Raw genomic sequence first — 144,179 nt, forward strand, 5'->3', positions numbered from 1 at the left:
TAGACCCTGCAGGGTCTGTGAAACCTTCCTGACCCCTGTCAAGTCAATCAGAGGCTCCAAGGTTTAACAAGGGCGCCGGTCAAATTCTGGCTGGCTCCAATTTCCACCTACTTCCATTAGAAACAAGACTTCAAGGCAACAGTGATAAGTAATATGCCACAAGAGCTACTTAAACCTATAAAAAGAATGCCATTCGAAAAAACAGTTTGACAGATTGGGCTTTGTTTACTTAAAGCATAATATTGCTCATTGCAGACATTAGAAAGTTATAAAATGGGACAGGATCGCCCTGTTATATAAAATTATTCCTATGGTGGGCTACAATGCAAACTACCAAGTAAACTGTCGCTAGGTAGCACTGACATGCCGGGAATAATGGAACAAGCAGAATAACGATCTAAGATGAATTATTTTACTGAAAATGCTGTTTTACCAACTGAGTAAGGTTAGAGTGTACCAAAAGATTGATTTGAACTGAATTTTTCATAGTGTCAGAATGAATTTAGGAGACATTAACTGACAACTTATTAAACATCAATGTATATTTTAAATGCATTTATGGGTAAAATTTCACCAAAAACATAACAACACCTCAGGCTTTATGCAATCATTTCAGTTGGGAAATGCAACCATAATGAAGAAATGAGCTTAATATCTCTCTGGGGATCTAACAGGAGTTAAGTCATCAAACACTTCCATTTATAGTTAAAGACATTCCACACGTTTACAAATGGAGCATAATAAGCAGGGAAAAAATGTAACAACATCCTTGGCTCCACAAAGGTTTCTAATAATGTTCTCTCTATAATGCAGAAACTTGCATTCTCTGAGGCAAGGCTGTCCTAGTGGAGGCCTTTAGGCTGGATGTGGTTCCCCAAGAGATTTTTATGCCCCCCCCAGCATGCTGAAGATCTCTATAGATCACTTTTAATTGTTATAATATATTATTTTAAAACAATCTGGCCCTTAAAACATGTCAAATAGAGGACAGCTGCTATTGCATGTAGAAAAGGCTACTAGTTTGGGGGAAGTAATGATAATTGCAGAATTGAATTACCCAGATATTGACTGGAGCAGCAGTACTGTCCAGAACAGTTAATAGAAACTAATGATAAACTTGTTGCATGAAAATTTTATGTCACAGGTTTTTCCCTTATTTCAAATCATTTCTTATTTCTGCAGTGGGTGGTGAGGACAGCGGAAAAGATCATTGGGGTCTTGCTTCCTGCCATTACGGATATGTACCACACCCGCTGTCTCCAGAAGGCTACCAGCATTGTCAGGGATAGCACCCACCCTGCACATGATCTCTTTACCCTTTTGCCATCCTGTAAAAGATCCTGTCTTAATATTCGGAAAGGTTTTTTTATAGTGACCCGAATCAGTTGTACGGAGAGATACATTAGATAGCTTCAAGGCGGGGTTGGGTGGCTTTTTAGCAAGTGAGAAAATACAGGGTTACTGACAATAGCTCTTAACACAAAGTTGATCCAGGGGCTGGACCAATTGCCATCTTGAAGTTAGTCTTGGAGTCAACGGACGTGTGTAATTTTTCAACCTAAGGTACTGTGTTACTATGTAACTGGCCTGCAGTATGGAAAACCTTGGACATCACTTCCCTAAAGCAATAATCAAATGGATATTATGTCTGTATCCTAGTTCCTATTGTGAAGCACACACAATAAATCAATCACAGAGCCACTTAAAATCTCCCAGGCAATAATTTCGATGCACTTGTTTTAATAATCTAAGTTCAAGTATGAAATTGCTCTTTTAATGTAGTTTGCCAGATGAGGGTTAAGCTTTAACCATGAATTCAAAAACTGTATAAAATACTGGATTATACATGCTGATATAGGTGCTCTATTGTTTGATGTTAAAATCTTAAAAGGCATAACACTGAAGCTTTTAACAGTTGTATGATATTACACTGAAATGTAATCCATAATATTTCTATGTAACTCCTCTCTACTTACATAGTTATCATTAAGTAATCAATAGATATTTAAGTAAGTTTCAGAACCTATCTGGATTTGTATCATGTACTGTGTAGTGGTTTACTGGGGCATTTCCATATTGAGCCACTAAAGTCTTGGTAAAAATGGCCGTCCAGTTCTGATAGATACCATATATCAACTCAATCTGTATTCAAGGAAATTCTAATCTAGTTAATGCCAGGTTATAGCAACCCTGTTAAAGGTGGCCATACACAAGCTAACTGGGTACGTTTTCCGATTAGTTGTCGCAAGGGTTGAATGCCTTACAATTGTTCCATTTGACAGGACAGCACGGGGGCTCCTCTCTACTTCATCATCTGCCAATGCAACATGGCTTCACTACTGTCTATGGCCGTCTTATTTTTATGTATACTTTAAGCAGATATATTTTACTTGTTTGTTTACTAATCTATGGTGCAATGCATTTGCCATATTGTATTTATATTTGCATCGGTATAAGTACATAATTTACATTGTACAGTTATTTTTTTTTTAAAGGTTTTATTTTGTTTTATTGCATTTTAAACAACAACAACAATAAACATGAGAGAAAGAAAGGTGTACGCTATACCTTCATGTCAAATACAAACATGTATTATAGTATGAAATAGTCCTACTGTAGGATCTAGATATTCATCATTTGCAAGTTGCCGAGTAGTAACATCACATTACTGAGAATAAACTAATTAAGTAGTTAATTAGTGGCCTCAATTGCATGACTATCTAGCCAAGGGGACCATATCTTCTCAAATTTCGATGGACAACCCCTTCCTTCATAGGTAAGTCTAATCGCTGGAAGGATTTTATTAATCAAATTGACCCATTGGGCAATTGCAGGTTCCGTGCCTCCCAGCTATCAGCTTTTTGGCATAGAACAACAGGACTCTGGCTAGAGATCTGGTTTTGGTCATCGAGAATCGCCTCTCTATCAGCCTTAAAAGGCACATTTCTGGAGTACATAAGTTCAGAAAATCCAAAGTATTTTCAAGGTATTGAGTTATTTTTCTCCAGTAGCATAGTATTGGAGGGCATTCCCAGGCAGGTGAAGCAAAGAGGTGTTTGGTGATTGACACCTGGGACAGTCAGCCACTGGTCTGCCTCCCATCTTTTGAAGTTTTACTGGAGTGATATAGATCTGATGGACGAAGTTAAATTGAATCATTTTATCTCTAGTAAAGATAAGGTCACTGTATAGTGTATCAGTGACTTCCTCCCAGTCCTCATCAGCAAGTGTTGGAAGTATTTGCTGCCATTTGGATTTTGCTCTGGCAAAGGGCGGAGGAGTAGAGTCAAGGAGGGCTCGATAGAAGCGAGATGTTAGCTTTTTGGTGTCGGGATCCCGGAGGATAAGTTCTATCACTGAGAGAGCCAAATTGAGCCTGAAAGGCATGTCGTGGTTGTAAATACCGAACAGTTGTTATGTACAGTTATTTATTTATAAAGTATTTACTATACCATATAAAGACAATGACACATTGGGTGTTTGGAGAGTTAACATTATAAAGTAAGTTGCATTTAAAATATAGCCCTTATAATAATGTATCATATTCAGAATTCTGAATCAAATTAAAGCTACTGTAGTAAAGGCCATGCTACCAATCAAGCATTGAATAAGGCATTTTTAATAACTCTTCAAAGCTGACACTTCACTTTTCTTGTTGTGCATTGCAGCTGATTTACAATAGAACCAATGTGATAAAGGCAAACATTTTTCTAGTGTAAATAACTTTCCCTTTAGTTATTCATTTATAGTAGAGCAGTAGCCAGCTTGTTTTTGTAGATCCAGTCTTTTTTCAACCCAGGGCTGTACAACTGTAGCATCATGAGCCATCGCGGCCATCAGTCTGCCACAACATGGAAAAAGTTGCATAGCACTACAGTACATTAGGTGATCCCTCTGGTATCGAAAAACTACTATTCATATATTTGTGTGCGTATCAATCTTTCTTGGAAAGAAGACATATTTCTTTTAAGCATAGTAAGTGTTTGAATTCTAAATTACCCACGTAAACTCAGATAAGGATGTTATTTTTGTAGATTCTCCTACAGGTCACACTGAGCGTTTCGGGGAGATTTAGTCGCCTGGCGACTAATAGCCTTGTCTTTGTGGCGACCAATCTGCCCGAACGCCTTCCCTCACTCTGCGCTGGCTAAAATGAAAAATGCCGGCGCTAATCACACGCGGCGATTTGTTTTCCGAAGTCTTTGAAGTTTCGGGCGACTTCGGAAAACGAATCGGCACATGTGATAGACGTTTGGAGAGATTGGTCGCCACAAAGGTGAGGCGATTAGGTGACTAAATCTCCCCGAAACGCTCAGTGTGACCTCCCAAAAGGGAGCTAAAGCCGCCTATAGATTTGAACCCCCCCCCCGCGTGCAGCACCCCCAACACCTTCCCTAATTGCATTGACCTAACTGCTAAAGATGGTTTTATTTACACCTCCTGAATAAATGGAGAGCTATGCAACATGACTGGTGACTGCCATATGTGGTAGTGCCATATCTAGTTCCATCTCTATGGTGCCAAGTGAACCTGAAGCATGGAAATTAAGACTACTGTGTTTGCTTCTGTTATGTGATTGGTGCAATGGGGCCTGGGACCAGACAACCCTTGACTCTTCAGAAGGTGCCATACAGGGGGTTTAATTTATCTCTAATATATTGCTATGGATGAGTACAGATATTCTTGTTTGTTTGAATTACTAAAGTCAGTTGCAAGGAGCACAAAGTATTTCTAGATTTCATAATCACTGCGAGTATGAGCAATCACTACTATTCCATTTTGTTTTTTTACACATTTGAGGCTTCTGTAGTGCTGACGGAAGTTCAAAAGTTTAATGTTAATTCGTAGCTTATATGAATTTCTTCCTGCCTCACATGCACTGCAAAATATCATGAACAACAGTTTCCCCATGTGCAGGTAAAAGGTGTCTTTTATGGCACATTAAAACGCAGACACAAGAATGGACTAATCTTATGGGGGCAATGTAAAAACAGATGCAGTTTTGCTCCAGGCCTAGTAACCCATAGCAATTTTTAATCAGATGTTTGCTTTCCAATAGCAGAGCCGTATGTGTAAACTATCAGTGTGTTATTATATTCTCCCTAATGCCTTATTAATGTGTTTTGTTTGCTGAAATTGATAGACACATTCCCATCAATGACATTATCCATTGTGTCAGTATTAAAAAAAAGGGCCAGTTCAATGTTATGTTTTTAAATACCTTTGTATTTCTGCAATCCCTCACCCTGTCCATTGTGACTGACAGAACTGGTACCTCTGGGACTAAGCATCAAAGCAAGGAAGAGCTCATGGATAATGCCAGGCTGGGTGGTGACTGATGGAAATCAGTCACAGATAACTTTAAGTGATATTTATACTATTTATACAAATTGATAGGAATGTGTATAATTACTACTGATATAAAGTATCCTTAATATTTATGCTTTTATTGTATGAAAATAGAGAAGCATGAAAACAATGTAAAAACAAGCAAAGCGTGGCAAACAACTGTGGATTAAACATTCACAATGTTTTTTTTTTCACATTGAGGCTTAAATCCAAAAACTGCAATATAATTAGATATTTTTATTGCCTAAATAGACAAATTCCAGAATTCTACCTTGGTATCATAAAAATGTAAATATGTGTGGAATTTGTTTAGTGATTTGACTGTTGGGTGCAATAAAAGGAAAGGGTCTACAAGGCCCACCATGAAAAACACTGAAGAGGAGTTATTTTGCATCATTTTTAATTATCGCTATTCCTGTTTGACTAATTATGCTTTTGTTCAGATAAAAGGTCAAACACCCCTACCTGCCTGACACTACTTATCACAGAGATATATGAGAAATGTATTCTCCAAACCACCCTTCAAAAATGCTCCTGTGTTTCTGAATAGTGAGCCACCTGTTGTAATTCACATCCAGTGTTTTCTTCTTAAAGGAGAAGGAAAGGTCAAAAACGTATTAAGCCTTATCAGAAAGGTCCACCTAAATATACCAGTAAACCCTCAAAGTAATGCTGCTCTGAGTCCCCTGTCAAAAGAAACACTGCATTTCCTTCTATTGTGTACTCATGTGCTTCTGTATCAGACTTCCTGTTTTCATCTTAAACCTCCTTGCCCCAGACATGAGCATGCTCAGTTTGCTCCTCTCCCCCCCCCCTTCTCTGCTGTAATCTGAGCCCAGAGCTATAAGTGAGCAGGGAGAGACTCCAGCAGGAAGTGATGTCACACCAAGCTAATACTGCAGCTGCTATCCTAAACAAACAGAGAGCTTCTAGAGCTTTTTACTCAGGTATGGTAAAGCACTCTACAGAATAAATATAGCATTCGAGCTTAAATTATTGCAGCTATTCTATTGGCAATAAAATGCCTTAGTAGCTTTCGTTCTCCTTTAAGCACAACGATGGATAAAACATAGACCTAACACTTTGGGGACTATTTATTAAACCTTTATTTTTTTTCTGGTCGAGTTATTAAAGTGGAAAAACTGGAATTTTTAGGGAGAAATAAATAAATAAAAATACAATTTTTAGAGATTTATTATACACTGCTAAAACCTGTGGATGTCATGTAGAGGTCAATGGCAGATGTTCCTTTTACAATTTGATAATGTTTCTTGACATCATGATCTGCGCTGGTTTTTTGTACGATAATGCGAACTTGAGGTTATTGGGGCGACAAATCGGAAAAGTTGTACGATTCAAGCATCAAATTGAAAAAGTCGTATGATCCCCCAAATTATCGCACAATTTTGTTGAGACTTTTCCCACATCAGCTTTTTCAAGCTGATTTTTTTGATAAATTTGTTAAATTCCTAGATGGAAGTTAGGTCAACTTTGTTTAAACAAAAAAGTTTTAGTAAATACCCGCCATTGTGTTACATTTGACACAGAATTTTTTGTTTAAACTACCCTTATTTATTTTTTTATAGATTATAGAATTATGATTTAAATATGCTATCGTCTTGCTATCCACGATGTTGTGAGCCATCACAATACCTAATACATTCAAATTTGAAGTCACCAAATGTTACCCCATGTGATGATGTGCTGATGATAGGGCTATTATTTAATCAAAACAGTACGATTTCAGGAAAATAAGAAACTGGCTACACCACGTGATTTCAATAAGGGCCTATAATCTAATACTAATCTAACTGAGCTGTAAGAATACTCACTCTGTGATTTTTAATATAGGGGTTTCACTGTACTTTTGGAATGTAATTGGGCATGGGTGTCCACAGAAAATTTTTCAGGGTGGGGCAAGTAGCTAAAAGCATCACAAGCAAAATGTCTACAAATATTTTCATGGCAAAGACACACATGTGAAAGAAAAAACCTGCATTATTTGGAGAAGACATTCATTTGATCCTTTACATAATAGTGGTGCTGGGAGCTCCAGTATTTGTGCAGGCACAGGCAGAGGGTGATGTTTTGGTTTGATAAGGTTAATTACTAGGGATGTCGTGGACTGTTCGCCCGCGAACTAATTCGCGCGAACATCGACTGTTCGCGTCCGCCGAATGTTCGCGAACGTCGCGCGACGTTCGCCAATTTAGGTTCGCCTTAGCTGGCGCTTAATTTTGACCTCTCACCCCAGACCAGCAGATACATGGAAGCCAATCAGGAAGCTCTCCCTCCTGGACCACCCCCACACCCCCTGGACCACTCCCCTTCCATATATAAACTGAAGCCCTGCAGCGTTTTTTCATTCTGCCTGTGTGTGCTTGGAAGAGCTAGTGTAGGGAGAGAGCTGTTGAGTGATTTGAGGGACAGTTGATAGTAACTTTGCTGGCTAGTAATCTACTTGATACTGCTCTGTATTGTAGGGACAGAACTCTGCAGGGATTTGAGGGACATTTTAGGTTAGGTAGCTTTGCTGGCTAGTAATCTACCTTCTACTGCAGTGCTCTGTATGTAGCTGCTGTGGGCACTGCATCTGATCTCTCATCTGCTGACTGCTGCCTGTAACCCAATAGTCCTTGTAAGGACTGCTTTTATTTTCTTTTTTGTTTTTTTACTTTGCTACTATAAGAGCCCAGTGCTATTAGTCTAGCTGTGTTGGGGAGTGGGACTGGTGTGCTGCTCCTAGTAGTTCAGCACCAACCAGAGTCAAAATTGTTACAAAGTATCTTATTTGCACCTGTTAGCTGTTCTGAGCTCTCTGCCAAAAGCTAATTAAGTTAGAAACTGTTTTTTTTCTGGCTGTTCAGTTCAGAGAAAAGAGGGACTGGTGTGCTGCTCCTCCTAGTAGTTCACCACTACCAGCACCAACCAGAGTCAAAATTGTTACAAAGTATCTTATTTGCACCTGTTAGCTGTTCTGAGCTCTCTGCCAAAAGCCAATTAAGTTAGAAACTGTTTTTTTTCTGGCTGTTCAGTGCAGAGAAAAGAGGGACTTTCCAGTACAAAAGAGGGACAGGGGGTTGAGTGGTCAAAAGAGGGACAGTTGGGAGGTATGCAAGTGCCACCTAGCTGTGTGAGCTTTTTCACATTCTGTCTAAATAACAATAATAATTCCGTGTCTGTAAACATCACCTGAGTGATGTTTTTACAGCAGCAATAATATATTCCGTATCCACTACTGTATACGTTGCCCTTGCAGGCATTGTTTGCCCAGTCTTTAACCAAGTGCCACCTAGCTGTGTGAGCTTTTTCACATTCCGTGTCCAGAAACATCACCTGAGTGACGTAGTGTGATTTCTGCCCTTTACAGCACAAAACGCAGCGCTGTGTCAACAATGTATTTTTCAGATACATTTTTGCCCTTGATCCCCCTCTGGCATGCCACTGTCCAGGTCGTTGCACCCTTTAAACAACTTTAAAATCATTTTTCTGGCCAGAAATGTCTTTTCTAGCTTTTAAAATTCGCCTTCCCATTGAAGTCTATGGGGTTCGCCACGTTCGCGAACCGTTCGCATTTTTGACGCAAGTTCGCGAACATTTTTTCCGACGTTCGCTACATCCCTATTAATTACAGCTATAAACTCAATTGCTTGTTTCATAGTCAAATGGCACTTCATACAAGCACATACAGTGAAGTGCCAATCTGATACATAATGCCCCAGAACAGAGTTTCAGTGCCAATGCCATGTACATTGTCTCCATGTGGTAATAGGGCCAGCTCTGTGTATAATAGATCTAAATACCTCACAGTGTAAACATGGTCTCAATTCAATAAAGAATCCCCCAGAATAATTTTTATAACACACCAGAAAACACAGCAGAATTAATACAGCGCCAATAACAATGGTGCCAGTTCCATTAATACTGCCCCTAGTAGACAAGGCTGGATAGATACACAGTGCCAGTTGTAAAGCTGAGAGCTTAGATCACATGGGAGAATAAATAGGGTGCAGGTCCTGCCAGCAGTGTACATGGGCTTTACTAAATCAGGGACTCAGGCAGGTGCACAAACACACTCATACACACACACATATATAGGCTTATAAAGGCACTGCAACAAAAGCACATGTAACAGGCACACAGGCCCGGATTTGTGGCGAGGCCACAAAGGCCCGGGCCTAGGCCGGGAGAATAATAGGGGTGGCATGCTGCCTAGCCACTTACCGGGGAGCACAGCTCCCCAGCGCTCCGGTGCAGGCACGCATGTGCGCTCGCACCGGGGGGGGGTATGCGGGCGGGCGCTAGGACATCGCAGCCGGGAGCCAGAACCTTGTGGCCTCGGGGCGCCGCCCACTAAATCCGGCCCTGCAGTTGCACACATAGAGAAATTGTGACAATACTTAGCAAACACACACAATAATACACAAATCTTCCCCTAAGTCTAAGTCCCTGTACAGCTGCACAGGGATTGGCTAGGATGCAGAGTGAATCCTTCCAGTCTATCCAATTTTGTACAGCTGCACAGTGATTGGCTACACTGCTGGGTCAATCCCTGAATCCTACCCAATCAGTGTTCAGTTGTACTGAGACTTAGACACTGAAATTGTATCGACAGGCAGTGGCTTGAAACAGCTTCAGTTCAGGTCAGAGACTCCAAGGGGGGACAAATGCCCTCCCTTGCCCCTATTTGTGGATGCCCATGTAATTGGGATGAAGATTCGAAAAGGTTTCAGCTGATAGTTCTGACTGCTAGATACATTTGCATAGACTACAACATTGCATAGTATAGTACTGCCCAAAATAAGTCTATGGAGCATGAACAAGACAAAAACAAGTCCTTGCCCTCCAGATGGACAACAGCGGTTTTGTATAACTAAATAATGTATTGTTTTACAAAAATAATCTTACACAAATAAACTATTCAAAGCTTTGGAAACTATTTCTCAAAAACTATTTTCCAATTAAGTAATAATTACTATCCTTTAGCTTTATAGCACTGACATTACACAGTGCTCTGTAGAGATTATACATCATTCAAATTAGCCCTTGCGCCAGTGAGATTTACTACAATCTTGCAAAGTTGCCTGAAGTTTCCGTGCAACTCAACTTTAAAAGAACGGAGTGCCGAGTATGCTTTCCCATTTACATTATTGTCAATGGGAAAGCATTTGCAGAAGATAACTTGCCTGAGATAGTGCAGTTTTATCATGTGCAACTAATCATATCTCTAAATTGTGAATAGCAAAAAGTATTAAAATACTTTTGAAAAAAAATCAGCACTCAGTGACGAGCACAGCATCAGGCTGCTCCTACCTTGAACCTCAAAATGATGAGCAACGTAGGGTTGAGTTTGGGGTGCCTACATGCCTCCTTCTGCCTGCCCCTTTTGAATCAAGCATGATCTAACACAAGCCGTGTTCGCTTTGAAATGCAGTCTGCAGGTCGCTGCAATCCAAGTGCAGCACAGCCGTCTGATGTTATTTGCACAAAGTTCTATAAAATGGTCATGTTTTTGCACTTTACACACTGCTTTGGGCATTGTAAATGAGCTCTTTTGCCAGGACCCCCTGTTAGCTCATAATATGGCTCCAAACACTGCTGTTTCAGTGGTAGCTCAGGCCCGGACTGGAAATCTGTGGGCTCAAATATCAGAGAGGCTGCTGTAAGATGCCATAGAAAGTTGCTATTTAGTGAGCTGGTGGGGACTGTTTGGGCCTGGAATGCCAGGGTCTATTTTGACTCTCAGTCCAGGCTTGTTGTAGGGAATTAAGGGCAGCGAACAAACTCAAATCTTTCTCAAGTTGACATTTTATCTGGACTTTCAGCATTAAGGAGAGGAAATGTGCGTTGTCCCCAATTTGGATTCAGGCTGGGCCCTTCAGCCAAGGCTCTGAGCCGTGCCCTACAGTCAAGGAAGCAATGCAGTGGATTCTTACACAGTTATCACTGCAGAATTTATAATTACATGTTTGGGCGTTTTAATGCACAGAGGTCTTGTGCAGTTCACTCTCTGTTGAGAATGCAACTAACTGGTTAATATTCCCAGCTAGCTGCACATGGAGATTGCTGTTTTTGTTAAATGTGTCAGTGCTTTGTCCTAAGGAATGGCAAGATATTTCAGCCAGGTGTTCTGCGTGACCTTTTTCACATAACTTAACCCTGCATTGTGCAAAGCAGCTGTAAATTGAAGGCATTCACACACACAGGCCTTCATGGTCACATAAAAATATCCTGTATTTCAATTCAGCTTGTCCAGTCAATTTACTGCTGTTTCTATCTATTGTTGTTGAGCAGTTCAACCTGCCTATTTAAAAAATATATGATCTTATTATACTGTAGGCATGCCACACTGCTATATTTTTAAAAGGCCTGATAATCTTAGGTAAGCCACATTGCTGCCAGATACAATCAGTGCCAGTCTGGGGGGGGGTCAAATTATCACCCAAAATTTAAACAATACTGACTATTACGTGCATATAATCATGTTTCTAAGGGGGCATGTTTACCTTGATAATAATTATATACCAGTATAGGTTTAAAGGGGGAAACGTTTTTTGCATAATTAAAGGAAAAGGCATCCCCGTTGAACTAAAATGTATTTTTGGACAACTCAGGATAAAGAAAGTCGACACAGTTCCATTGGCAAAATATTGTAAAAATATTGGAACAGTAAACATGGTTAAAAAAGGCTTTTTCTTTCAATTTATCCGAGACTGCTACACGTATGGGATCTGTTATCCAGAAAACCTTAATCCAGAAAGCTCTAATTTAAGAAAGGCTGTCTCCCATAGATCCCAAATAATACAGATTTTTAAAAATGATTTCCCTTTTCTCTGTAATGATAAAACAGTACCTTGTACTTGATCCAAACTAGGATATAATTAACCTTTATTGGAAGCAAAACCAGCCTATTGGGTTTATTTAAAGTGTTCATGATTTTCTAGTAGACTAAAGGTAAGAAGATCTAAATTACAGAAAAATCCGTTATTCGGAAAACTCTAGGATAACTGGTCCCGTACCTTTATTACTAACCCAGTAACTCTTTTTATATTACCACTTTTCATCTGTTCTGCTTTCTTCCTTTAAAAGAGTTCTTATCTTTTTGAGGTAAGATAAGTTGCTGGTTTCAGCGTGCAAATTTTAAAAAATATCTCACTGTAGATTCCAAGGAGCCTGTGTCTCACTCCCCAAAGTAATCCGAATAATGTATATAGTAGAAATAAACCGCATCAAGGCAGTATTTTCAAAACTGCAAGTGTTTCATTTATTAGCAGTGTCAACACTACACACTTGAAAAAGGGTTATATCCAAAAAAAGGGTTATACCCGAAACATGTAGTGTTGACACTGCTAATAAATGAAACACTTGCAGTTTTGAAAATACTGTATTGATGCTGTTTATTCCTACTATCTACATTTTTCGGGTTCTTATCTTTTTTACCAGTCCCAATCCTTCTGTTTTCTGCTTCACCCCTTTTTGTCTTCCCAGCCTTTTTTTTGCTCTCCCCTTCTACTTTCAACTTTATTTCAGCAATCACTTCTGCCTTCTTTTTGCAGCCGCAGTCTTTCCCTCTATCACCTTCTCTTTGTACCCACCATAACCTCACTCTGCCCTTTTCTTTGTTCCCACCATTCTCAAGGCTCCCACATCCCTTCTTCTAATATATTATGGTATGACCAGTTCTAATTGGTATTATTTCTGATTTATCTAACCTCATGACATGTAAGGGGAGTAGAGAAAAAGCCTTTTAACATCCCAGTTCATGTAGCATAGAAATTGAAACCTAGCAAATCACTTCTGCTTAGTGAAATATATGGAGTGAAAAGAAACAGATCAGTTATACTATATAAAATATCTCTTACCTTACTATGTATACTCAGCATTATTTGCTTTCCTTCGGTTTAATAGCATTTAGCAAAATCTGCCTATGCAATTGACATCAATTTCTCCTCATTATAAGGAAGGAAATTCCTTATTTACAAAAAATATTTTAACATAACATTATTCTTTGCAGTCATCAAATTTAAAAGCAAAAGGAAATACCTAATTATGGTTCAATGCCAAACACTCAAGGGTCACCTGCAGTCATAATTTTGCCTCCTTGTTAGTCACTATAGGAGCACTGTTTTGTTGTGAAATAATCAAAATGAAAAGGGAATGAAGTTAGAGTAGGAAGCAATGGAGCGAGAGTCACTGAACCAGAACTAACAGCAACTGTGAACTATTATTAAAGCCAGTGTAGCCCCCCCCCTGTCCTCTTATTATTATAAGCTTAACTGGTTTAATTTATATATTTTGAGGGTAACAAACAAGCAGATTTAAACATGGAATTCCCTGAAATACATCAATAGTTACTGTTATATGTGATGGATCTGAACCCTTGTCAAATAGCAGTTTTGAAAATTTACTGCATGGAAGTATGCACTGCATTTATAAGCACAGGTTTTGAGCCAGACAACATCTGTAAGGATACCAAGAGAAATAACTGAACAAATTTCTAGACCGTTGAGATTTAATATTGTTTATATAGCCTGGAGCTGTCCAGCCTGTAGTGGATCCTGGGAGTTTCATTGTATCCTTGTTATTGTTCACAAACCTCATTGTAGCTCATTCACGAAGATCAGCAGTTACAATCCAGAGCCCTAATGTTCAAACGAGGCCTCTGCACAATATGTAAGTGCTTATGAAATGCTATCACTGTGCTGCAGCTCATGTACAACTGTATTGGGCACCAGTGGTTCTAAAATAAAACATATTTGTTCAACAAAATTATTAACTCACAGCCATAACTAAATAAATATAGGCAATCAATAGACAGCAATATGTTACTCAAGTTACTGGTTGTGATAAGTACACAACCAATGTCACCCCAGCTCTTACAGGCATACGAGTGGAAAATTCTCTCTAACCCAGGTCTACAAGGTTTGGGTTACAAAAATAGCAGCTATGACTAAGGTACTAACCCTCTATCTTTCCTTATCTGAGCTCAAGTTGATTAGATACATAAGGCTATCATATGCTAATGAGAGATTCTGGTCATCAAACTGACTTCATTACTGGGACCCCCTGCCCAGATTTTAGTTGGGTATCCTGCCTAGTGCTGTAGTTCTGCATCCCCTTTCCAATAGAACATGAATTCAAATTGATTATTATCACATTGGGCTTCAGATAAACATGAAGAATGGTCTTGCATACTAATCAAGCACAAAAAGGCAGCTGGTACAGCAATTAAAAATTATTTGTCAAAGATTTATATGTAACAAATATTGGGCATTGGCATTGTCACGATCGCCGCCCGGAGCAGGTCCTGGAGCTCCGGGCGGCGCCTGCCGGCGTCGCTCCCAAAGTGGCGGCGCCCATGGCCGCCACGTGGGTAGCGGCGCCGGCGCGATGACGTCAGCGCGCCGACGTCGGCGCAAGGACGCCAATGACGTCACAATGCCGCCAAATTCAAAATAAAAACCCAGCAATAAACAGCATATAAGAATGAAAGTGGATACTCTGAATTAGAGAATGCACTTCCGTTTCAGCAAGAACACCTTTGTCAAGCGAACTTGGTGAATGGCATCAGCATGAGCAAAATTTGCATCCATTTTAGAGAGACCAAATTTGCCACTGGATATGTAAATAACCCTTTTCATTATTTTGGGATATTTGGTTACCCTGGCAAATAATAGGTCTGGCCTGGAATTGCAGGATCTGCTGTTGTCCTCAGAGGCATGATTGTCAAAAAAATAAAAATGTTGAAAAGGCAACTTTCTACAAAATTCTCCAAAATTTACACTCACTCATGTTACTAGGATTTTGGAGTATGACTGGTAGAATACTAAGAAGAAATTATTTCTTCCCCATATCATTTTGGTACAAGAACATTTTTCATGGTCCTTTCAGAGACAGTAATGTTGTTCCCCATTGCCAGCCAGTGTTTCTGCTTATATTTGTCAACATGGAAGTTATCATTGCCAAGTAAGGATGCACTGAATCCAGTATTACTTTCAGGATTCTGTCTTTTTCGGTCTTTAAGGGGGTTATTTATTAAGGTTCGAGTTGTGTTCTCCACCAAAAATTTGAGTTTTCGAGATTTATTATACCCCAAACCTGGAAATAGCTTGAATCTGAAAAATACACCATCTAAAATCTGTCGAGGTCATGGCAGAGGTGCCTTGAAAAATTTTAATATGTTAATAGCCAACAACTACATGATGTTCAAGTTTTTTCGGAAGGTTTTGTGCAAAACTCGATTAATTCAAGTTTTTGGGTTTCGCAACTCTAGTTTTTTTCATTCAAGTTCTTTCTTAAATAAGATACCATTCGAGTTGTGAGTTAATTCGAGGTATAAAAAACTCTAAAGGTGGCCATAGATGTGCAGATTTAGCTTCATATCGTATAAACGATCTTTCGGTGCCATCTCCTGACTTGCCACTAACCATTCAGATCAAATAAAGTAGTAAAAGAACAGATCAGACGATGTTCTGCCCCTAACAGAAATCGTGCGAAAGTTATGACCGACAAAAGCTGGTGACAGTCTCCCATTGATAATGTCAGATCGGCAATACACGCAGAGATATTATCGGTAGCCAACAGAAATTTTCTAACCTGTCCTATCTTCTGAACGACTGATCGCCATCTCACGAAAAATGTCGGGACAATACACACATGGCCCGAAAATCGTACAAAACTGAGATTCGTACAATGAAATCTTTGCGTCTATGGCCAGCTTAAAGGGGTGGTTCACCTTTAAGTTAACTTTTCATTCGTTATAGAATGGCTAATTATAAGCAATTACATTGGTTTTCATTTATAGTTTTTGAATTATTTGCATTTTTCTTCTGACCCTTTCCAGCTTTCAAAAGGGGTCACTGACCCCATCTAAAAACAAATGCTACAGATGTATTGATATTGCTACTTTTTATTACTCATCTTTCTATTCAGGCCCTCTCCTTTTTATATCCCATTCTCTTATTCAAATTAATGCAAGGTTGCTAGGGTAATTTGGACCCGAGCAACCAGATTGCTGACATTGCAATTGCAGAGCCGCTGAATAAAAAGCGAAATAACTCAAAAACCACAAATAATAAATAAATAAATATCACTCTCTGCATCATACATTCAACCTTTGATAAATAACCCCATTAGTCACACAAACAAGGAAGTGAAAAATACATTAACTGCACTTGAACCATTTTCTTTAGCCCTTTCTGGCACTAATTACATATGCAAATTAGGGTTCGGATTCGGCTAAATCTTTCATGAAAGATTCAGGATTCAGCTGAATCCCAAAATAGTGGATTCGGTGCATTACCAAATGACACAACTTGAGAGAGATTCCGTAAAGGATCAAAACCTTGAAAAATTAAAGGTTTGTTTTCTGTATTTAAAGACCTTGTAGTGAACCATTTCTTTGTGGATACTTGTTAATTTATTTTGGGAGCTAAAAAATTTTTTCTTTTACCATTTCTAAGATTATGCTGTAGTGTAAATAGCTGGGTTTTTTTTAACCCTATATTAATGCACAGCTACAGCACATTAAGGTGCCACATTTAACATTGTAAAGCTGCAGAGAACTGCACTACCTAGAGAAGAGTTAACACTTAGAATTCAGAATTCATGGGACATAGACAGAAAGTGTCACTGGACAAGGTATACAGTAAATTTCAGAGACAAGGTGCCACGGTTTAGCTGACCACCCAAGTAGTTTGAGTTCAAAAAGGCAGCTAATCTGTAAATGCAAGATAGGTGTTTATTGTTTTTCATTTAGGTTTATTTATGTCATGCTTCTTTTCAGAAGGATTTCTCAGTAATGTCTCCAGGTTTAATCCCCACATTACTGTAACCTGGTTATATAAAAAGTGTAAAATATATAAAAGTCTTTCTTCATAGGAGTGCTGATTTCTCTGTAATACCTTCAGGTATTTTTATTGATTTTAGGGGCCAACTTTAGGATTTATCAGTCCTCAAACAGTAGTCAGCGACTGACACACCTTATAAGTAAAATGCTTCATCTTGTTCTCCTGCTGTTCCTAGGACTTACCTCCCATGAGTCTGAAATGTAATCCTGTTACAACATTTGTTCAGGAAAAATAAACAAAAAAACATGGACCATCCAACCTACTCCCCCTCACCATCCCATACCTCTCTGTTTCTACGTTAATTCAATCCTGCTGTGCCAGTGCCCTACTTTATTGTTCTTGTTTGTCTTTCTCATTTATTGCATCATGGACTTATCATATAAAATAAGAAATTTTAATGTCCACCCTGCTAATTTGGAACTTTTGAAGTACAATTTCCAAAGCCCTAGCAGCAAGCACTCTCTAGAGAGATTATGGGAGTTTGGATCAATAAGCACAGGAATACCTGGGGGTTTTACAAACATAAAGGCTAATCTGTTGATTCTGGCAAATGCCAGAGGGGCTGCTGTAAGATTCCATAGACAATCATTTTTTATTGGCTTGTGCAGGGACTTTGGGCCTTGAATGCCATACTTGAAATGCCATGGTCTATTTTGAATGCCAGTCCTAACCTGACTTAATGTAATATCCAGGCCTAATAGCTTATATAAACCAACAAGATGTTTGCTTACTTACTGCTGCAGTCTAAAGGCAGATTTTTGCCTTGCTTCAAAGACTTCATATATCGATGATACAAGCAATCTCAAAATGATTTCCTGCAATTCAGTCTAGTTAAACTCTAATACACTGGACCACATTGCCTACATATACTAATCAGACCTTAATAAGTCTATGGCAGAAAATGCAGATAAGAGAAATCTTGAAATTTAGCAGCTAATCAAAGTGCCAGCAAATGTAAGCTTGAGACTCTCATAGCCTCAAATGCACCATTCTTAATGAAGTTTAAAAATTATTGATTAATTTCCAAAAACATTAATTTCCTTGGTATATTTGTTTAAATTGATTATTTTGTCCCAATTAACACCCCATGAAAAACCTGTTAACAGAAAGATTTAAATTGCCAATAACTAAATACCACTTAAACTTAGTAAACTCACAATGCAATATCCATCAAGCAAAGCTTTCCAAGCAGCAATATTTGTTATTGTGCTTGAAGGCATCTTTCCTTTATTGTTCCATAATAGGGCACCTGCACGCAGGAAACGAGAGTCCTTCAGGTGAATATATAAAGTCCTAATTTATAGTACAATAGAATTTTTAGTGCCGGAAGGATTAGAGTTCTGGTCACTCATAGAAACAGATGGAATTTCATTCATTTGTAGAAAAGTTGAATGGTCCCATCTACAATAACTAGAAACCATAGAATGAACACCTGAATTGGTGAAGGAAGGGAGAATAACCTTTTGCATTAAGTCAGTGGATTACTTAAATATATAGAAAGTGTGGAGTGGGATCTTTTCGAGAGCATTGACAATGAAATATTGCCTCCTAAGGTTCCGGAACTCAGTAAAGAGTTTTGGAGAAACATTCTTCCTGTGTTTAATAATGTATGTACTACAATGCAGGGGAAAATCATTTGAGCTCAGCTGCAAACTGCAGAACAAAAACATGCAATACTGGGACCTTCGTCTTCTTTAACTCCAGATATTGTGATTGTTATTAGCAATAGTGGGGACATGAAGGGTATTAGTATTAGTAAAGAAAGAATTGTTCAGTGTACCTTCCTAAAAAAGCAATACGTTTTCCGAACGAAAGAGGTGTGATTACCAAAATAATGTGTTATAGAAATGAAAAGAAGTAAAACCCCTCTCTATTCAATTGACCACCAATTAAAGAAAATTCAAGTATTAGTGCAGCAGTGTCAGAGTTTATTAACAGTTTCGTTAACGGTTACTAACCCAGTGTTGCTTCAATTATTGGGCAGCCATTGCTGGGTTACCCAATAAAGTGCTATGTGCTAGGTGCTAATAATTCATTAGCAATTAAAAATCATGTAACAGGATTAATTAATATTGTGCTATAAAGTGCTAGTGCTTCAAATGAAATTAAGAAGTTAACTTAAATAACCAGGATTAAATTGACCCAGGTGAGATTAAAGTTAATTCATTATTATATATCACACATTAAAATCCATTCATTATAGAAGATTGTAAATAACTGATTAACTGTTAAAAAGTAAACTTTACTAAATTCATTAAAATTGCTGCAAATCAATTAAGGTAATCTTTGAAGACTGCATAAAAATTGGTGAGTAATAATTAATCCATACACCCCCGTTAAAGTTATAGGGTGTTAAAAAACGTTTGCATAAAATTATTCAAAGGAGACCAGCATTGAAAGAGAAAGGAGGAATAGGAAAATTGTTAGAGGTGGAGAAGTCCCAAGTTCTAGCTGCCTGTATTTTTCTAAGTCTGGGACCCCACACGGAGGAGAAAGTAGGTCACTGGGGACTGTAGTCTCAATTTTACCTTGCTATCTTATAATTCGGAGAGCTAATCTTCCCTATAAAACTACAAATCCCACAGTGCCATTGGATAACAGGTAAGATTATAAAAGAAGAATCAATGCGGTCGCAAAGGTTTAAAATCAATAGGAAATTATTTTGCAATAGTAAAAATAAGGAAAGCGCCCAGGAGACTTCACAAAAAGCGCTTCCCAGTGTGCCAACACGTGTTTCGCCTGCTGGCTTTGTCAAGGCAAAATCTAAAAGTGACTCGTTTGGTGTGGTATCTTTATCACTTCCTGAATACAAAATCTCGCGATACTTGAAAATGAGATCTCGCGATGAGGTCTCGCGATACTTGGAAATGGGATCTCACGATGAGATCTCGCGATACTTGGAAATGGGATCTCACGATGAGATCTCGCAATACTTGGAAATGAGATCTCGCGATGAGATCTCGCGAGAGTTACATTGGGGAAGATATGTGTATATCGTTGCTAAGCGACGGTCACATTTCAGATGTATTTGGTTAAATCGATATATAACTCACTGGTATCTATAACAACCACCGGTATTTATTGAGGAAGAGATGTTAGTAAAACTTATTATTATTTATTACCAAGATTATTTAAATAAAATGTTAGTGGAATAGTGTCTACTATTAGAAGGAATTGATATGTTAAACCAAATACCTGAATCATGTTTATTGGAATAGTGTCTACTATTAGAAGGAATTGATATGTTAAACTAAATACCTGATTACTTAAATATATAGAAAGTGTGGAGTGGGATCTTTTCGAGAGCATTGACAATGAAATATTGCCTCCTAAGGTTCCGGAACTCAGTAAAGAGTTTTGGAGAAACATTCTTCCTGTGTTTAATAATGTATGTACTACAATGCAGGGGAAAATCATTTGAGCTCAGCTGCAAACTGCAGAACAAAAACATGCAATACTGGGACCTTCGTCTTCTTTAACTCCAGATATTGTGATTGTTATTAGCAATAGTGGGGACATGAAGGGTATTAGTATTAGTATCAACACCTTATACGCTACTGTGATATCAATAAGGACATATTACTGAAAGGAGTCTAACTTTAGTTTAATTGATGCTTGTCTTTCTTTTGTCTTTTATTATTTTATGTGTTTTTCTCCTTCTGTATATTTGTATTTACGAATATTTGCAATTGCAAAAAAAACGTATATTATTATATAAGGTGAGGTACATAAGTAAAATGTTTGCATGTAAAGCATCAATGTAATTTCTACTGAACCATTATACTTCATCTTGCTTGTAAATGCAACTTTTATTTTATGAAAATAAAAATCTAAGTTACAAAAAAAAAAACATGCAATACTTATATTAGATTAATAGCATTATAGGAATCAACATTCTGTCATCAGGAACTACATAAGGACAAGTCTTTTTAAAATTTTAATTTTAGCTCTATATGCTATGGTGTTATCAACTGAACACTATTGTTGAAGGAGCCCACTGTTTAACGTTATATAAACCAATGTGACATTGATGATTTACAGAGATATACAGAATAGAATACTAATTCATTAATGTAACCTTATGCTGTTAAACTATTTAAAAAAAATAATAATTCAGTATCTCATCAAATCCATTTGCTCTTAAAGGGGATCTAATATGTAAAAAAAAATTAAACTAGACTAACATATAAATATCTTCTGTGCACTTCTGCACATCTTATGAGACACCGCTCTTCATATTGACGTGTTTATTGGGTCTTAAAGAAATGCTGACAGTCAGAAGAGAAAGAAGCTGCACCTCAAAACCAGCAACACTTACGAAGTCCCCCAAGTCCATCTGACATAGATCCTATGCTCTAACTTAACTACCTTGGTATATAAGGTATTTCCAAGATGCTCCAAGGTATTTCCCAGCAGCTCTGAGAGTGAGTGAGAGAGAGTGAATTGCCAAGTGTTCTGGCAAGAAACGCATAAGTCTGAGCGCACTGACTGCACAATGTTTGTTCCACACAGTGTGTTGAAATAAAGCTGATTTTTGAAAACTTACAGTGTCCTCCTTTGGAGTTGTGGACATCGCTGATGAATGCGGAAGTATCTTTATTTGCAAGTATCAGTAACGGCGTGGAGTGGCCAACTTCCCACGAGAGCAGCTTCTTGATGAGAGGACACCTACTTCTGGATGAGCTCCGATGCGAACCGCATCTGTTTTAATATATAAGGTTGTTGTATATGCCCATCTATAGCCAGCATCAAATGAAAACAGGAATACAATTTTAAGTCAATAAATTAGGACAGACCTATGTATATCTACTTGAAGGGGTAGTTCACCTTAAAATTAACTTTTAGGGGCAGATGTATGAAGGGTCGAATATCGAGGGTTAATTAACCCTAGATATTCGACTAGGAACTAAAATCCTTCGACTTCGAATATCGAAGTCGAAGGATTTAGCGCAAATCCTACGATCGAACGATCGAAGGATTATTCCTTCGATCGAACGATTAAATCCTTTGAATCGAACGATTCGAAGCATTTTAATCCAACGATCGAAGGAATATCCTTCGATCAAAAAAAACTTAGGCAAGCCTATGGGGACCTTCCCCATAGGCTAACATTGACTTCGGTAGCTTTTAGCTGCCGAAGTAGGGGGTCAAAGTTTTTTTTAAAGAGGCAGTACTTCGACTATCGAATGGTCGAATAGTCGAACGATTTTTAGTTCGAATCGTAGTCGAAGGTCGAAGTAGCCCATTCGATGGTCGAAGTAGCCCAAAAAACACTTCGAAATTCGAAGTTTTTTTAATTCGAATCCTTCACTCGAGCTTCATGAATCGGCCCCTAAGTGTGTTTCAGAATGACCCACTCTAAGCAAATTTTCAATTGGTCTTTGTTATTTTTTATGTTTTTTTTAAATTATTTGCCTTTTTCTTCTGACCCCATCTAAAAACAAATGGTCTGTAAGGCTACAAATGTATTGTTATTACTACTTTGTATTACTCGTCTTTATATTCAGGTCCTTTTCAATTAATTTTCTTGTCTCTTATTCATATCAATGCATGATTGCTAGGGTAATTTGAACCCTAGCAACCATATTGCTGTAACGGCAAACTGGAGAGCTAATGACTAAAAAGCAAAATAACTCAAAAAAACACAAATAATAACAAATGAAAACCAATTGCAAATTTTCTCAAAATCCAATTCATACTTAAAATCAACTCAAAGATTTAAACAGCCGCTTAAATGACCCTACCAATACTACATATTTTTTTCAATCAGGCTTCTATCCAATCCCCCTTTCTTAGGTAGATCAGATGAACCCTTCCCACATGTTTCCTTTCCTATATTTTTAAGACATCCACTGACAATACTAGTATGTAATACCAAAAAGCACAGGTGGGAAGATATATCCTTGACATCTAAAGACAATGTGATACATTTCTTTTTGGTTAGTGGTACTTTTCAAAGCCTTTGCCAGAACATTTTATAAAACTTTTTTCAACTGTCCATGCACAAATCCTTCTACCAGCAAAATATATAGAGTAAATACTCTACAGGTAGTACAGGTACTGGATCCATTATCCAGAAACCTGTTATACAGAAAGCTCTTAATTACGGAAAGACTCTCCCATAGACTCCATTTTATCCAAATTTTTAAAAATTATTTCCTTTTTCTCTGTAATAATAAAACAGTAATTTGTTATTGATCCCAACTAATATATAATTAATCCTTACTGGAAGCAAAATCAGCCTATTGGGTTTATTTAATGTTTACATGATATTCTAGTAGACTTCAGTTATGAAGATCCAAATTATGGAAAGATCTGTTATCCGGAAAACCCCAGGCCCCATACCTGTACTGCTTTACAGGAGAAGGAAAGGCACTCTTTACTTGGGGGTGCCAAAAGTTAGGCACGAACAAGTGATTGTATTTACTTACCTGACACCCTGGGCTGGTGCTCCTATCAGCAGAAAACTGCACTGGCCCAGGGTTCTTCTAGTGAGCACCACTGAGCGATTGGCTTCAGGCTTCTTCTACTTTGCATGGGTGTGCATGTGCAATAGCTATTTCATTCTACTGTGCATGCGTCTGCCCCAGGAGATTTGAAGAAAGAATAAGGAAGCTCATCACTGCATGGTGCTCACTGGAAGAAACACCAGACCGGTGCAGTTTTCTCCTGATAGGAGCACTGGCCCAGGGTATGAGGTAAGTATATATAATCCCTTGGGGGTGCCTAACTTTTGACACCCCATATAAATCCATATAAATACGCCTTTCCTTCTCTGTTATGCCTGCATCTCATACACCAGGGATGCACCAAATCCAGAATTCAGAATTTTTCAGCAGGATTCGGATTCGGCCGAATCCTTCTGCCCAGCCAAACAGAATCCTAATTTGCATATTTGTAGGCGGGGAGGGAAATCACTTGACTTTAGTCACAAAATAAGGAAGTAAAAAATTTTTCCCATTTCCACCACTAATTTGCCTACACAAATGAGGATTCGGTTCGGTATTCACCCGTATATTTCGCAAAGGATTCGGGGGTTCGGCCGAATCCAAAATAGTGGATTCAGTGCATCCCTAATATATATATTTCTTCTTCCACTATACTGCTTATTGCTGCATTCACTGTTCTACTCTCATGGTGCCTATACTGCGACATGTGATGCTGCTGTTGCTGTACTATTGCATTCACAATGCTGATCAGTTATTTTACTTCTCTATTACACTCGTACTGTTCTTCTAGTGCCTTCCCTGCATTGCTCCTCTACTGTAGAATCCACTGTACTGCAGCAACTTTGATCCTGCTATCAAAATACAAAATCAACCACTGGATAAATTAGATTGATACACTGCTGAATAAAAGCCACTGTTCTACGCTACTATTCTACTGCTATCACACAACTGTTGAATAAACTGTATTTCCCTGCCCTGCTGCATGAATTTCAACGAATTTGCTGTTCTGAATTTTGTTTTGTTGAATGCACTAGCTATATTTATTATCAGGGGCGATCCTGGCCCCTCTGCCGCCTGAGGCAGCAGCAGTTACTGCTGCCCCCCCTCCCCCGGAAATTCGCTCTTAAAGTACCGGGAGCAGCATTTTTGCTGCCCCTGGTACCTAGTGGGGCTCTGCCGCCTGAGGCGACAGCCTCAACTCGCCTCATTGGCGAAGCACCCCTGTTTATTATATATTCCTATATATAACTTTCAGTTTTACTCTGCTACAATTACTGTGTTTATGTTCTCTTTGTTATATTCAGCATAACATGTATCTTATACAGGTATGGGACCTGTTATCTAGGAAAATATTCCAGTATGTAAATATTAAATAAACCCAATAGGCTGGTTTTAGCTCTTCTTCTGCTCTCCCAGCCCGCCACAGTCAAATGCCGGCTCCTATAGACGCTGCGCCTGCTCGCCCGGCCCTTCTGTGACATTATTGACGGGGTGGGTCGGCGCGGGTCTATAAAAGCAACCAGGAAGTCGCATGAGGGCGGGCGGGCGGGCGCGGCCCAAGGTAGGGCGGGTTAGGGTCGGGTGCACATCACTACAGGGTACTGTTTTATTATTACAGAGAAAAAGGAAACCATTTTTAAAATCTGGATTATTTGGATAAAATGCAGTCTATGAGAGACAGACTTTCCATAATTTGGAACTTTATAGATAGCGGGTTTCCGGATAACGAATCACATACCTGTACTATTATAGTGTGATGTTTTTTACATTTATACATTTACCATTTATACAGGTACGAGATCACTTATCCAGAAAGCTCAGAATTATGGAAAGGCCATCTCCCATAGACTCAATTTTATCCAAATACTTAAAAATTCTTTCCTTTTTCTCTGTAATAATAAAACAGTACCTAGTCCCAAACTATGATATAAATAGTGATGCACCAAATCCAGGATCCAGGATTCGGCCAGGATTTGGCCTTTTTCAGCAGGATTTGGCCGTAGCCTTCTGCCAGGCCAAACCGAATCCGAATTTGCATATGCAAATTAGGGGCGGGAGGGAAATCGTGTAACTTTTTGTCACAAAACAAGGAAGTAAAAAATGTTTTCCTTTCCCACCCCTAATTTGCATATACTAATTAGGATTCGGATTTGGCGGAATCTTTCGTGGGGGAATCGGCCAAATCCAAAATAGTGGCTAATTCCTAATAAATAATCCTTATTGGAAGCAAAACCAGCCTATTGGGTTTATTTAATGTCTATATGATTTTCTAGTAAACGCACTCCTTGTTAAATACGTTTATATTTTATTGTGGTATAAAAACAAAGGTGTTATCCTTGGAAATAATGGGCAGATGGAAACTGAGCAGGGAAGGAAAACTTCAGTGGAATAGAGAAGCAGAGAGGGAGATAACACTATTTAATCACCCAGGATGGTTAAACTGTAGGGGGGTCCTGGTCATTATCATTTGGACATCCCTGTCAGCAATGTTTAGTACCGCTGAATATGACTAGAGACCCAACTATACGTCATGTATGGAGCAGCAAAGGAAACTGTAAGTTTCCATGGAGTCCTGGAGCCTTATACTGCAGTATAGCAGCTGCCGAAGTACTACAGTGTACTTATTACAGTACCACAGCGTGTGGCTCGGTACTTGAGTGTGAGGTACAGGGCAGCGCGCTAAATGCAGCCTCACCCCCATCCCCACTGTGGTTCGCGGCGCGCATGGGACAATGACGTCAGGCGGCGCGGGGTGGCAGCACCTCCTTGCGCTCCACTTAAAAAGCAGCAAAAAGAGGAGCGAAACATGAGAGGCGTGCGGAGATGCGAGTCCTGCACAAGCACTAACCACAGGCAGCAGCGGTACAGGAGGGTGAGACATCCCAGAGCGGTGCCAATAACCTCAGCAGCAACAAGTGGCTCCCAGCGCCCTCCAGCCTCACCTGAGCTACTGGCCCTTCCCACGCGTCTCACCTTAACAACTGTGTGGGGCATCCCATTTCCCTCGGGATAGGGGAGTATTAGAAGTTTCTTTGCTGTTTGTGTGGACTTTGTGGGACGGTGTTTTGCAGCAATGAACAAGTTCCTGTTGGTGCAGTGGATGCTACTTTGCGCGATAGCTCTGCTTATTATGCAAAGTGACGCTAAGTTTGGGGAGAAGAGTGAGACTGGCGCAAGGAGAAGAAGGTGCCTCAATGGCAGCTCCCCGAGGCGTGTAAAAAAGCGACATAGAAAGTTACAGACTTTGGATCTGGGGGGAGCTGGAGAGGGGTGCAGGGGTCTTTATCCCCGACTCTCGTGTTGCCCCAAAACTGACATCCCTGGAATGCCAATGGACAGTAAGGTAAGAGACACGTGTAATCAGCAGAGTCTGTATAAATGAAAGCAGTGAATGTAGGGAATTGTAGTTGTGCAAGCGCAGAGGGGGTGCAGGTTAGACAGCCCTGTGTATATGCCATGAGCTGAAGTGATGCAGCGTAACACCCTCCTATTGGTACCCAAGCCAGTCAGTGAATGGAGGAGGATCAATTTCTGCTGGAAGTCTCTGACTTGGACCGATCCACGTGTTTCCAGCGCATGGAACTGGGATTACCTGTGAATCAGGGAGCGCTCGGGCAGAACTTGTATGTAAGGAGTCTGTTTACTTTAACACTGCACCTTGTTGCCTTCTCAGGCTTGTTTAAATGATATCTAGACTCCCAATGAAGTCAGATAATATCCTTATTATATAGGCACTGCCATACAGTAGCCTGTGTAGATAAGACTGAAGCACCTGTTAGCTGGAAAGCCTCCTCCACTCAGACACAATATGCCAACAGACTGTAAAGCTGGGAGCACGTTGCATTCTGTTTTGTACAGATATTCCTGGTATGTGAGGGGCAAACTTTGCCCACTGTGCGTGACTGATGGGGGGGGGAGCAGAAGGATTGGACTCTCACAATCAGCAATGAATTGTGCTACTGTATACTTTACTCCGTGAACCACTCTGTTTTTGATTTCATAATTCCCTGCCAACCCCTCCTGTCCTATGTGCCTGGGTGAATGAAATATCGGTGCACTGCAGGAATTTGATTACCTCCAAATGTTAAGTATTGCCAGATTCTAGCAACTCTTTACAGCGCTCGCTTGACTGGCTGAATGATTGTGGGTATTTATTTGTTCGCTTCAACCTTGAGCGCTGCTCCGCCTGGAGCCCCCAAATATGCTATAGGCAGAGCATTTGCCATACATCGTTCTGGGAATCAGAGACAGGCAACCACTATACTCAGGAGGGAAATAGAGGGGGTCAGAATGCATCAGTGTGTTATTCACACATCTCCATGGTTCATATTGTACCAAAAGAAACTTTATATCCAACTAGAGTCTAAAGATCAAAGCTAGACTGTACTAGACGGTGCTGCCGATGCAAACACTAAATAACATTGAGCATGTTATGAACAGTGAACATATGAATACATACTCCAAGGCAGTGTGATTTAATGTTGAATAACATCTCACAGAATCCAAAGAACAACTAACAGCAATCATTGGCATTCAAGGAGTTTTAGTTCAGCAATAACAGCAGTTGTACAGGTTGAAGATTACTGGTCTCAAACAACATACTCAATGGTAAAACTTACTGTTCCCATGGATGTAAACATCTGTATTATTAGCTTAATCAAGCTCACTCCTTTGCCTATAGACAAACCCCAATGGTATCAAGGCTGCAAATTCAGAAACACTGGCTTCTTTTTTTTTTTTTTAGGAAAGCTGAAGAATTTTAAAAAACCGAGTTCAGTTTTCCATATTACTCTTTGTAAGTTTATCTCAGAATGCACATTTAGTATGATGTTGAGTTTCATCTCTGTTCTTTGTATCTTTTGCATTTCTCTTTCTTTTCTGCTGCTCCCTAATGTGGTCCTATTCATCTTGCAATCTGTCATTCAATAGCACAGCCTGGTTGCCTGGGACCATGGCACCCTACCAGCCGGATAACTATTTCAATTCTGAATTGGTTCCAAAGAACAAGTAAAATAATCCAAAAACCATAATAAATAAAAATAAAGACCATATGCAAGTTAAATAAATATGGTTTTGTAGCATAATGTTTGAAGACGCCATGGTGAGGGATACAAATACAGCAGATATTTGGCTCATATTACATGGTGTCACACCCCTGCTGCCTCCCACTGAATAGGAACCCCCAGGAATTACTGGAGGTTCCCATGCTGCCAGTTATTGGTGGGATTTCTGTATGAATAAATGGGAGGTGTTGGGTGGTGTGGGATTTTACCTGGTAGAGAACCCACCCTGTGTGACATAAATGTATTTACTTCTTTTAACTCTCCATGCAACCCAGAAGCACCCGAGAGGTTAACTTTGCGTTGCCCAGTTTCTTTATTACCAAGTTGTATGTATAACTGTGTGAGTGTATCTTTAAAGGTGGGATAAGATGAGTTTACATGTGTTTATATGTGTGTGTGCCCAGAGTTTGTTTTAATTGTGTAGGTATGTACAGTATACATAAGTTGTTTTCCTGGGCATAAACACACAGAATGTATGTACTGGTGAGCATGGATGTATTTAGATAAAGTTTAAGCTTGTTTATGGATTTGAGTTTAGGAGACCTTATTTACAAAATATTGACTTGTTGCTAATGTGTTTTTAGTGTATGGCTTTCCGTAATACAGTGTTAGAATGCTGGTAAGGAAGCCTTGTTTATGTGTAGCACGTGGGCTTTTGTGTACACTACATGCATTCCATCTTTCCTGCACCTGGCTTTGCTTTCTTGTATTACACTGATAAATGTTTATAGAGACCTCAAATTAAAAAGTTGATACTTAACACGTGAGGGCCCCATCTGTTGGGTACTACAACTCCCAGCAATCCCAACAACTGACTGCAGCTTACTGCATTTCAACTCTCGTGTTGTTGTGACATATAACACAGCACTTCTGTATTTAAAGGCCACCTCTAGGCTACCTAAAGGCAACCTAGAGCTCCCAGAATCCACAGCTCATGCCTAAAATTTCTGGCACTCTTCTCCCCAGCTGTTAAGACAGTTATATCATAGGGAACCTTCTGATGTAGTAAGTAAGCCACAAATCTGAGAATTCTGTCGAGCACCACCAACCCTTTTGGTTCTCCCATGACCCTCCAGAAAACAACAGTTCTCTGTATCACACTGGTAATTGATTTGATTCCACCCAGGGAAATATAAGTGAGGTATGTATATGGTCTCCCTGTGGAAGGGTGGATTTCCTCTGGGTACTTCTCCTACACTCCAAAACATGCAGACTGTTGATGAAATGGACCTTAATGTGTGTGTGGTAGGGATTTTACATTATAAGCTCAGCTGGCCAGGAACTGATGAAAGCTGAACAATTTGTGTAAGTGTTGTTTAAGGGTGTTATTTACTAAAAATCCAAATTTAGCTCATAATTTAAATTAAAAAAGCTCAACCAAACTCCCATCCCAGATTTTGCATTATTTATTAATAAAATAACTCTAATAAATTGTATCGGGGAGAACCCTGATAAAATCGAGCAAAAACCCTAAACCCAGCACAAACTACAATAACTTTCAATTGGGATAGGGGCATCTCCCATTGATTTATACATGACCTTGACAGGTCTGAGATGGTGGATTTTTGAATTCGGGCTTTTTGCAGCATCGGGGTATAATAATTCTCGAAAAATACAAGTTTTTTTCCAAAAAGCCGGACGATAAAAATTCGAGGTTTAGTAAATAACCCGCTAAATGTGTTGGCACTATGTAAATAAAGGATAATGTGATGTTGCCTTTCACCACAGCATGATTTAGTGGAAGTTGTAGTGGAATGTTGGTGGAAGCTAGAGAGTATTTCCAAGACTGAGAGGCATATATTTAAGTTTGGGAGTGGCTTTAGCTGTTAGCAGTTCCAGTGTTCTCAGTCCTGGGACATTGGTGTATACATTGGAACTCACTGAGAGCATCATTGCTTTGGGCTATGCCGTTGCCATAGTGATTATACTGGAGCCCTAACTTTTAACAACTTCTTGCCCATATTTTGAACAGTAACATCCTCGCAAACAGATTTCATGTTACAGACCACACAGAAACCAGAAAGCCTTACCAAAAGCCACATTTTAACTTAAAAAAAATAAAGATGCGGGTGAAGAAGATGTTTATCTTGACACCTTCCCTACTTCCTTCACCTTCTGCAAAGTTTGCAACACCTTGGCTGGCAGAGGCCTTGCCGCCCAACAAGAGAAGTATTTCAGCTCAGAATAAAACTATGGTCCCAAATATCTGTTTTTTGACCCACATTACTTTGTTTATCATATTTCAATGGAGCTTATATAAAGACTAGTAAGCATTACAGGTCACTCTGCTGCTGATAAATATAATGGTTAATACAATCATAAAGGAGAATCTCACCTTGTTTGTTCCAGAAGTCAGTAAATTTATCTGGAAAGTTCGAATTTTGGATTAATAGGTCCAAACATGGTTATACAGTACCTAAATACAAGTTCTGATTAATTTGATTCTCAGTTTAATTACTATTGTCAAGTTCATGGGCACCCACTCTAAACAGCATGGTGACCCAGTTTGGGGTCCTTACTCACAGGTTAAGAATTACTACTGTACATGCTCATGTGTGTGGTTGACAGATCCTTGGCTGATTTGGCCACCCATTTGGGAATCAACTAGATCTCATGATTAGGATGCCCACAGATCCATCAGAAAAGGACTACACCCATGGTCTAATGCAGTCCATGTTTATCAGGATTCTCCAGCCTTCAGTCAGTTACTGATTGGTAAACCTGTCATAAAAGCATTATACTGGCAATTATGGGGCTGGACAGCAATAGGGTTATACCTATGCACAGACATGCAATGTGCTTTTGTGTGTTGACCCACATGGGTCTATATGACAAAACTGGTCTGGTTGAGATATTTGGTTTTGTTTAATATATGTTCAATATGTGGCCTCTAGATGTTGTTGAGTTACAAATCCCATCACCTGCTGTACCTGGGATAAGCTGCCCCTTTGTCTCTCAGAGAGCATATTTTTTATTAGGTAATTATAGTTTAAGTCATAGTTAGGTTTAGCTGCCCAGCTCAGATACACAGCATACTAGTTTTTTTTTAAATTTTCACCACATGAACTTGGGCGTTATACAAATAATGGGGGGAATGAGGCAAATACCTGCTATGCTCTACCTTAAAACACTGTTGGATATACCGAATTTGTGAAGGTGAGTTTTTAGGGGTGTAAGAGAAGCATACAAATAGTGCATCCTGAGAGAGTATTTGGTTTCATTTGGAGTTAAAGAAATAGCTTGGGTCAAGACTAGACCATTTCAGGCAGGTCCCACAGTGCAGAACTTTAAATTTATATTGTCCATTACTCTGTACGCACATAAATAGGTTTAACAAATCATATATTTAAAAATCAGTGCACGTGACATTAATCATCAGGTGTCCCTTTTTCCTGTCCCCTGGTTCTAGTTTAAATAAGAATGCCTCAATGGCAAGTGTGTTGTTGTCAAGGTCTGAGATATCCTTGGAAAACTTGTGTTCTTGCCTTTCTGGCCACAACATAGTAAAGAAAAATGCCTATTGCTGAATTGAATTTTTATGCCTAGTTCACAGTAGATTTCATTCTATTCTCATGTAAACAGCTTCTACGAATCAACATATGTGTCTGGGTGGTATCTCTCACTTTGTTTGGTAACAAAAAAGCCATATTGCATCATTTAATTTGCTCAAGTCATGCAAATAGGACAAAATCAATAGAACAAAAAGGGGTCGACTTCTCCTCCTCCCCACTGAACTGCTGCCCACACACAGAGTCTTGTTGCTTATGGCAAAAGAATAACAACACCATTGTGTTTGTTAGTTGGTTCACTAATGGGTGAAACTGGAGAACATCATTCTCCTTCAGTGTCTGCTCTTAGTCCAAATGTTCTTGTCCTTTCAGGGAGTAGTTGGGTTATCCCCCTTTTTCATCCCAGATGATTGAAAACTGTCTTGCTGCAGGTTTTTAGTGTCAGCTTGCCCTTTATTCTTTTATCCATCAGGAGCAGTTTATGATTCCAAGCATGGAGAGTGCTCCATGTTTAGTGTTTCAAGACTATAGGCACTAGACAATGTTTGGAACACAACAGCAACAGGTGGCTCCAAAGATTAATGTTTAGCCATTGTCTTCTCATATATACAAACATACATTAGATTTGGGTTGAGTTTATCTGATCCAGCAAAGTTATAGATAACTTTTTTTATATTGGTCTCATGGACATAATGCTAGTCCCACAAATCCCATCCGCTAGAAAAGTCCAGACATTGTGATAATCAAAACGAATAAAGTGAATCTTATCTGTTTTGTTTCATCCACTAAAGGTGGCCATAGACAGAGAGAAAAGATATTTCCAGGAAAGATAGTTCGTTTCAATACACAAGTGTAGAGATGAATCGTCAGAGATACATGTAGCAACAATAGAATTCTACTTGTATCTGACGATTCAGCACTAACAGTGAGCAATGTTTGTTTGCAATCAAAATTTTACAATCAGCATGATCGACAACCAATATCCAAGCCTTCTGCTGATATCAGCCGTCTTTTTTTCCCCTATACAAGCACCGACTATTATTATACGATAATGGCCACCTTAAGCCATATTGTTGTCTGTGCTAAACAAGAAAGAGTTACAGCATAGAATCTAACCATATAGTATCAGACTTGTTTTCAACTTTAGAAATGTTTTTCTTCTTTTAACGCTACCACCATGTTAAAAAAACGGATAATGCTGAATCACTAGCTCTGTCCCAAGGGCAACGAAACACTGTAGCCACTCTCAAAACATCTATATCTGCATAGTGAACTGTCCAAGTGCTGGCAAGCTTACACTGATGACATAAGATAAGAAATATCCCATGGCTGAACTGCCACAGTGATGGATAATGCTTATTCTCTCATCATTGCCTCCCAAGCAGAATGTACACTGCAAAGCAAGAACAGCACTTTATACCTTCGGAAGGATTCGCAGCCAAGTCTGTCAAGATATAATTGTCTGATCATGGATCTCAAGTGTGTCTTTTTACAACCATTCACTTGCTTTTGTTCCGCAGACAAAAGCTTTTGTCAGTATCATCCAACTAAACAAACATCTCTGAGGGTTTCTTGAACAACTGCCGATTATTATCATCTCAAATAAAGCAGACATGCTCTCATTGGGTATACGGAAAAGACCAAAAAAAGGGGGTAGTAGTAGGAGTGCAAATGAAACCAAATTTCCTCTTATTCGGTGCTGTCCAACCTTCTGGACATAGTCGACCAAGTATCCAATATTTTTACTTTTAACTTATGTTAAAATGAGCTCTTGGGTAGACAGGGGTTGGGGTGGATATAAAAATCCATCCCATCCGATGAAATCCTAATAATTAGAAATAGATGTGCTTTTCCCAGAGGGCTAGGCACATTGGGTTTGATTTTTTAAGGTGGCAGAGAAATGTCTGAAATCACAAATTTGCATTTTTCATTATAGGCAATAACAGTTAGATTGCAGGGGCCATCACACAACAATATACAAAGGTACCACTACACTCAGTACTATATGCAGGGTGTTTGTATACTATCCATGCATGTGCTTTTCTCTTTGTACTCTTTGTACCCACACCCTAAAAACATACAGGCAGGTTAATTGTCTCATGATGAAACTGACCCTAGTGTGTTATGTCAAAGTAATAGAGACTTCAAACTGTAAACTCCACTAGGTAAGGGACTGATGTGAAAGATGAACTACAGGTACAGTATAAGTAAATGGGTCAACACTGTAAAGTTTATACAATAAAATATTATCCTTTTTGTGTCTGCAACCAATCTGCTTGTGTTACTGAGTATACTGTAGGTTTGTTAACTCTATAGGGCCGATTCACAAAAGGTTGTTATGCCTTAACTCACAGTTTTGTGCGTTATTTAAGGAATATTCATCAAAGTATTTTTGCATGCACTAATAGTCATTTAACAGTCATTTAATTAAATACTAAATTACTGCAAATCGGTATTCTAATCGCACTGCAATACTTATAGAATAGAATTAATCCTAACGCATAATTCACAAAAATCTTTTAAGTGATAAAAGCATAAAATAGTGCAATAGTTAATTTAAAATGTAACACCTCCCAGGAGTAGGTGTTACTAAACAACATCAGATGGATTAATAGAGTAAGATGTATTGAGGAGCTGTAGGGCAGCAATTAAAGGCCTTTGTGAGGAGTTGGAGCCTTACCTACAGCCACTAACATATTTTTATGGTGCCTTTGGCAGGTCCAGAATGCCCTATGTTCTGTGTCACGGAATGATATCAAGTTTCCCAGGAAAAGGAATGACTGGAGTACTCTAAAAAAAAAAAAAAAGACTTCTACTACTACTACTGTCAGTGGCATCCCATAATGTCTTAGGTGCTTAAGATTGCACTATTAACGGATGACAATATCAAATGGCTTAAAATAACCCACAAAATAATGCATGCTATAAAATACCATACACAATTCACAAAAAAACACTAATTCTTGTCAGACAAGTAAACTTTTAGTGAATCGATCATTAATTCTGAAAATATAAGAAGCAATGTCATTTTAAGGCATCCTATAAATAACACGCACTTTTTTGACCTTATGAGAATCTGCCCCTATATGTAACAGGATGCAAACTGCTGGAATCCTGGGTGATCGTACAGAAATGCGGTAGAAGGCATCTTGGGATTACTGCTGTGAAGGGTTTTTTATTCTGTGATTCCAGTAAATCCAGAGGGAGGTAATATGTTCTGGAGCTTTATCGTTCATGGGTGAGGGGATTTTACCCTCAATATTACACTTGAGACCTTTGTGCAACTGACCTAGTTTGACATACTATACCTGATTCACCAAAATACATTGTCTAAGTTTACACTGTCTAGAAAACATATATGGTAAGGCAACAGGCTCCTGATAAAAATTAAATGTGTTTCTCTCCATAGCTCTCTGCATAAATGACGACAAAATGATAGCTCCTGGTTGTGTGCAAACTGCAAAGATGAACAGTACAGTCCTTTGCATTCATAGTTTTGTCCCACTAAACCCATTAAAGTTGTAGCATGAGGCACATTATACTGTATTTCCCCCCTTGCTTTATCCAAAGTCAGGGCTTCCTCTCGTCTAAAGAGAGAGCAAAAATGAAAGTTTAGCTAATGTAATGATAACTTCTGCAAGACGGAAAGTAACTTATAATGTCCACCTCAGGTTATAGAGCTTGTCAATGACAGATAGGTTTTACATTGTGTTGTACCAGGGAAAGGAACAGTCTAAAAAACAATGTCAAATGCTGTAATTTATTGCGAAACAATATGACCCGTCACTTGTAGTAAGACAGCTATAGAAAGGTTTTTCAGCCTAGAGAAATAAACATGCACAGCCCACTTAAAGCCCACAGCACAGTGGAGGTTAAACAAGCAAGCAAAGGCCTCACTAAACCACAGTTGCCCTCCAACATTTCACAATATTGGTGTTGCTGAGGAAAATGGGCCTATCAACCACAATACTGGTTTGTGTCACAATAGCACACCATAGAAATCTGGATTGTTGCTTCTGTGCATCTCTCCTTTGTCTGGTTCTTGTTCCACATTCCATTCCAGCCATGACTGTGTTAAACGGGGCCTTAAGGCGTTATAATTGACTTCACTAAGAGTATTAGTTTATTGAAACCAAACCTGAAGTGATGGCTCTATCAATCTTTCAGAAAGGTAATTTCACCACAGACCTCACACAGAACAAGATGTTAGGCTCCTGCTGTGCTGGAACAGCATGAGACACAGAACAGAATCCTGCAGTTGCACTTAGACAATTTATTGAATAGCCCATTCCAAATATCACATTCATGCACATATTTTAATCTGGCCACAACTTCCATTAAATAATATTTTTTGACAGATCGCTAGAAGCTTTTGTAGTCCGCCAAGACCTAAGTTATCAGTACCAATTACATTTAGGCCTTTTCCCCCTTTCTTTGTTACCCTAAAGGGATTGGTTCTGGCTTCTTAACATTTTCTCTTGCATACTTTGCCAAATGAAACCACCCTGCGTGCTACCAAATTCCTCCTCCTTCTTCATGCTCTTCTTTCTGTCTCTGATATATCAAACATTCAGTCGAATATTTTACAGAAGCCTGCCAATTGGAAATGACAGCAACTATTACTTTTTTTACTGGAAGTTCAAGAAACAATTCTCTTACAAAATGACAAGCTGATCTTTTATTTTTGTGTATATGTGTGTGTCTTGTGTATGGAATGGTAATTGTATCTGTGTCTGAGCGTTTGACTAAAATAATAGATTGTTATTTGTCCTAATAAAATTAATTGTGTTTTAACTAAAAACAGATTATGTAAAACGTTCCTTCTAAACTTCTTTGCATTTAGACATATGAGTGGAAAATGTTAAATGGCTCCGTGCATTGGAAGCATTCCTTTAAAGGAAAACTAAACCCCTATACAGTGTAGGTCTCTATTAAAAGATATTTCATAAAACAGATATGTAAACCCGTGCTTCATGCAAATAAACAATTTATAATAATTAAATAATATCCTTTTTAGTAGTATGTGCCATTGGGTAATCATAAATAGAAAATTGCCATTTTAAAAAATAAGGGCCATCCCCTGGGATCCTACGATTCACGGTGCACACAAACAATGCATACATGTTAGGTCACATTAGCCAATTAACAGAGTTATGTCTTTTGCTTCCACACTTCTTCCTGTTACAGTTAGGGCTGTAGTATTTCTGATTCTGATTTCCAGGCTAGAGATGTAAAAGGCCAATATTTACTTAAATATATATTCCAGTTTGGTAAGATTCTTAGAGAGGGCTAAGGACTGCCACAGCCAGGGCAAGTCATATAGAGGCTTCTACTCATATGTATGTAAACATGCTCAGAGCATGCAAGCTATGTCCTCATATATTTTTATATAAAAGTTCATGGCTCATGTTTTTTATTACTCAAGTGCTTAAATAGACGGACCCTTCTCTAAAAGGAAATTGCACCTCTGTCACATGGAGAAAGTGGAGAATATATAGTAAATAACAAAATAGTGCCATCAATAACAGTCCTCCCTTTTCTTGTCTGGGGAAAAAAAGAGAGAGTACAGAGTGCTGTGCAACATGTCCTCCTTGCCATGGTAAACTGCCTCAACTCTATTTTTTGGCTGCCCTTCTAGGGTACAGGTTCGGGCTGGCTACAGCAAAAAAATCTTCTGGGCTCGGGTTGATCACTCCCTTCCACTCTCCCCGCCTGCAACCTCAAACCTTGACTGGCGCTTGCCCCAACCCCTTTAGTGCTGTCACTTTGGGGTAAGTGCGGGTCTATAAATAGAGGGGACGGAGTGGGGTGGGCAGGTGCGGGTCAAGGAAAACTTGACCCGCACATCACTAGTACATACACCGCAGACCAAGAAGCAATCAACCCTGCCCTCATAATTTGCATTGGTAGGGGATCCATGCTTATAAATGACATTTCTTTTTTATGTTTGAGGATTCTCTTAAATGCGAAATAACAGCCATTGGTTTTAGTTTTTCTTACCAAAGTTCTTATAAAGCATAGGGCTAATCAGTTTAACTGTGTATCATCAAGTACAATTCGCTTCCCAATGAAGCTGTAGGGCTCATGAAAACTAGAAAGGGTTACGTTTCTGAGAGTGGAATTCGGTAGCCACATGAACTCTGAGCACTGAATGAGCCCCCATTGAGAGAATTCCACTGAAGGAATTTCAGGGGTAGGATCAAAACAATATCATGTAAAGCTTTCCAATTTCACCCACCTACATGGATTTTTTTTCACATTTGACCTCTTAAATATATATATTTTGTATACATAACCTTACAAAATGTAATACAATGTTAGGAATAATTTTTTTCATCAAGTAGAAAGGTCTCATTTACTAAATGCAGTTCATGTTTTTACCCACAATGCAGTTGTAGTTCCCAGAAAATTGCATCAGCTTGCAGTTGCAACTAATGGCTATAGGGAAAGGGAGACCTGTAGTACCCAAACTCATTGCACTGTGTACATCACAAGCACCAAGGTAGTGCAAATGGCAAATTGGCACAGCTCACCAGTATAGATGAGTGCAAGAAGGTGTTATTGATATGTGTATGAGAATGGTAAAGGAACCCTAACATGCTGAAAATTAAAAATAATTTTTGAAACTATTTGATGAACATCAAACAAGAAAACCCAAACAGCTATAGACTTTATGCATCTCTGTTTTGTCTCTTGTAGATCTTGTCTGTCGCCAACAACACAGAATGTGCAAAGCTTGTGGAAGAAATCCGGTGTGCCCACTGCTCGCCGCATGCTCAGAATCTTTTCCATGCAAGTGAGAGATCAGAAACATCAGAAAGGCAACTCTTCCTTCCTGTCCTGTGCAAGGACTATTGCAAAGAATTCTACTACACATGCCGAGGCCAGATACCAGGTAACATAAAAACTGCTGGTTTACAGAAGTAACTTGAAGGAGTAAGACCAATTATGGATGTAGTAAAACACACAATATGGAGACAGCAGCAAATAATTACAGGGTGATTCGTAATTTAAATGAATAGAACATCAAGTATAATTAAGTCTGTCAACTTACAAGGCCCCATGCCCCATGCCTATCTCCATAGGCATTACTGCATTTGGATTTCTGGGACCCAGCAGAATGACATTTAGGGCCCAAGGAAACAACTGAATAATCAAGGGAATGTAAGCCCCAAAAAATAATGTTCTGCATGATAAATAAACTCAGGTTTGTTAAATACATTAATTTAAAATGAGATGAAATGTTTCAAGCTTATTTGACAATGTAGTTACAGTTGAAAGTTGTACATGTTTGTTTTCTTTTTCTGCTGGTTCTGACTCTTGCACCAGTGTATCTATGCTCAATTTCCCACAATACCTTGCACGCTGCTGCACAGGGCTTTTAATCAGCAGCTTTCTGCTACATTGTTTAAAGGGATACTGTCATGGGAAAAAACATTTTTTCAAAATGAATCAGTTAATAGTGCTGCTCCACGCAGAATTCTGCACTGAAATTCATGTCTCAAAAGAGCAAACAGATTTTTGTACATTCAATTTTGAAATCTGACATGGGGCTAGACATATTGTCAATTTCCCAGCTGCCCCAAGTCATGTGACTTGTGCTCTGATAAACTTCAATCACTCTTTACTGCTGTACTGCAAGTTGGAGTGATATCACCCCTCCCTTCCCCCCCCCCCCCCAGCAGCCAAACAAAAGAACAAAGGGAAGGTAACCAGATAACAGCTCCCTAACACAAGATAACAGCTGCCTGGTAAGAACAGCGCTCAATAGTAAAAACCAATGTCCCACTGAGACTCCTTCCATTACATTGAGAAGGAAAAACAGCAGCCTGCCAGAAAGCATTTCTCTCCTAAAGTGCAGGCACAAGTCACATGACCAGGGGCAGCTGGGAAATTGACAAAATGTCTAGCCCCATGTCAGATTTCAAAATTTAATATGAAAAAATCTGTTTGCTCTTTTGAGAAATGGATTTCAGTGCAGAATTCTGCTGGAGCAGCACTATTAACTGATTCATTTTGAAAAAATTTTTTTTTCCCATGACAGTATCCCTTTAAAGAGGCAGAATGAGCATGGCAGATAATAGAAAGGAATGGATACTGCTTTCAGTAGCAATTACATTTACAAATAACTTTTGTTTAGTTAATGTAAATTGTAAAGTTGCTGTTAATTATATCTGTTTTCATCACTTTCCTTTTTTTTTGTTTCATAATTTGAAGGTTTTTGTTATTCTATAATAATGTTCTATAATTTATGAACTCCCTATTCTTTATATAAACAGACCACATTGCCCAGCAGATGCAAATTGTTATACAGTAGGTGGTTGCACACTTGGGTAAAACAATGCAACAAAAGATCTGCAGAACTTTCCCTATCACCCCATTATTCCTGGGTAAAACTCTCAAGTCCCACGTCTGCCCCCATAAGCATTACATAAGGCAGTTCAAGCTATAAAAATTGTAATATAAGACCCTCAAAAAGTGGAGCTATCAAAATGTTATAGAAGCTTCATGCAATCTTTGTAAAATTAAATACAGGTATGGGACCTGTTATGCAGAATGCTCGAGACCTGGGGTTTTCCAGATAAGAGATTTTTCCATAATTTGGATCTTTATAACTTAAGTCTATTAGAAAATCATGTAAACATTAAATAAACCCAATAGGCTGGTTTTGCTTCCAACAAGGATTAATTATATCTTGGTTTGGATCAAGTACAAAGTACTGTTTTATTATTACAGAGAAAAAGGAATTCATTTTTTAAAAATTTGTATTATTTAAACAAAATGGAATCTATGGGAGATGGCCTATCCATAATTCGGAGCTTTATGGATAACTGGTTTCTGGATAACAGATCCTATACCTGTACTACATTCTTTTTTTTTTCTCTTTAAAGGGATCCTGTCATCGGAAAACATGTTTTTTTCAAAGCGCATCAGTTAATAGTGCTACTCCAGCAGAATTCTGCACTGAAATCCATTTCTCAAAGGGGCAAACAGATTTTTTTATATTCAATTTTGAAATCTGACATGGGGCTAGACATTTTGTCAATTTCCCAGCTGCCCCTGGTCATGTGACTTGTGCCTGCACTTTAGGAGAGAAATGCTTTCTGGCAGGCTGCTGTTTTTCCTTCTCAATGTAATGGAAGGAGTCTCAGTGGGACATTGGTTTTTACTATTGAGTGTTGTTCTTAGAATTACCAGGCAGCTGTTATCTTGTGTTAGGGAGCTGCTATCTGGTTACCTTCCCATTGTTCTTTTGTTTGGCTGCTGGGGGGGAAAAGGGAGGGGGGTGATATCACTCCAACTTGCAGTACAGCAGTAAAGAGTGATTGAAGTTTATCAGAGCACAAGTCACATGACTTGGGGCAGCTGGGAAATTGACAATATGTCTAGCCCCATATCAGATTTCAAAAAGGAATATAACAAAATCTGTTTGCTCTTTTGAGAAACGGATTTCAGTGCAGAATTATGCTGGAGTAGCACTATTAACTGATTCATTTTGAAAAAAAATTTTTTTCCCATGACAGTATCCCTTTAACATTAAAAGCAGTAACACAAGGGAGAACCTTTAAGTACTTAGGTGCCTGCATTTTCTATTTACTAGCAGGGCAGCTCTATACTGCACACTGACTGCTATGGCTAGCACTTGTCAGGTGATTGTAGGTTAGCAATGGAGACTCAAGTTTTTAAACAGCTGGTGGGTGGGACATTCCTCTTGCAGCATATTCTTAACTGAAAGATCTTGAATTGCATGAAAAGCAGCATTAAGCTTTATTTTCTTACAGATACATTGGGCAACATGCCATGAAATGAAATGTGTAGATCTGCCGTTCTTTTACTACTCAGCAGTATATATAAATATATATATATATATATATATATATATATATATATATATATATATATATATATATATATATATATATACACCCATATAAATACTGTTAACAGAAATGCCACATGATCAAGGACATTAAGTTTGAAATGATTAAATCATACAATGCTAAAGGCAGCTACACTGTAGGGATATACAGTATTGGCTTGCCAGTTTACAATATGTGTCAGCTATAAACAAGATTTGACTCTCAGCACTTTGAAGTGTGAATTTCCAAAGCGACATGATGCAACTAAGAGAGGTCTAATAGTTGTAGCTGAATTGCAGGTGCATTGAACACAAAAACAGCAAAGTTATTTCATGTGTTAAGAGGAAATGGCTTGAAGTGAAAACATGTGCCAAGCACACACTGCATGTGATGTTAGAGGGGGGCTGCAGGTTGTAGACCACTGACAGCGACAGACACACAACAGGGAAGTTGCTAAACACAAGAAAACAATGGCATTGCCAGTGAAATGAATCAGCTGCTGTATGGCCCAGTCCTACAAAACCTGTATGTTGGGGGCTTTACAAAGCTGTAATTTAAGGCAGACTGCTGTTCAGAAAGTATTTTATTCAAAGCCAATGGACAAATGGGCATAACTTTTTTTTAAAGGGCACACAACTTCTACTGGAGAAAGCTAATTTGTCCTGAAGGACACCTTTTCATACCTTGCTTTTTTGGAAATAGGCAAAGGTCGCCTTCAACCGACAGTGCCTGCTAAAATCTGTTTAACTTGCTGTTAAGGCAGCCATCTTTTGGTAGTCATTAAAATGCTTTGTTGTATAAGGTCCGCTAATTGCTTGATTGTATAACATGCAAGGAGTATGAGACCTTTTGAATGAGATAAGTGCACCTTTGATGTAAACATTGATGCTTTATGATAGGCCAGATACTCCGGTCATAATGACATCACACTGACTTAGCATGGGAAATTGACGGTCCAACAAATTGGGTCCTAAGGGGAGAATTCAGCATCTCCGATAACAAGAAATGGTAGTGTGGCTTCCTATATTGATAGGATTTAGCCAGAGCAGTAGTTTTGAAAAGCATGAGCTGGAATGAAAATACCTGTCCCTCACCTAGAGTACTAATCTACGAACCCCAGTAACTATATCTTTTATATTAACAGATATGAGGGTTGACGCCGATATTAACCAACACTATTTGTAAGCACCCTGACAACCACATGCACATCAGTTCTCTGACTACATTATATTATGTATTGAAAAAGGAAAGCGCCCTGGTGTCATCAACAAAGCATAGGATAGCTTGTAGCAGTAATGACGTTTTAAATAAGGATATTAAGCCTTGTTTTCCACATTCTTCTCATTCAGTTCTGTTTAAATAAAATTGTAATGTTTATTTCCTAAATTTCATGTGAGTGAAATGTCCCTTTTTATGTACTGATATTAATCTGCATGATTATGTTTCGTAGTCAACCCGTTATTGACATTTCCTTTGCAGCCAACGTAACATGGCCAAAAGTTCACAAAACACACGGTACAGCAGTGGGAAACCACTTTAGAATACACCAGTGTTTTACTGTTGAACATTGTCTTTCCATTGAATGACTACATTGCACCCTGAAACCTCACGCCAGTGTAGTTTTGTCTGACTTTGAAGGGATTAAAGTTTGCACCATGGCTTTAGTGCAATGATGATCAAAGGAAGAATAATGACCTAAGCTTTCTTTAAAAAAAAAAGTATAATCAGCTCAAGGATCTTTTTTAACAACACTTAAATTTTCTCACTGCCAGAGGGGCCTCACTTACAGCATTAGGTTACGGGTCTCCCATTTTATCAGGCTAAGTGATCTCATATACACTGTTTGCATCAAAACAAGAGTGCAGATTTAAGCCCTTCTCATTTTCTCCTTACATTTGCTAAAGTCTCATGGCACTAATCTGTTAAATGCAGTATATTTACAAAGGCCATTTTTTTTTGTGTGAACAATTTAACAAATGTAACATTACTTAAGTATAAGTCCTCTTTACCTCTTGTGTCAGTTATTAGCTGCTTTGTTTGTACACATTTTAAATGTCTGTTCAATATATAAACATTTAGGGGCAGATTTATCAAGGGTTGAATAAGAAATTCGAATTTTCGAATTGAGTTTTTAGTCAACTCACTAATTAGAATTGGGAATAATTCAAACTCGATTCGAATTTCGAGATTTATCAAAGACTTACCCTGGGAATAATTCGATTTCGACTATTCACCACCTAAAACCTGCCGAGTTCATGTATACCGTATATACTCCAGTATAAGCCGACCCGAGTATAAGCCGAGGTACCTAATTTTACCTACGAAAACTGGGAAAACTTATTGACTCTAGTATAAGCCTAGACACAACTACAGCCCTGTCTCCCAGCAGCGCACATTCTGCCAAAGCGACCCCCCCCAGCGATCAACCGGACTTCTTTGCAAAGTTGATGGTGACAGAATTGCCAAACGGATTACTGTGTGCATTGTCCCACTGTCCCACTACCATGTGCAGAGGGTGCTGTTTGATATTGCCATCACTGTTAATCTTTCGTATAACCAACAGAGGGCGCTGTGTGATATTGCAGTCACTGTTATTCTTTCATATAACCAAAAAGGGCGCTGTGTGATATTGCAGTCACTGTTATTCTTCCATATAACCAACAGATGGCGCTGTGTGATATTGCAGTCACTGTTATTCTTTCATATAACCAACAGAGGGCACTGTGTGATATTCCAGTCACTGTTATTCTTTCATATAACCAACAGAGGGCACTGTGTGATATTGCAGTCACTGTTATTCTTTCATATAACCAACAGAGGGCGGACTGTTATTCTTTCATATAACCAACAGAGGGTGCTGTGTGATATTGCAGTCACTGTTATTCTTTAATATAACCAGCAGAGGGCGCTGTGTGATATTGCAGTCACTGTTATTCTTTCATATAACCAACAGAGGGCGGACTGTTATTCTTTCATATAACCAACAGAGGGTGCTGTGTGATATTGCAGTCACTGTTATTCTTTAATATAACCAACAGAGGGCGCTGTGTGATATTGCAGTCACTGTTAATCTTTCATATAACCAACAGAGGGCGCACTGTTATTCTTTCCTACAACCAACAGATGGCGCTGTGTGATATTGCAGTCACTGTTATTCTTTCATATAACCAACAGATGGCGCTGTGTGATATTGCAGTCACTGTTATTCTTTCATATAACCAACAGATGGTGCTGTGTGATATTGCAGTCACTGTTATTCTTTAATACAACCAACAGATGGCGCTGTGTGATATTGCAGTCACTGTTATTCTTTCATATAACCAACAGATGGTGCTGTGTGATATTGCAGTCACTGTTATTCTTTCATATAACCAACAGAGGGCGCACTGTTATTCTTTCATATAACCAACAGAGGGCATTGTGGGATATTGCAGTCTCTCCCCAAGTGTACTGTTGGTATAGGAATGATTAAAAGTTACTGCAATCTCAGCTACTTGGGTCGGATACCGCTGACCCGAGTATAAGCCGAGGTAGACTTTTTCGCTTATACTCGGGTATATACGGTAAGTCAATGGAATAGGTCCGGTGTCCAGTGAAGATGTTAATAAGCCTTTCTGACATTTGAGTTTTTTTCTGGGAAAAAAACTAGATTCAAATTTAGTCTAATTCAGGTTGAGTGGATGGGAGCTGAATGGTAGTGCTAGTACATGGGTTTTACTGTCTATGCATTGATGCAGTAGTATCGGCATTTCGCTATCAGTGTTTGAAGAGGCTGTTTTAATTTCATTATCAGAATTGCCATGAAATAATAAGCCTTGTACAGTTTGAGGGAGATAGAGGAAGACACTATGCTTAATTGGGGGGGGGGGCACTTGGTAATGCACCTGACAGCATCTGCATGACTTCTAGGTATAGCCAAGGTTATAAGTAAATTGATACTTGCCCACTTGAATACTTTTCAAGTTGTAAAATTAGTAGTGCTGTGAATGGCTGCTTCAGCCTGTTTGCTCAGCATTATTTATAAGTGGAGAATTATGAAGATTTGGGGCACACTTAGCCTTAAAAATGATCTATCCTTAAAATATCCTTATAAATGGTGCATAGTCATGTCATCAGTAATAATTGGAGCTTAGTGATGTCATTCTGTCACATGACTCACTGAAACTTGTATATTATAATAAATAAAGTACCCCCTGTTGCAAGATATGACGATATTAGAAGTCATGTTTTTTAGACTCACTGAAACTTGCATATTATAATAAATAAAGTACCCCCTGTTGCAAGATATGAGGATATTAGAAGTCATGTTTTTATATGGTCATGGAACTCCTCAGTTATCCTTATATTTTAGAGGGGCTACTTTATTCACTATATCTTCTTCTGGAGAAAAAAAATGACTTCTATCTTTCCACATACATAGAGTATATGTATATAGAGTATATAGTAGTAATATCTCATTTAAAAGGCTTTTTCCCCCCGCACACTGCTATATAGTAGACATGCTCACAGTGTGGGTAGCTTTCCTGTGGCAAATAAATGGAAACAATCACCAGTTTCTTTGTTCAGCATTTTTAATATTAGTTTTACTCTCTTTACTCTTTTTTACATCATGCAGCTTTTATTGAGTACAAATGGTCATTCCAGGCCAATTGATCAATGCCAATAAAAAGAACCCCTCTCTACTAGTTCATGGGACTTTAGAGCAACTATATAAATCATTTACAAGATCACATGGATAGATTCCATTTAAATTACCCTAAGCAGGCAGTGAAGGCATAATTTATATAGGGAGAGTGTTCATTCTCTGGATATATGCATTTATGTATTTGGGTAGGGCAGTGACTTGCAGACTTTAATAATTTAAGCCCTTCTATGAAGTCTAGCATTTGGTCTGTCCTCCCACCATTAGCTCACAGTGTTTAAAATCATTTGTATCAGTTAGTCATAGTTCCAATAACATATAACTCTGCAATTAAGTGTTTGTCCCAAATGGTATCCAAAATGACCTTTTATCTTAGCTTCCAGGGGACAAAAAAGTCCACTTCTCCTAAATATTTCTCTAACTGGCCATCAGGCAGTGCTCCTTAGTCATGGCATTGCAAGCCGCTGGTGTGAGGGCTGCCATATTGTTTACCTGAGCAAATACATGCTCTAAAGCGAAGCATAGCAACATAATTTTCGATGTATGAGGTGCTGCTGCAGTTGAGCAATACTGCGTGCATGATAAGTAGTAGTGCACGCATTAACGCCAATGTATAAGCAGAATCTATTTCCTTTAAAAGTAGATTTTTAGGATGCCTGAGAAGTATATTTATAACGAGATGTAGCAAATGGTTTCCTTTCTTAAAGATATAGATCATGCAAACCTGACCCCAGTAAAAATAAAAACCCTGATTTTAATCCTTTTCCCAGAAAAGGAAGAGTTAAGTAGAAAGAAGGGAGTAAAGCTTGAAACAAGCATGGAGGAAAACAGGAGCCAGAGCTGCTGGAACCTCATTCCCCAGATCAACATATGTGGTGACGAATGACAAATTTATTTTTCTACAAAGGATGTGTATATGTAAAACTCTGAAGTGCATCAAGATGTCAAGTGCTTTTTGTGGCCACCCAAGCTGCCTTGAAAGATAACCAGATGAAAGCATAACTAGCACTGGATAGAGACACACTGTTTGGCAGTAGGAGAACCATCAGCAGCCGCCGAGCCAGGGGCCAATTTTCATTGTCTGTGTCGCTAAGTTGCTGATAATTATTTTAAAGATTTATTTTAAAAAGTGGATAATTCTTGAGATGGCCCCAGAGATTTGGTGTATTCCTAATGGCTAAAAGAAAAGGCATTTTATCTGCTATGTTGCCATATAATGTACTGTCAGTCTATGGCTCTCCATCAGTTGTAGAATTGAGAGTCAGAGTTCACAGTAGCTAGAGGGCAAGCAGGTGTGACTGTTCAGGTCATCCAAGCAAAAAATTATACAACTTACCCTAAAACTCATAAAGATGCCTCTCCAACTTGGCCACACAACTTCTGATATCAGCATCAGCCTAACCCCTTGCTAATGGTAAAGCTTCAACGCAGTTCGGGTGCCCCAGGGTGCTGACCTGGGACCTTTATTATTGCCTGCATCTTTCACTGTCTGACAACTACAGTAAAATCTCAATCTTACATCCCCTGATTTTACATGTTTCTGCATTTTACACCATTTTTTGTGATCCCACCAACAATATACAATGCATAATGCCTTTGCCTGGTTTTACGTTTTCCTGTATTTCATGCCGTTTTTTTCGGGCCCCCTGAAAAATATTAAATGAGGCTTTCACTATGTTTTAAAAATCTAATTTGCAGGTGGATAATGGTTTATATAAGTTTAGATATTTAGGGGGTTATTTATCAAATGTCCAGTTTTAGAAGTTTTTTATACCTCAAATGAACTCCCAACTGGAAGGTTTTCTGATTTCTGAAAAACCTGGAATCAGTGAATTCGGAGTGAAAAACCTGAATACTCAAATTTATTGAGTTTTCGACAAAAAAAAAACTGGAGCTGTTTGAATTAAGTATTCGAGTGAAAAAAACCTGATCATGAAGGCTACAAACATCTTCAATGGTTAAACGGACCTCTGCCATTGTCTTCCACATGACTTCCAACAGGTTTTAGCTGAAGAATTTTTACGGATTCAAGCTATTTCCAGGTTCAGGGTATAATAACAAAACGAACAATTTAAGGGTTCTTTTTGAGCCTGAAACCTCAATTTGAGTTTTGACTGAAAAATACATTCAAAAATGCGAATTATTCAGGAAAAATAAACTCAACCGTAATAAATAACCCCCTTAGTCTATTTCTACACCAAAGGTATAGTCCTGAAGGGCCCTAAAACTGAAACCTAAGGAATCTCATTCAAATATTGCAAGAGCAATTTTGCAATTGGTCTATGTTCTAGTCTCTGGCATTATGGCATTATGTTCTGCAGCTTGCCGGACATTTTTTTTAATGAAGCGTTAAACATATGTTCATTAAACCTGGAGCTATCAATGTGTTTTTCCTCAGCATAGCAGGCCATTGATTGGTAGGGCCTAACTCTCTGGTTAACTGTGTGTAATGTTAACACTCCCCCCTATGTTGCAGGAAAAAATTCAAGTAGATATACAACATAATACCTGTACTAGTATATTAGAGGTATAAATTAAAATATGAATAAAAAGGACAATAACAAAGGACAGAATTTGACCTTAAATTTTTTTTTTAATTTTTTTGTTTTTACATGGAGATCAACAGGTAGGAGATCACCTGCATATTTCATGGTAGCATATTAAAGCGGTCATGGCAGTTCACAAACCATATTTTTCATAATATCTCAACTTATATCATAATAAGCAAATATGCCTATCCCTGTGCAGCATAAAGTTTCTAATTCAACATGGGATCTTGTTCTGCCAATGTGTAGTATGAATTCCTGGAATACCAAGCTAAACTTGCCCACCCCCTTGTCTTTCTTGCAGGCTTACTTCAAACCTCAGCAGATGAATTTTGCTTTTACCACGGCATGAGAGACAGTGGATTGTGCTTCCCAGACTTTCCAAGGAAGCAGATGCGCGGGCCAGCGTCAAACTACTTGGATCAGATGGAAGATTATGACAAAGTGGAAGAGATCAGCAGGTTCATAAAGATAAATGCTCTTTAATCTAAAAGAAAAAACTCTGACATACTTTTGTGGTTTTGACAGGGAATCAACTTAGACTGCCCTTATGTTCAGCAGATGTGCCCTCCAGATGTTTTGCTCATCTGCTGTTTATGTGATTTCTTGGGAACAAATGTCCTTTTAATATTCTGAATGCTAGGCATGCTTTGTTGGATGTTAGAATGTGCTTCTGACTCATGGTGTGCGCCCAGGGTTTTCATTTCTAGGTTTTCCTCTGGAAGTAAAACAGTTGTATTTCTATGAAGTAGTACTATTATGTACTGCTTTATTTCTGTATTTATTATTACTGTTCCCTTATCTAGCAAGATCCCTTGCTGAGTTGTTGCTATAAATCTAAAACTGGCAGCATACAGTTCATACTATATTATCAAACTTTCATCATATATCTTAATATATGAACATGAATTCCTAAATTGTTTCCATTTATTTATGTTATTTATTAGTTGCAAACCCATGAGACCGGAATACAGTTGGTTTAAAGGACCACAGCAAATACATTGAGACCCCATTAGCTATATGTGTAATGATTCGGATTCAATTTTCATACCAGGTGCTAACCGTAAAGGTTTGCGTTAGAGGGGTGGTTCACCTTTGAATTAACTTTTGGTAAGTTATAGAATGCCCTATTCTAAGCAACTTTTCAGTTGGTTTTTATTATTTATTTTTTATAGTCTTTTCATTATTTGCCTTCTTCTTCTGACTCTTTCCAGCTTTCAAATTGGGGTCACTGACCCATCTAAAAACAAATGCTCTTTAAAGCTACAGACTTATTGTTATTGCTACTTTTTATTACTCATCTTTCTGTTCAGACCCTCTCCTATTCATATTCCAATCTCTTCAATCAATTCAAATCAATGCATGGTTTCTAAGGTAATTTGGATTCCAGCAATTTCTGAAATTGCAAACTGGAGAGCTGCTGAATAAAAAGCTAAATAACTCATCATACTAAAAGTTAATTAAAGGTGAACAACCCCTTTAAGGTACCAGTGGGCTCAGGGCAAAGATCTTATAGGTGGGCCCTCCAGTGTCCCAATACATTTAACTACCCTGAAGCAGGTGAACTTCAATAACAAGTTGGACATGGAAGAAATGGTGTGTGCTTGCTGGTCAGCAGCCATTAGAGAAGACAAATGACAAAATGGTGTCACCTCAAGAAAAAAAAGGGGTCTGCCAACTCTGGAGGATGCTTATGTCAAAAGTTACAGCAAGGGCAAATTCTCATGCCCATTTGTCAAAACAGCCCTGATAATCATCTAATTTTCATCATCTTCAAAGTGTATGGCACCAATAAGCTTCACAGTAGTGGTGTGAGGGTTGACATAGAACAAAAGTTATACACAGAAGTAGCGTACAGAACGAGAAGATGCTGTTATGGGTTGTGAATGGGTCCTACAATGGCAACCTCTTGCAGTTTAAGGAGGGGTGCGGGTTAAGGTTTTGCTGGTTACGGTGGGGTGCGGGTTGAGTTTTTCCTGATTCGTACGTCATTACTGCACAGCACTAAATGATACTACAGACAGTGGTCTTATAATCCGTTATCCAGAACCCCATTATCCAGAATGCTCCAAATTACAGAAAGGCTATCTCCCATGGACTCTATTTTATCAAAATAATCCAGTTTTTAAAAATGATTTCCTTTTTCTCTGTAATAATAAAACACTACCTTGTACTTGATCCAAACTAATATATAACAGACTCAATAGTCTGTTTATTCAATGTTTACACGATTTTCTAGTCAACTTTAGGGATAAAGATCTAAATTAAGGAAAGATCCATTATCCGGAAAACCCCAGGTCCCAAGCATTCTGGATAACAGGTCCTATACCTATAGTAGGATTAGAGGGCCCTGCAGAACCCTACAATCTAAAGGGGTGGGGTATACCTGATACATACAATGCCACATACTCTCAATGTATGTCAAATCCACAAAATGTAAAATAGTCAAGAAAGACAACTTGCTATCCAAGCTCACAAAGCAGTCACTAGTGTGAAGTAGAATTTTATTTGCTCAGACTTTATTTCCAAAATTATATGCCATTAGTATTTGGCAAACCATCATATCTGTCTCAAAAAGTTTGCTCTTTGCACTATACCCCTAGCTTATACAAGACATTTTGCAATTTGTTGAGCTGTATTCCTCTGGCATTTGCATATATACATGTTTTAGGTGGACATTTCCATATTCCTATATTTTACACTATAGGAAAAAGATATATATCTTCAAGTAAATATATTTAATTGTACCTTCAGCAGAGATAGACTGACCATTGCTTTTCTATTCATAGGAAACATAAGCACAATTGCTACTGTATTCAGGAGGTTGTGAGAGGCTTAAGACAACCAGTTGGTGCAATGCATAGTGGAGATGGGTCACAACGACTATTCATACTGGAGAAGGAAGGCTACATAAAGATTCTTACACCTGAAGGAGATCTGATAAAGGAACCTTTCTTGGATGTACATAAAGTGGTCCAAAGTGGAATCAAGGTAAGATATTTGGAATTTGGAATATTTCATTTAGAAATTTTGGTGCTTTGTATGTTAGTAACTTAGTCCCATATGATATGGTTTATCAAGGTTCAAATAGTAAATTTGAAATTTTTCAGTGTCAAAATTTGAAAATTTGAATGTGAGCTTTATCACTCCTTGACCAAAGAAACAGTCCTAATTCAAATATTCGCCACCTAAAATCTGCTGAGTTCCTTTACAAGCCAATGACAGAGGTCAGTTGAGCCATTTGGAGATGTTAATAGTCTTCCTGGCATTCAAGTTTTTTTTTCAGGAGAAAAACGCAAATCGTACGAATCGAATACGATTTGAATTTTCAGGGCGAGCCATCGATCGAATATTAGACATTCAAATTTTTTCTTAAATGCCCTCTCAGTCAAGTATATTCTAATAAAAAAAAATTCCCATGAATTTGAAATTCAACCTTTGATAAATGGGCCTCTAGGTGTATTACACAAATGCATACATACTTTTGTGTAAGTAGATCTAAAATGAATTTAGCCTATACTGATATCAATGGGATATATATTTGCTAGTTAATGGTGCTTCTGTAGATGAAGAGGAGCAGCCTTTCAGCCTGAATGAGCAGAACAATGTAAAGGCAGCTATGCCTTGTATGCCCCCTCATATAGTATCTGTCAGTCACGAGCACTTTAACTTATAATTTGTACCAAATTCTTCTATTATCTTAATTTGATTTAATTGTCTTGTAAGTTTTTTTGATACATTTAAGTTTGCATACAGGAAAGGCAGTTCAGTGGCCAGTGGGCAGCCACCCCTTATGACCTCTTTTCATTTATGGTAAATTATGGTAAATACATATATGGCCAAAGACATAGTGTTGCAATCTTATACACTAAAAGCAGTCTGTAAGGCAGTGCTTTTCAACCCCATTTTTACTGAACTTAATATCACATGGTATCAGGATATGCATTGAATGACAAATGGATGAGTAATTCTGATTGATCCACTAGTTTATTTAACCGAAGCTTCTGTGCTTGATTTTTATTGTTGCTGCTTTGTTTGTTAATTCATGATTTTTTTCATATCTAAAAAAATATAGTTTTTAACATGAAATACAAATGTTGAAGATGGCATAATGCACTACCAAAAAAAGAATGTTATCAAGTGTAAACTAAAGTTAGGGACCATTATTTTGCCAGCACAATTTATTTATTCATTAGCCCTAATGACATTCTGCATCCCATAAATCTGTTACCTCATACTAATTTCCATTTGAAAGAAGCAGATATTCATAAAAAGTCAAGGAATTTGTAAAAAATAAGATCATTATGTGCCTCAATGCATTTTCTCCTGAGCTCAGATGTACATCAGCAGGTTAGTTCTCCAGCCAAATACTCTTCCCAGAATAGTCACAGAATTTTGCGATTTCGGGAATATTTACTAATCAAGAATAAATTTTGGAACATATTAGGTCATTGGTATAATTTAAGTGGGCAGCTCGCCAATGGATGCCCGTTAGCAGCTGCCTTTTTTGGCTGGCAAATAGTATGTTTACATTGTTCTCAAGTTAGTATCTATGGACTAGCCAACTTTTGCAACTTATGTACGATCTACATGCATTAAAGTGCATTGTTTGGTGAATCGCCTTAAAACAGTCAGTATATTCCAGTAGTCATTAATCTCCAGACTGAAAAGAGACCGAACAGCAATACTTTTAATGGCACAGCATTTCTATAACTGCTAGGTAATGCATTCACGGTGATATGTGCCATGTGTTAAATCTGTCAGCAACCTTCAGAATAAAGATCCATGTAATTTCACTTGCTTGTGTATGATCCCATGCCAGGTCTTTTGGTTTGGCTACAGCTGTCTTGGAATGATTATGTTAGGATATCTTTCTTTGCTGCAGAAAACACAACTGTATATAATACTAGTATAGCTAAGCAGTACATGGCACAGTGAAATGGGAGGCTTTTTGAGGATTATTGATTGTTTTTTTCTGATACATATGTGACATCATTTACAGCGGTGGGAGTTGTTCTTTAAATAGTTAAACAATTACTTATGTGTAAGGCTCACTTACAAACTTTGAAGAATAGCTGCAGGTCTTAGTGCTCCAAAATAGAGGGGAAAAATTTGTGTCTGGCCAGTGAATACAGTGCTGCCTGTGTTCGGCAATGCTTTATGCAGGAGAAGCCCTACCCATCCCCATACTTGTACATCATTATTTTAGACACACAATATAGGGAGCAGGCCCGGACTGGCAATCTGTGGGTTCTGCCAAATGCCAGAGGGGCTGCTGTATGATTCCATAGAAAGTTACCATATAGTGGGCTGGTAGGGGGCTGTTGGGCCTCTTTGTACTTGGAATGCCAGGGCCTATTTTGAATCCCAATCCAGGCCTGATAGGGAGTTTTGGTGGGCACAGGCTAGAGCCCTGCAGTGGGTATAGATGCAGCTCGGCGGTTCTGTGAGTTTGCAGGTTGGGCTGCTGGTCTTTTCAATAGTGAGTTTTACTCCTTTCCATTTGTTTTAAAAACTTTTTTCTGACCACGCCTACTTCTAATGATTTCACTTCCGGTCTACAATGACAGCACTTCCTGCTTCTTGATGGTCAGCGCGTCTTGGATCAGGTTGTGGATAAGACACTTGCGGGTCGGGTAGTGGGTTCAAGCGGGTATGGTTGCAAGTCTGGGTCGGGTTCGAATTTCAAAAATTGGTTCGGCGCAGGACTCTAGCACAGGCTGCAGAGGAGCCCTCTACCTAAAGCATGCTCTGTGGAGTAATGCTCTGCACCTCTGATGCATCACAGCCCCTACCACAATTCCAAAGTGAATGACCATTAAAGTAGCAGGCAAGGTTTTTGATAAATATTCCCTATTATATAGCCCCTACAGTCCACATCCCGAACCCCCACATATTCCTCAGTACAAAAAGTTGCTTGTCCATTGTCTAATAGACAGAGAATGCAGAGATATGCAGCATTAGCAGAAACATTTTGTGTCACTTACAGTATACAGAAGATACGCATCTTTTTATATAGTAAAAACCATGTGGTTAAGGAGGGGAAAACGAAATACAGGGGCTTGGGAATCAAAGAAATGAGCATGTGCAGACCTATGACATGGAGTACTGCACATGCTCCTTGCTCAGAGTAGTGGGCAAGACACTGAAAGGGAAAGGGGCTGATTTCACCCAGGTTGAATGGCAGAACTGCCATTCATAAGCTAAACTTGTTGGGATCAATATACTTGGAGAACTACGTGTTAAACAGTCTTTATTATTATCCTTATTGAAAAATACACTTACCTTGTCCTTTAAGGGGTGCAATACTTGCAGCAGGATCGAGTACAAAATAAGGCCCTGTGTCTTCTTATCATCTTATTGGATTTTTAAATAGTTTGAGTGCTCCAAATTTTTTTAACCTATGACAACCAGTTAGCAGATATTGTTGAAAGTAGACATCTATTTAGTTGCCACAGACAGCTAGAACTTGAGGCTGATATTACACTACCCCTCTGTTACTTCACAGTAAAGTATAAGGGTCCAGAATCATTTAACCCATGAGCCACACTCTGGTTTAAAAGTGTTGAAGAACCAGGCAAACAAGAAATAAGGGCTATTTGGTAGCACCATAGGGACTGCCAGCCTATAGGGGCACTGGGAGCAATATCAAAGGGGGTGAAGAGCAGCATATTATTCGTGAGCTACTGGTTGGCCACATTTTGAATCAGCTACAGCTTAATTGAGAATTTTCAAGACTAACCTTTGCTCTTCATGCCAGGTACTGAATATACTTGCACATAAGCAACTCTGCATTCCAGCACATTCCAGCCTTACGAGATTTACATTTTCACTACTTTGTGTTACATTTACTTACTTACATGATGTACATACTTACACATTACAACTGTGTTTCTTTGTACTATGCTTTTCTAAAGATTTGCAACAATTGCAACACTTTCTATGAATCTAGCCAACAGTGAATTTGAGATGAATTAGTTGTAATAGTTTCTGGGCTCATGAGTCACTTTACAGCTCCTAGTCCTTAGCTTTTTGCAGAATGAGCATTCTAATACAGGAATGTGCCAACAGATTATCTTTTGGACTGGTGCTGCCTGCCTCAATTATTGCCTTTGATACAACTGAATGCCTTATGGCCATGTCAGGGAAGGAAAATAACATTTTTGAGGAGACTAATAAAAAAGAAGGCTTTTCATCTGAAAATGTTTAATTATATATACATATATAATAGAGAGTCTAAATTTTTATTATTATTCTCCACCTATGATCCATGCTATAAAAATGTAATCCTTTCCTCACATGACTCTGTTATTACTGTACTGTGATTGAAGCAATGATTACAATGACTTTGAAATGTAAGTGCTAATGTTATTCTTGGGCATTCCAAAAAAATATGCCTATTGTCACAAATAAAGTAATGTTATTCTACAGCCTGAACCTGGTTACCAAGTACACTTAGACAGTTTGTCAGATATTCTCTAGTGTGGGAAAATAATTATAATGGGGGAGAGTGGAATATCTAAGAGCATGAATCCGTACTCTTATTCTTCAACCTTTTTCTACATGATACTGGATCTTTGCTGTGATAAACAGCAGCATCATTGGAGGGCATTGGGATACAAAGGGAAAATGCTCTATTCACACAATATAAAAGCTCATATTGCAATCAAATCCAACTCTCAGTGGTTTTTGTGAAAGTCTTAATGACTATAGCAAGAGCAGGAGCACAGAATGGTTAAGAGGACAGAAATTGGGGGTTGGGGGGGAGAATAGAGCCTTTTCACCTAGTAGCCAAGATTCCCAGATGAACAAAACATGTTCCCTTCTGCTGATGCTGGTCCCATTGTCTTAGATTTCAGGATCTGGGAAAGTAGATAATAGTTCACTGGTTTACATACACATGTGTATATTTCAGTGTTCTCTGTTTCCTCAAGAGGAATCCCAAGGAGCCAATTAACCTAACGTGTTCCCAAACAATTCTCTGTTTGGAAAGAATAATTTTCAGTGTGGGTGTTCGCTGAAATTGTATGCCTCATACCCTGTTATTACTGAAATGTGTGCTGCGCTCTCGAGAGTGCCAGCGTCTTTTCTTATGGACTGTATAGATTATAGCTGTATCCCACACACAGTGCAAGATAATCCCTGTTTTGATTTTGTTAGGCATACAAATCCTTTTTGAACGTTTAGTAATTTAAAAAATGTAGAAATCCCATCTGTATCTTGAACTGCGACGTGTAAACATAAATTGCTTAATTTCAGTGTTTTAATTAGTGATTTATTTGGCTGAAACAGTAGTGTGGCATGTTTAAAGAACTTAGAAAAAAAGCTCTACACTGAATTCAGCCTCTGTAATACCATACTAAAAGTGTTTTACTTACTGAACGGCTTGTCTATTTAAACACAATAAATACAGTCTCATGCTAATTGCATTTGCAAAAGCCTTGCTTATCACTGAGATTTGTTGTTCTTGGCAGTTGGCTATATTTCAAGACTTGAAAGACTTTAAAGAATAAAATAATATGTAAATGAAACATGTGATTAACCCATAGCGTAAGTGCAAGTCCGTTTACTGTAATATCCCGCTCATGTATATGAAACTGAATGTATGGACGGAGCAGCAACAAAACATAAATGGTGTATTTAACAACCATTGAACATAAAACTAGCAAACGAGAAAACCACAGTTGCTTGGCTAAACAGCCCCGAGCAACACCATTATTTAGTTACAAGAAGATATACAGTATATACAGATGTAGTTCAGCTTCTCAATAGCAGCAATGATCCAGGACTTCAAACTTGTCACAGGGGTTCACCAGGGGGTGTCTGCAACTCTCACGTGCTCAGTGGGCTCTCAAGTAGCTGTTGAGAAGCTAAGCTTAGGGGTTGTCGCAAATTAACAAGCAGAAAATTAGGTTTTCCTGCAATATAAGCTGGTGCTACAAGGCTGATTATTAAATTCTGATGCTAGTTGCACTGGATTCTGTCCTGCCATGTAATAATTGTCATATTAATTACTAATCAGCCTTATATTGTGATATTTATATTCTATATGTTTTGTATATTGTGAGTGGGTCCCTAAGCTGAGTAAGTGACAACAGCACAGAGCATGTGCAGTGAATCAGCAGAAAAGAAGATTTGGAGCTACTGGGGCATCTTTGGAGACACAGATCTTTACTGCTAATGTGCTGTGGTTGCCTTGGGCCGAAACATAATGTGCAGCATTTATTGCCTACTTCTTTAGTTAAGCTTTGTTCTTTAAGATTTAAACATATAGTCCTTGACAACAACATTTTCCTACTTTGAGCCAACAGTTTGGAGAAGGTTCCTTCCTGGTTCATATACAAAGCTAGGTCCAGACTGGGATTTTTGAGAAGGGAATGGTGGACTTTCCAGAGCTCTGACCGCAACCCAGATGAACTCCATTGAGATGAATTAAACTAACTGCAAATCTGATCTCCTAAATCAGTCACTCACTAATGCTCTAGTGACTGAATGGAAGTAAATCCAAGAAAAATGTTTTATCTCTCATTTCAATATGCAAATTCAGTTCAGTATTCAGCAGAATCCCAATCTTAGCTGAGGAGTGCACATTTAACTAAACCCAATAATGATAGATTGGCTGCATCATTAGCAATTATACCAAAAACTACTTTAGCTCTACTGTGAATGTGAATAGGAAACATTAATTTATATTATTATAATTAGCAGCATTTATATCGCCGGTCATCTACAACTAAAAGAAAAAAAGAATGGGCTTTTACTTTAGTCCTACTGTTATAAAATGCTATGTCTACCAATGAAATGTAGGTGCGCCATAGCCAATGTGCCTGCTCTTGTGGAAAGACTCATTCATAGATAAGAAACAACAGAAAATGTCTTAACTTCAAAACCAGTGTGAAAACAAGGGTAAGAAATACAGATATTTTGAGTAAAGGGCCACTCAGTGGAAGTTTATTCAACATATAGGAATAGGTATGGTTCTCACCTTGCCTCGTTGCTTTAAGGACCTTGTGTGCACTATACACCTTCTTCATCAGCTGGGCTCTCTCATTGACAGTTCTTAGCTTTTTATCACTATGACTTGTCATCGAAGGAGGCAACCCCCCCAATAAGACATCAGCCTGAATCACCATTTGAATGTGATACCAATAAAGTCTCACTAAAATAGTTGTGAATCTACAGTATGGCATTTATTTATTCATTTAGATTCCAATTTCAGCTATTAATTGGAATTTGTTTACATATTTTGGATTTTTTTGCTATTGCTTACTTTTACAATTGAAGGTATGTTTTTGCTAAATGAAATCCATTGTTTATTGCTTTAGTCTAAGGGTTTACATTTCCATTTGCATGCCAGTCTATTTTTAGAGTTTTTAAAAAAAACTTGTGTTATTTACAGTGTCCATTTATTTTTAAATGTGTATATAATTACATTTGTTGTTACATATGCCATTAGTTTGCATAACTTGGTCACCTGGTGTGTTTTTAATTTCTGGCCTGCCCCGAGCCTGTGTTTATCCACTTGTAATCAACCTATGATTTAGTTCAGCTTTTACTATTTTGGTGGTTGTGGTTACCTCCAACATTTGTAGTTTTGTGTCATAGAAGTGTGTAAATCCTTGACACAGGTGTTGTTGCATCTATGTAGTATACAGAAGGATTTAATCATTGCCCTATGTGTTCTAAGATTGTTTAAGTTAAATAGTTTTTTTAAAAAAAAAACCTCTTCAACACTAAAAAAACACAAATAAAAACTGGAACATACACACTGGAACCATTATTTCCTTGCAGTTATGGTTAGTCCACTAAGAGCTGTTGGTCTGTAGGATGCATTAGAAATAAATGGGCCCAGCAGAGGGTATTTTGCCCTGCCAGCAGCAGGGGCATGTTGTGTAAATAGGCAAGGGAGCTGAGACAGACTGTTTTGCACAAGCACCAGTTGTTTAGGTGAAGGGAAAGGAGGGGGGCTGTCCTATTGGGGTGAAATTCAAAGTGAAAAATACTTTACTGGTACAGAAGCTCTCCCATTGAAGCAGTGATGATATGGATGATAACGTTAAAACAATGGAATGGAAACACAGGGACAGAGATAGGCTACATGTTTATAACAGGTGGATAAGGAGAGGAGAATGAAGGAAAGGGCCAAAAAAAACCCACACACACCCATCATTCAATGACAGCACTTCACTAGAGAATATATAAATGTATATATTGATACAGATAGTCATGGGCAGTTTACACACAGGGATAGAGTTGTTAAAGTCCTTTACCCCTTCAGATTACAACATTTTTGAGGCAGCTGCAAATGTAAAATGAAGCAAATATGCAGAGCATGTCACATCCTGGCTATAACGATTTGTGCATATAAGAAGGTTATGAGCTTTCACTAATGATCCATTTGATTTAGAACATATGTTCTTAGAGTTTATCTGAAGTTGGGGAGCTGGAAAATTAATAAGTTATGTTACAGACACCTAATAATGCTAGTTAGGTGATACAAATAAGAAGTGTTGTAATACGAGATTGTGTTTTTCATTTCTATATAGAGACATCATCAGAAGTAGGGTTGATTTAATTAATTAAAAACAAAATGCATTCCTTAATTTGCCTTTTTCTCTTGGTAAGAGTCCTGGAGACCTGAAGTATGAAACGTGATATTTAAATAGCAGACTTCTGGTTGAATTTGAATATTGTTAATAGGGACACAGTTCAGTCTCACTTAATGGATGAGAATAGCATATTTTGACAGTATTTTGACAGTATCCACAGCTGGCACAGCTGTAAAATATACTGTTCTGTAGACCGGAGGATATATTCACAGCACTATAATGGCAAATAAGGTCACTCAGCTGTGGCACCAACTTGTTGACTCCTAATAGGACTGGGGCTCTGGCTCCAGAATGTTGGCATTAAATGGACCTTCTTCAGAAGGCCCCTGGAACATCACCATAGTTACCTTGTTTTTTCTATGTGTAATTGATACCCTCGTCAAGAGATCTCACTGTTTTGTATCCTGGGGGTATATTTTTTGGCCTACATTCTTTAACTAGAATGCTACACAGTTTGACATTAGCCTAATGACTAAGTGTGAAGATGTCCATTTAGACATTGCCTTATTAATAAATACATGGCAAGCTGCTGTACTTGTTGGGACATCCAGATTGCACCAGATAAACATCGTTTACACACACGCAGTACACATGGTTGTGAGTTCTCTATTTATGATTCCCAGAAAAATGTGTTCCTTCTTCTGCATGGGGATGTTCATATTAGTAACTGTGGCTTGAGTAGACAGATGTATGTAACCTTTGTGTAACTTGAATAGTTTCTGCATTTTCTTTTAAATCATAATTAGTTTTGATTGATTTTCACTATAGAAAAAACTGAAATATGACATCTGTTACAGAGTTATGTCTTTCCCTGCAGTGATATTGCAGCAGATGCACTTATAGGTCTTAAACTTCAGTTACTTTAATATCACGCTTATGTTTTGTTGCAGTCTCTCACATAAAAGTTATTTATGTATATGTATTTTTATAATGCTATTATGTATTGTACTGCAAGGAAAGGGATAGTTCCACTGCATATGTAGTATAGACATCTAAACACTATATACGAGGGTTTTTTTATCAAAGGTCGAGTTGTATTCATAGAGAATTTGAGTTTTCAACAGTATTTTTTAGCCCAAAATCAATTTGATTTATACCCGACCCTGGAAATAGCTCAAATCTGAAAATACACCATCTAAAACCTATCGAGGTCTCAATAGCAGGGGTCCTTTGAATCATTTGAAGATGTTATTAGCCTTCATGATGTTCAAGTTTTTTTTCAGTGTGTTTCGCACAAAAACTCGATCAATTTGATCAATCAAAAACTAGATCAATCAGATTGTTGGGTTTCTCAACTTGAAATTCACTGATTTGAGTTTTTTACATTAGAGATTTTTCTTGAAATCATTCCAGTTGTGAGTTTATTCAAGGTTTAAAAACGCTCACAAAGCTCTAAAACTCGACCTTTGATAAATAACCCCCTTAATCTTAAAGATTTTGCCCGGCATAGTTATGGTACTGAGTAGCTGAGGAAATAAAGTGGAGGAACGAGCACTACTTGTAAGTGTTGCCGCCGACATGCACATATTCTCTTGTATTAGGAACAGATTAAATTCTTCCACATAAATAATAATCATAGAGTTTTGAGAATCCAGCAAAGCATTCATCAAAACCCACAAGCTGTTGGCTGTGACCCACATATGCTGCTCTTATATATAATGTTAGTAATAGGTAATAAGTCATTTCCACTACATTAAAAAATCATTTGGATTACAAAAAGAGAAACGAGTTCTAAGCATTAACTCTGACTTCTGAAAGTAAATATGAAATTACAAAAGTTCATTACCTGACACTAATTGCATAAGATCCCTAGGTTTAAACCCGGGGATCTTTAAAAACATTAATCAAGTGACCTTTTAATGATGGATGAAATCTGGGACCATAAAGGGAAAAGCACACAAGGAAGTTTTAAGTGTTTTGTCTTACAGCGATTAGTAGCTCTGTGACTTGGTACCAAATACTCAAAATCTCCCCCACTCACTTGTATGGCAATTGACTGTCTGTACAGGCTCACTTGCTTGTCATGCAGTTGTTTCTTTGATTGTGTTCGAGTAAGAATTGCCTGACTAGCACATCCAATGTTGTTTGCAGGCAAAAGGTGGTAATTGCCTCAAGAGGAAACTTCGGACGACTTCGGAAATCGAAGCACTGAGAGTGCATCGGCGCTGGCGTTTTGTCATTTTAGCAGGCGGCAAGCAGGGGAAGGCAGTTCGGGGAGATTGTCGCCCCGCAGAAGACTAAGCCCTGTAATGATGACAATTATCAATAGTATTCTAAGGTCGAGACATATGTAACTAAACTGTTAAACAATATAGGGGTATTTGATGCTTGCCAGCACAGTTGGGGTTGTGCAAGTGTTCCCCCGTTTGGGGAAAAAAATTATTAAAGGTACTAGTTGTTATTGTATAGCTGTGCTTGGCGCCTCCCTGTCCAAGCCACCTCCTATTCTAAATTGACTGTGCTTTGGAGCTAACAGCACCTCCAGTGTTCCCCCAGCGGCCTTTGTATATTGGTGCAGTGCACTCATGTCTATATACAAGTGTATCTAAATTTCAGATACCAAGGTCAACAGAGATGAATTTATAGCTAGAGCACATATGATGTAGACACTGTGCTGTGTTCTACAGTGTATTCAGACATCTGCGATTGCATTGAATATATTCAGCATTAGAGCAATGACATGAACGCTGTCAAGGAAATTAAAAGGCATTTTTACCCCCAATAACATAGTGCATTAAAACTGACATGCTGCGTTCTGGAAAAGGAGAGGTGCTATACAATTCCAATAAAAATTAAGCTTTAAGTGGTTTAAGAGCATTATTGGAACCTGAACCATTTGTTGAAATCCCTAACCAATTAACGACCATGATGACATTTTTATTGTGCAGCTCAAATAATTGATACCATTACTAGAGGAACTGGAGGAGACAGGTTTAACCCAGTGGACAGCCATGGGGCGAATAAACACATAATAACTGTTACAATGAGTAGTGATTTGTTATCAAATATTTGCATTTAGGAGAAGTCTTATAGATACACATATTTAATTCAGTGTCATTTTATAGATGCTCTATAGTTAAGGCAAGATAATCTTTATGCCGGTCTTTGCATATAAACATGCCCAGTAATGTCTCACTGGAATCCTAAACAAACGTGGTGCAATACAGTTTTAAAGATTCACCACATCTTATTGTGGCACTTAATTATAGGTGATATTGCAAAGATTTTTTTCTTAAATGTTTAACCTACAGGTCATTCATATACAGGGTAAGAAGGGTGTACACAGATGCCAGCAGTAACGTAACCAGGCCTAACTATTACAGGACATATTCAATTTTGTTCCCACCCTAGTGGAATATTCATTTGAGCAATATGCTAGTAATCAGATGATTGCTTTTAGGCTGGTGACCAGTGAATGCTAAATGCTAATTCTTCAGTTTCAGTTTACTCCACATTCAGGAATTTTTTAAACAAGTGTAGTTCAGGAACTACTGGAATTATAGGTTGGAGATTCCTAGTGGACATATTAACCATAAGGGTGTATTCACTTACCTAGATGCAAAATGAATTTTTAAAAGACTTTTTTTCCCCACAAGGCAGCATTTATACCCTGAAGTCCATCATTGCGGATGCAAATGGCCAATTCTGTTGACACAGTCGCAGTATTTTTCAGTTGAGTTGTTTTCAACTTGTTCACCAGACTTTTTTCCATTGCTTTCCATCTTTTTTTTGTGTTTTTTTGTTTTTTGCAAAATTGAAGCTTAAAGTGTAATGTTCATGTCTCTGGTGTTTCAGTCAGTCAGTCAGTATGATTCAGGTGCAGATTCTGAACTGCTACAATTTGTTACATTAGTTGATACCTGAAAACAACTATATTGGTAAAAGTGTTTGAAAAATATACATGTATAGGTTGCCATTTGCCCCGGGCCACAACTCCTAAAACTCCCTCCATATTTCAGCTACTTAGAAAAGAACCAAACATTCTTGATAAAAATATACCATCAGATGGTTTATATTCTTACAGGTGACCTATTAAAAAATCTTTTTAAAATGGCATATACATATCAATAAATATTGCAGTTTGACATCTTTAATCTTGAGCTGCCATTTTGTGATATTATGGGGGTTATGTATCAAAGGTCAAATTTTAGTGCTATTTGAGATTTTTAAAGCTTGAATGAACTTGAATGGTTTCTAATTTAAGAGAAAACTCGAATGAGTTTGAGGTTAACAACCCGAAAACTCGAATCGATCAAGTTTTCATCAGAAGAAAAATTTTAAAAACACTCGAGCATCATGAAGGCTATTAACATCAAATATTTCTTCAAACCTCTGCCATTGACTCATGACCATGACAGGTTTTAGATGCTGTATTTTCGGATTCAAGCTATTTCCAGCTTCGGGATATAACAAATCTCGACAAATTTGCTCCAAAAAGCTTGACCAGATAAATTCAAGGTTTAGTAAATAACCCCCAAAGTATTTTGCATCATGTGATTTATTTTATAGAGTGCATCCTTATTCATTCAAGTTGGCACCTGTTGGTCACATGCCAGCTCTAAATATACAAGGAAGGCATATCAATCTAAACAAGTAACTGGAAAATGTTAAATGAACATTTGCTTTTTTATATGAATATGTCTGGCCAGCTGCCTTACCTGCTGGAAAACAGTACAAACAATATTTGGATCTTCTGTTACAATATCTTGTTTTTTACCATCAGTATTCCTTCAGACCAGTCGGTACCCTAGTTACACCCATTTCCTCGTGGATCTTGTGGCCTCACTGTCCTATAGTTCCACATGTCAACAGGAGCATTGTCACTGGCTGTGCAATTTCAGTTTAGGATTTTATAGCTGATCAGGCAAATGGTTTAATATGAGGTGTGTAATACCTGTAAAGTTTTAATCTCTGTCACAGCTGCATCAATTAATATTGTTTCTTACTAATTAAGTGCTAGGTACTGGGCTAAAAAACATGCTTTCCACACATCATTATTAGAGTTCAGACATCTGTTTTGCCACATTCCCCGGCCTGTTCAGTTTGGAACCCTGACCCACAGAGGCCAAAGGTCACTGGCCTCCGGAAGGTGAAGCAATATGGCTATCATGCTCATCAGTCCTGTTTGCCATCACACAGGGGCTAAATTGTGTTCTCTGAGTGGCCTAGGACTATTAATCACACTAATTCATTTAACCCCTACAGTGCTAAAGAGCCTGAAGCACCAGGCTATTATTGGTCTGCCTTAAATAAAGAAGTCTGGCACATAGGAAGAAGGATAATGGCTATTTAGTATTATGGTGCACTTGCACTGTGGGGTTTATAGCACAGCATATGAGGCTGCTTTATAATAGGCTAAGTGCAAAATATAAATCAGCCCAGTCGTTCCCCACAATGCACCATTTTTGTCTTAGAATTCCAGCATTAATGCACCCACCACAACATTTAGGTGCAATTTCTTCTAGAGCGTGGTCCGTATTGTAAATGGCACAAAAATTGCAACTGCAACATTGTGAGCAATATGCAAGCTGAACATTCATTTAAGTGGACTTCAGTGGCGCTTGAATCAGCAGACACACACCAAAAGGAGACCAGAGCAAGCAGTTGTTAAGAGGTATCTTGTTGGCACCAAGACATGCACGAGGTTTGCTTCCATCCGGCTCATAATCAGGGCATGGGCACATCAACAGAACTGTCATAATGCTGAGGTGGCCATTCCTGTATGGGTACTACTGACAGTTTACACAGATTCATAGCCCAGAGTAGATAATAGCCCCAAATTGCACAATTTATGCCCGAATCATAACTATTCCAGTTTAAATACCATTACAACCCCACAGGTAATTCCAAAACATCCCATATATGATGACAAATTCACAAAACGATAAGCCCCTCATTTGATAACACAGGTACTGTACAGTACATCTTTTACCATTGGAGAGTGCATAGCTGCCAATCAGCAGTACGTTTTTTTCCACTCTAGACCGGTTCCAATAATAAAAGTAAATATTGGTACAACCAGTCTGCTTACTATTAGTCCAGTTTGATTATACATATGAATGGCCAAATTACAATGACCTGACAATTTAGTCTACCTGCTGATTAGACAAATAACCCGCTCTGAATCAGGTCATCAGTCATCCTCATTTTCCATTTTGCCATCAACTGTGGAGCGATATAGTTTGTTTCTTCAGGGCAGGGATTATCAACTTCCTGTAAACCAGATCCAAGCAATTTTTTAAGCTTTGCCATTGCCTCGCCATGTCCTGTTACTTCTCAAGAAAGCCCCCTTTCTCCACCCCCATATATAAATATGAGCGACATCCATAAAATAGATTGGACATACTGTAAATTTGTCTGCACTGTAGACATACAAATATTTGTACACCTTCTAGTGCTTTGACATAAATTCAGATCTGTACCTGTGGGTATGGGGTAAATTGATCACATTTACACTGTGGCAATGGGCCAGCTCTTCTGTTTGTTTTATGATGTGATGTGCAGCACATTGAAATTTCTGTGTATTATTTAAAGAAGAGTTGGCTTCCCATAGCTGACAGTCTTCAGCAGGCACAAGCTATGTTTAGGCACAATGATACATAGACTAAACCTTGCTTGCACTGTTTAAATAAATTGAATGAACGTTTTAACGCAGGCCGTTGGTACATAGTTGGCAGAAGCAAGCCTGCACCCAGGTGTGACAGTGATTTACTGACAAAATGCTCTTTATAGGTGAGCTGACGGGATTTGGTGCAATAAGCTGGACATATTTTTGAATCAACATCGTTGTGTGAAAATTTTCTCTAATATCACTTATTATCACACTCTTTTTTGTTTCTCATATTGGAAAACTGGCATGTGCCTTATGAGACACTGGTAATGTTCCACTGAAGGGTTTCACTGATCTTGTATGGTGAGAAATAAATACTTTTCTGTGACATTTTTCTATTTTTCTATATCATGTGTCAGTTGAATAAAAATTCAGCATGTTGCATTAAAAAGTGCAATGAAATGCATCTTGCTATAAGTCATCTGTTCATCTGTAAAAGCTCTGACACACAGGCATTTCACCCTGCGGAGGACATCTTCTGCGTTCCACTGCAGAATGGGCTGCATTTCCCTACATTGGAATGCAGGAGACATCCACTGCAGGGGAATGCAGGGCAAAATACCTGCGTATAAGAGCCCTAAGTGCCCTTAGCCTTTGTACCTAATACAGAAAGAGCTGCAACTGTCCAATAAACAGTAGCAACAAATGCATGACTCCTTCCTCCAGTGATCAGTGTCACATGAAGTAACTGTGCACCATATTATTGCCCATGGGGCCCATATACAAAGTACTACCCATTGAAATAATCATAGCAACAGTTAAAAGTTAGCGGTTACTGAGCACTGTTATATATATATATATATATATATATATATATATATATATATATATATATATATATATATATATATATGAGGACTTAGTATGTTATACAGTTTTGTTTCACAGAGGCCACCCATTTAGACTAGAGAACTTTTATTTGAAGCAACGTAGGGGGTTCTTCACTGTCAGTGAGGTTGTGGAATGGACTGCAAGGTGATGTTGTGATGGCTGATTTAGTTAATGCCAAGAATGGCTTGGATGATTTTTAGGACAGACATCATATCAAAGGCTATTGTGATACTAAGCTCTATAGTTAGTACAGATATGGGTATATATAATTTATGTGAAAGTATGGAGGGGTGTGTGTATGGATGCTGGGTTTTCATTTTGAGGGGTTGAACTTGATGGACTTTGTCTTTTTTCAACCCAATTTAACTATGTAACTTATTCTGGGGCACCTGCGAGCTTTGTAACTTGCTCAGGGTCAATAGATGCTCAGGTCCTTATGAATTCAGCTTCATAGCTAGAACTCTTAAAGTGATACTGACACATGCCTGCTTTTTTACAGGAGTGTGTTGATATCTATAGCCAAATGCCTAATTTGTACATTTATAATTATATAATAAATATGGAATCAACCAGATCAGGAGAAAAAATAACTTTTGATCCAAGCAATAGTGTAATAAGAGCATGCATAGCTTCCTGGCCTGGGATTTTAATGCTATAGAGCAGTGATCACCAACACCTTGTATGTTGCTCTCAATGGCTTCAAAGCTGGTATTTATTTTTGAATTTCAGGCTTGGAGGCAAGTTTTGTTTGCATAAAAGCCAGGTGTTCTGCCAAATATAGATACTCCAGTAGACTGCCAGTCTACATAGGGGCTACCAAATACCTAAGTGCTATGGAATGTGATCCTACAATCGCCCTTGGTAACTCAGGCAAGGTATTTGCGGACCACCTTCACGATCAGGGTATTCCATGGGTACCTGACCCAATGCAAGATTCTCTCTGGAGGAATCAGTTCTGTATGTTGAATATAATAAAATATGCTTTAAATCATCCAGCTCCCAGAGGGTATACTAATAGTCTTGCATACAAAAGGCATCAGTAAACTATCTGCCATGCTGTCTGACTCAACAGGGTTGCTTTACAAGTTCCCATGTATAACAAACCTCAAGGCATTTCACAGAATACCACTATTACATTTAGTGAACCCTTGGCCCTTAGCCAATTGGCTGCACAAGTATGGATGCTGAGCTGAGTCTTCCATGTTGTCAGTGAAGAGGGAAAGCCAAATGAACAGTTATACAACAGTTTTGAGATGTTTGAGTGTATAAGTTGCTGCACACAGGAGATTGTACATCAGACATATAGACAGAATACTGAATATTTTTGGTGGGGCTCCAGTTGATAATTAAAGTATTGTAGTATTATTCCACTCACAATGCAAATGGAGACTGTGACTGTGTAAAAACACATATGGCTAGCATTTTAAGCATGATGAGTGAAATTTTTCTCCCACACGCTCACAATGAAAACATAGGAGTTTACAGTTGGCATACCCACTGATGTGTATAATTTGCAAGTGAAATTTATACATGTTGAACAACATTAAGAGGCACCTGTCACATGAATATAACACAGGGAGGACACAACTTGTGTGGTATAAAACTTTTTTTTACAAGGCACAGACATGTTTGACATCTCATGTTATAAGTCACTCACACTGTTATTACTTAAATGTTCATCTTAAAACTGGCAGTTGGACAAAAATGATTCTGTTCCAGTGTTGACTTTTTAATGTTATAATAAAAATATATACAGCGCGCTGTAGCTCTGCTTCTCCATAGCAAAGTCTGAAAGTTGCGCTGTGTTTAACAATTTAACATTGAACCACCCTTACCATAGCTATCAAACCAACCTGTAGCTTTAGCTTTCATGCATCTGGGGTCACATAAGCATTTCAGTATTTCATTAATTGATTGGTGCAGCGTTAAGTCAGACCTTATTCTATACCACACAGCTCCTTATGAACCACCAAATGGTTTTAACACCCTACTGTTCCATTGCCATTAAAGAAAGAAACACACTAGACACTAGCCTGATGGAAATGAAAGGCTATTATAAGTATTAAAAATTCTGAAACACGTTAACATGAACAAACCAGGAATGCTTGTCTAGAGGACTCAGGAATACTATTTCTTTCTTTGGTACCAAGTGCTGTGCCAGCCACTGTTACTCAATGTCCTTGACTGAAATATACTAGCATTGGCTGTTGTACAGAGGGCTATTTATTTACTTGTAAAGAAACTACCAAACTGCTTAATCTCATTTACAAGTACAAGTGCAGCGTACTGTGATATTTCAGGTGTAATTTTCTTGCCACTCTACCCCCCAAACAATTCCTGCATAATTGCAGCCGTTAGGTGGCGATGTGTCTGATGCAATTGCTGCCGATGCATTAAAAATACAAAATACAGTTCTGTGTGCTTCGTGGTGAACTGGAATGACATGTTGAGTCTATTGACACAGGCCACCATCAGAACCCTGAAGCTACTGACACCTGATACTAATAAATTTCATAACGAACAAGCACTCAGCACAATTATGCTGAAGTGCAAGGAGGCATTTATTACGCATTGTTTTGGGAAGCAATAACATTTTAATGTGTCATTTGGGCATTGCAGTAACCTTGCTTTATTCAACATAAACCCATAACCAGTTAATTTTTTGTATTTTAGATAATTTTCTGGTAATTCATCAGAAACATTGATTACTCATAAAATGATGTCTTTATTTTCATACTTTCACTTATTAGATTTTAAATATAAGCCCCATCGTTACGTTAAGCCTTAAATTCCATTTATTTCTGTTTATACTTTTCCCTTTTGAAATGCTAACATTTTTGGAACAATTTCTGGAGATTCCAGTAGCCCTGGCATGGAAGGATGATATCAGAAACGCATTAATCTTGGCTTTAAAGCACAGGTGGACACTCTATGTTTGTAACTGTTCCTGAAATACCAAGTGAAGAAAATACCAAAATAAGAGTATGCTTTGCCAAAATAATCACTATTCTGGAAAGGCTGCAAACTGGTGTAAAAAGAAAATACTAAAAATGAAATAATTGAAAAAAGATCTCTAGACAACTGATGCACAATTATAATACCCTTTCAGGTACAGCATAGTTTCCTCCTACATCCAGTAATATGCTAATACCGTATGATTTTGTTTAGAATGGTCTCACTACATTATTGTGCATGCCGAGCTGTTTCCATGAAAACCTAGGAAAAATTTCAATAAACTTTGAACTCATAATTCTTGTATCTTCAATCCATTGACATATGCTTATATACAGAAATTTTACGACATTCCCACTTCATCAGGCAGTAAAATCTACTCACAGGAGGATGGCTGTATATTCACATGAAACTCTTTTTACATATTTTTATGTCCAACGTGAATTTCTTTAGCTGCTGAAATACAATTCCTAGCACTGAAATATTTAGCATTTGGCTCTAATCTCACATTTTGATAAATCTGACCTCTGTAGTTATGGTTCATGTGGTAGGCTGTAAGGATGGTCCAACCAAATTTCAACTTTTAGGCACGCCTTCATGAACTTCTTGGAGGTGATGAAGAATTCCAAAAGAGCTTTATTTCACATTAGTTAAAACATATGACGCGTTTTGTGTGCTCCCACACGTAGTCATAAACTGTAAGCATGGACATAACCAATGTATACCTTAGAGTGACTGATAAGGGCCTGGACCATCCTTGACCTGCTTAACAACTTAACTAATCTTAAATAAAGTTTTTGAAAAAGCCCCTTCCAAGAGCTTTTGTTATTGTTTCAATATTATCTTGGTGTAGATGCATGGTAAGTGGTATGTTATCAGCAATAGGTGCCTTCTCAAGTATAGCCCCAGCCTGTTGCAGAAACTGAAGTTATAAAAGAAATGAAAGCAAATGCTCAGACTGTATTACATTCCAGTGGGCGTTCCAGAACGTGTGACTGCTCAGGGCATGGACTGTGTTTGAACTCATGATGTGCATAAGGGGAACCTCTCATGCCTTATAATATCACTGTCAGTGGGGGCCAATCTGAAGACATAGATGCTCTTGGAGCTACCAGAGGATACGTTGTAGGCATGTGTGTTCCTTGTTGGGTTGCCAAACTAAGTTGGCATAGCCATCCATAGTAGATTGCATAGCAGATTATTTCTACAGCAATTGCTTATGAAACTTTAGTTACCATCTACTTTGTCACCATACTATGTTTTATATAGTATTTCTCTTCTCTAGTTGGAACATGTTTACATGGATACAAGTGTTGCCCTGGTTTCTTAAACATGAAAAACTATCTTTCTGGGCAGATTTGTCTTATATCATTTCAGGTCAAACCAAATTAAACTCTGAACATTTTCTGTTCATAGCAGGGTCGCAAAGGGATGTAATAAACCTGTGCAAAATCTATTGCACAAGTACGTAATTTATAAGATGACGAATACCTACACTAACAACTTTGTGCCGTTCTTAAATTAATAAATGCTTTTAGTTGAACAAAACAGCAGGACATAATTTGCAGGAAATCCATCTGCCACAGAATAATCAAGAGTTTACAGATTTTATGGGTTCTCTGCTAAGGGGGTAAATAAATACACCTGCAGCCCATAATTTGTATATAAACTCCAGCCAGAGGATATTAACACATAATTATAATTCCATGAGCTGCCATAACTTGCAACTCCAAAAAAAAGAATCCACATTTTGTCTTATTCAGGGCCATCGTTAGATGTAGTAGGGACCAGCGCAAAACAGAACTTGCGTGGCAGTGAAGTGGAAGTGAACATAAACTCTGGACATGCACAGTTTTATCTCCATTCAGCATTCCAGCAGTTGCAATTGGCTTATGGCAGTATTCACACAATTCCACCATATAGCAAATGCATGTACAAACACCAACGTGGCCCTTAATGTTTAATATATTATGAAAATTGAAATATACTTATTTCAAACGGGAATGGTCAGCACATAATGGCAAGAACCTGGTGCATATATCCTTCAGGTGTAATCTGTAAAGGTTTGTTATCTAGCTGTAGCCAGTTTCTAACATTCCAACAGGTAGGCCTAATTATTCGGCATGTTTAGCTTAACAAGTTTGTAGCCACTTTCTCCCTTTACCGATTAATGTTGCAGTGATGTTTGTAACACTTTTCCTCAGCTGTCTTATACCCTAGATCTGAAGTCTGTGCGCAATAAAAACCCCTTGGCCACCAGAAGCAAGAAGGTGTGACTCAGCCATGATTTAATTCACAAAATTATTACAGCAGTATGTAATGCTTCTCTGAAGTTTACCCTGTTTTCGTAGCTGGTTTTTATTAGTTGCAGGGGTGTGCATGTGACTTTTGCGATTGTGTGCGGTGATGCATTGGGAGATTGGAACAAGAAAGGTAGAAAAATATTAAACTACATGGATTTGGATTCTGCACTGCAGTAAAACCCACTTTGAAGTCGGTTGCCAAATTAAAGTTTCTGATAATGGAAATAGAGTATATAAGGGGGACTAGATGACACTTTCCCACATTTAACTTTATATCAGCATACCTTTATAAATGAATGTGCAAAGAAACATCCTTGTGTGCCATTAGTCTAACAAAAAGTGCCACGGTTTTAGTCCCATATCCCTTGTTATTTTTATCATTTGCAGACTGCACGTCCCCAGATGGTGCATTTCAGCTCAGAGAATCCCCTGCTACTTCACTGCTGGGAATTATAGTTCAGAAAGCAGCCCGAGAAGCACAAGTTCACATCTACTTCATACACAAGCAGTTTTATTGATGTAGCAAATGGCTAAACTTTATTAGAAGCCTTGCTAATGTAATCTTTTTAACGAAGGTGTTCATTTACCAAACAGGAAAAACCACTAAATATTATTCAAGACTGAGGAATGGAAAGCTTCATGGATGAAGTCGTACACTACAAATATTATTTGTACTTAAAGATTTAAAAAAAAAAAAGTTATGGTAATGACATCATATTTAAGACTTGCTTTTATTAGCTTTTACTCTAAAATGCTAGACTAAAGCTGTTATAGCCAGGGTCCCAAGATATCCAAGCATCCAAGTTTTCAATTCATGTTGTTAGTAAAACACAAATATAGTTTTTCATAGACATCAAATGTTCTTGATTAGGGTATAACTAAGATGATACAGTTACTATAAGCTTGTAAAAAAGGGGAAATGACCAGTGTTTTATTTATTAGGTTTTACACTGCTTGGTTTGGCACAAAGACATATTTCGTTAATTGAATATTTTTTCTTACCTGTAGTTTCATTTTTAGGGCTACAGAAAGAAGAAAAAAAAGATAAAGGCAGCAAAGGAGAAAATAGTTATATTACTTTTTTTTATTATGTATGGGGCGGGGTTGCTCTGGGGACGGAGTATTTAACATGAGCACATGCTGCAGGTGCAGAGCTCCCAGTATTTTTGTAAGCCATTGCTCATGATGATGGTAAGAGGGCCAGCCAGTGAGTAGGGCATGTAAAGTGTGTGTGGCCTTAAGAAACCTAAGGGCAGACTGTTTGGCCATAGTAAGATAGTAGGTGCCCCAATAAGTGAGTGTTAGGCCACAGACTTTACTGAGATACTTGAATGTTTTATTTTAGAGAGAGTGAAGTAGCAGTCTGCAGCACCAGGGACAGTGTTGGTGGCTTCTGTATTTCTAGTATTCTCAAGATTTATACCATTCCCTATGCCAAAAGCATTTTAAATACTGCAGTGTATTCATTTCCCATCTAAAGTGTATTTGTGTTACCCCCCAGAAACAACTGAATTGTCTTAAAAACCTCTTTAGTTGATAAGACAAAAAGAGAAACTTAGGCACAGGTCAGTCGGTAGGATCAGTGTAATTTGGCACCCTTGTTTGTTCTGGTAACAGAGGGGCTAATCAATCAATAATGTGTAACCAGCATCAGCATTTTGCAATATAAATCTAATATTTTTATTTCATATTGATATTTCTTTTCCTTATTTCCTATACACAAAACATTTCCAATTAAACCTAGTTGTGTTTAAAGGGGTCTCCCGCCTAAAAACAGTTTTTGCATAATAAAAAAAAGTGTAAGTCCTAAGCAACTCTCCAGTGACATTACAAATTGCAGTGGTTTTAAATGTATTTGTAAATGTAATTCCAGCTGAAAGCAGTATTTGTTCATCCAGTTCTGTTCTTTGGTTCCGACTTTGAAACTCTGTAGAGTCAGAGCCAGGAATGCAGAGAATATAAACAAGACCATATTGCTTTCAACTGCAATTACATTTGCAAACAGAATTAAAACCAATGAAAATGTAGAATTAATGTGTACTGGAAAGCTGCTTAGAATTACATTTTCTTTCGTTGGTGGAGGAGCCCTTTAAGCCCACAACACTGGCACATATATTGTAGTATCTTAGCAAACATTTCACTCTTACCTTCTGCATATTCATTCCAGCGTGCTCCCTGTTTATTGTAATTCCAACTCTTTGTTAGCATTATAAAGTACTTGGAATGCATTGTCCAATCAGAATACACGCCAAGCTGACACACCCCCAAACTCTTGGTACAAAGGTGCAGAACAGTTCTATTATGGGATAGCCAGAATCTTTGTCCATCCACAGATTTACTTGACAGTCGAATCACCTAAAAAGGTAACTGCTTTTCTGACATCCAAATTGGAGCACACAAATTTTGCAAGCTAGAGTAACAGTATGCATGCTGCCAAAGGCATCTCTAAAGTGAATTTGTGTGTGCAACATGTGCCCCCCCATACATTGGCTTTGTGTGTGTGGCTTCTGATTCATACACTTGATACAGAACTTGCTTCAGCTCTTGAGGCTGTTCTCCAGAATATTTTGTTTTTTTTTATAATAGCCTCAGACACAAGTGTTCCAGGGACTTTGTATATTTTAAACACAACTGATTGTCTGTACTGAAACCGCACAGGGTAAATCCTTATAGCTTAGGTCAAATTGCTATTCGTTTTCTGAAGGCTCATTAGCTCCCAGCAATGATGAAACACTCATAAGTATCAGTAAGGGTCACCAATAGGCACAGTTGACATATACTATCTTTGCATACACAATTCCATGGTACAGATGAAAAGAAATAGGCATGATTTTACTAGTAAAAATTTTACTTTTGGTCACCAGCGACCAAAGAAAGAAGCCATAACTTCAGCACCCTCCAGGATACCTTTAAAAGCTATTTTTTTGTTAATACGTGCATTTGAAGCATAAACTCGCCACACTTAACACATTAAAAACACATAATACCTTTACCATCAATAGAATCTATACTGGGAACTCCTAGCTCACACTAAATACAAATTGTCACACCAGCATCCAAGCTATTTTTTGAGATACGTAGAAAACAGGGAAGCTTATATTATCTCATCTTTACCGCAATTTTTAGATTAGTTCATTTTTCATGATATGTCCAGTCCAGACACCCACAATCAAATGATGTTCAAATAACGCGCATGAGCTAGTAATTGTGCACGTTGTGTCTCAGTATGTGGGGGTTGTAGTTGCAACCAATTAAATCCAAAGACACAATTCCAAATGGACCATCAAACAATTGGTTTCCATGCAGTTCCAACAAATGATATATAAACAAATTAAGCTTCCATTATAGTAGCTGGTTCAATACCAAAGGACCATCCGGGGACCCGCCGGCACATTTCTTTTTTGTGCGGCGTTTGTGGTTTTTGACTAATTTGCCCATCAAAGTTTTTTAAGTGCTCATGTGAATTACCAAGGGCTTCCACTTTTACTGCTTGCTGCATATAGTGGTGCACATGGAGATGGCACTTGCATTGTAGTTATCAAAGATGATTACTGTTTCTGCTTATTACACTTTTACACATTGTCTAGGTTTCAGCTGTCATATAAAATGCCAGTGCCAAACAATTCTTTAATATGTACAATTAAAGTTTTTATTTCCCTAACACAACATTTTAGTATTTCCTTCAACATCAAGTTGACAGCCGCCTCTGTTCTTCAATTTTCCTATCCCCTGTTACAGACATTTATACCATCCATTATGTGGTAATATGCATAATGTCTGCCCAAATCCAGCAACCATTCACAATATAGTCACTTTAGTTAGATGAGTAAAATCAAACTGCTCATTGGTTGTTAGGGATTGCAAGATTGGTCAAACATTCAACATGCTGTAACCCCCTTGGTGCACCTAACCAGAACTCTTCTCCACGCTTTTTATGTAGCCTAAGTGTTTATTGAGACTAGTTTTGCAATTGGCCCATTTCTGCATCACAATTTTTACATGTTGCCTGTTAACTGCATTGTATCTTGTCCCCTATTCCTCATTGTAAGTTCATCTCGGCAATATCTGTCTTAAAGCTTTCATCTTGGTAAGTATATTTCTATACAGGTATGGGACCCGTTATACGGAAACCTGTTATCTCCGAATTACAGGGAGGCCATCTCCCATAGACTCCATCTTAATCAAATAATTCTCATTTTCCAAAATGTTTTCCTTTTTCTCTGTAATAATAAAACTGTATCCTTATTTGTGTCACAACAATCCTATTGCTTTTAATTAATGTTTAAATGAAAATATAGAAGACTTAAACAGGTTTTAACTTGCGTATTTTTTTTCACTAAAAATTTGAGCTTTTTAATGAAACTATCTTCGGAAAACATGCTCAACCTTTGATAAATAACTCCCTAAATCACAGAGTGTTCACTGAGACAATCCATTTTTATGGAAACATTTCCTTTCAACTTGTTGGCCTATATTTTAAAAGCAGCATCTTTGTGGACCTTTTTCTAAGAGCAATGTCTATTTTTGACCCTAAAAGCCAAACCAATTTGCAGAAAAACTCCACAGGGGCAGTAAACTGATAACAGCTTCATGTGTCTTAAAATTTATGGCTGTTCCTTGGTGGTCTAGATGATTTAGAGAGAAAACAATTTTAAGAAAGTGGGTTGTATTGCCTAATTGTTAATATCGAATGCCAGTAGCAAATCCATAGACAATATATTACTAGCCAGGGTTACTGGCTTTCTGGTACATTACAGGATAATACTTGTAGACGCATGACTATTCCATTAGTCACAGAAGAACAAATCTTTATACAAATAAAGATATGAATAAAAACAAATGAAATCACATTTATTTTGGCAAGTGTAAAGAAAAATGATTTCTTATTCTTCACCATATAACGGGAGGTGAAATAATAACTGTTTATGTCAGCGTTATAATAAGCTTGTTACTTCATCCCTTTAAAACTTATCACTTGAGGTGTCCATACTTCAGAGCTTATTAGTAATTAGTGCAGGTGCACACCACATGTTGGCATGAAACAATAATCAGTCTGCATGGTTATAATATTGTAGTTATTTGACTAAAATGATGTACACATCCATATTAAATGGCTTGGCCCGGCATGGTAAAATGTAAGGTGCGGCTGCACCTGTATTGCATATTATGCCTCTCTGTGGAGAAACACAGAACCAGTGGATGATTTAATTATCTCAAACCTCTTTCTAGTAGCAATAAACGAATCTGTTCCATTTCACTTTGGCAAACTGAAAATTAGTAAAACGATTTTAAGGCAATCTGTGTTTTTTCATGGAAACTTTCTCCAAGCCATTTACCTACTAGAACTGTTCACCTAAAATGTTAGCATAATTGTTTAATTTTCCAACTTTAGTGTGAAATTCATGGTAGGAAATGTCATGGTGTTGTTCCTCCATTGGTATTAAAGACTCAGGATTGTATTCACTAAAGGGCGAAGTGGCAAACGCTGGCAACAATTAGCCAGCGTTACCGCCTGCAGGGACTTTGCATATTCACTAACGGGCACAGGCACCAATTCGCTAGCGAAAGAGATAGGTGCTAGCGCTCATTTGCACTCTATCGCCAGGCGACAATTTCCTCTGTCGAATTGACTTTACTCCACGAATTCACTAAATGCGGATTTTACTGAGCGTTACCTCTTTGCCTGCTCAGACAAGGCAAAGTTCACTGGAGTGCATAGATCTTCCTCAATCTTCTGTTACTTACATCATATTCTGGGAGTGGGAAAAACATCTAAGAAAAAACGCTGGTGTCTTTTCCTTTTTTCAGAGTGATAGCCTGCAAAAATTCTAAAAAATTTTTTTTCGGGTAACCGGTTTCCCCCATACATTTTCTAACATATGGAACATTAATTATACAGTGGGCTCATGTGTAGGGCATTATAACAACTCTAATGTCTTTATTAAGGTTCCCTGGACATGTGTAATTAACAGTGGAAATGTAATGTATTTGCTGCAACATATAACATAAAGACGTTCATTCAACTTTAAATTTCCTGCCGTATGCAAATTAGCCTAAGCGCAAGACCTCTAGCGAATTTGCTCTAGGCTGATATGAACGGTATCGCATCTTCGCTTTGAATTGCTTGCATTGCCGAAGTAACGCTAGCGAAAAGCTGCCATCATTCGACGGCCTGGATGAAACTCCGCATTTTAGTGAATTGGCGTTGTCTGAGCGAATTTTCGCCTGGTGAAGTGTAGCGATGGGTGCGAAGCGGTTGCTGGCGACTTTTCGCCCTTTAGTGAATCTGTCCCCCAAGTGCACAGTGTAACGACACTGTGTTCAGACACAGATTATACAGTGTCCTGTGGTGATTACACCACACTGTTACCCTTTTGGCATCATCTAAAGGTAATAAGTATAAAAGAACTGGACTTGTTAAATAATTTTGTAATTGTGTAATTACAAAATGTAAGTAAATGTAACTTTTGGCAACTCATCCATGGGGCTTCTTCAGAAACTGAAGACGCTATTTGGATGAGTGGTAAAATGTTTACAAGAGTACTCAAATCCAGCTGTGTTAGACGTCCCTCCCTAGATACTGTATATCGTGAGCTGGTCTGTGAACATTCATAAACACCCTTTAGCATTATTGTCTGTAATGAGTGGTTTGGTAATGGCGGCTTTGTCTTGATATTTTAACACTGATTTTCAGCATCTTGAGATCTTAGGACTTCCCACAATATGCAAAATTTATTAAAAATTAGGTGCATAATATAATTATAAGCCAGGTTTTCGGGTTACAAAGCAGACTCCCAATCTGAAGCATTTTCAGTGCTATTGAAAGAAGGAGTTTACAGTTTTTCGTCAGCTGCCTTCATATTATTATTGGCTTTGTTTTATTTTTATTTACATTTGGGACCAGAGTGCTTACCACAGATGCAGGATCTTAAACATAAATAATAATTATTTAATTTCTGATGGCCGTTGAAGTGTTTTACTGTGGTCTCATAGCAGAATGGAATCCCAGGACTTTCTGGTATTTTCAAACTCCGTGGCTTGTCTTCTAGAGTCCCAAATGTGATATGCCTTATACAGTGTCCTAAACTACAGCTGGCCAGCCTTAATTATAAAAATGATATATAAGACGTTTTCTACCTTTGTGTGTGGAGTCAATTAAAACTAGAAGCATCCCATTTATGTACCAAGGCATGTGGTAAATATTTCATTTCTAGTACTCTTCAGATATTTTAGATGCTCTCTTTGTGACTTCATCAGCCTGTGCAAATCTGCAAAGGTACAGGGTGTCAGGCATTTATCAAAGCCTACGCTGCTACAACATTTGTCTTAGCAAAGGATTGAATATCAGCATTCTGGAAGCGCTTCTTGAAACAGGCTTAGCTAGGGAGGTGTTTTCATTTAAAGAATCACTGGGGACACTAAACTACATGAGCGAGAATGCAGAGTTTGTGACTCAGGGGTCAGTTTATTAAGTCTCCCAGCTGCTGTAAGAATTTTAAAAGAATAAATATATTTGTAAAGGAATCTCATTGACTGGAATCTAAAGAAAAAACTATAAGATTTTTTTTTACATCATGTTTTTGGAATTTTTCTAAGCCTTCTAATTTAAATTTGTCATTATTTGTATGCATTCTGTATTCCTTGAATCATGTTGTATAATGCAGATGGTTTGTGCAGTGCAAAAAAAGTAATACTGCTACCAATATCCCCTTCAATTTCATGTAGGCTGCACGTATTTATAATTACATTTTTTGTGTGTGCAGTTGTCATAAAACCTGCATTAAGGGAACATTCACTGCGTCCTGTGCTGTGGTGCTCTTCTGTGGTACTGCAGTTCCAACAATTGATTTATGACTCTTTTAAGCCAGCACTGGTTGAAAGATACTGCTTTAATAAAAAATAATGTTTTATTCATTTAGTGGAGCAGTGTTTCAGCATAGAAGGTGATAGATGAATATGGTGAATATTGCTGCATGTGAAATTGCTAGTATCTAGACACTCCATCTAAAATGACATGTCCTCAGAAGCAATTTCAGGGAACGTGAGTTGGCTGGCGTGGTATAAAAGATCACCTTTACTACCTGTCTGAATGCATAATGCCAGTAAAGTTTGGTGGAGGATAAATAAGGGTTTGAAGGTGTTTCCCATGGTTTTGGCTAGGGCCCCTGGGTTCCAATAAAAGCAAACCTTTAGGCTGCTATTCTATTCTTCCTGCTTCGTGACAATAATCAATAGTGGCCCCATGCTCTCAGCAAGGCTCATACACAACGGGTTTACTGAGATGACAGGCATAACCCTGACTGACCTGCACAGAGACCTGACCTTAACCCAAATGGACACCTGTGGGATGAGTTAGAAAACTGACCATGCTCCAGACCTTCCCCAACATCAGCACCCAACCTCACTTAAAATCCATTGAAAAGTCTTCCTAGAAGAGTAGATAGAGGCTGTTATAGCAACAAAGGGAGCATCAACTTCATCCCTATTAATACCCTTTATTTTACAATGAAATTTTAGACAGGGGATGTACGTCAACTTGTGGCTGTATCTATTTGTGTTAGAGAAATAGGTTATCACAAACACCAGAAGAGGCACATACAGTATGGAAACTATGGTTTTGAGAGATGTGAGTAACTTTGAAAACATTCTTATTTCATTTTGGGAAGCCAACAGGTATAATTGTATCAATATTTCTGATGAGAAAACGTTATAGGAAAGGGAATAGTAGGAAATCCAATGCAGATCGTATTACAAACTGGAGAATAATCTTTTTTGACATGGCGAGGTTTTGGAGGAGTGAATGACAGAATGATTAGGAAGAATCTGACACCAAACAATAAGCACTAGAAGAGGTCAGGTGTAAGGGATGCCATCTAATATTATTTCTAGCCTGAAGGCACCATGAATTCTCCAAGGGAATGTGTGTTTAGGATAACATTTATCTCCTAGGAAAAGTGCCTTGGGGTGCAATATAAAACTGGAAAAAGAGACCTCACCCAAAGATAATATATTCTTTTGATACTATTTGCATCTTTATTGGCTTTATATGTTAATATTATTGGCTTTATATTTAAATAATAGCATAAAACAATTTACTTTTAAGGATTGTGTGATTGATACTTTTTACATATACGGGCACACACATGTTTAGTATAAATACATGACTATCCAATATACAGTGACATAATCCATAAATTTGTCACTTGGTGATGGAGAAATAAATGTATTTTCACATCTGCTTCTCTCTGTGTGTGCAAATGTTATAGATTAAACATCTAAACCTCAATTGCAACACGTAGGTAAATAACTATGTGTGTAGCATGTGTGGCAGTGATGTCTAACATGCCATTTATTGTCTTCATAGTAGTAGGTTGGCACATTTCAGGACATATTCACTAAAGAATAATATAGGAGTGAAATCCAGACCTCTTGCTTATAATTGTTAGAGCATATAAAGAACCCTAGAAGTCTCTTTTTCGTGTTTTAAATGATGGTCTGAAAGATAAGCCCTGGAGTACATGGGAAAACTTGGTGGGAGACGACCGATATCGGCAGAAGAATTGAATATCGGTTGGCTCGTCGTGCTGGCTAGCCGGAACATTTTTAAAACATCAAGGGGCAGATTTACTAAGCTCGAGTGAATAATTCGAATGGTATAAAATTCGAATTTCAAAGTATTTTTTTTTTTTGGTTACTTCGACATTGAATTGGTCAAATTCGATCGAACAATTCGGAAGTAAAAATCGTTTGACTATTCGACCATTCGATAATCGAAGTACTGTCTCTTTAAAAAAAAACTTCAACTTCATACTTCGTCACTTAAAACCTACCGAGGTGCAATGTTAGCCTATGTGGACCAAGTTTTTTTTGGTCAAATAAAAATCGTTCGATCGATTAAAATCTTTCGATCGAAGCTTTGCGCTAAAATCCTTCAAATTCGATGTTCAAATTTGAAGGATTTTACTTTGAGGGTTGAATTCGAGGGTTTTTTAACCCTCGAAATTCGACCCTTGAAAAATCTGCCCCCAAGCGTTGTTAGTGCTGGATCTATTGTTTCTACCTGTATATCTGACAATTCAGCTCTACATGCGTGCGTTGAAATGAACAATCTTTCTTGGAAAGATCTTTTCCAGGAAAGATCGTAATTGTAACATCAATGGCCACCTTTAGTCAACTGACCAATAACAGAGTAGGCATTTGCAATGAGTGTATTAGAGGTAAAACATGCATCTTCACATCTTAAACCCGGCACTGGTATTCCATGATGGTAGAAAGCTTATTATGTTATGCCATGTAGCCTAAAAGTGCATTTTCTCTTGAAGTATGTAAGTCTGTTGTGTAATCTGAATGTAGATTGAAGAACTGAATCAGTGATTGCTGTTGTCATTTGTGCCATTTGATACACATGATTCTACATGTCACCTCTTACAAATATTATTTCAACTTTAACATCTGGCCACGGTCCTAAAGGCAGTCAACATGATCTATAGGCATGCCTAATGTGCTCTCTGCCCAAATACATAAATGAAACACAAGTATTATCATAAAAAACTCTGTCATGCACTGTTTTCAATTTGGCTTTAGCTGAATATTGCATGACATTCAAATAACATAAAAGAAATGGTTGCTGAGGATTTGGATTTCAAACAGTAGTACTTGTAAGGAAATGGTTTCTTCTCAGAAGTGACCACAGACATAGCAGTGATTTCTGTGCAGCACGCAGAGATAGCAGGTTATTACCTACAGTGAGCTGTGATGAACAGACCACCAGAGTAGCGACAACTGATGCAGCTGCCCCAGGGTAAAAAACAAAGGTTTATATATTACACAAGCAATGTGAGTTCTTTCTAAGCACATTGCCAAGACAGTGGGAGTTGGCAGCCAGTGCTGTGTTTTTAGGTCGTGCTTAGTTGGATTAAAAATTACTGCTGATTATTAACCCCTTTTTTTATTATTTGCCTACAATGAACTACACGCAACCTAGTAACCCAGCTAAGCATTCTTCACAGCACTTAAACCTGTCTTCATGGCTACCAACAGATTACATACACAAATCACTTCACAAAAGTAGCATAAGAGCCTAGTGCATAGATAACCACCCAAGACAATCGTCTTGTCCAGAGTCTTAAATAGTCCCCAAAGTGAAATGTTTTATAATCCTTTTTGTGTGGCAGAGAGAGAGAAAAGAAAGGAGTTTGGGCACAGATTATCCAGCAGAATGAAAGAGTTTTTCTGGGGGTTCATGGCGAAACACAATAAAGCACATAATTAACTTCTTCATTCTTTGTGTTTTTCATTTGACTGCAGGGAGGAGATGAAAGAGGGCTGCTAGGCCTTGCATTCCATCCCAATTATAAGAAAAATGGAAAGCTGTATGTGTCGTACACCACCAACCAAGAGAGATGGGCCAGCGGACCTCACGACCACATTCTTCGAGTCGTGGAATACACAGTATCTAGGTATCTAACATGGCTTTAACGGCTGTGTCTTGATACCTTTATAGCTACTGCAGCAAATCAGTATATGGATGAATTATAGAAAGGTTTAGTAAGAATAAACCTAGTGTAGAAGTGTTGTTAAATGTTTCTGAATGAAACAGAATACATAGTAATCAGTGGAAATGGTTTTACTTCATAGTTATATCTAGAAACTGAGTTTTATGCAATGCATAGTTGCATTGCTATGGCACACGTTTTAGCAAAGCCTTAAGTCATGTCTTACTAAAGTTAGTTAGTAAATTACTTAGTAGGAATGCAAGAAAAGTTTGCCAAGCTGCAATTAACCACAGTGGCATCCAGGGCATATGGAGTATTTTTATGTGTTCAGCTGTCTCTTTCCTCTCTTAAAAATAATACAATTGCAAGCAGGATATTCCCAGTATATTACCAGTATCAATCATTTTAACTCTCCGTGAGCTTCACATACATAATACATGTGTAAAAACTTTTAGGATAAAGGCAAAATCGGTGAGAAAAGCATGCACTGGCCTCCACTCATTTCTGGCACTTGCTACAATCTTTAAAATCTGACAGTAAAAATTGCTTCATTTCAGATATTAATTGTTATAAATATACAGGAATGGGATCCGTTATCTGGAAACCTGTTATCCAGAAATCTCTGAATTACAGAAAGCCCATCTCCCATAGATTACATTTTATACAAATAATCCAATTTTTTTAACATGATTTCCGTTTTCTCTGTAATAATAAAATAGTAGCTTGTACTTGATTTCAACTAAGATATAATTAATCTATATTGGAAGCAAAACCAGCCTATTGGGTTTATTTCAAGTTTGCATGATTTTCTAGTAGACTTAAGGTATGAAGATCCAAATTACGGAAAGATCTCTTATACGGAAAACCCCAAGTCCCGTCCACTCTGGATAACAGGTCCCATACCTGTCATTTTATTATGAGCTGGCCCTGAACATAGTGAAATATGGGGTCTGCTATAGGGAAACAGTTGGACAGCACTGACTTGTCCTTTAGTTGTGTTTTAATGGGGGAGATTGCCACAGATTTCCCAAGAATTCAACTATCATATATCAGCGTAAACACTGATTTGATATATGCTACTGATAGCTGCACACTCTTTTAGGGATTTTTCTTTATTTAGAAATAAAACAAAACATGAAAATAACAAACAAAATGACAGATAACGAACAAAACAAAACTAACAGAAAACTATTTATTCAGAGTTATCTACCAGATTCATAAGGTCGTGATGAAACCTTCACCAACCCACCCACATCCTCCCATCAGTGGAGAGCCATTTCTCAAAGTCCATTCCTCTGTCCATAATGGCCTCCAATCCACCACCTCCCATAGCAAACCACGCAAGTCCATAAATGGTCGCTTGGTTTATCACCAAACCACACCCCCATCCCCCACCCAAAAAAGTGCCTGGGACTCCTCAAAGTAACAAATAAAGAATTAAAAGTTAACAACAACAGATGGCTTCTGACTGAGTATCCAACTGATGATGCTCTGAAATACAGTAGATGGAAACAGCCTGACACACTCGCTCAGATTTGGGGAGATTAGTCGCCCGGCAACAAATCTCCTCTTCTTCGGGGTGACTAATCTCCCCAAACTGCCTCCCGCCGCTAAAATGTAAATCCCCGGCGGGATGGCACTCGGATTGATTCGTTTTCCAAAGTTGCCTCACGAGGAAACTTCTGGCGACTTTGGAAAACGAAGTGCTCCGAGTTCCATCCTGCCGCCGATTTACATTGTAGCCGGCGGGAGGCAGTTTGGGGAGATTAGTCACCCCGAAGAAGAGGAGTTTTGTCGCCGGGCAACTAATCTCCCGAATCTGAGCGTGTGCCCTGACCATGAACATGAGGATTTCAGACAATGATAGAGATAGATAGATTTGTCCCTAATATATTCTATACTGTATATGATTATAATGAATAATGCATAAACAGTAGTCATTCAAATGCTGTTGTGTGTTTTGTAAGAGATTTGCTGCCATGCCTGCTATTTTAATCATTGTCAGTGCTAAACTGTGCAAAGTTCCTCAACAAGTAACATTTATCATGGTTTAAGCAAAGATGCTGTCTCACGGGATAACTATGTAAAGTCTGGCCCTGAGCTTTTTAGCAAAATGTTTCTCTAAAGCCCACCACATGCTTCTCATTTCCTCATAATATTCAGAAAATTTGTTTTGGTTTGACTGCAATCAAATAAGCAGCATTTTCAAATAACTTGAATGATTATTATATAATTATCCATAGCAGAAAAATGCTGGATGACCTTCTTTTTATACGTGTTCCTACACACTGAAAGAAATTCTCTTGGAGGAATTTCCTGGGTCAGACGCTCACATTTCTTGTTACCAAGTAATTAGCATTGAAATTATGTGTTCCTATGTTCAGTCTTGCTATTTATATATATCTTATAAAACACAATTTGCTGATATTCAGCACTTTCTAACATCAGACACTCACTCTTGCTGTACATTTGCGTGTGTGTGTGCAGACACCCACAGTGGTGGTAATCTAACAGGAATCTAACATTCCCAGAAAACAGTACAGTAATAGCAGTGCTTTAGGGAAATAGATATGCCAAGTACCTTAATAAATGTTATGGGGTTGCCTGCTTCTAGTCTAGTGTAACAACATCCCTTTAATCTCATGTATTTTTTTCTGAGACTATTTCTTCATTTGATGCAGGAAAAACCCAAGCCAGGTTGATATAAGAACAGAGAGAGTTTTCCTAGAGGTAGCAGAGCTTCACAGAAAGCACCTGGGAGGACAACTCTTGTTTGGTCCAGATGGCTTCTTGTATATTTTCCTTGGAGATGGAATGATAACTATTGATGATATGGAGGAAATGGATGGGTTAAGGTAAAAATAAATACAATTCAGATGGATATTTTTGTCTAAATATTTGCTTTAAATGGCCTTTAAGGGTGAGGTGCTGCATTTTACATGTTTGCTTATGTTATTGAAAAAAACTTCACATGCTTAATAACTTCGCTACAAATGAAATAGTAGCTAGAAAGATCCCTTTCTGAATAACCTCAACAAGGCAAGCCATTTTCTTACTTTCCCAAGTCACCTCAACCTTGTGATTTTGTCCCCTGATAAGCTTAAATCTCACTTTTTTTTTGCTGCACTGCAAGTTGGAGTGATGACAAACCCTCTTCATTCCCCAGTAGCCAATCAACAGATCAATGGGCAGGTAACAAGATAACAGCTCCCTGACACCTCTGCTGACGGATTTAGCTGCCGGAAATTATATAACCTCCACGTTTCTATGCTCCTACCACTGCTCTACTTTGAACTAATAGCACTGCTGGTAGAGAAACCGTCCGTCTTTACAGAGTAGGGAAATAGACAACACTACTGACTCCCATTCACTGCAAGATGGCGCCCTCGAGAAAGCTTGGATCTTGCTCACATAGGCAACAAATTTCCTTTTAATTGCTCCGTTTCTTCTAAGTTAAGAAAAAGAAACTGAGTCAGTTTCAACTGCAGCATTCAAATAGGTCTTCTTGTTTCACAACAATAGAGGGCAATTCAGATTTTTCGGGGTGTTTTGTTGCCTGTTGAGAGTGTGAATTCCTGCACTCCATCTGCTGTTTCTACAAGGAAATGGGAAAATGCATTGCTGTATTTAGAGCTTTATTTAGATCTGCTTGGGGCCATCAGTCAGTTTCATTCCCCTGTGTTTTATTCTACATTTCACAGTGACTTTACAGGCTCAGTACTTCGAGTGGATGTAGACATTGATGGGTGCAGTTCTCTTTATTCAATACCAAGAAGTAATCCTCATTTCAATAGTACTAATCAACCCCCTGAAATCTTTGCACATGGTCTTCACAGCCCAGGCAGGTAAGCCATGCATTTTATTAGCTGAACTTGTCAATATTTTCCATTTACAAATTAGCTGGTGTTTAGCTTTGAGTTTTATTTTCCTATACATTCTCCTATACACACACATATATAGATATATTGATTAGGTTTATTTCATTTAAGTTGTTTCATCCAACATCATCCATTGCCCCCACCTCCCCTCTTCCTCCCCGCACTGCGCATTAGTAAAAAAACAAGCCCTTAAAAAAATCTGCGCAGTGGAGCAACAGTGCACCATCTTCCACTTATTCGTATTCTCTTGGGGCTCACCGCTGACACGAAGGCTGTAGGAGCATGCATAGTTTGGCCAAGTCAGGAATCGGCTTCAACTGAGCATGCTCAAATTGATGCTGAGCCCCAAAAGAATATGAAGCGGTGGAAGATAGTGCCCTGGAGCTGCGCTGCTCTGGGCATAGGTAGATATATGAGCCTCCAAAATAAAATGTTAGGAATGGAAAATATATATACTGTATATATAATACTTATGCTGATTACACAAGATATGTAGGCATTTATAAAGTAATTAAAGAAACGTGTTATTTCTTTTGCTTGTAGATGTACTGTTGATCATCACTCAAAAGACATGAATCTGACTATTCTTTGTTCAGATTCAAGCGCTAAAAACAGATCAGCTGCAAGAATTTTACAGATTGTCAAAGGGAAAGATTATGGTAAGTTATCAGGAGGGGAATGGAATTCTTTGCAGTGAGGTTTGTAGTTATTACAACAACAGATCTGGAAACCAAAGCTCTCTTGTGCTAAAAATGAAGTCATAATTTCAAAAGTCAAATAAATAAAGGTAAAGTTATTATTTGAAACAACTTGAGATATATTTTGATAAAAAAAACTGTAGACTGTTTGTACATTTTATTATACAGGATGCACAGTATAATACATGGCCCCCAACCCCATCTACTCTCATAGTTTAAATCTTCCACCCCTCTTACCAGGGATCAATTCTCATGAACTGAAATCATCTTAGATAAATGTGTTAATTTGTGAAATGTCATACATTATCCATTTATTGTATATTACTATGTTACATTTGTTTAACTGGGATTATTATTTTATTTAAATTATTATTGTAAATATACTTTTGTACAAGAACTAGAACTGTGTAAATTTATGCTGCCTATCACCTAATGCTAGGTTAGTTTCTTTCTTTTCTAGAAAATGATCCTCCCCTTTTGGAATTTAAACCATTGAGCAGTGGACACATGGTTGGGGGATTTGTATATAGAGGTTGTCAGTCAGAGAGGCTGTATGGAAGCTACGTGTTTGGAGATCGCTATGGGTAGGTATATTCTGTGTAACAGATGAGGCCGACTGATTGATGTTATAATCTATAATTTCGAATATTGACATTAGCAAGGCTGTAGTTCAGCACACTGAGCACAGAGTGTTCTATAGTTTACACTTGAGCAGATGATAATCCCAGGATTCTTATTTTCAATAAGCAATCCTACTTGTACCAGTTGATTTGGTGCAATTGTCATAATTGATGCTGCACAATCCCCATATTGACTTGTGGCTGCAAACTCAAACCAGCTAAGTCTATTATTCACATTAATAAGGTGATACCATAGACCGTTTTTTGGTGTTGCTTTCCTTAGTAAAGTCTGCAGACATAAAAGCTAAAACCCTATATTCTATATACTGTACCGTGATGTATATATTAGATATTTCATCATTACATTATGTATGTTTTCAGGAATTTTATAACACTTCATCAGAACCCAGTTACAAAGCATTGGCAGGAGAAACCCCTCTGTCTCGGCAGTGGATCTTCCTGCAGAGCCCCTTTTACAGGACACATACTGGGGTTTGGAGAAGACGAATTAGGTACAGTCTATTTGAACTAGCCTTCACACTCTATTTTTCTCACTGCTGTTTAAAGTTCCTTTTATTCATTTATATATTTTAATCAAGCTCATACCTTTTAAACTGTAATATTTTGAAGAGATTCTCCAAAAAACAACTCCCTGCTAAAATCCTTGTAAAATGGCATTGCTACAAAGATTCCAGACACCCATAAAACCTGGATCAATATCAGGAATTCTAATGCCAATAATATCTTACATAAGGACATCCACGTGAGACTGTCTGTCAAGAAAATGCTCAAAATCCACCAATGTTCAATTGCTCCTAAAATAGCATCAAACAGTACATCATGCACCTTCCCGATTCTTCTGACACTGGGCACACAGGGCAGATTATGGCCAGAAAATGCAAATTCAAGTGTTTTCTGGCTGGGATCAGTTTCAAGATCTTAGGCAGATCTCATTCATTCCTGCCATTTTGCATATGGGACAGATACAGGATGGATCAAAGCACACGGTGTGTCACTACTCTAAGGCAACAGCATACCCAAAGGTGTTTATGGCAGAAAATTGCTGGGCACCTGGGACTGATTCCGACCTGTCACTGCTTGCGTGGTCACTTCTTTGGCTCTGGTTTCCTTCTATAGAAAAAACATGCTGGTAGGCATATTGGCTTTTTTATCAAATTGATCTTTCTATATGTGCCACCGGTGGACCGGATTGAGCATGCTCTATGAAGCATTATGTAAAATGCTGACATAATGATATAGATGAGGGCTGTCCACATGGAAGCCTTCTAGCTAGATGTAGCCCTCCAAGATATTGTTGTGGCCCTAGACTGCTCAAGAGTACCACAGACTACAGACAGATCTGTAATGGAGTGAATAGTTAGCCCACTAATGACATAGTTAGACTGATACAGAAAAAGCATCTGTATTGTGGCTAAATTAAAAGCATTGTATCAGCTGTATCCCAGACTTACAAAATGCCTAAGAATGTGAAGGAAAGTAGATTTGGATAACCTGAGTTACAAAAGAAAGCAAATCATGGGACCAGGGTGCTACACACAAGTTTTAACTTCAATGGGTGCCTTTCTGTTTAGGGATACAAAAAAACAAACTCCATTTGTGCTTCTGGGGCTCACTATATCATATGTACTTGCTGCCTTAGGCCTCCTTTTCAAATTATTGACTTAGATAGCTACAAGGGCAGTTCTGCAAGGAAACAATACCAGCTGTGGATGTGTATGGTACATTTTTATTGAGCTTGTCAAATAAGGTACAAGGTGTTTCACAGGTTGTATTTATAGATGAATAAAGCATACATTAGATTAGTGGCTTATCAGGATAGACTATTCATTGAAAAGAAATACTGTAGAAAGAAGGACATGTGGGTATAGAGAGGGAGGGTGGAAAAAGGGGGGGAGTAGGTGCAATATATAAAATGAAAAAAAGGGGAAGGGGGGAGGAACCAGGCCACGTATATGCCTTTGGGGTCTTAATCTGCCGGGGATATACAATAATTAGTACTGTATAGACTTATGTTGTTTAAATCAAGGATACTTTGAAGGCAGTAACATCCATAGCAAAGTAAATATGCAAAGGTAATTATGTACTGCTGATGCACAGTGTTCATATTATGTAAGAATTTAACTGCATAAAATTGCTTTTGTATGGTATTAAAAAAAAGAAAGCATTGGCTGGCATTAGTGTATTTGTGTAATTTCATGCTATGTGTTGATAGCACTGTGATACACAAATATGGATGATGTCTGTTGGTTCACATTGACTGTCATGATACAGATATTGCCATTGCATCAATACCAAAGAACATTCAATGGAAGAAACTGTGAGTGCCAGGACTGGAAACATTTAGACAGAGGCATTATTTGTATACATGCTATGCTCCACTGCATATTCACAGCGTATCTGAATGCTTCCTGATTTAATCTCCTTTAATGTACCCTGTCCAAAACATTAACGGAATTTCAAGTACAGGCGAAAAGTGTAGCTTGTATAGCCAATTGTTGGATACCTTCCTAGCAGTTCATGATACAAATCCCCCCCCTGCACCATGCTAGGGTGTGTTGTATCTAATGCATGTGCTTATTTTTTTCAGGTGAAGTTTACATTTTGTCAAGCAGTAAAAGCATGACCCAGTCACACAGTGGGAAAATCTACAAAATTATTGATCCAAAAAGGTAATTACTTTGTTCTGAAAGAAGGCTACATAAAGCAAATAAACAAAATAACAATGGATGTTGATTAATTTTACCAGAAAACAGTTCCAATATGGAGATAATAAAGCTATTCATCTACAGTACAGGTATGGGACCTGTTATGCAGAATGTTCAGGACCTGAAGTTTTCCGGATAAGGGGATCTTTCTGTCGTTTCAATCTCCATACCTTAAAGGGGTTGTTCCCCTTCCAACACTTTTTTCAGTTCAGTTCAGTTGGTATCAGATAGTTTACCAGAAATAAATACTTTTTCCATTTACTTGCATATTCTACGTGGGACCATTTTTCTAATATTGAAGTTTCAGTCTAAATTTTCACCTTTCTAAAGCTGCTCTGGGAGGGGGGGGGGTCGCAGACCCTCTAAACTGTTCTAAATTGAAACATTTAGTCGATACATTTCTTATCTTTGGCCTTGATGCGCAGAATCCCTGGATTTCATGAAAAGCAGCTGTTAGAATTGATACAATAGTTTCTAATACTCCAGAGATGCTGCTGAGAAATGTATCAACCAAATGTTGCAAAATTGTAACAGGTCAGAATCTGCACCTGGATCAATGAGCTGCCAGACTCAAACACCAGAGACAGGGACATTACATTTTAAACTTAGATTTTGGAAAAATGGTAAAAAATAGAAAGTAATTGAAAAAAGTCTTTATTTCTGGTTAACAATCTGAAAACAACTCAACTGAAAAAGGGTTTGGAAGGTGAACAACCCCTTTAAGTCCACTAAAGAATAATTAAACCCAAAAGAATTATGTTGCCACCAATAAGGATTCATTCTATCTTAGTTCAAGAACAAGGTATTGTTTTATCATTGCAGATAAAAGGATATCACTTTGTAATTATTTAATTAAAATGGACTCTAATGGGAGATGAAATGTTATTATTCCGCTGCACATGTGTAATTCACTTAAACCGCAATGGTGATGCTCGTCCTCCGTTGGCCCGGCCAGGGTGCCTTAGGAACAGCAAACGTTTTGAAACAGATCCGCACACACACGAGATTATGCAGTCGGGGGGTTGACCCCTTTTATTGTGCCACCAGTTTCCAAACGATTGCTGTCTCTATGGGAGATGGCCTTTCCATAATTTCCAGATAGCAGATCCCATACCTTTACTGAAAAGCAATCATTTCATATGCGTGCATTATAGTGGCTCTTTAAGTTTTCTAACATGAATGCAGGAGTGCTCAGTGTTCTTATGTTTCACATGTTTGTGGTATTCATAATTGGGACCAATAGGCCAAATAATGAAAAATATCATATCAGTATTCGTGGGGAGAAATATTATCAGGAGGTACAAAATAAATACCATATCTGCCACCAACAGGAGAAGAGAGGGTGGTACACAGTAAATGACAATTGCACCTTATGTCTGAGAACTCACTAGCTGGTACGATTGTCAATGTTCAAGTGTTTCCAGTGTGGCCATATAGAAGAGAAAAGCTCCATATATTACAGAAAATTGTTATTCAAAAGCAACTGTTTGATCACCTTTGCAAAACGACTGCCAAATGACTACATAGAAAAGTTGTGATCAAAGAAAGCATGTAAAGTGCAATCCACTGCAAATGTTTCATGTGCTCCAAACGCTTCACTTTCTTCTCACATCACCTTCACTTAACTCAAGACCCTGCATGATAATGCGAGATTAGGGCAAGGCCAGATGTGGCATTTTTACCTTGCGTTTTTAAAAAAGAAGCGCCGGGCGTAAATACGCCACTGAAAACATACGCGACTGTCAACATGCGTTTTCATGCGTTTTTTAGCACGTAGGTTTCTTTTCCCAACATGCACTTCACATTGTTCTCATTGAGAATTTGGACGCCATATTCAAAATAAGCTGCGTATTTACGCAAAGTGTGGTTTCAAACGTGCAGATCTCATAGAGTCTATTGATTTGGTAGTTTCTTGACGTATTGGCGTTTCTGCGGAAAAACGCCAATACTGGCGTCCTGTGGCGGATTTCAGCTTGCAAGCGCCCTGTGTGAATTGCCATAGTGCGTTTTCCATTAGTTTCAGTGTTAGTGCAGTTTATGCGTATTTACGCCTGGCGGAGCTTTTTTAAAAACGCCACATCTGGCCTTGCCCTAAAAGAATGCCACATTTCTTGCAGTGGTACCACTACAACAGCTTTGGGAAATTATATTGAAGTGGTTTGGGGCTGAAGATTTGTCTGGATGCTCTGTTTATTCACAACATTTGTAAGCATACGCTGGGCAACTGTTTTTTTTTTTTTTTTTATATTGAATGAAAATGTTTCTATGCTACAGTATATGGTGATTTTATTTTCTATATGACCATCTTGGGAGAGCTTAAAGGGTTGACTTACCCCGATGTGATATCTGATATCAGCTAGTCAGTAGCAAGGCATAAGGGACAAGGCAAGTGTGGGTGGGATTGCTTTAAAACACACTCCCTTCTCCTTTTGGTGGTTCTCTTTTTTTAAATTGCAATTTTTAAGCTTATATATATATATATATATATATATATATATATATATATATATATATATATATATTATTCATTGTAGGAACTCAATCATAACTAAGAACCCAAATAAGCCCTTTATAATAAATGATATTATCACTCTTGATTGGACTTCGCTGAAAGATATTTGACTGCCTTCCACATCCATCCTTTGGTATTATTTGAATTAAAGGAGTGACGCATTATACAAAGAACAGTTAAACACCTTGTATATACAATATAAATGTAGTTAAATTCTCTCTTATTATTATGGGCATAAGGCAGGCTCAAAATGGCTGTGTTTACGCCAAGAGTAAACGTTTAGAAACAGATGGACTGTGTGGCATTCTTTGAGAAAAGAACGTAAACAAAAAGAAGTGTCTTAAAATTAATTTGGAAAACCAGAGCCAGAAGGGCCTTTCCTACACTAACCTGTGAAATGATTGAGAAAAAGATAGAGGGTGGAATTTGCCACACACTGCAGAGCTTTTAAAGAATAAGTGTCAATGCAACAGGACTATAAAACTGACATTGAATTCACAGAGCTGGAGTTAAAGGGGACGAGGTCCTTCCCTTTATTCCTGGTTGCTGGTGGAGTGTTAGCTATGGATTTAAGCATATTCTGTCAACCGTCAGTATCTCATTACAAAACAGCATTTAAATTGACCTTGACTGTGTGCTTGTGTTCAGTCAACTATTAGGGTGGTCTTAAAATGTCATACCTGAAAAGCCAGACCTCCCATTGCTGTGTTCTTGCTTTGGTTACTTTGTGTGTGTGGGCGAGAAGGATGTCATATGAAGCATTAGAGAGGATCTGGAGGAGGCCTGGTAAGCCCACTGACCCCATGGTGTTGATGGATACATTTGAAATTAGATTAGTAATCTTATTTTGTTTTCCTACAACGTACAGATGTCTTCATAAAAGTACAGTTGTCTTCAAAATGTGCCTTCGTGCATTTAATGCACATCTATGATGCCAATCAAAACAAATCCTTGTTAATGGTGATTTGTATGAATATATATTTATATATCACTACAGTATATGTACAGGTATGGGATCCGTTATCCGGAAACCTGTTATCCAGAAAGCTCCAAATTACAGAATGGCCATCTCCCATAGACTACATTATAATCAAATAATCCAAATTTTTAAAAATGATTTCCTTTTTTTCTGTAATAATAACACAGTACCTTCAGCTTGATCCCAACTAAGATGTAATGAATCCTTATTGGAAGCAGAACCAGACTATTGGTTTTATTTAATACTTACATGATTTTCTGGTAGACTTAAGGTATGAATATCCAAATCATAGAAAGATCTGTTATCTGGAAAACCCCAGGCCCCAAGCATTCTGGATAACAGGTCCTATACGTGTAGTTGGTCTATGGCCAAATCCTCCACAAAGGATTTGGCTGAATTCAGAACTGAATCCAATCCCTTATTTGTATATTAGATTAATCACAGGCACAAAAAAATTAAACAAAAACAACACCTTCTGCTGCCCAGTGGTCTAAAGTCAAGTGATTTTAAGGATTCTGTTTGGCCAGCCACACATAAAAAACAAGGCCATATTTATATATATTTATATATTCCTATTTGGAGCAGAGCAGTTTGGCCACCAACATTGTAGCCAAATATTTTGGGTATATGGCTAGTTTTAGAACTGTTTAAAACTAGGTGACCAATTATAATTTGGTTTGCATAAATTGATCGCATTATTTTACACTCATGTTTTTAACAGAAGGCTGTTGGCTACATTTGCACCTGGGTGAAACACCAAAACAATTATTTTTATGGAATTTATGTACTTAAGGTTTATGGCAACATAGTTATTTGAAGCACTTTGTGGGTATGTGGTTGGGGGACAACTGCTCAAAATCACCCCCCGTCCATTTTTTATTGGTATCTCCTGCCTAGCAATTATTGGTCAAAAACTCACAGTGCTGCAGTTTCAAAAGCAAAAAGCACCTGACAACACTTGACTCTTGCAGATTCCCAGTCAACATGAATGGAGCCATTATGAGCGTTTTGTCCCCCTCTCAGGGAGCTCGGGCGACAAAAGCTTGAAATCCCCCTGTTTGCAGGTGCTGGATGGGAAATGGAATATGAGAAATATGTTCCTGTATTACTCACTGGGCATTTTATATGACTGGTTAATTAACAAATACATGTACTGTAAGTGTAAAGTGCTCATACTGGATTGGCACTTGTGCATTAACTGTTAAATATCTGGAGCAAGGTGTAGAGTGCCGTTTTGGATTGGTGCAGACCAGCCTTGTCCTAACCCCATGCCATAGACCTGGTGCAGCTTGCATTCACCTTTTGCTCCCTAACTTGTGCATCTAAGTGACACTAAGGGACAAGTAGTGGATGGGATGGGTGAAATCTTTGTTCCCCTTCTCTGCTTCCCATGAATACAGCTCTGCCAAACACAACTTGTGCTGTGTTCATGGAGTTCAGAGACCCACGACAATTCAGGTAATGTGGAGGGCAGGGTGCATAGTTTTTGCACAACTAGCTTCCACTTCGTTATTGAACCCAATTATCTGTGTTCAGGTATACATATGGGGCACTTTGGCTGATAAAGGCACTGGTCTGTCCTTTGGATATTTCTCTGATTGACTGAGACACTTGGGGGACCCAAACACCCCATTCTGCAGATAAGAACAGTCAATATGATTTTACTCTGGTAATTAATACCAGTATGTGTATGATTTATTGGAAGGAAATGTCAACTTATTTTGGCCCTACACATGGGTAGATATTACAAATGTATCTTGTGACTATAAGGGCAATGGCACACATATAGAGGTTTAGTGTTTTGAATGGGAAACAATCTAGGGTAACAGCCACCAATAATAGCAATGATCATGTAATATTCAATGTCAAAGAGCTGTGTGATGTCAGCTGTTGGCACTTACAGTTAGTGATGTCATTTATAGTAATCACTCCTAGACACAGTCAAATCAGATTTCGGGTCTTGCTTTCGGAGCACAGCAGACTCTGTTTTTATCATCTAAATGTAAACTTTGTGCTTTATAGAAATTATTTTGCCATCACATCTGAAGATGTATCACAGTTCCTCCCTTATGTAAATGGAGCCACACTCATGGGCTTTTGAAAGATCTGCTGGGTTTAAGGAAGAAACAAACACCAATATCGTGAAATAATAACATGAAATGTTGTAGTGCTCTTAAAGAACTGGATTCCTAGTGGGTGTTGTGTTTTCCGTTAAGTGAAAATATTTTTAGATATTGCTTTGGCAATCAAGGCAGATAATTAAAGTCGCAACGGATAAAGGGTAAATGGGCTTGTTCTGTGCACTTCTCCAAGTAAAGTTGTATGTAAATCGTGCCTGCAGTTGATAAACTCCAACGGAGCCTGTTGACCCAGCTGCCAAGTGCTTATGCAGCAGGTGTTGTTTTTGCGACCACCCTGGTAGTAGTGCAAACTGTTTAGCCATTGCACTAACCTCTGAGCTATTAATCCCTTCCCTGCCTCGATCACTTCCAGAGGAACGGCACATCTGGTGGCAGAGGGGTTAACTTCTCAAGGATTTGCAAACATGACATAACTTCATGGGAATAAAGGTCATGGCAAATGGACCATACGTTAATTCATTCGATACATGGGCTATTTTTGTTGCTTTAGATAAAAAGGCGTAACAGTTGAAGCTCTCAGGAGCCACAGTAACAGTGCTTCAAGAAAAAGATCCTTTTTACAACTAACCTGATGGGGCTGGATTACATAAATAAAGGAAATCCAAGCTACAACCCAGCAGATGTTGTTAATCTATAACTCCCACCATCACCCCGACTGCCTGATATTGTATACTCTTAAAATATTCAGTAATGCTTCCATAGTATAGGTATGAGATCTGCTGTTGAGAAACCCATTATCCAGAAAACTCCAAATTACAGGATGGCCATCTTTCATAGACTCCATTTTAAAAAAAAATAATTCACATTATTAAAGGGGTTGTTCACCTTTAAATAACATTTTAATATGACATAGACAGTGATATTCTAATACAGTTTGCAGTTGGAGTTAGATTTTTTATTATTTTTGGTTTTTGAGTGATTTAGCTTTTTATTCAGCAGTTTGCAATTTCATCAAACTGGCTGCTAGGGTCCAAATTACCATGCAAACCATGCCTTGATTTGAATGAGAGACTGAATTATGAATAGGAGAGGACCTGAATATAAAGATGAGTAATACAATGTAGCAATAACAATAAATTTGTTTTTTAGATGGGGTCAGTGACACCCATTTGAAAGCTGGAAACAGCCAGAAGAATTTAAAAAAAATAATAATAATGAAGGCCGTTTGAAAAGTTGCTTAGAATTGGCCATTCTATAACATACTAAGTTAACTTAAAGGTGAACCCTTTAAGGATTATTATGATTTGATCCTAACTAAGATATAATTGATCCATATTGGTGGCAAAACAATCCTATTGGGTTTATGTAAGTTTAAATATTTTTTTTAGTAAACTTTTTTACCACGTCCTCCTTAGAAAATAAATCCAAAAAGTGTTTTTTAGCATGTCATAAAATATGGCAGACCTGCATGTATTCTCGAGATACAAATCCCTAAAATGTACGCCTCATGTACAAGTTCCCATGTCCTTTATAGTACTGCACCTTGATCTTAAAGGGGCTGTTCACCAAGGAACAGTTCAGTACAAAAATAAAAACTGGGTAAATAGATAGGCTGTACAAAATAAAAAATGTTTCTAATATAGTTAGTTAGCCAAAAATGTAATATATAAAGACTGGAGTGACTGGATGTCTCTGAGTTAGTCAGCGACTTTAAGGGGAGCAACATGGGACTTAACTGTTCAGTGAGTTTGCATTTGATCCATAGCATTGAGCTCAGATTAAAAAGCAACAGTTATGACCCATGTGCCCCCCTCAAGTCGCTGATTCACTACTGCCTGCAACTAATCAGAGGAAACCTAAAGAGCTGCAAAGCAGGAAGTCATGTTCTGGCTATTATGTTACACATCCAGTCACTCCAGTCTTTATACATTATCTATCTATTTACCCAGTTTTTATTTTTACACTGAACAATTCCTTTAAGTTAACTTTTAGTACATTTAATGGCTAATTCTAAGCAACTTTTCAGTTGGCCTTTATGTTTTCTTCTCTGTAGTTTTTAATTATTTGCTTTTTTCTTCTGACTCTTTCCAGCTTTCAAAAGGGGTCCCTGACCCCCATCTAGTAACAAATGCTCTATAAGGCTACAAATTTATTTTTATTTTGTCACTTTCTATTCATGTCCTTAGTAATTTACAGGTATATCCAGTGCTACAACGTCTGCCACAACCGATTATTATACATTTAACGCATATTATTTACCCCAACCTAATCCAGCTCCAGTATCAGTGCTGGAATTTGAAAAACCAAAATGGTGCAAACTAGCAGAAATCATTTGCTGGAACATTTGATAAGCAAGCTGCTGTCGGTTGTTAAAGGAACTAGCAGCGTTGTTGAGTTTATGAATACAAACTGCATTCTAGATAATAATTATATAATGTCAAACATTGTAACAACTTGCAGTGATCATAATTTTATATTGGTGCAGTGGAAACAACACAAGAACATGCCAATGTTCATATTAAGAAATTGCCATTTATTATCTTAACTTGTTAATTGTGTGCAAGGAAAAATCCAACTTTATTACATTAGAGCTTAAGATCTCATTATTAGGTATAGATGTATTAAACAGAATAATAAGGCACAGTTTAAATATGAAAACCTATTTATTTGATGGAACATTGGTAGTTAGCTGTGCAGTTTTATGATGTGATGCCGTTTTCTCAGCATTTAAAAGCAAAAATCTGGTAATTGTAAAGGTATTAAGGTGGTCATGTTTATGGAAAAGCTCTGACTGTATATTTAATTTCTAACTGATCTGGATCACAGGTGCAATTATTTATAAGCCTTTTAAAATATGTGAATGTATGCAGGGCAACTTATATATTGAAATAGCTATAAACCATGCACACTTATAAAATAGGCTTCAACTGGTGCATGGCCGCTCTATAACACTGTGTTTATTTTGGCACAGTTTGTTTCAGGCTAGAGCAATATTTGCTTTAGGCTACTTAGCTCTCTCACTATAAGACATTATTTAAACCTAAAATATACCTGGGATTTCATACACACAATACCGATGTTTATGAATGTAATAGGTGTATAAAATATTGCAACAATAACTTATTGAGTCCTACAAGACATATATTGTGGAGTCAAATGTGCCAAGGCCTTACTAAATATGTGTTATAATAAATATAATATTGGGGGATAAAAATCTAAGGACAATTTGTGGTTCCACATTGTCTATGAAATCATATCATGTTCCCTTCAAATTTATTATATTTTCTCTATTACAGTTAGGTCAACCACAGTTTTTTTAGCTACTGTCTAGTCTAGTGTGAAGCTCTGTCCCTTTTCTTTCTGAGCACTCCTTCTGTCTCCAACTATGACAACCTGAAATAGTTGTCCAACGTGCATGCCTGATTGATTGGAGCAGAGGCAGTGAGCATGCCCAGTAGGCACATCTGAGACAGGCATGCTCAGAAAGCAAATGAGGGTGGAGCTTCAATCTAGACAAGGAAGTAAGTAAAAGAGCTGCAGTTAAACTGGCTGTAATAGAGAAATGAAATAAATCTGAATGCAGCTAGAAAGTTATGTTATTCTTGGGGCTGTTTCAAGTATTGCATTAGAATGTAGATGTTCTTCTGTGCATAAGGTTATATGGTACCAGGTTATTGGCTCTTTGCAGCTTTTTATTGTGGTTTGATTTATAATGTGCCAGGAATTCTTTTTTTATTTTTGCCTGTTATCCAGACAAGAGTGTTTAGTTTGGGATTGTCTAAACTGTTTTGTTTGTGGTTAGTTATCAAAACTTGAAACACTACTTCACAAATATAATTATAAATATAATATGTTCATGGTTGGACTTGTTCACCTTAGTAGGGTTAATGTTTTTATGCTAAAATTAAGCAGCTTTATTTTGAACCAATCAAATGTCAGTCATGTTATTTATCCTTCTGATGCCAAATCACAAGTCTAAACCTTACTAAGCTCATTGTTTAGATCATTTTATATACATTTTTGTAATGACATTAGTGGTGTGACAAATCTGTATCCTATTAATAGCTATTATCAGCTCAAGGAAAAGAGAATTCTTAGGTAAATAATTGTCTTCCACTATAATAGCGTGATTGCCAGTGCATCTTATTCCCAAAGTCATCATAGTGCCTACAAACAAAGCAGTTTGGTGGATAATATTCATCTGTTACTGATAAATATTCATTAGTGCAACAGCTATTTATCTAATGCTGCTGTTTGCTTAGAACATACCCTTTTAGCAGAGACTGTAGGGTCATAGAGCATAACTCATCAATGCAATGTGATTCAGAAATTGTTGGAATTTTAAATTGCAGGTTAAATATTTGGACAGTGCTCATAAAATCAAGGTAACAGATTAGCCATTAGGTCATAGCTAGAAGAATAACTAGGCCAGCAGATGTGCACATCTCCAAATTTCACTCTTATTCATTCTCAAGCCAGGCTTCCAGTAGAACAATGGGAGCAAATAGATATTCTCACCAAATCTCAAACTAGGCAGCCTGGTCTCTCCCTACCCCCGGGAAACCAGCTTCACAGTTTGGAAACCACTTCTCTAAATTATTCAAATTTGTTAGCAAAACATTAGCCCCATTTCTGTTGTTGGTTTATGAAATCCAGCAATGTAAATGAACTTGTGTATTTCCTTCCCTGAATGTAGACCAACAGTTCCAGAAGAATGCAAACGTCCGCTAATGCCTGCACAGCCACTTGCCTCTGAGTGCTCCCGTCACTGCCGAAATGGACACTGCACTCCAACAGGGAAATGCTGCTGCGCTCAAGGATGGGAAGGAGAGTTCTGCAGAATTGGTTAGTGATGAGAACATGTTTATTTTTGTAAATCCAGAGCTAGTTAATTTTATGTAACTGAATGGAAAATCCATTTAAACATTTTCACTAGTTAACCAAATTGCTATTTGTACGTAGATATGCGGAGTTTCTAGGCCACCATTAATGCAGTTAACTATGCAGTCACTTAGCTGAAAGTAAATTGGTAATATGACTTTTCTCAGAGATATTTCTTTGCATTTATCCTAGGAATTGGTCTTTGGTGACCTAATTTCCAAATGTGTATACATTAATCAAATATACTATCAGTGAACCAAACAATTTACTAGAGATTCAATGTAATCCAGGATTCAGTTCAGTATTCTGCCGAATCATAGCACATAATGAATTGAATCTGAATTCATTGGACATTAAATTGATTGAATACAACTTTTTGATTAACTATTTATATATTTTTTTTAGGGATGCACCGAATCCAGGATTCGGGTTGGGATTCAGCCTTTTGCAGCTGGATTCGGCCAAATCCATCTGCCCAGACGAACCGATGCCGAATCCTAATTTGCATATGCAAATTAGGGGTAGGAAGGGAAATCGTGTGACTTTTAGTCACAAAACAAGGAAGTAAAAATGTTTTCCCCTTCCCACCCCTAATTTGCATATGCAAATTAGGGTTCGCATTCGGTTCGGTATTCAGCCGAATCTTTCACAAAGGATTCGGGGGTTCGGCCGAATCCAAAATAGTGGATTTGGTGCATCCCTAATTTTTTTTTTTCTTGTGAATATGCAAATTAGTTATTTTAGATTTGATTTAGTATTTGCCAGAATATTTTGTGGAGGGTCCAGTGTTCAGCCAAATCCAAAATGTATGAACTTCATGCATCTCTAATAAAGGTGTGGGACCCTGTATCCAGAAACCTGCTTTCCAGAAAGCTTTGAATTAGGGCAGGGCTTGCTCACATTTTATGCATTTTATGCTAAGAATACTAATTTTTAAAATAATTATTTTTTCATATATAATTATAAAACAGTTGCTTGTACTTGATGGTTACTAAGCTGCATGAATCCATATTAGTGGCAAAAAAATCCTATAATGTTTACATTATTTTTAGCAGAGTCAAGGTATGGTGATCCGAATTTCGGAATGATTTCTTATCTGGAAAATCCCAGGTCCCTAGAATTCTAGATAATGCATACTGTACAGTACCTGTATTACAAAATAGTTTTTTAAGAGATGCATATAATTGTTTGCTTTGCCTTTGTTTGTTGTTGGTTTGCTTTGTATGTTACTATTAAAAACCCATTGTATCTGTTACAGCAAAATGTGAACCAGAGTGTCGGCATGGAGGCGTCTGCGTGAGACCAAACAAGTGTTTATGTAAAAAAGGATACTTGGGCCCACAGTGTGAGCAAATGGATAGAAACGTCCGGAGAGTGGCCAGGGCAGGTATTCTTGATCAGATCATTGACGTGACGTCATACTTGCTGGATCTGACCAGCTACATTGTATAGTGATCTCGGACTGCTTGGATAATCCATCTAACTGGGCATTTATTTTTTAAAACATGTACATTTTCTAAAAGGACTTTGTAATTCTGCTCTAAATCCCTGTGTTTTAAAATTATTTTATTAATTTAAATATATTGTCCATAAAGGTGAGCTTGTGTGTGTAATTTATGAATATTTGAGTGCATATGTATGTGTGAAGATATAGACATATCCATTTATTAAACATTCTGATATTTCAAACACTGGCTGCAGCATGGTCATGTGAACAAAATTATATATCGGATTGTTTTAAAGGTAACATTAAACCAATAGACATTCACATCAAAGTGCAGTATTGTATTATTAATAGCAGTCACCATGTGGGAGGGACATAAACGAAAAAAGGTCTCTGCAATCGATGTATATATCCTGGTTTCTTTTCTTTCTATAAGTTGAGATCTACAGAGAAGCTCTAATAATTAGCACCCAGCCTTGGGTAATATGGACATGTTATGCATAAACATCTATAGAAAAGCCACATTTCTGTTCAAATGCCAAGTATCAAAATTTCCGCAAAAATACATTAAAACAGATGTTTTTCCAGTTCCATCGAGGATCAGTTACTATTCTGTAAAGCCATACAAATATTGGTCAAAGTCTTTTTTACTGGGGTCAGAGCCCCCACTGCCATCACATTTTGGGCATATTTTTAAAAGCGAGAACAAGCAATTTACCATATAATTTAAATATACTTCATATTTATATACTTCATTCCCATAAATTAAAACATAAAAACAGTTGTCCTGTCTCATATTGCAGCGAGAACATACCTCAGTGTAGAATAAGGGAATTATTATGTACAATATGCGATTTACAATGTAGATGTTCTCTACATTCCACCTTAGTTAGGGGACATTTCTGCTACCTTAGAACTTGAGGGTTTTTTTTCACTGTGTGTGTTTGTTCAAATGCACATACAATTCTTACTGAAATCAATCTCCTTTTACTGCAAGGGGCCTGACCATGTCACACTTTAAACTCTGGGGGTAAATTGGAGGCGTTTGCCACCCCTTTCAAGTTACATCTGGAATTGTTGTGTTAACATTCAAAACAGAACAATAAACCCACCACAAGGAAAAATGGTTAGTTTCCACAAAATTCGTACCAGAAAATGAACCATCATTCCAAGAAAATTGAGTAATTTGATCCTCGATTGATTATTTGCAGCGAGCCAGAGACTAATAAAAATAGAATGCCTTGTATTTTATGTTAACAACCACAATCTAAAGAAGAGATTTTTAAATAAGGCGTCTTTATCAAAGAAAACATCAGTTCTCTTTGTTTCTTTATTAAATTCACATCTTTACCGGGGGAAGAGCAATACGCTTTCTTAAATTACTGATGGTTAAAAAAGATTTATTTTAAAACCTAGAGATGAAAATATGAGCAACACACTCCCATAATAATGTCCGTGCCTCTGCCAGAGTGGTAAGGGCTATATACCATCTCAAAGTTGATCTTTAGTAAGGATGTGTTTTAGAGAAGCTCTTAAAAGTAGTAAAATGTGATATCTCCAAAACTCATTATACAAAATTTGGCGGCACCAGATTTATTCTGTGAATGTTTATAAAAGAAAGCTGTCAGATAATAAACCTTATCATGTTTTTCAGCCATTTTCTTGGCATATTGTGTAAAGTTTTACAACATTTTAAAGCAATGTAAAGAATATTTAACAAAACTTTGTTTGATTTGTAGACACATTTACATCTTTCACTTTTTACATGGCCCACCATCTAAGGTTATAGTGGCTAAGTTTAAAAGTCAAAAACATTAAACATTAACATTACCATAGTTTATTTTAATACTCAGCAAATTACAGAGAAGTTCATTTCCATATTCTTGTTTATTAGCTTTATCATATTATTCTGATTTTATTACTGCTACAAAACTCTAGCATGTAAAATTTTCAAAACATTCTATATTTAACATCCTCAATACAGGGGGGTAAACAAGACTACATATTTTTGTTAGTGTGTACTTTTGATAGTTTAATATCGACAAAATGAGTTTTCACTGTTTTGGTGAATGGAAATGAAGGAAGTGAAATGCAAAGGCAAACAAACTATTTTGCCTATCTCTAATACAAAAGACTTATTTTAAACGTTTCCATGTTTATTTTAATCATGCCTTTCATAATTTAAAAAAAAATGTTTTGGCCCTTCAATCAGTTGAAGGTTCTACAAAAAAATAGCACACCTTTTCTAACGAAGAATTTAAATGCAAGAAAGAAATGATTAAATGATTGCCTACACATCTAGTGAGTAACATGTACACTGAACAAAAGCAGAAGGCTAGAAGGGCATAAACACATTTACTGGTAAATTATTCAAACAGAACAACCAGATGAGCACCATTAATAGCCAAGGCTTTAATGCAGTTTTGCATTTCGCTTTCCGTGGGTTACAAATACCAACTAAGTCCGGGCTTCCTAGTGAATATGTAAACCACCAAAAAAAAAAAAAACACACTTGTCTGCATCTATTTGTCCGACAAGTAATTATTCCTATTTTTTGTGTTTATCTAATTGATTGCATTTTTGAGATTGAAAGATTAATGAAAGATCTATTCTTTAAATCGGTCACGTGAAAATGGAAATGAGCTCAGAAATCTGGATTCAATTCTCCGCGAACAATAAAAAGTGCATTCATAATGTTGAACAATGTAGATTCAGTTGACAGCCAATTCAAAAAAGCATCAGACTGAAAATAAGCATGAAGGCCAAATTGCCCTTTTACCCCAGAAAAGGGTGGTCCTGTTTAGTCATAGGAGTACTTCATTGGCAATACACTGTGACAGGTTCCCCAGTGAACTAAACAGCCTGCATCTGCAGGTTAATAGCAGCCCTTTATGCCTCATGCTTTCTCTCTTTATTTTACTGACTAAATTCCCATACAGCGTTTTAACACTTAACTTAGAAAAGGAGCCTTGACGTCTGTTTTGCAGATTGACCTCGCTGTCCAATTTTCTCTTATTCAACGTGGGTGACATTAATAAAATGTGAACTTCTTTCAACAGATGAGCTATCTAAATGCACGAAACCACGTTGTTTCGTAGAACAGTTTACATTTCTGACAAAAAAAGATAAGCAATAATTAAATAATGCCGGAAAAGAAAAAAGGGCTCAGCCTGGCAAGTACTAAATATTGATTTCGTTCACGGTATTAAAATAAAGCCTGCTTTCTCTTTATTTGCTCAAGGGAATGACACTATAAGCATCGCATTTACAAAAAGGGTCTTTGATCAAATAATGATTCTTAATAGATAACAATAGACTGTGTCAGCTTGCCATTGTCCTTACATAAAACAGCTTGCTTACTGTTATTTAATGGACTTCTGCTCATACTCTAGAATTGTTTTAAAGGGCTCATATATTTAGTTGTAGGAAAGTTTGGCGAACTAATTGTCTTATACATCATTTAAGTACATTTGTATAGGCTAGAGATTAAGGGCAGCAAGATTCAAAACTGGATATGTTGCCCTTTAAGTTTAAAAGTTTAAAAGGAAACTCTGACAAAATGGTTTATTTATCAAAGGGTGGAAACGGCCACAATTCACATTTACTTGCGTATATGATTGTATTTATTAAGAGGCAGAAGTGAGACTTTGAAAAAATATGGAAAATTCCTATACAATTAAATAGAGTGCTGTGAATCTTCACTCTTAGCTGATCATGCCCCAAAATGAAAGATAGTCAAACCTTTTTACAGCAAGTTGTTGGCTGCAGATTTTATTCTAGTAAAAAAATATTAATGTTCACTAGGAGCCTTCTCTTGCCCTAGGGGCATCTATGTCTCTATACCTGTATGTTCTTTTACTTTAAGTTTATTGTAAATGTTCCTGCTTATGTTTAAATATCCTTACTGATTCATGGAAGGGCAGTTTGTTTGTTAGAACATTATTCTGGGTTCATGAAGAATGTTTTGGCAAATAACAATTAAGCGGTTAAGTAGGCTCACACTTTATCATTGAGCTGTACATTGAACACTGTGATCTGAATTTCTCCTTCTATATACTGTATATTATATTATATTATATTACTGAGATACTGTATATTTCTGAATTTATCCTAAGGAGCCAAGAGATCAAGGTGTAACAAATCTAACTAAAAAGAAAGGAAATTAGAATACATGTTATGTTGCCAATCTAATGCTTTCTTTGGGTGTAGATAATCATTTCTTAAAGCACAAGAAAAAATTAAGTTCAAATAAAGACTACATTTGACAGGGTCCAGCAGCCCATAACATCCAATCAGTTTAATTCCGTTATTCTTCTACATTTGCCTAGTTTAAAAAATTTGCAAAAAATTGGAAGGTGAGATTTTCTTTTTATTTTCTGTATATTTTATTATTTTCCTGGTCATTGTGGTGATCTCACCATGGGCACTTCCTGTTCAGCCATCATCATCATCATCAAAAAGATTGTATTTGTGCCAGAGAACAATGCTTATTCTTTTGGAACTACTGCAGATGTATCATCATACCCAGGACCCAATATCCTGCAGATTACATTTTGCTGCTGTGTTTTTGAGCTACAGCACGTCCTGGGGATGACATTTCTGCAGTGGATATAAAATGCTGTCAGTCTGTATGGCTCTTAGCTCTCCGTTTTTTTTGCTAAGTTTTCTCTTTCCATTCTCACAAAGCAACAGATCTGCTTGTTTTATGGCTATTGGACCATAGTGGCCAGAGTTCCTATCTGCAACCCATTATTTGCATCACTTAGAAAGCTTAGAAAGGCAATGTTAAGATGCCTGACACCCACGCAATTAGCATCAAAATACACCTATATATGTATTGTGGCCCCCAGCTTATAAATGTTTCTCTTTTTTCTAGGCTGATACCACCTCATGCCTATTCTTTCACCCACCATAGAGGAAATATGGCTTTATCTCCCACCTGCCCCTTGGCCTCAGGCCTTCACCCTCCTGGCTGCACTAACTTGTACCCAGCAAATAGGAAACGTCACTGAATTACAATGTTGATTTTCCTGTTATGTATTTGGGTGAGATGTAAATGATGTTGCTCTATAACTTATGGGTCTCCATTCTTATTAAAGTCGGTCTCCATGATTCCCCGATTACTTTTCTTTTTATAAAAATAAAAGAGAAGCATAACTGATTCAGACCCAAATCTTTGGTCACAAAGGTTATTCCCCAACTGCTTTTGGGAAGCACACACACGATTATTGTACAGATAATAGGAAATACGAGAAAGTGTGGAGTAAATTGATTTCTGCTAGTACCGCAGTTCTGTGTAACATATTGCCCTTCACAAGTTGTAATCACATTTACCAAACAACCAGTATCTGGTTCCATTTTCAGACCTGGTCTTTGAGAGTTGGCAATATGAATGCTCCAAATGAAACTACAGCATTATTGCCTATAGGATGTTAAGGAGGTTGATTACTGCTTGAGCTCTGCGCATTGATACATTACTTAAGCAAACCTTTAATTGGGTATTTAATAGGCCTTTAAGAAATATTTCAACCAAAAACAAAAGAATTGTACCCAACATCCAAGGACACACCTTTAATAATAATAATGCTAACAGGCTTTAAACTTTATGTACATTGACTGTAATTCCTGTTTTAGATTTCATTTAACAACAATATGGTGGCTCCAGCTACGAGTCGAGACAAAATAATAACAGTGTGTGAGTGCTGGTGAGTGCTGTCGAATTAGGTGTTGTCTGTCTTTGTTTGAACCCTTTGAACATGTTATACAAGAAAAGGGAATCATTTTGTTAGTCTGCTGTAACTGTTTACATGATTTAGTGATAGGTCTTCCCGTGTCTGCAATGAATCCTAAATATTAATGCCAACAAATATACCTTGTATTTATTCTGTATATGTTCTCACTGTACAGTACCTATGTATTGAATGTATTACTAACACTACCATTTTTAGGAAGCCATTTATCCATACATGGATAAATGATCCATTGATTTGCCATTTTTTTTTTCATTCACAAATGTAATTTATCTGAGCAGAATTGTGTAAAATAAACACAATCATACATTTATTAAAGTTTCTACCAGTAGAAAAATTAAGTTAATATAAATTCTATGCTTAACAAATATTCCTGTGTTGGGAAAATGGAATTTTCACCATGTTTCTATGACTCAAACAAATAAAGTCTTGTATTTATATTTTCTTAGCATTTAATGTGGGTCTGGTACATTTTTACAAAAACTATTATTTTAAGAATAAAGACTGAACATGTTGGACTTTCTGAGTAGATGCTGTTTGTTATCCATTCTGTGATGCTGATATAGTTAATAGTGATGTGCGGGCTGGCACTGAAACCCACGCGTTCGAGCCGACTCCTGCACAAAATCTTCGGTTCGGGACCTAGTACTTCTGGTGCCGGAATTTATAGACTTCCGCCTGCCCCCGCCCATTTTGTGATGTCACTGCGGGGCGGGTCTTTAAAAAGAGGGCAGTAGCGGGCCCGACCCGGGTGCGGTTTGGGAGGGGGCGGGTTTGGGTCGAGTGCAGGTTGACAAATTCATTTATAAACACTGCGTAAATTTGCACCTGGGCAGTAACCCATAGAAACCTGTGAAGAACTTGCCATTGCACCCACGGTGGGGACCCTGCTGCGTCCACTTCGGTCCACGCTGTCCTTCTGGGTTTAGCGATCCTTCGCTGATCCTCGGCTATATATACGCAGGTCGCGTCATCGTTCTGGCACGAAATTCAAATATTTAAGGGTGCAGGCGCCAATTCTACATTGCCCAATGTAAAGGTCTATTTTTTTTGTTGCTCCTGGGTGGTATATTCTGTGTTCCTGCCTGTTCCTGTTGTCTACGTCCGCTGCCTGTCCAGAGCCTAGCCTGTTGATTGACTTCTCTCTTGGATCCTGCTCTGTACTTCGTATTCATTGTGTTTGACTCAGCCTGTGACCTTGACTACCCTTATGTCTACCGAAATCTGTACTGCCTGCGCCTGTTTGTCATCGACCTGGCCTGCCCCTCAACCACATTTCTTGTTCTCCATTCCTGTACTACGTGTGGTTCTCTTGCCTGCCCAGAACTCTTTCCCTGGTCCTCTCACTATAAGAGCTGGCTGCGTCTGAGTAGCGGAGGGCTCATCCAGAAGCGAAAGGTGGTTGTTATAAGCAGAAGACTGAGCCGCGACCAGGAGCTTGGGGATTGTTCTGGGTTTGGGGTACCTATCGTAACCAATCAGTGATTTTTTAAGCCAGCTGTAGGGTGAGCACTGAAACCAATCATCTGGTTGCCATGGGTTACTGCCCAAGTACAAATTTGCCCAGTTTTTATAAATCACCCCCAGTGTCATTATCAGTGTTATTTGGTAATTTGTGCCCAAGTGGACTAGTCTGTGGGCTATATAGTGAGATGACACCAAACCTTTGTATTTAGGTCAGAAAAAGTATAAAGCCCTGCTCAAGGCACTCCATATCCAATGAGTCAAGGAAATTGATAGACCATTTTAAATGGTCAGCCTTTGTATTATGTTACTGTTGTCGGATCACACTGATCTCCAAGATCGATGCAACCCGGTGCCATCAATGCACCAGCACTAAATTTAAAGTAAAGAACACCAGAGACTCAGGTTCAATGACGGATAGTAGGTCTTCCCTAGAAGGTTCCTGGGTGCACTCTAAACGTATTATTTTCTCTGCTTTCACTGGTTCTTCATCGCTAGCCTGTCCCTGACCATTTTTGATTGCTGACTCTAATGTTGGTCTTACTTCCACTCCCAAGGCCAACGATGGGTGGAATGATTTAATGAAGGACGGCCCAGCTCTTAACCTGGATAACGATCACACATTATTTTGCTTCTTAGAAAAAGCAGTAGTTAAAAAGTATGCTCAGAATAAGCACTATTTATTGTACTTATGTTTAACATGAGTGAAATGAATAGGGCATGTGTTGAACATACTTTTTACCTATTGTTTTAATCATGAAAAAACTATTTTTCTGTTATGTCTTGAGTTAAACAGGGCAAACTGGGAAAATGTAGCTACACAATGTTTGGCAGGGTAGAATACTGTTATACATTGAATATATAACCCCGGCCTTCATCCAACCTCACAAGTACCAAACATGGAGTATTAGTTTGCCCCATTTATCGATTTTTCATGATTATAACAGCACAATTCATTGAGTTCATGTTTAACAATGTGATTTATCAACCCTTTAATAAAGTCCAACATGTGTCAAGTGGTTCTACCAGATGGAGATAAGCTACACTGTGCTCAGAAAAGGTATCATAAACGGGATTTTGTCAGTCTGGGTTCTGGATTTGTTATAGCAGGCGCCCCCAACCACCGGGCTGTGGACCTGTGGCAGGCTGTGAGCTGTGCCAAACTGGGCCGCCTCTGGTCCCAGCTGTAGTCTATAAGAGCTGCAAAAAGAATGAAAAAGGCCCTTATTACCTGCAATCCCAGCTCCCTGACGCACAATTGCCTGACAACAGATGTGCGAAGCCCAGGAAGCTTTCTACTGATCGCCATAAGGACCAAAATACAGTTTGGACTGTTTTTGTTTTTTTTAAGCCTGAAATGCACTCACTCATCTACATCCCCACCCCCCACCTTGGTCCTCTTAAAAATTCTCTTGCTTGAACTGGTCCATGGTGCAAAAAAGGTTGGGGACCACTGTGTTACAGTATATATATTTTAGGGCTTGTTATTTAGGGGGCATGTTGTCCTAGTTAATGAAAAACCCTAAATAGTTTAAGAACCCCAGGACTTTATAGGTTATATACAGGTTGCTATTGTTAAACAACTTTGGGATCTTTTCTGAAGTAGGTAAATGCTACTTTGACATAGTTAATCTTAATTTATGGAATGTGAACTGAGTTCATTTAATTCTATTAAAATTCTTATCGCTGTTCTATAACAGAAGACTGCCTACAATAACCATTGACCTGATTTATGGTTGAGTGGGTCCCATAGATGCAATATAGTCTGTTATAGACTCGTGTTTTCTGTTAATTACCATCATGCCTTCATTGGGAATATTAAAGCAAATTGTTTATGAATGGTTTTCAGCCATCTGGTGCCATCTTTATGTGTCAGGGCATATCCATGTCCTTGATGTCGAAAAGTAATTGTCTCTGCTGTTTTACTACAGCATAAGAAACACAAAGACAATAGATAACAGAAGTACAAATGCCTCTAATAAAGTCTCTCTCCGGTCAAGTCACATGGTCAGTGATGTTGAGCACAGTCCGGACCATGTTTCTTTTAATTAGTTGACATAATTAACAATAATGAATAGTGGATACTGAAGTAAGATTTAGTCATGGGCTATGCTGTTTCTCACTACCACATTTTTCCTACTTCATTTAACAATGCTGTTTTTAATCTTGTTCATTAGTGAACTCTGGACACTGCTTACAAAGACATTACAGTTTATATACCTGTATCTGTGTTTAAGAATAGGCATCGGGAGCTTAGCAAGTTAGGGAGCACTGGCAGCCACCGAGCCCAGTGCAGACAACAGCCAGACCTTTCCAAATCCTCAGTAAATGACCCCCATATTCTACAGTTTTGATAACTCTAGAATAATTTCTAGCATAATTTCTAAAAAAAACATAGAATTTTATATAAAAAAATTTCTGTCCCAAGTTATGAATATGCATTATCTAAAGGGCCATTTACACTGCAAATAATTCACTCTACAATATAAAATGTAATTCCTGAACCAGCAAGTGTATTTTTTTAATTTATAATATTGGTGTGTAGGCAGCCATCTCAGGTTATTTTGCCTGGTCATGTGCTTTTCAGAAAGAGCAAACACTATAGGATGGAACTGCTTTCTGGCAGGCTGTTTCTCTTACTTAATGTAACTGAATGTGACGCAGTGGGACCTGACTTTTACTATTGAGTGTTGTTCTTATATCTACCAGGCAGCTGTTATCTTGTGTTAGGGAGCCGTTACCTGGTTACCTTCCCATTGTTCTGTTGTTAGGCCGCTGGTGATTTCAGAGCAGAATTCTGCTGGAGCAGCACTATTAACTGATGTGTTTTGAAAAAGTATTTTTCCCCATGACAGTATCTCTTTAAATAGATAATTAAACACAGGTATAGGATGTGTTATCTGAAACCTCCAAAAGTCCCATAGACTCCATTTTAATCAAATGATATTTAAAGGGATCCTGTCATGGGGAAAATTCCAAAATGAATCAGTTAATAGTGGTGCTCCATCAGAATTCTGCACTGAAATCCATTTCTCAAAAGAGCAAACAGATTTTTTTATATTCAATTTTGAAATCTGACATGGGGCTAGACATATTGTCAATTTCCCAGCTGCCCCAAGTCATGTGACTTGTGCTCTGATAAACTTCAATCACTCTTTACTGCTGTACTGCAAGTTGGAGTTATATCACCCCCTCCCTTTTCCCCCCAGCAGCCAAACAAAAGAACAATGGGAAGGTAACCAGATAGCAGCTCCCTAACACAAGATAACAGCTGCCTGGTAGATCTAAGAACAACACTCACAACACTGAGACACATTCAGTTACATTGAGAAGGAAAAACAGCAGCCTGCCAGAAAGCATTTCTCGCCTAAAGTGCAGGGACGAGTCACATGACCAGGGGCAGCTGGCAAATTGACAAAATGTCTAGCCCCATGTCAGATTTCAAAATTGAATATAAAAAAATCTGTTTGCTCTTTTGAGAAATGGATTTCAGTGCAGAAGTCTGCTGGAGTAGCACTATTAACTGATGCGTTTTGGAAAAAAAACATGTTTTCTGATGACAGGATCCCTTTAAAACTTTTAAAAATATTTCCTTTTTCTCTGTAATAATAAAACAGTAGCTTGTAGTGAGGCCCAGATTTCGTGCTTGGTGTCCCTAGGCTGCTGGGTCATAGTGAGCGCAACGGATTACTCATCCCCAGTGCTCCCCACAAATCAAGACCTGCTTGTACTTGATACCAACTTATATAAGTTTTAATCCTTATTGGCAGCAAAACATTCCTATTGGGTTCATTTATGGGGTTATTTATCAAAGATTGAATTTTAGAGCTTTGTGAGCTTTTGTAGACCTCAAATGAACTCACAGCTTGAATGGTTTTTAATTTTACGAAAAAACACAGATTTTAAAAAACTCAAATCAGTGTAGTCGGGTTAAAAAACTGAAATACTCAAATTGATCGAGTTTTTGAACAAAACTCATCAAATAAAACCCGAATATCATGAAGGTTATGAACATCTTCAAATGGTTCAAGGGACCTCTCCGATTGACTCCTACATGACCTCGACAGATTTTAGATGGTGTATTTTCAGATTCAAGCTCTTTCCAACTTCTGGGTATAATAAATCTCAATAAATTAGTTTAAAAAAAAAAAATTAATTTTTCGAGTTTTTTATAAAGCCGAAAAAAAAACTGATTTTCGACTCAAATTTTTGGTGGAAAAAACAAATCGACCTTTGATAAACAACACCCTAGAAGTTTAAATAACTTTCTAGCAGACTTAAGTTAAGGAGATCCAAGTTATAGAAAGTCCCCTTTTCCGGGAAACCGCCAGAGAATTCTGGGTAACAGTTCCCATACCTTTACAGTGAAATGAGGATTTCAAAGATAACCTATTTACTGTTTATATACAGTACAGAAACTGCAGATGTGGGAATTTGTATAAATCATTTTCATAGTTTGGCGTTGCTGTTCCCATAATGAGAGTCTGCAGCTTAACCTTCTCCCTGCCAGCCACGAAAATCTACATTACTGAAGTTGCAGAAGTGTCAGACATTGATTTTACACTTCTAGGTTCCATGTTATTGTGTGGACGGATCACATGTTGCAATTGTGCCGGCTAACAGTTCTAAACAGACTCTGCTTCTCAATAAATCTATTATCTATCCATCTGTTTATGAAACCCATGTAAATAAAGTCGCAAAGAGAAAAACAATTCGCACCAATAAGAATAAAAATCCACATCTCGCAATGTAATATTGTTACTTAAACTGTTATTGCAAATTTTAATTGCGCACTCTTAAGAAGTGCATGAAGGTGTCGTAATCTTTTGGAGCAAACATAACGACTTTTTCAGTAAGAAATTTTATTACATTAACTGCACATCGGCGCAAACAATAAAATTCGCAAACGGTCTTCTGGTGTCGGAAGCGGTCGCTAAACAGTTTCCGGGTTCGCAAAAGTTATATTAAATTCGCACAAAGCAAAATTTGTTTGCGCAAAGGCATAACCTTTGGCATTCTGAATAGTTTTTCCGTTACTGACTTTTATTACATTTCCCCGTTTATGATAAATATTCATAACTTGTATTTTTGAGGATTCCCATGATTACATTTCTACGTTAGGGAACTGTAAGAAAAGAAAACAAATTGCTTCTAGAGCTCAATCTATCTCAGATATCCCAGACATCTTCATTTCTTACCAGTGTTTACTTAGGAAGATGTAATTTTCCTTGTAACTACTTATCAGTAGCAAGCACATATGTTTTCTGCATTTTGAGTAATCTAGCTCATTAGGTGCAAATAGTCATTGCTTGTACTTCTTTAAGAAGCAAATAGGGTCACTTTTCACGGTGATGGTGGTCTGCCCACAGAATGGGCCTGGGACAGCTGTCTGCAGTTAGAAATTCATTTACAGAAATGACTATTGCCAATAGCACATACACACACAGATCATTTTTATTGCAGTTGGTCATATGTAAAACAAGTTATGAGATATGAGTGTATTAAGCCCCAGTAAACTCTGCTGTTTTGGGAAGTACAATCAAACATAATTCAAAAGTAGGAAGTCTGGTCCTCCAGCAGACTGAGCATGGAGTCTGGAAAGCAAACTCATTTACTGGATTCTATAGACAGTGTCATATATCATGTGGGGTTTACTAACAAAAAAATGTCACAAGCCCTATATGTTTTTTCCCCCACAATGCACCATTCCCCCAGTATTCTAGTGTTATTGTACCCACTGTAGTGCAAAATACTGTATGCCCTCTATTAGAGTCCTACGCGGATCAATTTTTTGGAACCCGTACCCGCAACCTGCAATCTGCAACCCGCATTCTTACCCACTTGAACCCGCTACCCAACCCGCAAGTACCTTATCCCCAACCCGGACCTGCGACCCACTGACCATCAAGAATCAGGAAGTGCTGTCATTGTAAACTGGAAGTGACATCATCGGAAGTAGACATGATCAGAAAAAAGGAGTAAAAATCACTATTGAGAAGACCTGCGGCCCGCAAACCCGCCGACTTGCGTCTATACCCGCACCCGGAACCTTTACCCGCAACCCGCAGGGTACTGCAGTTTTTTGCGGGTAACCCGTGGGTACTCAACTCGCTGCAGGACTCCACCCTGTATTCTATAACTTTTAGTACGTTATAGAATGGTCAATTCTAAGAAACGTTTCAATTGGTCTTCATTATTCAGTTTAGTTTTTTTTAATTATTTGCCTTCTTCATCTGACTCCAGTTTTCAAATGGAGGTCACTGAACCCATTTAAAAAAAAAAACAAATGCTCTGTAAAGCTACCCATTTATTGTTATTTCTACTTTTTGTTACTCATCTTTCTATTTGGGGCCCCTCCTGTTCATATTCCAGTGGCTTTTTCAAATCATTAAATGGTTGCTAGGATAATTTGGACCCTAGCAACCAGATAACTGAAATTGCAAACTGGAGAGCTGCTGAATAAAGGGCTAAATAACTCTAAAACCACAAATACTAACAAATGAAAACCAATTGCAAATTGTCTCAAAATATCATTCTCTACATCATACTAAAAGTTCATTTAAAGGTGAACAACCTGGGTGCCAATCTTGTATCTGTGTGTAAGTGGAACAGAAAAGTCTTTTGCCGCACACCACTTACTTTCTTGCTGGGTGCATCCGTATCCCTGGCCGCCTCCACGCCAAATATTTACAACGAATGTACAGAGTGGGAAAGAGCACACCAGAATATGCAGGCAATGCCTTAGTTCATTTGCAGATTTATTGAGTGCACAAGCTTTCGGGGTCACAGCCCCTTCCTCAGGTGCAATCATTGCACCTGAGGAAGGGGCTGTGACCCCGAAAGCTTGTGCACTCAATAAATCTGCAAATGAACTAAGGCATTGCCTGCATATTCTGGTGTGCTCTTTCCCACTCTGTACATTCGTTATAAGTGGAACAGAGCCAGTGGCAGGAGTAAAGTAACAGGACAAATATTGTGGCAAATACTTAGGGGCACATTTACTATGGGTCGAATATCGAGGGTTAATTAATCCTCGATATTCGACCATCGACTTCGAATATTGAAGTCGAAGGATTTACCGCAAATCCTTCGATCAAACGATCAAAGGAAAAAACGTTTGTTCGAACGATTAAATCCTTTGAATCGAACGATTCAAATGTGCCCCTTAATGTATGGTGTTTTTCAGTCTAGAACTGCACTGCAAAAGAAGCCTTTCCTTTTAAAGCAGAATTCAATCGTTAACTAAAAAAAAACCCTACCCCCCTACCCTACATAGACCCCCTCCTTCCTTCCCCCCAGCCTAGCTGCCCCCCCCCCCGGGGAAATACCCCTAACTTTTTAATTACCCCTCGGTGCAGATTCAGGGATTGCAGTTCACGGCAGCCATCTTCCGGGTCTTCGTGTCTTCTTCCGGCGATTCTGCAATTTCCGTCCATTTTGGTGCATGCACATAGTCGCAAACCGGGAAATTGCTCCAACTGCGCATGGGCCGATTCACCAGTCTCAGGTTACCGAAGACCCGGAATATGGCTGCTGTGAACTGTGATCCCTGAATCTGCACTGAGGGGCAGCTAGATTGGGGGGAGGAGGGAGCTGGGTCTACGTAGGGTAGGGGGGTAGGGTTTTTTTAGGTCATGGTGGAATTTTCCTTTAAGTTATAAGTTGCCCCCCTACATTCTCATATGTACACATGTTGATCAAGAGATCCAGATTCCCCAGCTCCTGGGCATAAAAAATATTAAGCATGAAAAATATTTAATATTTTAGTAGGGAACAAATAAAATCTCAAATCTATTCAACATGTATTGCACAGCCTTAAAAATCATTGTGTATGAGTTTAACATCTGCAACAACAAATATATCTAGTGACCATTACTGGCCCCTATCCCCTCTTACCACAACACTCTGTTATCCTTTCAACTGAATTCTCCGTGTCCTTCACACGTCTGCACAAATCCAATGCTTTTGTTATTTTTATGACACATTCGATGTGAAGGCTGCCTTCAATTGCATTATTTATTTAGCATAAGCTACTCATACTCTTTACTCAGCCCTAGTAATTACTGCTCACTAATTAGGGCAGCTTATTTACATTCATCAAACGGAACCAAATGTTCAGCAGTTCAGGGCCTTCTTTAGAAATATTCCTTCACATGCAAACTAAAATATAAACGTAAAACATGATTTATCTCTTGAAATACCATTGTACATTGGGATGATTTTACTCATTTCATTACATTCTGCTGCCAGAAATTCTCATCCTCCCATCCAAGAGCTACAGGCCCCACCCCTGCTGAAATCTTTATCATGGCTTCCCTTAAACAAAGAATAACTTACAAACTCTTCCTCAAACTCCTCCTTCAAAGCCCTTCATTGCTATGCACCTCACTCCGTCTGTCTTGTCTCTCCTAATGTTCCTGGCCGACCCCTCGCTCATTCCACCAACTACTGCTGTTTCCTGCCATCAACCCTTCTGTCTTGCTGCTCCTTACATTTGGAATGCCATTCCTGAATTCCTCAGGAGAGAATCCTCCCTCAGGCTCTTCAAAAATGAGTGACTACCTCTTGGAGCACTTACATGACACTTGAACTGGGTACTGGTACTTATATGGCAGTCATCCACTGTAATCTACAGCACTTGTCTTCTCAGTGTCCAGAACCCCTCTCCAGATATTTAGATTTGAAAAAATAATAATTTCCGGCGCTGCGCAGCGGCTCCATCGCTGAGCCGGCGCATCTCAGTAGGGGGGCCCTGGACAGCAGTCCCGATGGGCCCCGGGCCCCCCATTCCGACCCTGTGTCTTCTTATTTGTGTCTATAAGTTTCCCACTTAGATTGTAAGCTCAATGGGGCAAGGGCCTCCTTCCTCTTGTCTCTTAGGGGGTTATTTATTAAAGGTCGATTTGTGAGGTTTTTTTCCACTAGAAAACTCAAATTTTTAGAGATAAAAAAAACTTTGAGATTATTATACCCAATGCTGCAAAAATCCAAAATCTGATAATCCACCATCTCAGACCTGACGCGGTCCTGTATGAGTCAGTGGGAGAGGCAACTATCTCAATTTGAAGTTTTTGAGGTCTTTGCTAGGTTTAGCCCTAAAATCCGACTTTTTCATTTTTTAATTAATAAATAAGCTAAAATCAGGCATGGGAGTTTGGTCGTGGGTTTTTTAAAATAAAATATGAGATGCATTCGGATTTTAGTAAATAACCCCCTACATCTTAATGTAACTATACTTTGTATTTATTTGTATTTATTTGTATTTATTATTGTAATGACCACTGTTACTGTGCTGCTGTAAAGTGCTGCGTGCATAAGTAGTACTATATAAATAAAAATATACATAGGGGCAGATTTGTCAAGGGTCGAATTTCTAGTTCAAGGGAGTTATTTAAAACTCCCATGAACCCAAATATGACCAATTGAAAGAAAGAGAAATTCTTACAAACATAACAATAGCACATGTATAAGTAGTGCAGTTACATTATCTTAGATTGGCACAGTAAAATTTGCAGGCATTGTTATAAACATTACTGTGTGTTATCAATAAACCTTTGTATTGAACATAGAAGCGTATAATTGACTTTATTAGTGCTGTCGTCATGTGCTCAACCTGTAGTATGAGGTAAGTATTGGCCAATCCACTAACAATGCTTCGTGTAGTTCCAAGTGGGGAAGAAAAAGGTGAACAATAGAGATAATAGTCTCAAACTCGGGTGAATAGGATCGACCCGCAAATTCTGATCAAATTCAAAATTGATTGTCAGGAAGGCTGCAAACAACTCCAAATTGATCCCAGGACGTCTTCCATAGGCTAAAACAGCATTTCTGCAGGTGGCGAATAGTCGAATTTGAGTTCTTAAAGGGTCAGTGTATGATAAATATCGAATTAGATTTTTTTTAAAAAAACTTGAAATAAATTTTAACAATTCTTTAGTCGAATTTGACCGTTTTGGCCATAAAAAATTTGAATTTTTTTATTCTAAATTTGAATTCGAAAATTCGAATTTTCTCACCTCGACCCTTGATAAATCTGCCCCATATAGTCCCAAGTTTTTGGGAAAATGTAATTCAATTCAGAAATTGTAATCAGAATTCAGCAATATTTTATTAAATAAATATAATTTAGTACATTGTTATCTATTTTGATATCTGACTCTCTGATACATTTAGATGGAAGTATTGCTTGTCACATTTGCTTATTACTGTATACAGTTTATCAGTATACGGGTGATTTACCCCCTGACAGAAGTGCAATAGTGTTCCTCTTAGTACTCATACAGAGAGCTGTTTGGGGTCTGGCTGTACTCTGCAGTTTTGGTGGGTACAGGCCAGACATGGGCTTATGGCAGGTGGTAAGAACAGGGCCCCATTGTGGATAACACCAAGAGCTTCTCCCTAACTTGCACACTTGAATGAAGGGACTAAAGGGATCTCTTATTTTCAGGACACCAGTAACCATAATGTTAAGTTCAGAAGTGATGCTTTAAATGAATGATTTCATGGGTTTAACAAAAACAGACGCGAGGCCTTGGGATGAAAAAGTTGGAAAATTTAATAAACAATAGTATCCATTATCCAAAATGCTTTAAACCCAGAAGTTTCATTCTTCAGAGAGCTACTGGCATAATCCTTTATTCTTTCCTGAATCACCATAACTCTGTAATAATAAGCCAGTGATTGCAATTAATGCAAACTAACCAAGGATAAATCATATTAATAGCAAAACACTTGTTCTGCTTGTTAATTATGTACATGGTTTTTGTGCATATTGAGCACAGTGCTCCAAATCAGGAAAAAATTAGGTCCTGACCATTCCAGATTATAGATCTCCATAAACAAAGTTAGCAAGGAAGAGCCTCTTGTGAATTACTCTGATATTGAAGAATGGAATTCAAAGTTTAGAGCTGAGAGGACTGATGCATTATCCAAGGCAAAGCCAGAGGGGATCTGCTTCCTTCATAGTCACCTGCTTCTTGCAATAGGAGCAAAATTCCAGGTCACCCACAACCCCCCAACACACACAAAATTGCAGAGGGGCCCAGGAAATTTTTTGGTGGGTGGGTTAAGCCCCTAAGCAATTCTACTCAAATTTATTGAAAACAGACACTAAACACATGCAGATCAGACTTTATGATACAATCTTATCATATAGAACATTGGCAGTTGGGCCTTTTCAGTTCAAAGCCCCATGGAGCTCCAACCTTGGATTCTACCTGAGTGTTACAAATTGGAATATATTAGTGTTTTAGTCATTTAACTATAATTCCAAGAACGTCCAAGAAAGCAAATAGTTCTCCGTTTTTTCTTCAAATCTTGCCCTGATTGACCTTCAAGATGGGTTTTGAAATGCCATTGTCCCCAAATGTCAATGTAACCAACATTAAGGCTGAGCCTATAAATATATTCTATAATTGTACAGTAGATCAAGGCAAATACTGAGAGTGTGGACTTTGCATTTGGGGCCTACACATATAACTCAAATAAAGTTCCCACCATAGTGAGCAAAAACAGCTGTAAGGTAGTGACATTATGGAACAGAGACAAAAGTCAGGAATTTGAGGTAAGAAATTGTGTAATAGAAAGTTTGCAGTGTATGCTATACAATGTCAATACGGGACCCTATCCTGTATATTGCTTGTTAGAACATCTTAGTTGCTTATGTAAAAACAAGGACACCCCAATGTTTAGACATTTTAAGGTGAATCATAAAGGAACCTGCTAAAAATTTAGCATTTTTGGAATTAATGAAAAAGTGGGGGCAATCTGACTACAGAGCTAATAAGGCTAAAATCAAAGTTGTTTTTTAAGTTGAAGACTGTGATACCTGAGGGAACTAATTAATCGCTATAAAAAGTATTTTGCGGTTTGCTATATATCAATTATACTTTTTAACTTAGATCAATGGTATTTATAATAAGGTAATAATAAAGTAATCATTTTAAATGGAATAGTAGCACTGTTATGTTTTGGTATTAGGATTAACTGTAACTGAGGTTGTGCTATAATTGAGGCCAGGTGATTTATTATGCACTTTAGGTGATGTATAGGATACATACCATTTATTACTCTATAAAAAACATAGGGTTTATTCAGGACCTGGGGGAGGCGAGTGCATCTGTTGTTTTACACTTAGCACACTCCATTGGGCAGTATAAATTAGCCCTCTTATCTTAGATTATGTGGTTCTGACAGGTGGGTAAAATGTTAAAAAAAATATGAGATAGGAAACCTGAAATTAGCATTTATATAATAAGAAGGGTGGGTATAAAGGGGATATGGCCTAATTGAGTCACACCTTGTCCTCTGATGAAGCACTAAATGGCACGAAATGTGTCAGGAGGGAGTGGCTGAAAAGCGGTATGCAGACTGTGAAAAATGTATGTTTATTGATTTGATATGCGGAGATTTTGGAAACTGTTTGGAAGCCACTGGTATAAAGGGTAATGTTAATAGAGGAGAAATATTTGCTCCATGTTTAGTAATCAATAGTAACCAATCAAATGCAGGGCCGGATTTACATAGCGGGAGCCCCTAGGCCCACTGCTGTTGATCACCCCAGTCCCCTCCCCTTCATTTGTGCACATCATCAGGTTGGGAGCACTTTGGATTGGCACATGATCAGCCCCAGAGCTTCCGAACCAATGCGGGTGTGGTTTGACTTCATGCCGCCCCCTCAAATCCTGCCGCCATAGGTCTGGGCCTTGGTGGCCTTTTCACAAATCTGGGCCTGATCAAATGTTTTCAAACAGCACACTGACAAACTGCACCTGCTGATTTCTAGCCTACGAGAAATGGAACAAAGCTCCACTACTGTGTTAATTTTTGGTTTATTTCACGGAACCATTGTAATATCGTTTTTTAGGCCTATTATTTTCAGTCATTAGATCCCACCCACATCAGGCTACCATGAAACAGTCCCGATTTTCTACAACAGATAGAAACAATCAAGAGTTACAAAAATTAAACCATTTTAACAAATGTGTCATTACTCATGTGCATGGTTTGATATAGAGGTGTAGCTAGAAGACTGGAAGGCCTATTTATCAAAAATCGAATTTGTGTATTTTAGAGGTTTTTTTCAATTCTAATAAAGTCTAATTTTTACCAAACTTGAATGTTTGGTTATTTATTAAAACATTTGATTGCTTGATCGAATAAAACCTTGGCAAAAAAAATCAAATGCATAAAATTAATATTCTACTCTTTTTCAGTGAGTCTATAAGCTCGAAAACTCAAACTGTCTAGGACAGCCCCCATTGGCATCTACATGAACTTGCAAACTTTTAGATGCCACAGTTTAACATTTGGGTTTTTCAGATTTTTTCCACCTAATAGAAATCAAACATTTGAGTTTGGTTTAAAAAATGTTGGCAAAAATTCAAATGAAAGCACTGATACATCTTTCCCTTGGTGATTGTAAAATGAAATGCTTTACAGCGCACCAGCAGTGCCGTACTGCATTATGCCATATGTTATACAGAATTATATTGAATGCCAGCACAGCTTTGATCACAGTAGAGCAACTTGGAAAGCTACACTCAGGTCTATGTAAATAAGGGTTCTGGGTCCTGTATATGGACTGTGTTTCTTCTATAAATTCAGTATTCTGTTGAATGGAAACCATACAGTATATTAGATGCTTTGCTAGATGCAACTCAAACCCTCTGGCAACAGAGAACATGAATAAATCCCTTCAAATCAAGATAAAACGGTTCCATTATTCGGCAAATGAAGGATCTTCAACTACAACGTAAGAATGGTTAACCTCACCTTTAAAAAAAAGCTGAACAAAAACATATATACTATAAAAATTCTAGACCCAAAAGATTTTGAAAGTGATATTTATTTTTGTATTTATTCTGTGATCCGTGGCGAGATCCATGGCATCATTCTTGTTACATTGCTTCCTCTGACAGTGTATACGGCGGTATCAACCTTTGTGCCGTGAACAGCAAGATTTTGGCAATTGATTTCAATTTAAATATGCAGTTGAACTTGAAGTCATAATAATCAATGTCAGTCTCTTAATGAATGCAAACAATTTTCACTGCAATGACCTCTAGAATCCTCAGTGCTGAGGAATTCTGGTTAGCTGTATGGGTTTTCCAGCTGAAACAAGATGCCTGAGTAATCCAAACTCCTGCTCTCCCATTAGTGCTGTGAAAAATGAGCGCTATGGAAAGCAGAAAGCCAACTGACACCCATCCAGAGTATGGCTACATCTCCCTGCTGGACCTGTCAAACTGAATGTGGGTGGGAATGAGGTGGAGCACATCTGGAATTAGCTGATGGAAAATAAACCAGTAAAGACACTGGGGAAAGCTCAAAATACGACCCACCCCAAGGGATAGAGTCTTAGGTCATTGACAGTTAAATTATAACAGTATTATTATCACGAAACAGTACATGAACTGTTTGCTTAAGGACAAAGAAAGCTGACCTACCACACTGGGTTGTCAAAATATTACATCTACGTTTTCTGTAAACAATTTATTCTCCGTATCCTCTTTACAGTTACAATGAACTTTTGGCAACTGGGATATCCCTTAACTGGAGTTTCCTGACTTGAGGTTTGTGTCTAGCCTGCCTCGCTCTCTTTTGGAACATGAGTTTTTTTTTTTAATTTATGAATGGTTCAAAATCTATGAGCTGGAAATCATTTTCTGGACACCCAGACATAATAGGCACTTTTCCAAACGTGTTGTTCCCTTCAATGGCTGAGAGTAGATACTCAAAACTATTGTCTAGTTGTGGATGTCAAATAGGAATCTTGACTTAAAGTTAAACTGCATGTTTAAATGGAAAGTAAAAAAATGACCTGAATCAGCCTTTAGGTCAATTTGTTCCCAAATTTTGAAAAAATTCACATTCATATTGAGATGTTGTCTTATTAGCAACCACAAATGTTACTAAGTAGCACTGAAGGTTTGGTGAAGGTGAGCAATCTTTTCATGGTAATCATGTGCCAAGTAGAAATTGCATTAATGAGTTTCAGTCTTCAAGTTATGGTATATAAAAGATGAGAATACCTGATACTTATCATACTTGGGAGAACAGTCTTTATACCTTGAAATAATAACTCAGAATTTACCTGACAGTTTGGCTCTATAAAAGTGCTTCAATAAGCTAGAATCAATATGGTGGTATGTTATTAAAGTGCACGTGATTATGTGTTTTTGCAAAGGATGAATGAATGGATTAAGTCCGTCAGATCTGATATTCATCATTTCTTTTTTATTTTATATATCTGATTAAGAGACAAGATGCATCAGCTTAGAAGAACATTTATTATTGACTTCTATTTGTCAAAACATCAGCTTTTGCTATTAGATATATTTATGATTTATTGTTCTGGGGTATAGACTTTTTATGTAACGTTTAGTTTTTGATAAAAACAGTGATATTTAATTTTAAATTGGTCTTCATTTTTTTTTTAGGTTTGAATGAATGATTTAGCTTTTTGTTCAGCAGTTTTCCGAATTGGAATTTCAACAGTTGTCTCATTTATAGGGTCTTATTCACGGTTTAAATGAGAGACACATTGGTGTAACTACCGGGGGAGCAGGGGGTGCGATTGGGACAGTGCCCGCACCCCCTCAGGGCCCCCCGGCAGCTCGTGCTCCAATGACATCTTCATAATTCTGGGTGGTTTTGGGCTGATTCCAGTCGGTTCCGGGTGTACGGAGGGCGGCGGGGGCCCGGCTGCACATCCTGCACCAGGGCCCGCCCCCCTCTAGTTACGTTACTGGAGAGACAGGAATATGAATAAGAGAGTGGCAGAATAGAAAGATAAGTAATAAAAATGAATTAAAATAAATGAATTCAATTGTAGTCTCAAAAAGTAAGGTTTTTTTTTTCGACACCCTGGGTCAGTGACCCCCCATTGAAATGCTGAAAAGAGAGAAAAAGAAGGCAAAGAATTTAAAAACTATTTTTAAAAAAGTAATGATTGGTTGAAAATGTTTGGTTGCTTCACAGGTACAGAGACCCTAGAGACTGGTATGGGGAGACTGTAAATTTACCCAAATTTGTTCATTTTAAAGCTTGGAAATACTGCAATTGTGGGCAGTATAAAGTTGGGCATATAAAAGAGAAGAGGATAAACAAAATGTATTTATCAGAGAGCATACAAGACAAAGATGTGGGTCGGGAGACAATAATAGGAAATATAACATACAGTATAAGAAGAAGGAGAATGGGGCCTATTAAAAAGCACTGCGTATCTTGACAGCGCTATATAAATAAATGATGATGATGATGATTAAAAAAGGGGAAGGCAGAAAACAAAGGGAGAACATATAAGAAACAGAAAAGGGAATGGAGGAGAGAAAGAAAATGTGTTGGATCATGGAGAATAGAAAAAAAAATATATATAGTAAATAAAGTAGCCCTTATTGTAAAATATAAGGATATTATAAATCACCAAGGAGTTCCATGATCATATACAGGTCAGGCAACTCCAGGGTTACTTCAAATATCCTCATATTTCCCAACAAGGGGTACTTTATTTATTATAATACATAAGTTTTAGTGATTCATGTGACAAATTACATCACTACTCACCGTTTATAACTGATGACATCACTAGTCACCATTTATAAGGATATAAGTTACAAGATATTTATGGCTTTTGTGTATTATATATATATATATATATATATATATATATATATCCTAAACATATTCATCTCTCAGTTTACTTTCTTGGGTTTGGTAGGTGCTGTACCTATCAAAAACATATTCAACCAATAATATGTTTTCTTTTAAATAGGTAACCAGTAAAAGCTACAGGCTGATTGGTTGTTATGGGTTACTTTGCACTGTGTACCCTGGCCTGCAATTTTATGAATTGCCACAGATATCTGCAGAAACCTGCATGTGCCCTGAGAAAATATGTATGGGGGCAGGCAGCGGGAGGTAAGGACGGTGTTGCCTGTTGCCAGACTTCGCCACACTCTGCAGGTATTGCCAGATATCCAAGCACGGTGCAGCCTAGTGCCAGAGCCTGGACACAAGTACTATTTGAATGAGCGCTAAGGGGTATGGTTTTCCTTTTATTACATAACCCCATTTAAGTCTTTCAGACTCTGCCAACACAAGTGGAGCTGGTTTATATGTAACTAACAATTACGTGTGCAATGTATAGTAATATGATAATAAAGGTACCTTTACCTTATGTATATATACAAAGTGTATGCTATAATGATCACATCACAATTTGATCCTATGTTTTACTCTGTATTAGCTCCAGACGCCAGCTTGGACTGACACAGGGTAATATAAACCAGGTTGTGGATACTTGGCCCTTTCTAGATGACTTGCTGACATGAGATCTGCAACTGTCAAAGTTGATCTAACAATGCAAATATAAAAATAGATTTTGAAGTTGCTGAAATGTTTGAGCAAATGTTATCTCTATCTGTGCTGAGTGACCCAACGCTAGACTTCACAAGATGCCTCCAATGCTTATATTTCTCTTCTTTACATCCGTCCTCTCTCACTTTATGTATTTATTATCATCCTTCCTCAGCTTCTCTGCGCTGTTCCTTTTAACCAAAACATTTCTTTGAATTATTCAAATTAAATGAAATCCAAATGCATTGCGTCTGGCTGCTCAAATAGTCGGACCTCCCCCCATATTTATATCTTATTTGGGAATACATGCCAGTTTTGCCTTGTAAAAACCTTGTCAATATCACTCATTCTTTTAGGACATATTTTTATTGGTGTTTTTGACGTTTATTTGGAAGAGAAATATAAGATAAATACAATGGAAAGTAATATACATTTATTTTATAGATGTGATATTGACAAAGTTTGCCATAAAACAAAGTACAATTCTCAGTGGGATGTGCCACAAGGTGACTTTTTTTAGCTGCTGAATAAAATCTTACAAAGAATATCTCAGCTCTTTTGATGTTGTCTATGCTTTTTACATTTTCTTCTTAGCTTAGCCCTGTCTCTTTTACCATTTTCCTTTGCCGTGTTAGGCAGCTTGAACTCTCACTGACACTGTTTGGGGTGAATTTTCATCCTTACATTATTTTCTCTTTAGTCCTTACATTGTGTTCCTCAGATTTAACCCATAGTGGGCAAACATAAGACTGAAAAACAGTCATTGATTTTGCACTTGATAAAGGGCCCAGTGTGGCCCGAAATGTTGCCAAACTTCTGATGTGTACCATGAGCCAATAAAAGCACTTTTCTTTGCACCACAAACTGGATGTAATGTTCTGTTACCTGGGATCCTGTAGGAAGATGGCTGGTCCACGGAGGACTGGTGGCAATGGGAACTCCTCTACAGCTCCGGTCTTCACCGACCCCCTTTTGGGGCCCCGGGCTTTCCGCAGCGGAGACTGCAAAGGAGCCAAGCGTGTTACCAAAGCGTAGTACAAGGGATCAGGCAAGAACGTAGTCAGGTTCAGACAAGGTCAGTTCCAGAAGTCAGAGAAGCGAGGTACCAAAGGATCATACAAAAGTGTAGTCAAGCTTCAGGCAAAGGTCGATTTCAGGCAGCGAAGGTTCGAAGGTCCAGGAAAACAGGCAGAGGGTCAAACGGGAACACGGACAACCAGGGCTTTAGCGGAACAGTAGAAACTAAAGCCAGCTTGGGCAAGGAGAGGAGGAAGAGGAAGGTATTTAAGGGAGCAGGAACCAATCAGGAGCAGGCTAAGGAAGGACAGGCACATCAACAGCCAATAGGGGACTGGGCGCACTATAATGAGGTAATTACACCTAAGTGTTTTGGCGGGAGCGTCCGTTTTGACGCGTGCCGGCGCCTAAATTGACGCACGCCGGCGTATATGCGCCGGCACCTAAGTTGATGCGCGCCAGCGTTTATGCGCTGGCATACGGCGGATGTTACACTGGATCAGTGTGCTACAGTTTTTCTTGGATTTCTGTGATATTTGGGCCCTGAGCAGGGGGATTTATGGACTGTTTAGCACCTGGCACCTGAAAAGGTCTATTGATTTCAGGTGAACAAAATTTTGTGTGGAATTGATTTTGCACTTGACAACTATTATGTAGAGTGGGTGTAACAATATTTGACAATTTATTTTCTTATTTTATCTCACATCACTTTGGCTTCCTAAAATCTTGCCAATATTATTAGATGACTGCCCCTGGTGTCATCGGCACACTTCATACATATGATCTACTGCTGGACCTCTATAATTGAATAACCCATATATTAAAGTGGCAATTCATTTAGATACTCAGCTGGCAGAAAGAGCACTAATATCCATTCCATACTGCCGGGATTTGACAGAAAAAATGCTTAACTAACAATTGGAGAGAACAGGACCCTCCAAACATTCTTTCTGGATAAAATAAAATGACCGTACCTTTCTGTAAGGAAACCTTACCCTGGTGGTCCAGTCGTTCCGTTGGCATGCGGGGGTGCCCGCTGCATGCATCTGTTCCCTTGCTGTGCCGACTTCCCTAGGGCGCGCGCGGCGTGCACTTCAGGGTTTTATGCGCCGGTGTGATGACGTCATTGCGCAACGGCGCGAGATTCAAAGTATTTAAAGGGGCCTTTTAGTAAAAAACACTGCCCGTTGTTAGGTTCAATTTGCAAGTTCCTGGGTGTGTTATTCCTAGTGAAAGCCTTTTGATTTTCTGTGTATTGACCCTTGCCTGCCTGCTTTTCTACTCTGACCTCTCCAATCCTGACCCTGCCTGTTTGTGACTACTCTGACTTCTCCAATCCTGACCCTACCTGTTTGTGACTACTCTGACTTCTCCAATCCTATTCTTGTTTACATGAGGAAAGATATTCATAAAAAGTATGATGTCCCTGGATAGACCTTGCTAACGAACATTAAAATATTGAAGGTCAAAGCAGGGCCCAAAGCCCCATCTCTTATAACACACTGGAGCCCCATATGAACCCCCGACACAACATCCTAAAAATAATGACAGTTTCATTTTATTTCATTTTATCTGCTAATGTCAATTTTTGCAATAGTCTAAACTCCATGATCAGTTTTGAGGAACTTCCTATTGGATTGCTGTCATCCTTTCCAAAATAAAGACATGTCACTGTCACTAACCTTTCTCTGAATTTGTATGGGCATAGGCTGATTCAGAAATGAAAAGAACTGCATAGCCTATTTTACTTCCATTCTTATCTACTACCATCTACAAACGTATTCAATATATATGTCATCCTGTGGGCCAGTCAGTTTGATAACTGCAACGTCAACATACATATTGTCATATTATTAAGTTATTATACAAGTGATAAATACTTCTCCTTAGCAGAATGCTCTACTGATCCTGTCAAAACATCTATATTTAATCTCTGCATTGTGAAGGCAAACCATCCTACATCTTCATACCCATCCACTTAGACTGTAAGCTCTACAGGGCCATCTTCTCCTAGGTATAGAAATACAATGGCACTCGAGGCAATTGAAATGCATGGTTACCCCTTGCTATTTATTTCATGCGAATGTGCAACGTTTCAGGGCAAGCCCCTCTATCAAGCATGATAAAGGGGCTTGCCCCGAAACGTTGCACGTTCACACAAAATAAATAGCAAGGGGTAACCCTGCATTTCAATTGCCTCGAGTGCCATTGTATTTCTATACCTAGGAGAAGATGGCCCTGTAGAGCTTACAGTCTAAGTGAATAGGTATGTAGATGTAGGATTGTTTGCCTTGAGTGCCAGTGTATTTCTATACCATTGATCTTTTGGGGGTTGCCGTACCCTCCTACATTGTGCACCAGGCCACCTTAAGGAAGGAAAGAGTGTGCTCAGCTTTACCTTGTTCCAATCCATCTTCTCCTAGCCCATTGCTCTTTGAAAAGTAAACATAATTTCAAGCAACGTTGCAATATACATACATAAAAAAATATGCAGACTTTTCATTTTTAATGGTTTCTGACAGTTCCCTAAGCCCAGCCCCTGCTCTCCTTCTAATCTCTCTGACTACTTTGCTGAGCTGGTTGACTACTGTTACTTTGTATCAGCAACAATCTGTCCTCAGCCTGCATCCTCCAAACCCCACAATTTCCTGCACATGTGATTTCAATAATGAACAGAACATCACAGTGCAATGCATTGTGGGTTATGTAGTTCCTGCATGCTGTCTTTAAGATGTGGAGAAGTTGTTACAATTTGTAACATCAATGTTTAGTCCCTCCTTCACTGCCAGGATTTCAAATGATGCAGAAAGAGAAGAACTGTTAAACAGCTGGATTTCAGCATAGAAAATGACATTATTCATACTTTTTGCAGAAACAGGTAAGGTGATGGGTATATTAGGGGTTTCTGTGTTATGTGGGCCTCTTTATCAAATTTTGGTTTCGATGCCAGAGTTCCCTTTTAAGCAGTTTTTTAGTTGTTTTTTATGATTTACTCTTAATAGTTTTTTTGATTGATGTGCCTTCTTCTTCTGACTTTAAAGCTTTCAAATGGTTGTCACTGACCCCATCTAAAAAACAAATAAGGCTACAAATGTATTGTTATTGCTATTTTATATTACACGTTTCTATTATGATGTAAATTAATTCATGGTTACTAGAGTAATTTGGGCCCTAGCAACCAGAAAGCTAAATAATGTACAATGACTAGAATATATTATATGTGCGTATCTGAAACCCAAAGTTCAATACACAAATACAAGTATTAAAAAACTAAATAATGTCAAACACAAATAAATAATGAAAACCAGTCGCAAATTGTCTCAGAATATCACTCTCTACATCATACTAAAAGTTAAGGTGAAGAACTTTTATCTATATCACTATAGACAGGGAAATAACAGTCTGGGGATACGTGCATCTGTGATTAGAAAATAACATATTGTGTGAAATCATGTACTAGTTAGCCATGGTTTATATCCCACTTTCATTCCAAATTATGTAATCCCATAAAATGCATCGTAATGACGGTGATTCAAATTAAACTTGAATAATCAAGGTACTTATTGAGTGTTAGCACTTGTCTGCCAGATCTCTATTATTGCCTATATGCAGCACTCATATGAAGTCATGATTCTGCAGCCAAGACATAAAATTAAGGTCAGTCATAGTGACTACAACGGATAGTATATTCCAGCTTGAACGCAAAAGCTCTCTCTCTTTTTACTTTGACAACTGTATTTTTCTTGCATGATGTTATTGGCCGATAACTCTGGCAAAGGTTATCACACAAAGAGCCAGATTATCTGGGTCTGGAGAAGGATCATGATTCTTACATCTTGGCCCAATTTAGAAGCAAGAAGAAGCCAACCACTCCTGTGCAGATGTGACCATTAATCCAGCTAGTCAATGAACAACATTAGTACTGGGGTTCAAACAAGTCTCTGCACTTTATGGAGGGTTATTTACTAAAATCATAATGTATCTCATTTTTTAAATAAATAAAACCATAATCAACTCCAATACCCAATTTTACCTTATTTGTAATTAAAAAAAGGTAAGGTCCCCTAAACAGTTACTATTTAGTGGGCTGGTGGAGGACAATTTGGGCCTCTGCGTACTTGGAATGTCAGGGCCTATTTTGACTCCCTGTCCAGACCTTTGAATGAGGACGTGATGTCATGTGTAACCGGAATGACATCACATGTAGCCACACACGTGACATCACTTCCACAATTTGGGGACACACAAATGTGCCTAGGGTGGCACAGGACCTAAATACAGCCCTGATCTCTGTGTTGCATTTGTCTATACTAAATACCAGTCTCTGCAAGGGAACATTGTAACTGGTGCGTTTCAGTTCAGCAAAGAATTCATTGGGATGGGTGAATGGTAACGTTCAGCCTGAATCCACCCCAGAAGCCATGAAAGATGTATGGATTCTGACCCTAACCTGTCTGACCTGTTTCATTCCAGCTCTCACATCACTAGTGGATAATAGTGACGACTGCAGGGTTTTTCCCAGTGCAACAGATCACATTTTATTGAAGGCAAAATAGACTGCATTGTGAAATCCAACCACTGATTAGCAGAGATTTTGCCACAAACTGTACAATTCCAAGAAAAAACTGTTATGGAACATTTTTATACCAAAGTCTGCTTCTGTCCCAAAACAGAGAATTAACTGCCTGTTCTTTGTGTGAACATTTATTTTCCATCACAAACCTGGTATATTTGTGGTACAAAACCTCATAAATCATTTTACACACTATTTGTTAGCTTAGCAACTTTGCCAGAGAGGAAGGCGTTCTATCTATACAAAGTACAAATAAATGCGCTCATTCTGTGCAATACCTGTTTCCTCTGTTTCTAAGGAATTTGCTTTTCTGCACAGAATAGGCTGAGTAATTTACAGTATATTTAGTAAGTATAACATTCCCTAAAACTGACCATAGTCCTCTCCCTGCATAGGTCCTGTTGTCTTGCACGTGGGTGGCCATATTAGGCCCAGATCTGCTTATTTGACCGTCACTTACTGTCTTTCCAAAACGCTTTTTTATTTGTTCCTTTAGAAACAAGAAGCCATTAATACAACAGTCAATGTCATGATTCCATTTAATATCAACATTTTCATTCTAAATATCTTACAAAGGACTCACAGGGGACTGGTAAGGGAACCATTTTAAAACTGTGTGCGCCTAAATATAATCAAATCAGATTTTTCTTTTGTTTTTAATGAAATCCATGTTGGTGTTCTCCTATAAATTGTACATTTATATTAATGCAAAGAATCCACTCTACTACAGATATCTAAATAAAGGAAGGAAATATATTTATTTTAGTGCCACCCTGTGGTGAAGACCGGTGACACATGCTATTTATTTAGATACAACATGTCGATATTCTACATTGTAACTCTAAAATTACTTTCTAAGTACAAATATTAAACAAGGTAATATATTATCATCTGTAATGGATATTATACCATAGTGTTACAACTTTAACACTCTTCTATCTACGCAGAACCCAGGGGTAATATTATAAGAGGAATAACATCTGTGAGCCAATAGGATGTTTACTTTTAAATAACCAGTAAATACTGCCTGCTGGTTTGTTGCTATGGCTTATAAGACATGGCTCCTTATACCCAAAGAAGTAAACAAGCACCTGTCTTCTATTACCTGTACAATATATATACACTGAACATTGTACTAATACAGGCATGGGACCTGTTATCTGGAATGCAGTGGACCTGATAAGGGATCATTCTGTAATTTGGACCCCTGTACCTTAAATCTGCTAAAAATCATGTAAACATTAAATAAATCCAATAGGTTGGTCTTGCCTCAATAAGGATTAATTATATCTTAGTTTGGAACAAGGTACTGTATTATTACAGAGAAAAAGGAAACCATGTTTCAAAATTTGAATCATATATTTAAAATGGAATCTTTGTGAGATGGCCTTCTCATAATTTGGAGCTTTCTGGATAACAGGTTTCCAGATAACAGATCCCGTACCTGTACTTTTATAAAATGCTGTCTTTAGGCACAAATACCCACAAATCTATATGTTAAATGAAAGAAAATATAACAAAAAAAATTAATATATTAGTGTTAAATTAAAAATGTTAACTATTAAGAAAAACAACTTAAAATTGTCTGCTCTGAATGGAAATGAGGCATACAGCGAGTCAAAACGAATCACAGTAGAGCTACGTATTTCTTATGGGATCTTTGTGATCTAGGTTTATCAAACCATTATTACAGGTATGGGATCTGTTATCCAAAAAACCCATTGTCCAGAAAGCTCCGAATTACGGAAAGACCATCTCCTTTATTTATCCAAATAATCCAATTTTTTTTAAAAAAGGTACTTGATACAGACTAAAATATAATTAATCAACATAAACTGGTATATTTACCCTTCTTAAAGATTTCTGGTCTCCAAACCCTTGTTTCCATCCAAAACAAAGTAATCAGTCAATCCAAGTAGGTGGGTGAAGAAACCAATCAGTGCAGGTGTACTGCTGCAAGGTGCTTTTATTGAATACACGACATGTTTCGAGCTTAAAAGCTCTTTATCAAGTGACACTTGATAAAGAGCTTTTAAGCTCGAAACATGTCGTGTATTCAATAAAAGCACCTTGCAGCAGTACACCTGTGCTGATTGGTTTCTTCACCCACCAACTTGGATTGACTAAAATATAATTAATCCTTATTGGAAGCAAACCCAGTCTATTTAATACAGTGTCGGACTGGCCCGGCGGGATACCGGGAAAATACCCGGTGGGCCCCAACCCTAGTGGGCCCCCGCCGGGCCAGATCCCCTCTCCCAACCAGTTTTTTTAAAAAAAAAAAAATCGGCGCATCGCAGCGCCGTTTGCGCATGCGTGCCGAGCGCCGTTTACGCATGCGCGCCTAGTGCCGTTTGCGCATGCGCGATGCGCTGCCTGGGCAATTCGCATAGGTAGCGGGGGCCAGAGGGGGGCCCTGGACACCAGTCCCGGTGGGCCCCGGGCCCCCCAGTCCGACCCCTGATTTAATATATATATATATATATATATATATATATATATATATATATATATATATATATATGAATTTCTAGTAGATGAAGATCCAAATTACAGAAAGGTCCGTTATCTGGAAAACCCCAGGTCCTGGCATTCTGTATAACAGGTCCCCATCTTTAGCACAGTTTGCTATCTTTCCCCTAATTCAAAAGAAAATATGAAAGATTTAGCCCCCCAATCAAATGCTATATTGGATATATTTGGCCGTTCTATATGGAAAATATTAGACAGCACTGAGCTAAGGGAAACAAGGAGGGAGGTTTCTCAGCTCCCCAAATGACCACATAGGAAGGCAATGCATCTTATATTGGCTGCATGAAACTTTTCAGTGCCCTGACATTTTTAGGTACGTTTTGGCTAAGCATAAGCCACCTGTTGCGATCACTCATTCTAAATGTCGACACACCATGACACACATAAGGAAATTATATCTCATTCATTAGACTCATTTATGAGTTCTAAGGAACACATTTTCAGCACTGCTTTCAGAAAGTGACTGAAAAGGCCTTTTCCATTGGAGCTTTGACGGAAGCGATGAAATAAATTGGCTTTATTGGTGAAGCTTCCAGCAAATAGTCCTAGTGAGATCATTTGCATCTCTGGTTCCGGATCAAACAGTCAGTAATTGGTTAACTGAATTCATCCATCCTGAGTAATGGAGAGCACTGAGAAGGCTCCTCTTCAGTTCTAAGGGCTCTTACTCATGAGCGTTTTTACCTGCGCTCCCATTATTTCAAATGGGGCTGTACTCACACAGGCACGTGTAGGCGCCGAACGCAGGTTGAGACGTAACATGCTGCATTTTTCCTGCGTTCGGCACCTACACGCGCCTGTGTGAGTACAGCCCCATTTGAAATAATGAAATGCGTCTATTCCTGCGCTCCCCTGCGGCTGAACGCCGAAAAACGGAACGCAGGGGAGCGCAGGTAAAAACGCTCATGAGTAAGAGCCCTTAAGCATTAAGCTCCAATTTAATCTTACACTGCAACTCGCATTTTAAACACATAGGGGGATTTATTAAAACATCAAAATTTATCTCATTATTTAAAAAATTTGACCTAACTCCCAACCATTATTTGACTTAATTTACTAGAAAACCCGAATGAAAATTGTATGTGTGGGGAAAAGTCTCAACAAATCTTGCAACAATTCGGATCGTGCGACTTTTTCAATTGTCACTCGAAAACCTACATTTTTTTGAGTTGGCACCCAAAACCCTCAACTTTTTTGGATGAAAACCAGTGTCAAACTATGATGGACCACTAATACTAGAGTGGAAACATAGAGGTGTACCAAAATGGCATCTACCAGAAAGAGGCTTGGCTTACTTTGGAAAAGAGGCTTGGTTTATTTTTGAACAAATACACCTGAGAATTGAAGACAGGGGTTGGTCCGATGTGTGGCATTCAGGGATTGGATAACGTTTTATGTTGGAGTGTTGTGATTGGTGCACTTTTTGTTTATATATTGAAATTGAGCTTCACTTATTCAGTCTATGATTAAGTGTTTGTAACACGAAACGCGTAAGGCAGAGGACACAATAACTCTTTTCTACTTAATTTCTACAACTTGGTGGAAGTTTGCCTTTATTTGAGTGCCTGCCACAGATTTGCTTAATATTGTGCTTGAAGACAGATTTTCCTACAGGCCCATATTCATTCTAAACAATCCACCAGAATGCTAAATGTGTATGTAGCTCAACACAAAACAATTTTGTAAAATATAATTAAAGGGGAACTCAACAAAAATATAACTTTTTGAAAATTAAACATAATTTCAAGCAACTTTGCAATATGCATCATTTAAAAAATATGTAGATTTTTCATGATTTTTAAAGGGGTGGTTCATCTTCAGGTTAACTTTTAGTAGTTATAGAATGGCCAATTCTAAACAACTTTCAAATTGGTCTTCATTATTTATTTTTTATAGTTTATGAATTATTTGCCTTCTTCTCCTGACTCTTTCTAGCTTTCAAAATGGGGTCACTGACCCCATTTAATAACAAATGCTCTGTAAAGCTACAAATGTATTGTTATTGTTCCTTTTTTTTTTACTCATCTTTCTGTTCCAACCCTCCCCTATTAATATTCCATATTCTCATTCAAATCAATGCATGGTTGCTAGGGTAATTTGGACCCTAACAACCAGATTGCTGACACTGCAAACTGGAAAGCGAAATAACTGAAAAACCACAAATAATAAAAAATGAAAACCAATTGCAAATTGTCTTAGAAAATCACTCTCTACATCATAATAATTGTTAACTCAAACAACCCCTTAAATGGTTTCTGACAGTTCCCTAAGCCCAGCCCACTGTTCTCCTGCTGATCTGTCTGACTACTTTGCTGAGCTGGCTGACTACTGTTACTTTGAATCAACAGCCGTCTGTCCTCAGCCTGCATCCTCCAAACCCCACAATTCCCTGCACACGTGATTTCAATAAGGAACAGAACATCACAGTGCAATGCATTGTGGGTTATGTTGTTCCTGCATGCTGTCTGTAAGCTGTGGAGAAGTTGTTACAATTTGTAACATCAATGTTTAGTCCCTCCTTCCCTGCCATGATGCAGAAAGAGAAGAACTGTTAACCAGCTGGATTTCAGCATAGAAAATGGTATTTATTCATCTTTGCAGGTGGTCTCAGGAGAGGAGAATTCCTTCAGGGCATAGGTGATATATTTGGGTTATCATTTTGTGACGTAGCCTTATTTATTTGCAGGAGGAAAGTCTGGATTCTGTATTATTAGAGTGAAGAGGGAGGGAGAATATTTTCCAGAGACTTGTGTAACGTAAATGTTATGCACAGAACATTTTTTATAGGCTGTGGTATCTAATTGTTGGCATCTAAACTATTGATGCCTCATGATAGTTCCAGTCTGAGCCATTATGCATTTATAGAACAAATATGATTGGGAAGTGGGTGGGATGCTGCTACCCTGTATCTCTTAAATGTGAAGGAAATGATGTGTTCACCCTCTATTATTAAGCACCTAGGAAAAGAGGGCTTTTATCTCCTGCCTTGACCCACATACTGTCAGAACTAATTTGATTTCCATCCTGCTTCCTAATACAGTCACATGCCCCCTGCACCTAAGCTGCTTGTTTTATTGGGGCTCCTGGTCCCATTCATTAATCATGGAAACATTTGATAGACTTTTTTCTTTGTATTCCAATGCCAACCCCTGCCTTGCTGTCCTAAAGAAAGTCTTACATCTAAAAGATAGTATCACACGTACATAGACAATAGTAATGAAATGAAGCATGTATATCTTGCTACCTTTCCCATTTCATGGGAACATTCCCCAGTCTGTGGCTCGATTGTAGAGTTATCTAATGAAGGAAATAAACAGAAAAGAAAAAAAAGAAAAGCAGATATTGCAACAATTCTATATATTTGAAAGCACACCACCTCTCCTTATTCCTAATGTTATTCTTACACCACTTGTAGGTCCAACTGTGAGGCCAGACCAAGTTCCACCTTTGCTTGTTCTGAGACCTGGTTGGATTCCATTCTCCCTATTCAAGGCCATAAATGTAAATGGAAGCGTTTTTAAACATTTGCAACCCAGACTTTCATTTTAGCAGTGATGATTCCAATGAGGTGAGGCCAGAATATCCAGAAAACATGCACTGTTGCTTTAAGCTTTAATAGAAGAGTTCCATATTTTTACCACCTTATCAGACAGTTCTATTGTGATATCAAAATGTATGTATGTAACGCTTCTCTGTGCAATACGCCACTATTTATTTCCTAAAAACCTTTGTTATACAGCGCCACATAGTGGTTTAACAGCAACTTCTCTATCAATAACGTTCTTTCTAAGAGCTTGGATGTGGAAGACGTTTGTATTTTTATTTATATAACACACAAAGCTCTGTGTAGTAGAGCAGTATAATAGTATACTAATAAATGCAAGATACATTTAAATTCAAGATTAAGTGCCAAGCGCTAAACAGACTGGAGGAGGGAGGTCCCTGTCCCTTGGAGCTTAAAATCTATACTATAATACAACTATCCAACAACCTACACAGACAATGAGAAAGTAACAATTAAAAATGGTTTCAAATTAAATAGTTCATAAACATAATATTTTGAAAGGAATCAAAGATTTATTTTATCTGAATAAGAAAAATCTTTCTTTTGCCTCCATGTTTTAATAATATAGACATTTTAATGGTGGGATCTGTAACAAGGGTCTTGTGAGCCACAATGCCCAATATTCTCCAGTGGTGATTGCCTTCGTTTGCTTCCATTGCACATTCTGCATTGTGAAGATCAACAGAAATGTGAGTGATAGTAAAAGGCAGAACAGAGTGATCCTGCCAACACTCTGCAAAGACATTTCGATCAACAGATCCCATTTAGCTGATTAAACTAAGGACTTTCTTCTGCTGGATGGTTATTATTTACTGATGACATGTTTAATTGAAATCCACCATTGCCAAGAGCATAATTTCGTCATGGCTTAGTTGTCCTTAATTTACAGCATTTCATATGCTAACAATGTTTTTGTCTAGGGATGACCAAAGAAAGAAGCTTACGCCTAGATTTAGGCCACCCTTGCTCCTGACACTAAATCAAAATCTGTCTTCAGGGTGGTAATAGATGGCTATCCTCCAGCAATGGATTCCAGAATAGGCTTGTAATATGATTTGTGATTTTAAACTAATCCATATGAGCAGGCCAGATGATATGCTACATCATATAAAGTCCTAGCAATTAACAACAAAGCTTATGAAGGTCTGAAGGAGAAAAGAAAAATAGTTAAGGGCAAATCAAGGTTTCGCAATGATAACAGAGGCGTACAGCCAAAACTATATTGTAACACTGATGTATATATACTATATATAGTATATAATACACAAAAGCCATGAATATCTTGTAAATTATATCCTTATAAACGGTGAGTAGTGATGTCATCAGTTATAAACGGTGAGTAGTGATGTAATTTCTGTCACATGACTCACTAAAATTTGTGTATTATAATTAATAAAGTACCCCCAGTTGTAAAATATGAGGATATTGTAAGTTACCTCGGAGTTCCATGACCTGTATAAAAACACTCGGCCTTCGGCCTCGTGTTTTTATATGGTCATGAAACTCCTCGGTAACTTATAATATCCTTATATTTTACAAGAGGGGGTACTTTATTCACTATATATTTGTAGCTCAGGAGTTTCACTTTGTACAAAAGAAGATTGTTCTCATTCTGTTTTAACCATCTCATAATTTTGGGCCTCCTAAACTTTGGTAATCAGTGCCCAACAGGGCCTTCTATGCTTTCTGGATATTAGCAGTGTGTGCTTCCTCAATAGTTGCGCCCCGCTTCCATCTTGCTGTAACCAGGGCCTCTCCGGCCATGAAGCAAGGTGACAATCTAGCCTCAGGCGGCACTGAGCGGCCAGTTACCAGGGGAAGCAAAAAGCCGCCTCTGGTAACTTTAAGAGCCGAATTTCCATTTTTTAAAACGCAAATTCGGCTCTTCTAGTGCAACAAGCGCAATATCGCTCACTGCACTCGCGATGCGGCCCCACTAGTTTTCTTGTGATTGTTTTTCATAGCAAAGATAACAGCTTGGTTATCAAATGGGATGTAGCCACCTGGTATATTTTAGGCCCCATTGTACTGTGGGCAAGGTAAGTGGTCAGTAAATGCTTTACATCCCTATGTTAATTTACATACACCCAAACTGTAGTTGATGCTTTACAAAACTTTTTCACATTATTAGTTTTTGAGGTATAAATGGTTTATTAGGGCTCTTACAGACAAGCGTTTGAAGCTGCGTTCCGGTTTTATGCTTTCAGCTGCAGGGGAGCGCAGGAGTAGATGCATTCAGTTTTTTTTTCAATGGGGCTGTACTCACACAGACGCATATAGGCACTGAATGCAGGAAAAATGCAGCATGTTGCGTCTCAACCTGCGTTCGTCACCTACATGCACCTGTGTGAGTACAGCCCTGTTGAAAAAAACTGAATGTGTCTACTCCTGCGCTCCCCTGCGGCCGAACGCATAAAACCGGAACGCAGGGGAGCACAGCTTTAAACGCTCATCTGTAAGAGCCCTTAGTGTGCTCACTCAACCTAACTTATTTCCTACTACAAATAACTTTGCCATGCTGTTGGTTAGTGGCGCTGTGCAAATTGCTGACACGTGCAGAGATCAGCCAATTAGAGCAGGTAAAATCTGTCAGTGACTCACAGTATGAGTGTGTTGTTTAGAGGCAGAAAAAAAGTTAGGTAGAGGATTGTTAAAGGGATTCTGTCATGATTTTTATGGTGTAGGTTTTATTTCTGCAGATAATTCACTCTACAATATAAAATTCCATTCCTAATCCAGCAAGTGTATTTTTGTAGTTGTGATAATGGTGTGTAGACAGCCATCTCAGGTCATGTTGTCTGGTCATGTGCTTTCAGAAAGAGCCAGCACTTTAGGGTGGAACTGCTTTCTGACAGGCTGTTGTTTTTTTCCTACTCAATGTAACTGAATGTGTCGCAGTGGGACATGGGTTTTTACTATGAAATGCTGTTCTTAGATCCGACCAGGGAGCTTTTATTTGGTAACCTTCCCTTTGCTTTGCTAATGGGCTGCTGGGGGGTGGGGGGTGGAGGGAAGAGTGTGATATCACTCTTCA

The 144,179-nt window shown here is 38.1% G+C and overlaps 1 protein-coding gene and 1 long non-coding RNA gene across 3 annotated transcripts; one reads left to right on the top strand and one right to left on the bottom strand.

The window, feature by feature from the left end:
• Positions 1 to 13,870: 13,870 nt before the first annotated feature.
• LOC108699469 lies at positions 13,871 to 26,583 on the bottom strand. Its single transcript, XR_001932782.2, has 3 exons — positions 26,496 to 26,583; positions 21,745 to 21,899; positions 13,871 to 14,089 (listed from the first exon to the last, which is right to left on the bottom strand). It is a non-coding gene; the product is annotated as an uncharacterized LOC108699469 (long non-coding RNA).
• hhip.L (hedgehog interacting protein L homeolog) lies at positions 26,405 to 111,154 on the top strand. Of its 2 annotated transcripts, XM_018268346.2 has the most exons (14): positions 26,405 to 26,990; positions 38,919 to 39,114; positions 49,572 to 49,728; positions 52,057 to 52,258; positions 84,880 to 85,031; positions 87,749 to 87,922; positions 88,769 to 88,912; positions 89,489 to 89,604; positions 90,104 to 90,227; positions 90,645 to 90,775; positions 92,872 to 92,953; positions 103,258 to 103,406; positions 104,701 to 104,829; positions 109,763 to 111,154. In XM_018268346.2, the coding sequence occupies exons 1-14, from the start codon at positions 26,721 to 26,723 to the stop codon at positions 109,765 to 109,767; spliced, it is 2,031 nt and encodes a 676-aa protein (XP_018123835.1). In that variant the 5' UTR covers positions 26,405 to 26,720; the 3' UTR covers positions 109,768 to 111,154.
• The last annotated feature ends 33,025 nt before the right edge of the window (positions 111,155 to 144,179 follow it).

This window comes from Xenopus laevis, chromosome 1L (genome assembly GCF_017654675.1).
Source record: "Xenopus laevis strain J_2021 chromosome 1L, Xenopus_laevis_v10.1, whole genome shotgun sequence".
Classification (NCBI taxonomy): Eukaryota; Metazoa; Chordata; class Amphibia; order Anura; family Pipidae; genus Xenopus; species Xenopus laevis.

Bases quoted from the DNA above. Each gene is read 5' to 3' on its own strand.
- hhip.L (XM_018268346.2), top strand. From the start codon at position 26,721: ATGAACAAGTTCCTGTTGGTGCAGTGGATGCTACTTTGCGCGATAGCT. The intron at 88,913-89,488 runs GTAAGCCATGCA...TTTTGCTTGTAG, and splicing joins GGTCTTCACAGCCCAGGCAG to ATGTACTGTTGATCATCACT. The intron at 90,228-90,644 runs GTAGGTATATTC...GTATGTTTTCAG, and splicing joins GTGTTTGGAGATCGCTATGG to GAATTTTATAACACTTCATC.